At 38.5% G+C, this 144,179-nt stretch overlaps 1 protein-coding gene across 1 annotated transcript; it reads left to right on the forward strand.

Moving 5' to 3' along the window:
* Nucleotides 1–369: 369 nt before the first annotated feature.
* Nucleotides 370–121,629, forward strand: mamld1.S (mastermind like domain containing 1 S homeolog). Its single transcript, XM_018233018.2, has 5 exons — nt 370–678; nt 70,616–72,277; nt 115,857–116,018; nt 117,872–117,953; nt 119,180–121,629. The coding sequence occupies exons 1-5, from the start codon at nt 625–627 to the stop codon at nt 120,202–120,204; spliced, it is 2,985 nt and encodes a 994-aa protein (XP_018088507.1). The 5' UTR covers nt 370–624; the 3' UTR covers nt 120,205–121,629.
* The last annotated feature ends 22,550 nt before the right edge of the window (nt 121,630–144,179 follow it).

Consider the following 144,179-nt stretch of genomic DNA (forward strand, 5'->3'; position numbering starts at 1 on the left):
AGGCTTTTGATCATAGTTCCCTTTTCTCCGGGCAAACTGATTGAAAGCTCTGCTTGTGCGACTGCTCCGCTTCCTGTGACAAGGTGAGCGTGGGAATTATTCAGGCTGTAACCTGTGTAAATTCAGCGCAAGTGTCAGGGATGCCGCTAGCTGGAAATGCAGTCTATTAATATTAATTTGCCAGACTGAACACTCCCCGCGCTGCTTTCCCTCCTGAGACCGCGAGCCCCTAATTTCCGTGTGACTCGCTGCTTGTTTCCCCTTTAAGAGCAAGCGAGTGGCGGCCGTCTCCTCCTCCCCTGGTGACACAGCAGTTGTAAATGTCCTATCAGTAATTTAAACCGCACAGACTCCTCCTTGAAGTAAGGAACTGTGGGGCTGCTGCATCTGCTGCTAGAAATGTAGTGAGCAGTCTGAGACAAGCGCTGGGTGAATCATTAGCCAACTGCTTCCCTGGGATGATTTTGTCTGGAGTCTGAAAAGGAAAAATACATTCGCCACTTATTCGTATTACTCGCGTATTTTCCCCTTGACTTTAAATATTTTTTTTTCGACATTTTTTGGGGGGGTGTTTTACCAGTACACCAAAGTGGATGTAAATATCTGGTGGATCTCCAGTCCAAAATGCTGCTGGTTTCCCAGCGCATAGAAGCACCACGTATGGAGCCCTATTTACCAGTAAGTAAAAGGGGGGAACGTTGCGTTTTTACGCAGGGCTGGTGGGAAAGTGGCATCTTTGTACGACTGCAGTGTTCTGCGACTGCTACTGCTGCTGGACACGAGCAACGACTCCCCTTAGCTTAACCCAACCAGAAAATAATGAGAGGCTTGTGGGATTAGGTGACCCCCCCCAAATATAGACCATCTGCCTCCCAGCAATATACATTTAAAAGCTCCAGGAGAAAGAAGCATGGTTGTAGCCCCCAAACCAAAATACACCAGAGAAGTACTGTCATCATGCCATGTAATAAAGGGAGGCATCTCATTTGACAAAGTGATTGTTCTGAATATTCACAGTAGGCTTCTACTACTACTTGCTGTCTTAGTGCCACCTTATTATGAAGGCACTTTAGTAACTTTATAACATATGGATAGATATACACATAACGAGAGTTGTACATCACACTTGCTGCACAGCACTTGCATGAAATCACCCATGGTCAGTAGACTCTCACAAATTATTCCTACCTGCCCTGGGAAAGCCTACAAAGAACTGGCCTATTAACTGTAGCAACTCTAACAGCTACACAGCACCATCTGCTGGTTGACGATGTTATGAGTCCAAGGGTACTGTCATGATGGCAACAGACCTGTGTTGTTTATGGCTTTGGGAGGGTTAAAGGGGGTATAGCTATAATCCCACCCCCATAAAACCCGCTACTGTGTTAAGTGTATTTGTGAGCATGAAAAAAAAATATTGGGCTGCTGGGAACTGCATGTGTCTTACAATCAGAGGGTAGCCTTGAAGAACATAAAATATGGATGTTTTATTGAGCAAGGACAGAAGCTCCCAGTGTCAGCCAGTTGTGTGCGCTTTTAGTGAACAATGTGTCCTCTTTGCAGCCAGGTCCACTGGAAGTAGATGCTGTCTGATTTATCTTAGATTAATGCTGACTGCACAGGGACTAATAGGATTAAAACCTGCCAATAAACTCTGGGTTGAAAGCTGTAATATCCCTGTGTAAACAGAGGCGTTCAGAAAAAAGGTCTGCTGTATCCTAATGATTTGGGGCTTTTAACAGGAGTAGATTGTAGGCAGCCTTTAACCCCCTCTCTGGCAAAAAAAAAGCCTCCAGCATACATTGCTGAGCCTTCTGGCAGATTAGGGGTTAAGCGTGTATTCTAATAAAGCAGGCAGGTTTTTTTTTCTTTGTACTTGGATAATATGCTGCGCTCTCTAAGGATTCGCTTAGACACCCAATGATTCTTTCAACATCACTGAGCGATAATAACCTATTGGAGGAGGAATTCTGTAATTGCATTAACTGTAGCTGATTTGTGGAAGCCAGGGGTCATTAGAGAGTCAATATTTGCAGTGACTGATTGATGATTACAGTATGCTTTCTCATATAGTGTATTGTTGTGCGTGATAGTCATTACTGTCGCATCTATAGCAAATGTGAGATAATAGCTGGAATTCCAAACCCTCTAAGTGCTACAGAATAGCAAACAAATGGTGCTGGCACCAATCGTGCCATTCTCCTTTAACGGGCGATAATATGGGTGCATGTCTTTATATTTATATATATATCATTGATGGACATTTATCCATGTGAAGATGTGAAAATTTGATACACAACCCTCTTGTAAAATGACACCTGCCTGGCAGGTCCCCTGAGTGGCAAAGCTGAGAATGGGGTTTGGTTTGTGTTACCAGCTCTGCTCCCAAAAGCCCTGGCCAGCAGGGGGTGACTTTGTACTGAACTCTATGATTGCTCGATAACCAACTAGGTGACCTATCATTCAATTTTGCAAATCTGTTGATTTTTTTTTTCCCGACGTTTGCAGTTTTCGGCCCTAAATGTTCTTAGTTTTATTATCTTTTGCTACCTGCCATTCGAATGTTATGGTCATGAGACACCATTTCATTTCTGCAGCATATTGCAGAGCGAGATGATATAGATGTCAATGCTAGGAAAATACCCTCAAAGGCTCTCAGACATTGTGGCAGACTAACCCCTCTCCTCTTAACCCCATCCGGAAATTGCTGAATATTGTCTAGTTCTTTTAGGGTTGAATAAATGATCCCTTAAGGCTAAGTGGTGATTCTGTAGATGTCAGCACATGTGTGAATATATTAGGAACGTGTAGCAGTAGTGTATGGTATAGAACTGATTTTCTCTTTCTGTATAAAACACACACCTTCCTTACTGGGCAAAAGGTGTGTCGCTAGCAGGGAATGCTGCAGTGCCCATGAGCTAATATTATTTATGCATTTACTGTTCGTGCAACCTGTGGCCCTCCAAGTGCTGCTGAACTACAACTTTCACCATTATTTAAGCAGCTGTGTCTGTTGAAGCTGTAGTTTAGTAACAGCAGTTAGGGTGTCAGATCCACAATCCGAATGTTCAGCTGCTGTCAGTCAGTAAATAACTCCTTCAGTTAAAGAGGACAGTTTCTGTAGCTAGCGAGACTGTTTTATGTCCCCTTAAAGTTCCATGGTTTTGTTTTTTCTCATTTACTGTATATCGGGGAGGAAGAATTTTATTACCAACTAGTATCTGCATTGGTAATAATGTAATGGGATTGTCAGACATGTTTATCGTCTTGTCCCAAAACTCAAGTTTTCTTAGAACCCTGCAGGGCAACTGTGTATGTGACAAAGGCCTATAAATAGCCATTTGTTTTATATGCTTTATAGCTTAATCGTCTGATGAAACGTGATATTATTTTCAGTTATCCTTTCAAATCATGTGCTGCCAGTGAGCAAGCTGGATTTGCTCGGACAATAATCCCCTGAGTTTTGCCCTGAGGGGCCAAGTTTTATGGGTAAAAGAGAGAGAGAGATGGCTGGCCCCTCCCACTCTGCGTCCTAGCGGTGCCAGGCTCTTGGATCAGAGCCTTGGCTTTTGTCAGTGTGGCATCCTGCAGCTAATCCCTCTTGTCTGTATCTGGAAAGCAAAGTCAATGCTTATTTGCACTCCCATGAAAAATAGGCTGGCAGTCATGGAAAAAATAGATTGGGGATTTTTTTTGTCACCTCCTGACACCGTGTTACAGAGACCTTTTGTGTGTGTGCTTGTAACTAGCTTTTACTTGAAAATATTGGCCAACTTATTGCATGTGACCATAATGTAAGCTATTGCATCCGACCTTTGTATTATTGGTGGTTTGGCTGAGGTTTCAGTACCAGCGCACAGGCTTGGAAACGGCTCTGATTTTCTTCCATGACCATTTTATAATTGCATATATATATATATATATATATATATATATATATATATATATATATATAAACAAAAGGAGTCCGCACTCAAAGGTCTTGTGAAGAAAAAAAGTGAGTTTTAATCAACGTTTCGAGCCGAAACGTTGATTAAAACTCACTTTTTTTCTTCACAAGACCTTTGAGTGCGGACTCCTTTTGTTTATTTGTATGCATGACCCTGTTCCTGCACCAAGGCTTCAATCAGGTATTCTGAGTGCACCAATCCTTTCTGTTTTATATATATATATATATATATTCAACTATCATTGGCACTTAACAGTGTATGAGAGAGAACGCGTTGTTTATGTCAGGTTTGCCACTTATCTGTGTAAATTTTTGCTTCGCTGAATCACTCATACCAAGTGACAGATTCAAAGGGAATAAGTGGAAGGGGCCTTTTTTTGTTTTTAGAACATATGGACACATGATTGGAATGAATAGGAGAGGGCTACTAAGATTCTTAAAGGCCAACGCATGTGTGGATACCTAGGTTCTTATTGGTGTCAGTTTCAATACACAGAAGTGTATTTCTTCCATTGACTAACATCAGAAGTGCAGTCCAGAACCTGGTCAAAATAGCTTTGGCATGATTATTGGTAATGGGTCCTGTGGTTTTTGGATAAGAGGTTGTTTTGTAATATGAAGATCCATAGTAGTAGTATTGTTTTGTCACCAGCTTGGATTGATGCTAACTTAGTTAACATTATGTTGTACAGTACATGGTCCCAACATCCCAACATTTTCTTCTGAAAATCACACGAATCACGTGAAAAACATTGTTTATATCAGGCTAAAACTTTAAAAAAAAAGTCAAATCTCTGTGAGAACAAAGTATAGGAATGAACAACTTAAAGGAACAATGACAAACATTTAAAAATGAATGCAAAAAAAGCAATCTGTAGCACTCCAGAGGAAAATGTTAAGGCTGCCACACACAGGGACATCCACTCGTTTGGCAGATCTCTCCCTGATATGCCCACATTGAGGCGGGTGATATTGAGCTGATACGATAATGGGCCCTAGGGCCCAACGATCGGATCAGAATGGAGGCAATATGGATGCTTGGATCGCGGGACCATATCAATGAACAGACGCGGCCGCAATCCAACGAGATTGTTTACCCTGCCCGATCGACATTTGGCCAACTTTCGGCCAGATATCTATCGGTAAGCCCGTCGGATTGCCCCACACACAGGCCAAAGAGCTGCCGACTTGGTCTGTCAGCAGCTTTTATCGGCCCCCTGTATGGGGGCCTTTAGTTTGCACACCATATTTCCTGTTGGTGTGACCTTTATCCTAATTCTTATTAGATTCATTATGAATACTCATTTTTTCCGAAAGCCTCTGACCAACATGACTTTCAGTGACATTCCTTATTTTTGTATTCATTTTGAAGGAGCTTTCTTCTCTGTAATCGCCTATGGTGTCAACCCATCAATGAACCTGCAACATAGTTCAGCAACACCTGACAAGATACCCATTTGGACAACTTGTGTTTCAGGGAGTGTAATGGTTACTAAAGTACAGGCCATTGGGATACCTCTTGTTTAACTAGCTAACACATTGCTTTTAGAGCAAATTCAAATTATGTTGCCTAATATGGAAGAGAAGAGACAGAAACAGGTCTTCCCAAAAACATTGTGTCACGAGTGGGAGGAGATGTAGTAAGGCATGTCATCACATATAATACAAAGAATGAAAGCTATTTAAATGCTCAAGTTTTAGGTGCTTTGTAATAGTAAAATTAACATTTACATATGTGAAACAGTCCTCTTAGACTAGAAGCATCTCTTCTCCAGCTGAAGGACTACTTTTTGGGTACCCCTGTCCCAGACCCCTGACACTTTAAAAACTCTTCCGCCAGCTGGAGGCAATTTACCTTGACAGCGGATACCATATGTTTGGTGAGGTGTCTTCAGTTTGTGACTTAAATTAAAAGCTGCAAATTGAAAAAAACATTATAGTCAGTAAACCCAGAGCATCTGGGTTTTATTTTAAATAGCACAGATCTACTGTATGGGGGGAAGATGTATAAAATCTGCATGCATCTTGCTATTGATAAGCATTGCCTTTTTTCTCATATACAGTTATGTACAGTCCTTTAGTATATTGTTTGTATATATTTTGTAAGTGTCATCCAGTATATTACACATAGACATTGTCTCTGCTTGAATAGCCTGAGATAAAAATAAAAAGTATAGATTATAGTATATCATCTATTTTTCACCTTAGTTGGAGCATTTGGCTTTAGCTAGTTTTCTATGCTTGAAATCTGATTGGCTGCTATGAAATACTGTACTTATGCTGTACTTAGTCGTAACACTTTTTGAGTTTGTTTTGTAAATCCAAGAGTTTGTTAATTAAATGAAAACACTTTTTGTGTGGCCTTAAATGAACAGTAACACCACAAAATGAAAGTGTTTTAAAGGAATGACAATATAATGTAGTGTTGCCCTGCACTGGTAAAACTGGTGTGTTTGCTTCAAAAATATAGTTTATATAAACAAGCTGCTGTGTATCCATTGGGGCAGCCATTCAAGTAGATAACAGTTAAGTGCTGTAGAATCCCATTGTATACTACAGAGTGTATCTGTTATCTACTGTGCATCCTGTGCCTTTTCTCCTTTTCAGCTTTGAATTGCTGCCCCCATGGCTACACAGCAACTTGTTTATAAAAGCTATAGTAGAGTTTCTGAAGCAAACACACCAGTTTTACCAGTGCAGCATAACAGTGCATTATATTTTCATTATTTTAAAAGACATTTTTTTTTTGTCTTACTGTTCCTTTAAAGGTGAACCATAAATACATCTGCTTCATAACTGGGAACTCTTTCCCTAGAGAAACTGTGCTATAAAGCAAGGATATCAGTGGTATTTTACTGTGTTACAATTACAGGACATAAAGTAACACGTTTTTCTGCTTTCTCCTGAGTATAGTCACTCGGCAAACAGAAAAATGTGATTCTGCTTGTAAGAACCCAAAGCTAAGTTTTTAGGATAGCAACTTTTCTTGCTGTATTCATTATAGCCAGTGAATGCTACAAAAGGGTTAAGTGCTAGCCATAGAAGGTGTTACAGATGCCTGTTTTATTGCAATAAAAAGAGAAATAAAGGCAGATTATTGTCATCCGCCCCCTCCTGGATGATCTCTAATGTTTGTATATGTTCTGTTTTAAAATGTAAGCTGCGATCTCCTTTTGTTTCCATGACACTGGAGAAGTCTTTTGAGATTCCTTCCCATAATTCTGCCCTCCTCCCGTGTTTGCTTTAGTCAAGGCACCAGCTAAGAATCCGAATTTGCATGAGAAATTGGGCATTTACAGAGGAGGAGAGGGGGGCAGTTGTCCAGACTGACAGCCCATGTGTCCTTTCCCTCCCTATGAGCTTGTTCAGTGCAGTTGCCAGGAAGGGTTCCTGAAAGTATAAAACAGACGGGCATGCTTCAGTAACAAAAAGAGCTTGCACACACCTTTATCCTCTGAAGCTCAAAGATTTCATGGAAATGTGAAAGTACAAGTACACTGTGTGGGTATCTATGTATACACACAAACACACACATATCTATGTTTAATTAGTTTTCAGGGGTAGAGAGGTAAATGTGAATTTGAATTGTCTGTTTCTGACCTTTAGCAACAAGCAAGGAGAGTTCAGTGGAACATACTACCTTTAATACTGATTGCTTGATGTGAGTAACATTTTCTAATGTTTGTGTGTCATGCCAATGGCACATGTAGTGTTTTGTTCTGTATTTTTCCAAGGAAGCATACACGGTGAAACAAAACACCAGGCATTTTATCCTATGTCAGGGTCTCTTACCCCAGCAACCTCAGCCACATTAACCATGATGCTTCTGTTGTTTAACCTGTTGTTATTTTTATTGCCTTTTCCCCCAGCCCTCTTTTACTCATATATATTTCATTTTGACTTCCTTATGGCTGCCTAGTTGTTAGGGCAATTCAGCCAGATAGCTGACTAACCGAGGACTACCTCTGTCCTCATCTTACTAGAAGTTCATTTTAAGGTGACATAGCTCTTTATATATATATTTATATATTTTAGAATAGGAAAGGAAAGCCACAATCTCTGTATTCCAGGATACTGTCAAATGTATAAATACATTTACAGAGACAATAGCCTAAATAGCATGGCAAATATGTTTCATAACATTGCTATTCTGTAAGGGAGTTGCCGATACATTACGATGGTTCACTAACCCAAATAAATCACTTCTACTGATCTTCTCAGTACTGAACACGTGAACCTCTCATTTAAACCCATAGAACTTGTTAAACGTACATTGTTACTGGGAAATGACTGTGCTTTGTTAATTGCAAATGTTCCTGATATACTTTTTTTTTTAAGGCTGAGTGCAGATTCATCCATAGAACGATTTGAGCCATCCCTATGTGCTACTAGCAAAATCCACTTATGTTAATGAGTCATTTGCTGCCAGTCTCATTCCCGAGACTCAGCTATTGAATATGACATTATGTGCTAGTCATGCTGGTCTGGCCTTTTTTCCTGCTGCACAACAAACTAGTTTTATTTCTGTAACGGTGGAAGTGTGACCTTATTTTATAAGATTTGTTTCAGACATAATGCACCCTAGTGAGCTTTGTCTGACTTTGTAGGACAACCATACAATGCTTGATTTGTTCGGCTTAGTAAAACAAAGGTACTCACTAGAAATGGGCGAATTGACGCCTTTAGACTTGCATGGAGTTGTGCGTCAAAATAAAAAGACGCGCGTCAAAAAAATTTCGCTGTGCAACAAAAATTTTTTGACGCCCATAGACTTTAATGGGCGTCAGCGACATTTCGCCGGCGCCAAATTTTTGACGAAACGGGTGAAATTCGCCCATCCCTACTCACATGCCAAAGAAATTCCTCATCACTTTTAATATAATGGCCACTAGAGGCAGTGTTTCAGTGTGTAGTTGGGGTCATATCAATTAAAACTACTCCCACTAATGCGAAGGAACTCAGCTATTCAGAAGAATAAAGCTACAAAATGCAACAGAAACTCAATATTCTGCAAAAGACAAAAATTTGTGCCTTGTGTTCCACCTCTGGTTACTGTATGGAGAGCTGATGTAAATAAAGAGAAGAGCATCTGTGGTTAAAGGAGAAGGAAACCCCCTGGGCGCAAAAATCCCTCCCCTGTGTTGCTCCCTCCTCCCCCCTGGCCTACCTGTCCCCCCGGGCAAATGCCCCTAACTTGTTACTCACCTCTGTGCACAGGTCCTGTCCACGGAGCTCACAGGCGCCATCTTCTCCCAAGTGGTCTTCTTCCTGTTATGCGCAATAGGAGCATTTACCGGTACGGATCTACTGCGCATGCGCCGAATGTCACGAAATCGGAAAACTTTGTGACTTTTGGCGCATGCGCAGTAGATCCTTACCGGTAAATGCTCATACTGCGCATGCACCAAAAACGCAGATCAAAGCAGGAAGAAGACCGCTTTGGAGAAGATAGTGCCTGTGAGCTCCGTGGACAGGACCTGCTCAGAGGGGTGTGTAACAAGCGGGACAGGTAGGCCAGGGGGGAGGAGGGGGGGCAACACAGGGGAGGGTTTTTGCGCCCAGGGAATTTCCATCTCCTTTAAATGAACAGTAACACCAAAAAATGAAAGTATTTTAATGTAATAAGAATATCATGTACTGTTGCCATGCACTGGTAAAACTGGTGCTTTTGCTTCAGAAACACTACTATAGTTTATATAAACAATCTGCTGTGTAGCAATTGAAAAAACTATATGGCACTGGTTAAATAGTGGATAACAGATAACATCATTATGTTCTACAGAGCTTAGCTGCTATCTGCTGTGTAACCTGAACCTTTTCTCATTTCAATGGCTGCCCCCATTGCTACACAGCAGCTTATTTATATAAACAATAATAGCGTTTCTTAAGCAAGCACAGCAGTTTTACCAGTGCAGCTGCATTATAGTTTTTTTACTTCAAAACACTTTTATTTTTTGATGTTACTGTTCCTTTAAATGTAACTTTATGAGCTGAAGTTTTAATTTGATTCAAGGTGAAATATAGTGTACATTGTATCTATAAACAAAGTATTTTTCACTTTGAAGTGAGCCTAAGAGCTTTTCCCAGTAGCTATGATTTTTAATTCTATCTGGTAACTTTTATTTTTTTTATTAACTTTAAGGGACCCCAGCAGACTGTCAAATTCCTATTTATCTCTATGAATTGTGAAAGAAATCACATTAAGATAAAGAACATGCAGTTAATTTAATAGAATGAGTTTGTATTTTTTCTTGGACTGAGATTCAAATACACTCTACTAATTCACATACAGTAGGTCCCAAACAACTCCCAATAAGCACAATAAAAAGTAGGGTTGCACCAAATCCACTATTTCGGATTTGGCCGAACCCCCGAATCCTTTGTGAAAGATTCATCTGAATACCGAACCAAATCCAAATCATAATTTGCCTGTGCAAATTAGGGGGGGAGGAAAAAGTGTGAACATTTGTTTTCACTTTTTGTTTTGTGGTGAAAAGTCACATGATTTCCCTCCCTGCTCCTAATTTACATATGCAAATTAGGATTCTGGTCGACTAGACACAAGGATTCAGCTGAATCCAAATCCTGCTGAAAAAGCCACATCCTGAACCGAATCCAGGATTTGGTGCATCCCTAATAAAAGTGCCATTCCGCTGTGGCAGCAGTCCCTCTAACATTTGCCAGATCACCAGCCCATGCCCATTCCCATCTCAGTTGCATATAAAGATATAAACAGAAGCCACTAGTGGAAATAAGGCACAATAGAAATATGTCCAACCAACCTTGTGGAGCTCCCAGATCTGGAATTGTAGATGAATTCTGCGGGTTCTACACATGGGTGGATAAGTTGAGCTTACATGCTTAAGGAAAGCTTAGATGTGTTCAGAGACCCACAACTACCACAAACCACCCTGTGGAACACAGAAAACTTCAAAAAGCAGCCAGCTGGCAGTGTTACTTCTATTGCTTAGAAAACCTATTCTAGAGCTCAAATAGCTGTGTTTAAAAAAGATTTTGCCCTTCAATTTTCACCTGTATTTTCTATTTCTTTCGCATCACCTACCATTCTTTCTGTAGGAAGATTATTGAAACCCAAAGCTGCTGATATGAGAGATTTAACATATGGTACTTTCATAAGAGGGGAGTCGGAATGGCCTTGAACCTGCCGGACTGACCAGCTGGTTTCTGCCAGCAAGAACAGCTAATCAGCTTTTCGCTTGAGACATCTTCTCTTCAGATCCACTGATTTTCCATGCAGTATATAATTTGCTGTGTATTTCAGTGGGGGGGGGGAGGCATGGCCTTGTATTTCTCTGCTTATTTAACTTTTTCGGTGCTTGGCTGTAAATTGTGTGAACTGCCAAACTGGATCCGTAACCTCTGCCTTCTCTGTCTCTGCTTTATCTATTAGTAGGATTATTGCTTATGACATAATGTTCTTAAGAAAACTTGAAGCACAGCACCGGTTTGTGTTTAAAGTAAAAATATCTTTATTCAATACACATGGCAACGATCTGGATACAGCGACGTTTCAGGCCTTGTTTGGCCTTTTTTTCAAACAAGGCCTGAAACTTTGCTGTATCCAGGCCGTTGCCATGTGTATTGAATAAAGTTTTTTTTACTTTAAACACATACCGGTGCTGTGCTTCAAGTTTTCTACAGTACGCAAATGGATGGTGGCTTTTAATCGCACTTGCTCTGGGAAATTCTCTTTGAATACAGAGGTGAAAACGGAGCTGACCCAATCAAGTTCACATAATGTTCTTAAGAACAACTTTCTTAATCACTTAAATCACTTTAATCACTTAAATAACAATATTCCATGCAAATGACCATTGAGAATACGGTTTGCTTTCTGGGAATTCTTTTGGGTGTATTTATCAAAGAGCGAAGTTAGAGATCGCCACAGTCCTCTAGAGTGAAATTCCGCCACTCTCCATTCATTTCTATGGGATTTTTAAAAGATTAAAAGAAAGTGAAAGTTCATCCTTTGATAAATACGCCTTTCAAAATCCCATAGAAATGAATGACTAAGGAATAGCTTAACCCTCTTCATATTAAAGTGTTACTTTACTACTTGACGTGGTGACAAGTCAAGGTAGCAGGTGGGACACAGCTGATCTAAAAGAAATACTTTTAAAGTAGTTGCCCTTATACCGTGGCTGTTTTGTGCCCAGTCTCATAGCCAAGAACTGTCTGAAATTTAACCTTTCATTTTGAAGCATCAAAAACCCGGTAATCACCACTGAAGAATCTTTAAAGCACTCAAGTTACTCTGTGATCTTGTATCGTGTTAGATGCACTGGGAATATACTTTTTCGCAATACAATTTTTCAGTTTTTTTTTTTTGCATTATTCATATGTTATGTTGCAACCCAGCACCACCTGCTCATTAGCAGAGTTAACATGTGCATTCATACATTTATATAATATTGCAAATTATTAAAAAAAAAAAATTCAGCCACATAAGGTTCTTCTCTTATTCTGTGGCTTCTGGTGCCTGGGGCACAGGAATATTAAATGTCAGGGCCGAGGTCACAGCTGATGGTCAGATGCAGGCTTCCTGGCAGAAGGGGAAAGTCTTCAGAAAACACACAGTACAACGGTCCTTACTTGATAGGAGATTTGGCTTTTAATGCATTTATTTGCTATTTATTGAAGAAAAAAATTGTTACAAATGATTATGCACACAGAAATGCATTTATTCCTATTGTTTCTGTCATGCCCTGTTGTACATACAATCCCCTACTGTAGGGCCCCTCTACGTCTGGAGACCCTTACTTCAACCCCATAAAGATAGCTCTGATTTTTTTATTATTATTGAACATGAAAATCCATACAAGTTTTACTTTTTTCCCCTAAATCCAAAATTCTACAGTATAATGCCTTGTGACATAAATCTGTTCCTGGGATCGGCTTGCAGAGTCCTGTAAAACTTTTATTCTAAGTGGAGCCTGCACCCCACTGGGCACTGCTCAGACTGAGAATCAATTGGTTCATACAGAATAGGAGGCAGACAGACAGAGACAGGCTATGAAGGCTTTAGTAAACTTGAATGCTCATGTTTTCCTGCTGCTGACGTTCAGAGTGACAAAGATGTGTTGTGTGGGCTGAAACTGGGACGTCACTGAGTTTTAAGCTCAACCAGGAAACAGCCTGTTGCTGAGGGGGAAAACAAACACGGAATCATAAAATAAATGTCTAGTGGCTCAGAACTTTTTTCCCCAGCACATCAGTGTGGACAATAATGCTGCTATTTTTCTTAAGACTTTTTCACTCTGCCAGTGAACCTTACAGATCTACACAGTAGTCAGAATTATGTAGATATTGTCCTTAAACAAAGTACACATATAGAATATACTATATCAGACCTTCCCCTCCCCCATGATATATGTTTGCCAAGGTTGGATATCAGCCAGAGCAATATCCACTTATAGGCTTTAAAGCAGGGGTGCTTAACAGTAGACAACAATATCTTAAATGAGGTGCATAATTAAGTTTAAACCAGTTTTTCGGTCAAATAACTAATTCTCAAAATTATCAGATGGTGGTATCTGAAAAGGAATTTTATAAACCCTGCCTTCAGTGTTATTCCCCTTATGGTTCTACAAATGCCTTATTGAATGCATAAAATAAGTAAATATAAATAAATATATATATATATATATATATATATATATATATATATATATATATATATATATATATAAATGATGACAATGCATATGCTATTCTTATATGACCGGAAGAGCAATTTATTTTTTCATTCATGCTTAGACAATTGTAGGTTGAGTCACACGGCAACATTCCAAAATTTTTATTGCAAAGTGCATCATAAGGCGGATTTATATTGTAAAAGCTCAGCTGTAGGTGACTTTAAGCATTTGGCCAACAATTCCAAGCATCCCTACAAGAACTGGTTTTTCTGCAATGGGGCTATGATGTCAGAGGTTGACTGTTATGGGCCTATATATACAGTATAAATATATATATATATATGTATATATAAATATATACGTATACATTTCTTCTATTAAATGCGTTATATTACAATATATCATGTAATTTCTAGATTCGTGATCTTTGAAATATAAGTGCTAAGTAAAGTCAGTCTTCAGTCATATTAGAATTTACCAGTTGAGATTATTCTTGTCATTGTGAACAATAGCCAACATTAAAACAATAAGGTCAGAATACTACCTGTGCCAGCCAACCACCAACTACACGTCTACTGGCAAATGATGTGCATCTTATAGAAAACCCATAGCCCCTAGACTACACCTCTGACTGTCTTTTTTTCTCTGTCCCTTAAGCTTGTGCTTAATAAATAATACTTATAAGGAAATAGAGCAGGAATGGACAACCCAAAACATTGAGCTGTTGTTGTTGAACTACACCATTTGAGGGCCAATGGTTTCCAAGGCCTGCAGTGGAATATCTTTCCCTTTGTATGAGCATAAACACACCACCTCACCAGCATCCGGTGTGCTTATCACTTTCCTCCTTCCTGGTGACTTTATGTCTAATGAAACACCTCTTATACTGTTTCCTTCATGGGTGCCTAAGCAGAGAGACATGCTATAGTAGTTTACAGTAATAGGTAGTGGCGGATGGCAGAAAGAGCATGAGAATTTTATTGCCAATGACATTTGAATGTATAAGCCGTTGCAGCACTGATTTGGCACCAGTCGTTGTGGCCCATTGTTAGTGAATGCCTTAACTCTTCGTATTTGATAAATATATAGATTATATAGTGTGCCATAATAAGTTGTTAGGAGTAAACCAATGCCTGTACACTGGAATTCACACAGAAACCACATTAAACTAAATTGTCTTTCATCGTTTGCAAACAATATACCAGTATAACACTTTCAGATTCTAACTCCCTATGACATCTTTATTGTATTAAGATGTTCATACTCCAGACAGATAGCTAAACTAAAGCTAGATTTTGGAGTAATTCATATTAATATTGATTTTTTTTCAGAGGGCTTATGTTATAAAGAGGGAGCTTTTTTTCCCCAGAGCTCTTTGGCAATTATCTTGCTGCCATAAATGTTGATACACACATAATGGATGTAACTAAAAGATCTCCTTATCCAAGCAGAAAAGGCAGAGAGTGTTTGTTGGAGCAGACAAAATGCTGAGAGTGTGAATAGACAGGCCCATATGTCACTGGCTCAGGAGATAAATGATAGACGAACAGGAGTTGGTTACTATGGATCAGCACAATAAACCAATTCCCATCATACACCTCTCTTAATAATATAGCATTGAGGGGTATCCTAGGTAGCGCCAGTCAACTGTAAGTTGTTTTTTTTTCTTCTAAATTTCCTTTTATCTCTATCACAGAGCATTTTCAGCTGAAAAGGAGAGACTGAAATGTGTAGCAGGCAAGTAAAAGTTTCCAAAGCTTTCAGCCAGTGCTTTCCTATATCTATGGATTATGGCATTTATATGACATGCTTTTTTAATTGGATTCCAGATTAGAGCAGTTCTGTAGTTTCTCATTGGTGGAACAATTTATTTAATTAAACTTACAGAATTGTTAAGTTTTAATACTATATAAAGTATAGAGGCTGCGTGCTGCTTCCTCTCCCTATAATTATCCTAGCGGTGAATGCAGCAAAAGTTATAATGATACATCAGTTCCTTTGATAACACTGGCCAGTAAGGTATAGCAACTAGTCATTAATTAACTAAGTACAAATGTGATTGGTTGCCATGAGTTACTACAGAGGTGCAAATTTGCGCAGTGTTAGTAAATGAGTTTGTTTTGGCTGCACAGGAAAATAGCAAATAATGTGTGCACACATGCACCAAAAGCCTTAGGGGTAATCAAACAAGTTGTACCCTGTGTGGGCCTTGAGCAAGGGGTTGTATGCAGGAGGAAGATAAAGAAACATAGGTCCCTCAAACATTCCCCAGCCGTTCGATAGCATGCATAGTGATAGCATGCATAGTGAAGAAATATGTTGTCAGTAACAATTAATATAAGCCGTTAGCAGCCTTAACTTGTAGTTAAAAAAGAGAGAAAGACACACGGGCCTAATTTACAAACATGGGTGCTATATTGCACAGATGCAGTTGCCAATAGCAACCAATCAGCATTGTGTTTTGAAACAGATTTTTTTTCTGACGCGCCCAAAAAAACAATAAGCTTATCACATCATCCAAATCATGTAAATAATAACACCATACCAATAACAGTGATGATTTAAAGGGATGGGTCACCTTTGAGTTGACTTTTAGTATGTTATATAGAATGGCCAATTCTAAGCATCTTTTCCATTGGTCTTCATTATTTTTTTTTATAGCTTTTTAGTTATTTACCTTTTTGTTCTGACTCTATCCAGCTTTCAAATGGGGGGTCACTGACCCCATCTAAGAACAAATACTTTGTAAGGCTACAAATGTATTTCTATTGCTACTTTTTATTACTCGTCTTTCTATTCAGATCCTCTCCTATTCATATTCCAGTCTCTTATTCAAATCAATGCATGGTTACGAGCGTAACTTGGACCCTAGCAACCAGATTGCTGACATTGCAAACTGGAGAGCTGCTGAATAAAAAGCTAAATAACTCAAAAAGCACAAATAATTAAAAATGAAAAACAATTGCAAATTGTCTCAGAATATCACTCTTTACATACTAAAAGTTAACTCAAAGGTGAATAACCCCTTTAAGGAAATACGTGTACTTTCAAGGGAAGGTCTGCCTCCAAAGCCAAGGGACAAACGCGTAAAAGTATAAATTACACATGGCTGTGCCTGAATGTCTGAGTAGCTATTGCATTAGTACAAGTCCTTCTGTGCCAGAAACCCCTGCAGCACTGTCTGCCCACATTTTGGTCCAGTTGACTAGCATGTTTGGCAACACCACTGGTTGTTAGCAGCCACAGGATGACTGACTGCTACCAATCATCATTTCCTCTAGCATCTCTCTGTCTATGATTTCGAGATCTATGTTGTTAACTTCACTGCTCAGGTATATTACTTCAGCTTGCTGAATGGTCGTGTTAAAGGGACAGCATGAAATGAATGTGTTCTTACAGCATTTATCTATGATGATCTGCAATGTGCACTATCAATATAAACCCCCTTCAAAGTGACCATTTTGGTGATAGATCCACTTATTAGGCGACCTTGCCAAATGAGCAGATCTTTGCATGTATAGGCAGCTTTTTTTTCTATAGGAGCAACTTTTCCAAAACTTCATTGTCCCTTTAAAGTGAAAGACTAACTGTATGTTATTAGATCCGGCTAATCTTTTAGCAGTGCCTGTAAAGTGTTTGTTTTATTTTTAGCACCATACACTTTTTTCTTTTTTTTTTTTTTCATGAAACCTAACAGCATCTTTGCCAGAGGACAACTACGTCAGAATTTCGACAGTGGCAGACAGACTATGAGCCTTTTATTTGTTCCTTAGACCAGATATGGATTAAATTCAGCAGGGAGGCTGTAAACGCCATTATGTTTTTTTTCTTCTTCTTCCCACTCTGTGTCATTCTATTGAGCTCCTCCACAGTATCAACTGCAGCAGTTTGATGCATCTTCAGATTTCCTTCACCCAAAGGGACATCCTTACACAACAGATCTTATTCTATGAACTGTTACCGTTTATTTCATTGTTTTATTGTACATTAATTTGACCTTAGCATTGTATACTCAGTGGAACTTACTTCTGAAATTCCAGGGAGCTTGTAAGAAGGTAAACATGGTGTAATCGAATGTATCTATTAGAACTTACCCTTAACATGATTATAGCTGAATTAGTGCTCTGGGTCTGCATGGGAACTTGATGTCTCTTAACCCCTGGGCAGCAAAGAGGATGAGCTGGTGCCCAAGGGGCTCTGTGCTTTCAGCTGGGCTAGCAAATTGATTCATAACATTAAATATAATACAAATCAGGAAAATAATCACTGAGACGTGTATCTGTGTTCCAAAGCAATGCACTGGCAGATGTTTTATCAGTCGCTTATTCACAGCCATTACCTTTGTTCTTATTCGTTTATAGATAATGATCAGAGGAAACATTGTAATATAGTAACTTGGGGCTTTTATGTATCGGTGTATTTAAATTGTATCATAATGTTGCAGAATATCAATCATCCCAGATAGCTCAGTGACTTTATGGAAAGGCAAGTTTGAAACAAAATGTAATTTGGGTAATAGGTAGTACGTGTAAAACTGTAATTGTTAAGAATTTTTTTACAATGTCACAGTCGTATAAAATGTCTGAAACCTGACAGGTCAACTGATTTATTTAATGAATTCCTTTTCTGGCTGAGATGCAATGATCATCAGACGGTAGAAGTCATACATGAAATGATTTTAAAGGGGAAAGACTTCCGCCTGCTCAGAAGTGCAAGATGTGCAGAATTGCCCATCTTTTATTGATTTGTTTATCCTAAAGGTTAAGCCCTTATATACCATACACAAACATGCATTTTTGCTAGTGTCAGTTAGAGAGCCACGGGACCCAATGAAATTGGTCCTGAGTGGCACATGACTAAGAAAACATCTGCATTTGACTGGTCAGCCAATAAGGAGCTCTGGCAGGAAAATTGGAAAGCTGAGATACAGGGCAAGGAAGGGAGCAGGCATCTGAAGCTAATGAGTGGCGACAGGATAAACGTCCCTCCCACACGCCCTCAAGTTGGCAGTAAGGCATACAATTTGGAAAGATAATACAAGGGCATATTTAGGAGGTATAAAAAGGCCTTACAGGCAGTTGGAATTAAAATGGATAAAACATGATTATTACTTACCTGATCTTTCCTGATGGAATTATTGGTTTGGAGGTCTGTAGTCCCTATGGTTATTTTATGGTTACAGATTTTCTTTGAGTTGATGCGTGCCCACCAAGTTGGTTTGATTTGAGGCTGGTACAGGGTACTTATACTGTAAAAACAAGGATTTGAAATTGGATCAAAGTGTTATTTAAAAATGCAAGGAGATGTTACAAAATATATGTTGGGGAAAATTGAAAAAAATGCATATGAATAAATATGCTGTGGTCAGTTCAATCCCATGCCTTGTGTCTTGTGTCATTTATTCAAATAGCAATGAGTTAGGCATTTTTTAGTCAAGATCCATGCTGATAGCGATGACTTGCACGCTAGAATAGGACAGTAGGGAAGAGCTTGACATTGACAATCAGTTCTTTGTGGGAAGTTATTTTTTAACTGTAAAAGTTTAGGTATGTGCCTTGCCCCATCAGAAGCTTGTTTATGATATTTATTGGCATACAATAAAAGTCACCTGTGTAACACTAGCAATTCAGTTGCCATACACTGACTGATCTAGACCATGACCTTAATGACTGCACTTACTGTATCCTCACAAATTTGTCCTTTGTAGGTAGCAAATTGCACTGGTCTAGTCATGTTGGCCTTTAGCCTGAACACATTGCCAGATAAATGGAGATCAGGGCAGCCCTTTACACTTCCTAAATGGTCAATAATAGAGAATGACTGAAGTTGTATGGCATGGGGCTACATATGATCAGAAAAGGCAAAGGTCTTGGTTGTAGTATTTCACTGTGTCTTACTTTGTAAGCCTTTAGGTGGATTGTGGAATATGTATTTTCCTGGACTGCATATAGTAATTTCTAGTTCACTGGATAATGGTCAGTGTGTGAGTATTATTGTGACACACCAGTCTGGGTATAATGGAGTCCATATTGTAGAAATCCTGTTTCCAGTTATCCGGTTTGTAAGAACGATTTGGTAAACCTGTACTGTCTCAGCTGTTAGGAATCTGCTTTTGATGCCTGAAACTGTTGTTTTTCAATAACATTTGGAGAACCACCAGTGGGCTCTATGGAAAACTAAGGGGCAAATTTATATAAATATGATCAAGATTTTTTTTAAAAAACGCAGAAAACACCTTTGGTGTAATTTCATATTCAAAAGCTCCAGTCATCAGATTTTTAATATAACTTATGCTGGAACGAGACAGAAAACAATGCCAATATTGTACATTACTTAAGAATGAATATAGTTCATTGAAATCAGTTGGGCAGATGTGAGTGTAAAATGTGGTAAAATGATGCAGCTCCTTAATCTTATTTTCACACGTCTATGACAGTATCTGTTTTTTCTCAGTGTTCCTTTTTATATATATTGTGCCACAGTTGATGTAGTGCAGTATGTATACAACATAAATGTTGCAGAAGATATCATTACCAGTTTATTGTGATTCAACTTCTAGCATCCCATTATGCCAGGAAGAGGATGCTGGCACTTGTAGATCAACATCAGCAGGAGGACCTCAGGTTATAAATCCTTTTTATATGTAGCACCAGCAAGTTACAAAGAGATTCACAACAGAACGATTTGCAATAAACAAGCAGACAAGGGGGCAAAAGAAAAACTTTAGTATATGTTTGAGATTTAAATCGGTCAGCAACTTTAAACAGGCCATTATGGGCAACCTGATTGTATGGATATTACACACTTCGCCTAAAGATACTCTATGTACCAACAGATTGCTAAGGAAGCTGAAATGAGGTGCAGCACTGGCCAATGACCTCCTTCATGTTATGATTAGATGGGCAAATGGGCTGACTAAACCGCAGCCACATCTGTGTGTAAAGCTACTGCTAATTCCAGCAATATAGCCCCTGCGTAATGGTGCAAAACAGTGATTTACTCTTTAAATGATCATGCACTGTATCTGTATAATATAGTCTTCACTTGGGCAGTGTCTACACCAGAGAAGCATGAAAGTCAGAAAAAATCAAGTGTTCTCATATATGTTGGTGTTTAATCGCTTTAGGAAGAAATATTCTATTGTTTTTTTGGTACTGTTGTAGGAGAGTTTGAAATCAGATCTCTTATACATTTCGCAACTATTTAGAGACAGCTGTGCTTGTAGAACATTTTTTTAAAGCTGGCTCACTTATGCAGTTCCATAAAATATCCAAGCTACACCCCAACTATTGGCTGGCAGCCAATGTAAGCAAAGATGAACATTTCTAGGGCAATAAGTGAAACCATTTTGTGTCCTTTTCTCAATACAGTTTGGATATTTAAACATTCTCAATGGTTTGGTACCTTTCCCAGGAGAAATTTAAACTGAGTCAGTTTCGTTTTCCAGTAATCACTGTTCATGTATTGCTATGGATACTGTGTCGTATATTGCTGGGGCCACTGTGCTATAAAATACTGGGGCTACTGAGATATGAAATGATGCAAGTGACCAAAACTGTTCGGTATGGCTATGTTGACGTAGCATGCTTCATATTTTTAAAGCCATTCCAAAACGCACAGAGGTAACCCTGCGTGAAGCTCAATTATTGAAGAGGGTACTTCAGCCAAGGACATGGGAAAACCATTGGAAAACCACTGCTGTAATGAATCAAGTGATTCATTATTTACATTTCATTATACAGACCAATTCCTTTTCTGCTTCTATCCCAAATGATTAAAATATTGTTGGCTAAAGCCGCTACCTATTTTTATTTATTGCACATTTAGCAAGGCCTTATATTTAGTAAAAATAAGAGTAATGCTATTATAAACACATAAAACAAGACAAAACCACAATGCCTTGTGTAATTTTTTTTTAATTCAGGAAAGTTTATTAAAAGTTGTAACAAAATTGTCAGCACATATTCATAGCAACTATTATAAACAATAGTATACTACATTGGTAGGCTTCATACAGAAGAAATAATAGGCGCATGTAAATAAACTGTGGTATGCATGTAAAAAAACAGCTATAGCATAATGAACAAACATCAACATTGGGTTGTTCAGTCCCCAACTTAGAATGGACAGTCCCATGGAATGAAAATTACCATAGTTACAGTCTAAAGAGTAAATATACTGTAACATGACATAATTTTAGCCTACAGTTTTGCCTGAGTAACTTATGAACTTTTAAACCATAAAACTCCCAGATGTGCAAAACCTAGTATCCTGTGGTGTGCAATTAGCCAAAAAAGGTGATCTGCCCTTTTCCTTTACTCTCCTGCTCTGCTTTCTGGATAACTTGAAAGCAGATTGACCACAAACAATGTTAAAATAAACTGTAATGCAAAATAGTCAATAACTGTAAGTAAACCAAAAAAAAACAATAGACCAAAATGTGCTCTTGTAGGAGCACTGCAGGGTGTGGGTATGATGAATTCCAGCCCATTGGGCCTCAGTAGAGAGTAGGCCAGAAGCAGTAGCTGCTTTTGTAGTGGCTCCGCAGCTTAGGATCCCATGAGATCAGTAGTATGAACGCTATGCCATAGGTCTTGTTAGTATCTGCTTTTAACCCAACATATAACAGTAAACATCACTCCAAGATTTATATCCAGTACCTCCAATATAGTTCTCAGTCCTGTCCATGCTGGGGCTTGTTAGCTTGAAGCCAGGTTGCAGCCTCCTGAGGGGTAGTAAAAAATGTACTTTGCCATCCACTGTAATGTGTAGCTTGGCGGGTTATAGCATGGCATATGGAATCTTTGCCTCCCTTAGTGCCTTATTAATAACAATAAATTGAGTGCAGTGTTTTTGCACTTCCTAGGAGTAGTCTGGATAAATGGCTATACTCACATTTTCAAATGTGCCCTTTGTTTCGAGCCAGTAGTAGTATTTTATCCCTGTCTCTAGCAATAAGCGGGCGAGCAGGAGCACCTGGTGGTGGTGAATATATATGAACCTGGTGAGCTCATTCAACAGAAAAAGTAGCCCTAAGCTCATCTTTGCCAAACATAGTAAGGAGCCATTGCTCTATAATTGTTTCAGGAGACTCACCCTCCGCACACTCCAGGAAGCCTTAGGCAGTTTTCTAGATTGCCTTATTTTGCCAAATTTGTACCAGCACTTGAAGTTCACATATCTGTGCAGGGAACAGCCTGCTGGCATCTTCCATGTCGCTGACACGCTGCTCCACAGTCACGGCCAGTTCCTGTATCTTTTGCATGTCTTGTCTGATGATAGACAGCTCCACCTTCACTTTGGAAGCTATTAGCCCCGTGCACATGTCCCTTGATGACTTGATCTCTGACAGTAAATCGGCAAGTGTTGGTTCTGGTGGGGGATTGGTGCTGGTGGTAGCTTGCTGTGGGTTAGGGGAGTCGGCGGCATTTTGTGTCCCCTTGTAGGCATAATTTCAAGTCTTGCTGTGGCCTCTGCAGCCCACCGCCGTGCTTTATTTTGCGCTATGAGTGTTCTTTGGGGTAAAGAATGCCAGTCCTGAGATGTAGGATCTGTGGTAGTGTATTTTTAGGCTTTTAGGTCAGAAGCACGTCCTCTCGCATTAAGCTCATAGCCACCCCCTCATACCTTATGACATTAAAAACAAAACTGACTTGAAAATAACAGAAAACAGTCAAGCACCATTTCAACTTTTCTATGAAAAGATAGTGTTATAGTATTTCTTTATTTGTGTGACTTGTAGCATTGATTAAAATAGCAATAGAGCTTCCTCTTATAACATTTTTGTCCTCTTAGAGATAATCAGTGGGTATCTGCTTGTATTGTATTTTTCTACAATGGATGTAGCAACAGAGTGATCAATTGTTCAGAGCGGATGAGAGATGAATAGAAAACAAAAGGCAATCTGTGAAAATTGGAACAATTAAGAGAGATCTGCTACTTTATATAAGGGTAAACAAACTTGAAATGTTAACATAAATAATAATTGTTCCTTTCTAACATGTATAGATTTATGCTGGGAAATTCAGATACTTGAAATATGAAAATGCATCTGGTTCCATTTTGGTTTGTCTATTATTCCAAGGTCTGCATCTTATAAATTTATTAAGCTGTACTCAATAATGGCTGGAAAAAAAACAAACTGATGGCGTTTCTTTATTTAAAGTGACAGTTGTCGCTTAATATTGTTTTTGTTGCAATGCCCCATTTCAGTGAAATTTTCTATTTTTTTTGTAGATGATTTTTACTGCTCTTTACATCTTCTTAAAAAACTCTAATAAGCAGGGTTCTCATTTTTTATTGATCAGTATTTATTTATTTTTCTGAAATATATATATACCCTAATGTTGTACAGTGCTGCGGATCATGTTGGTGCTTTATACATAATATATCTTAGTAATATTTTGATTTCTCGCTTTCTGTGACACTGACAGTTATAAAAAATGTACAGTACAGGTATGGGACCTATTATGCAGAATCCTCAGGACCTGAGGCTTTCCGGATAAAGGGTCTTTCCGTGATTTGGATCTTCACAGTTTAAGACTACTAGAAAATAATGTTTACATTAAATAAACCCAATAGGCTGATTTTGCTTCCAATAAGGATTAATTAAATATTTGTTTGGATCATGTACATGGCACTGTTTTATTATTACAGAGAAAATATAAATCATTTTAAAAATTTGGATTATTTGATTATGGGGTCTATGGGAGGCGGCCTTTGCATTATTCGGAACTTTCTGGATAACGGGTTTCCAGATGACCGTTCCTATACCTGTATATGCAGTTTTGTTTTACTTATATCTATTGTGAGGCCATTACACCCTGTTGTTTATGACCTAAGTCAAACCATTTATCCTGCATAGGAAGTTGGTAAGCTAACTAAAGATCTGCGGGAAAAGTTATTGTAGACTGCAATTGGCAACTGTCTTGTAATAATATCTATTTCAGGAATACTAGTTCAGACATTAAAGGCTAGACATGACAATGGAACCAACTAAAACTGTAAACCCTTTGGTGCAGCAGAGAATAACGTCCTCCTTTTTATCTTAAATCTTGATGGCATTCATTGATTTTGTTGGCTAGGGCCAAAGCTTCGGCTTTAAGGGAAGCTGCCTTTTGATTATGTTGTGTGACAGACTGCCTTCGCATACAATAAAGATGCAGGTGCAGCCAAGCATTGCCAGATGTTGCCTGGAATCTCTCACCACTGCTGTCAAGCACAATTTATTGTTAGAAAGCTCACTGAAGTAGAAGTAGACCTCCACTGTGCTGCAAAATATATCCTATTTATATTCATAGGCAAATCTAGTCATTGTATTTTATTGATGACTGGTTTGTCCACAGCAAGAGTTATGTTGACCTGTGTGTACTCAAAGAACTAGTTGTGTGGCCTTTGCTATTACTCTAAGTGCTAGTGTGTCTTCTACCTCAACATTGCCTAATATTACTCATTCTAGAATTCTTCCCCCTTTCGACTATTCCAGGCAACCTTCTTTGACTATGACTTAAATATATAAGACAGTATGTCTTAATAATAAGTATTATCTCTGAACGTGGGGCTTTATCCATAAATTTGGACTCAATGAAGTTTGGATTTAATCTCTGCATCAGTTAATTATGGACTATGGCAAGACAGGCAAGGACTTCTTGTGTATCAGGTACCTGTGTGTAACACAGACTTGGACAAACTCTGTGTAGAGTGCTTGATACAATTAAAATAGTTAGATTATTTTCTGTCAGCTATGGATGCTTTTCATGCTTTCAATGTGTCTTTTTTTCTGTCCGTGAGAGTGGAAAAAACCTTTTAACGCTTTTCCAGGCCGGTTAGAGAAAAACCTAAATCTGAGGCCGCTAGTGAAGCAGCAGTGAACAAGCTGAGCTAGGCCTTCATGTGATGAGAGTCCTTTGCCCTCCAGTAATCTCTGATGATATTACAGAACAGGTACTTGATAGAGTCAGCATGGAGAGATGTGAGAAACACACTGATGCTGCTCACAAATGCTACACAAAGAGGAGAGAAGATGAAATGCCTTGTGATGGCCCCAGAGCTCTTCTTACAGACTGTCAGCTGTTATGGAGTGATTTGATTACTCTGTAGTGTTAAACTAAAAGGATAAATCTGAGTGCCTTGGGAATGGCGATCCAATCCAGCAGTCAGAAGACAAACAAGCTGATAGATGTGAAGTACTTCTGTCATTGCTGGAATGTTGAGATGGCGCTCTTTCCCCTAAACAATGGGACTTCTCCTTTCATCATTTGTTTTCCGCTGGGAATTGTTTGACCTCTTGCAATGTCAATGAATTGGCCTAGGAGCTCAAATATATTTTCAGTGTGTATTTGTAGATCTTGATTTTATACAGTGCCAAATCATTTAATGCAAGTATTTAACTGTATGTAAATTAGGGATGCACCGAATCCACTTTTTTGGATTCGGCCGAACCCCCGAATCCACTTTTTTGGATTCGGCCGAATACCGAACCGAATCCGAACCCTAATTTGCATATGAAAATTAGGGGTGGGAAGGGGAAAACATTTTTTACTTCCTTGTTTTCTGACAAAAAGTCACGCATTTTCCCTCCCTGCCCCTAATTTGCATATGCAAATTAGGATTCGGATTCGGTTCGGCCGGGCAGAAGGATTCGGCCGAATCCGAATCCTGCTGAAAAAGGCCGAATCCCGAACCGAATCCTGGATTCGGTGCATCCCTAATGTAAATGCAGGTTGGAGATGGCCTTCATAGCTCACTACTACTGTCTATTCTGAATATGCATTATAAAGGAGTACAGAATAATAACGGTACATAGATTATAGATAGCATATTGCCAGCTGATAGAGAAGTTAATAAAAAAGCTAGTTCTTTTGCCCATGAGAGGATGAGAGGGATCAGCTGTAAGTTATGCTTCTTTTGCTCGTTTATAGAAGCATGTGTTTGGCGTGTACCTTCAAAAGATGGAAATGATTCATGTGTGTTTTCTGTGCAGTGGTGCAGTTCAACGTGAATTCATTCATCTCAAAATGCTACAACAATCAAAATGGAACACCGTAGGGCTGAATTATGTCACATTGCAGTCACAATGCAATGTTATGTAACGGTTTCCAATTATTGTGCATTAACAGACAGAAAATGAGATAAAGTGCCAAAGCCATCTCAACAATTCAGAAGGGCGGAGCAGTAAATATAAATGTTCAAGATAGAAAAGAACTCTGGTATGCATTTCAGCTGGGAAATAAAGAGTGCTAGATATCTAAGGCAACAAAAAAGTAATTATTTCTGCCTAGACATTTTAATATTCTCAATAGTTGTATAATTTTGGGGAAAAGCATTTACTTTACATCTGTGAAAATGTTATTGGCATATTTTTGCAGGTACTCTTGACTAATATTCATACAGTATATTTTCTGGCAAACAGATGATCATTGACCGTACCAAAGCCAATAGAAGTTGCCCACTTGGTCCGCCCAGACAGCCTTCTTTTGTGTGGTGCTTTTAATTAATTTTTCTTTTACATTTCACCACTTTTTGTTGTGGATGGTCCAGTTATCGCCAGCCTATACAACTATGGATTAATAGTATTACTATTAATAATAGTGGATCATATCAGTCACACTGTAGGCCCCCATTTTCATCTCAACCTTGGGCCAGGGGACAATCGAGCAGATCCTACCATGTATGGGCAGCTTTAGGGTCAGGGCACACAGGCAGATTCGGGATGATTAGTCGCTTGTCGACAAATCTCCTCTTCTTCAGGTCAACTAATCTCCCCTCTCCTGCCTTCCTGCTGGCTAAAATGTAAATCGGCGGTGGGATGGCACTCGGATCGTTGCGTTTTCTGAAATCGCCCGAAGTTTCCTTGTCAGGCAACTTCGGACGACTTCGGAAAATGTAAATCGCTGGCAGGAAGGTAGTTTGGGGAGATTAGTCGCACCGAAGAAGAGGAGATTTGTCGCTGGGCCAGTACAGTGATCTCCCTGAATCTGCCTGTGACCCTTAGGGTTGGGGCACATTGGGTGATTTGGGGAGATTTAGTCTTACTGAACGCCTTGAAACTTTGGATGACTTCGGAAAACGAATCAATGCGTTTGCTTTAATGCATGCGATTTTTCATTTTAGCCAGTGCAAGAGAGAGGGAAGGCGTTTGGGGAGATTGGTCGCCGCAAAGACGAGGCGATTAGTCGCCAGGCGACTAAATCTCCCTGAATCGCCCGGTGTGCCCCTACCCTTAGGAGCAGTGTTTTGCTTTAAGAAAGAGAAAATCTGAATGGCTAATTGACATGAACTATACTACTACTTGAAATGCCTGTGGCTGATTTAAAATTGGGTGTGTGAGAGATAAGGAAGCTTAAGTGAGTCAAAGTAAAAGGTATTTATTTATTTATACACATATAAATTATGTGTGTGTTTTTACAATGCACAAGCCATAAATAACCTATCAAATATATAGGGAATAATGCATGCCTTATAAAAATATATGGATATTAGAGTTTTGAACTTGTATTAAAAATATATTATGCCTGATATTTTAATAAGAGAAAATCTGTAGTTGTGTTTGTATGTGTGTACGGCTCTTGTCCCTTCTCTGTACTATTAATGTAAATAAAAAAGTGTATAATAGATCCTTCTGATCCTCATTTTGGAGGTGGATAATTTACTGCATACATGCTGGGAAAAATGGTTCAACCATGTGTATAGGGATCTACTTAAATTGACTCTTACGCAACAAAATCAATACATGAATTTTTCAGGGTCTGGAAGCAAAATTCTTGCCCTAATTAGTTTAAGCTGCCATGGCTGTCAGTTTCACTACCCTTATTAATCCAAGGCATGCTGAGAATAATAGTTCATTAGCAGCAGATTAAGAGCTCCAGTCTGAAGTCACAATAAAGAGTTTGTTTTGTGCAAACACAGACAAACCTGTAGAAATATGAGCACAAATCATCTTGTATTCGTTTTTATGTAGTTTCATTGGGCTGTGCCATTAGTATGATTTCATGGGACAAGTATGTTGTTTTTTTTATATAATAGGTTACTATAAATCTGTACAGTGGAATTAACATCAGCCCTCATTTATTTTACCAACAGCGTTATACTGTATCCATATACACCACCACTGTGGCATGCAAATAATACAATTAACGTTGTGTAAGAGAGGAGACTTTTTTGCAATGACTGAATAGCTGAACACAGGTCAGCGGAGTTGTTTCTCAAAGGCAGTGGGCTGAGACTAGTGAATTCTGGACTAACCTAGAGATAGTTGGGGGACATTGCAGGCTATAGGCCCATAACTAATGTAGATAGACAAACCACATTGCTTGTGGAAAAAAACCCATTGAAATAGAATTGTAACAAATAAGAAAGTAAGTGATCGGGGTAATGAATGGAAAAACCTTATCATGGTTTGTAGATAATACAAATAATTGTTGTTGTACTGACTTAATTTACTAAACGCCTGCGTCCGTAGCAATGATAAATGTATTAAAATAAATGTATCATTGCTCTAACTGCACTAGACCATTGCAAACTAATGGTGGGTTGCAATGGGTACTGCACTGGAGCAAGGTTGCAGCTACTGAATGTTAGTAATTTCCCTTCTCTCTATGGGGCAAATTCACTAACCGGCGAAAATTCGCCAGCGATGGCTTTGTGCACATCGAAACACTTTGCCTGGACAACGCTAATTCACGAAGATCCAAAGTTGCGCACAGGGTTCCGAACGCTGGCGAAGTTGCGCTAGGGAAAATACGCTCAGCAGTTCGAAGTTACACTAGCGTTGGCTAATTTGTATACGGCGTGCAGTTAAAGTACAACGCCTGTATATGCTGCAGCAAATACTTTACATTACACTACACAAGGCCAGGGAACCTTAATAAAATTATATAGAGGTGTTATATTGCCCTACACATGTGCCCACAGTATAATTTAGGTGCCATATGTTATCAAATGTAGGGGGGAAGGAGGGTACCCCATAAAAAATTTGATCTTTTTCAACCTATCACCCTGTAAAAAGGAAAAGACACCAGCATTTTTTGGGACTTAGAAAAATGTTAAACTTTTTTTTGAGGAACTCCTATCTAATGTATTGCACTTCACCTGGTCTGAGGTGGCGAAGGCAAGTCTGGCGATAGAGGTAATGGTCAGTAAAATCAAACGTAGTGAATTTGTGTAGTAACGCTCTTTCGCCAGAGCAAAAATTTGCCTGGCATTAGAGTGCGAAGTTGCACCAGAGTCTATCTCCTTGGCGAAATGAGGCCAGTGACCATTAGAAAAACAGCGAAGTGGCAAAATAACGTCACGCTGGTGAATTTTCGCCAGCGTTAGCCACTTCGCCCTTTAGTAAATTTCACTTACTGTAAAAGAGCATTCATTCTTTTCAGTTGTTAAACTACTTTCAAACCTTAGGCATAAAGTATCTTACAGGGATAGTGTTTTATGTATCTGTTTATTTGGATTGTCAAGGGTTAGCTTTAATGTTTGCAGGCCCGGATTTGTGGATAGGGGGACGGCATGCTGCACAACCACACCCACATTGGTTCAAAAACACTGGGGATGCACTGGCTTTTTTTTAAATTTCCTGTGTGCCAATCCCCATTGCTTCTGTCCCCCTGGAGGGGCGACTTCAGAAAACTAATCGACGCGTGTGATTAGCGCCAGCGATTTTTCGCCAGGCGACTAAATCTCCCCTAAACGCCCAGTGTGACCTTACCCTTATAGGAAAACAGTAGCTTATACTTGATCCCAACTAAGCTATAATTAATCCTTACTGGAGGCAAAACAATTCTATTGGGTTTAAATAATGTTGAAGTTACTTAGACTTGAGATATGGAGATCAAATTACAGAAAGACCCCTTATCTGGAAAACCCCAGGTCCTGAGCATTCTGTATAACAGGTCCTAAACAGTACCTGTGTTTGCTTATGGTGGACTCTACGGGAAATGACCCTCCCGTAATACAGAGCTTTCTAAATAACTGATCCTATACCTGTACTAGGAAAAACCACAGTGGGTAAAGGCCCAGTATGATCCTGTGTGCCATTATGGTAAAGTTGTCTAATCTTCTAAATGTCAACTGCAGTCCCTATCACTTCTGTTGCATAATACTGAGAGCTACACATTAGAAATCCGCCACCTATGGGATCTAAGAAACAGGGCAAGGGCACCAACTGAAGTGACAAGGTCCTTGGGCTGCAGACTACATTGAGTAGGCTTATTCAGGTGACACGCGCCTGTCTTTGAGAAGATCTGGACAGCAAAGAGAGGTGAGGCCTTTGAGGTGGTTCTGTGCTATTGTATCCCGGGTATACTTGGCTTCCCTTTGAATGTATACAGTATACATGAGTATACATAACTGGTTGTAGTTGGTGATCACATCTTGCATTTGTTCTCTAAAGATGGTGCAGAGAACTTTGCTAAACCCCTAGGTTTCCTTTCCAAAGTCCTTGAGCAACAATGGCCTTTTTTTATTGCTGTGTATACTGCTTCACTGAAGGCCATTTTTCTTTGTGCAGAGACAGTGATTTTAGGGCATTGAAGGCAGCATTGCATTTTTTTTCACCTACCTATTACTATTCCAGAGCCTCAGGTCTGTAACTGAGTGGTGTTCAATTACAAGAAAGGACTGGGGAGGGGGAGGACCCTAGTTAATGGATAACAGAACTATGCACTTAGATTAATTTACAACAGTAGACAGGTATGCCTAGCACTGAATCCTTGAGTATAATTGTAAGTGTGAACACATCATTCTGACTTCATTCAGACATTGGGCGAATATAAAACAGGCCTTTATATTCCACTCACCACTTCTTTTTAACACCGTAGTATTCCTAATAGAATATCTTCAAAATTCATCAGATTTATGGCTTTAACATTTTTAAACAAGGCAAATTTCCTTTCTAAGGTTACATGCCATTTGTTTCAATCTTGTTAAACCAGCCTCATGCCATCCATTGCCTTTAGCACAAACTTAAATAAATATACACTGTCTATTTGATCTTGTTTGAATTCCAAGGACAATCGTGCATAATCATATATATGTTTTCCTGCAGAATATGCAGAACTGTGAGGCTGACATGCCTGGTTACAGGGGATAGAATGCAGAACTTTACAGCAGATGGCTTTGGGTGTTGTCCAGCAAGCTGCTGATCTGGATCCTGTTGAGTGGAAAGTTAAAGGGAGTTTTCCAGAAGCCGGTGCCCATTTGGCACTCTTTTATCTTAGCAAATCCCAATTTAAAGGGAGAATACTCCCAAAAACTATCATTCCTGATTTATTTTATAATGGTTAAACTGCTAAACACAGCACAACTTTTTTAGGCTTATAGTTTTGGCCAATAGCACCCAAGCATTTGGATTATCCCTACTCATTGAAAATGCTTTGGACGGTGCGGGTCACCTGAGGGCTGCAAGCAGCATTTCCTCATTGGTGTCAGTGGGAAATGACCTGCAACAATACTCTGTTTTTAGATTACAGTTTCTCAGTAGTGACGATTAAAATACCTTGTGTGCTTTTGTCCTTTGTCATCACCGTTTCGCTGCCCTAGAGCCAGTAACATAGACTTCTTAATGCCGAGAAACCAACCTCAATAATACACATGTTGCAGATGTAGGGTTCCACAAACCCACAGAATCCTGTATTTAGTAACCTAATTATTCTACAAAGAAAATTGGCATGAGTTATTATCCTAACACTCTAACAATTAATGATTTAATCTTACTGTGGTCCTTACAATGTCAAATACAGAATCATAAACCATAAATTTAGTCCGGTATAGTTATACCAAGCAATTTGACAGGAGCTGAGACCTAGAACTAAGCAAATAAATAGGTATTTTGGTCCCCAAACTATTTCCATCTCTTTGCAGTGATGTCACAACACAGTTGTGGTGCATGATGTTACAGTACAGTCAATGCAACATGATGACATCATGACACAATTCCCAAAATTTTCTAGCACAATGCATGCCAAATTGTAGGGAGATTAGGCAGCTTCACCTTGGTTAGCCCTCACGACACTGCAGGGATACCCCAAAATGACTGTCAGCAAGGGCAAAGCCCCAGTGGCTTTATTAACTTGATAAATGTAGTTAATTCTCATTCAGTCTTGTCAAATTCTTCATGTTTCTACCTTTGTACTTTGGCCGTAGGATAAGGCAAATTCAACTTTTTATCTTATAATTTTTTCTTTTTTAAAACCCCCAGTAGTAAAATTAAAGAAATAATCTTGGTCATAGGCCAGAAGGGGATTAGTTATAAAATAAATGGGAATTCACTTAAAATTGAAAGCTTGATGGAGCAGATCCAATCTTGTACAGTAAACATTTATTTAAACTGCTATACATAAAATATTAAGCAAACCAATTTCAATTCCATTAACCAATAAACACACAGAGAGATGCACAAATGTTCAGTTTTGCCAGCTCTCTTGGTTTGCTCAAGCATGATCACTGCAAATAAGATGGTGTCAGTTTAATTAATTACTGTAAAGCGGTGTAGAAGGGATTATTAAAAAGTCATATTTATACATTTTTGCACCAATCAGGACTGCCATAGCCTTCTGTCGTGTAAAGCCCTGTGGCAATCCATTTCCTCCGCTAGTGTCCAGCTTCTTGCTAATTGTATTGATTTTTATTAAATGCGTTCAAATCAATTTTATATATTAGCCCTCTAAAAGCTTTCTTACAAGTATTGAATCTTTTATTTTAATCATCTGTTCCATTGCACTTCAAATTTGCTAGCATTCAATTTCCATTTTCATGTCAGATTACACAAAGCTAATTCCTCTGCAAAAAGGAAGAATGTTCAGCGCCAGACACATTAATTCAAGTAATGGATTCCAGAAGCTCATTAAAAAGAGTTCACAGTTGTCTTTGCGACAGAATGATCTTTGCTTGGATTGTTCTTTCCAGCATTTCACATCTATCAGTCTTTTAGTGAACCTGTCTCATGGATCCTAGTAAACCAGGAAAATGTACAGGGAGTATCAAGTACCACCAAAGCAGCAAGTAATGCAGTGACTGGTTGTTGGTAAAACTGATGTGTGTGTTGGATAGGTGCCCAAAGGTTGAGAATAAAATCACAGGGCATTTCAAGTTGTAGGCTTTAGGCATAGTTGGAGTTATGCCTTCAGACATGGTGATAGTTTGTTGATGTTATTCCTGGAATTAGTACTTGGATACTATGGTATGTAATTTGTCTGTTAGGCCAGAATAATTCTAAGGCCAACCCATTGGTGGCCAGAAACTTTTCTACAGTCTCAGGCTAGTATCACGCCACACTCCCTGAGCAACAACTTTGTCTACTAACTTGTCACCAGGGGAGTGTCAATATGAGGACCATCAAGTTTAAACAAATGGTGCATAGTTTTGATAAAATAATTAGGGCATAAGCTCAGCATGCCATTAATTAGAAAGTATCACACCTCCTAATTGTCCCTTTATTGACTGTCCTGAAGCAGAGTCCTAAAACTTTGCAGAGGACAGGTTATGATGTTTGATTATACGGTGAAGGTAGTTATGAGGTATGGGTCCATTCAGGTCTGGCACTTCAGCAATAATGCACATGAACTCATATATTTAGAGGCACACCGGTCAAATTTCAAATTCATGTGAGTTTTTTTAAACTCCCATAAATTTAAAATTTGACTAGTGGAAATTTATTAATAAAATCTAATTTTTAAAAACTCAAACGAATTGAAACGACCTGGAAACTCAAATCGAATTTGATTAGAATTATAAAAACTCGATTCGAATTTTAAAAATTCTAGGGTACAAACATCACCAAATTGATCCCTGGACCTTTCCCATTGACTTATACAGTAACTTGACAGGTTTTAGGCGGCGAATAGTCGAATTCGAGTTCTTAAAGGGTCAGAGTATGATAAATCTTGAAATTCAAATCAAAACTTAAATCGAGTTTGGATAATTCACAATTCAAATTTGAGAATTTTGACCAAAAAAAATAAATTTTGAGAATTCCAAATTTCGACTTCGACTCTTTTTAAATCTTGCCCTTAATGTCAATTCTGTTACATTGCTCTAGTCTAGGCAGGCCAGCCCTGATAATGAATTTATCATTAAAATGAGCTATAAATGTTGATGTCAGCTGACTGGGATCTCTTTATCATTATCCAATATATTCCTTCTGCCCCGTACAGTTTGAGCTGATCTTCTGCCACCATAACATGGAGGTCGGCAACAATGCATTATATTTTTATTACTTTAAAGCAATTTAATTATTTTGATGTTACTGTTCCTTTAAAAGGAGAATTCAACCCTGTATTAAAAAAAACCCCACCCCAGGTAGACCCCCCCTCCCCCCAGGCTAACTGCCCCCCGGGAAATGGTCTGTACTTTTTTTTACAGGGTTAACTCTTTTGCCCTGGCTGCAATCACCAAACTCATGCTGCACACTACAGCTTATTAGACTTTTAAATACCATCATTATGGTCCAGCATGCAAGCAAGAATCCTTGTGGCAGCAGATGGAAATGTCAGTATAAAGAACTGCAGCGTGCAGCATTGTTCCGGAGCCATTGGATAGCCATAACAGTCTGGAAAGGATTAGGGAAATAGAAACATTAGGTGCTTGGATTTATTGAGTGTATGTGTGTGAGAAAACAATGTTTTGTTGAAGTAAGCAGAGATTATTGTCGCATTGAGACAAATGTATATATTAGACTGTATTTAGTATGTCACGTGGCTTTACAAAGATATGTTTTGTAAGTAGAGGACAATGTTGGAGAGGATGTCTTGTCTCGGAAGCTTTTGTAGCATGAACTACGGTCTGGCTAAACTATACACAGTATCATTATAACCCACAGAAGATAAATGTACTGGTTTTGCTGGCGGCTGTCCTCGGGCTGTTTGTTATGTGTATCTTATACTGTCACTACATCACAGACTCACTATTGCCCTACAAGCATGTCTAATGGCATCCTCCGATGCTGATTCCAGCTTACCCTGACCTACTTCTTTTCTTGTGTCCCAGCAAGCTGTCAGGAGCTATCAGAGCACTGGGAGCTGAAATAAACACTCGCACAGGAGAAAAGGCAAAGCGTGTCTGCTGAGCATAATTAGCTGTAACTAGCTTGTGTTTCTAGCTAAACAGGCAGCACTTTACTGCAGTATGTTTTTTTTTTCCTAAGGAATTTAAAGGTTGTTTAAGCTAGTCGCCGGATTTAAACATTATTTCTTGGAAATTTTGCAAACACAGTCGACAATTTTCTAAACTGGCTTCTCTCCATGGAATGAAGGCAGATAAATTCACACAGAAACATTAAACACAGTTTAATATGATTTTCCTCCTATTCTATTGGTGCTATATATCATAGAACCAACACAATATGCAATATTGTGCAAAATGTAAAACCATTAAGTAATCTCCTATTTAGAGCCTTTAAGTGCACTGGCAACTTGCCATTTTGTATCTAAACTATCTATCTAGCTCATTTATAAAAGGGAATTTATTTGGTTGTCAAATCCCAGATTTCACAAGCCATAATACCAGCTGAATGCCTGACTCTGAATGCTGGAAAGTGCTTCTTGTGCCCAACATGGAAGGGGCTGTGCATGAGTGCGGTGTGGAGCATCCCTTTACATGTCCCTTCCTAACATGTAATTTTAGGAACTGTAAGGAAGGAGTACCAGGGCACTCAAGAAGCTCTGGATAACTGATCTAAACTTCTGCTCAGGGCAGGTGTAAAGTACAATGCTTGCTTGCACCAATGCCATCAGAATATGGCACCTGAGTTTGAACCTAACACAGAGACAGAGCACAGTTTGCAGTGTGCACATGCAAATAATATCGTATGTATCTGTGAGATTAGCAACTGTCATTTTTAAACTAGATTAAAGGAGAAGGAAAGTCTGTTTGCACCCCCAAGTTATTGTATTGACTTACCTGAAACCCCGGACCGGTGCTCCTATCGGCCGAAAACTGCACAGGCCCAGGGTTATACCAATGAGCACCACAGAGAGACCTTTTTCCTGCTTCCTCTTTCGGGTGGTTGCGCATGGGCAGTAGAACGAACAGCCGACTTAACTAAAAAGTTGGCTATTTAGTTCTACTGCGCATGCGTTTGCCCTGGAAAATTTGAGGAAAGAAGAAGCCGAAAGAAGATCTCTCTGCGGTGCTTGCTGGAAAAAAAACCCCGTTTTCTGTCGATAGGAGCACCGGCCTGGGGTTTCAGGTAAGTCAATACAATCACTTGGGGTGCCTAACATTTGGTACCCCCAAGTACAAACAGACATTCCTTCTCCTTTAAGTATAGGCAAAAACTCCCCTCCCAGCATCCGAGAGGTTACCTACCACTGAACTAGACAAAGCCCATAAACACTGTCATATGCATAAATTAAACAAATCCTTCCATTATCACTTTAGAGCAATGTATTTTTTAAAGGGACAACCAAATAAATTCTATTTACTGATAACACCATTTTGTATTTTTCTCAAGCATAAGAGTGAGTCTAAGGTTCCACCAGTTAACCTGGCTCTAATACTTATGTCCTCGGATGTAATATGCTTTTCCTTTTGGTACTAGACTTGAAAAATACGTCTTAAAAGACATTTCAATGCATGCAAAAGATATAGATCAAGGTTGGAGAGTAAAGGGCAGCAGCATGGGAAATTTTTAACTTGAATAGTAGCCCCATTTAGATGTACAATATCACTATCTTTTTCTTCTGTGGGAACATTTAGAATTAAATGCCTTGATTCAGCATATATTGACAAGAATGCCCGGTGCTGGATCTCTGATAACTAAACAAGTATTTATAAATTACCGTAGTCATCTCTTTTTTTTAAATTTTTAATAGACTAGCTCAGTAAACCTCCCCGAGCCAGTTCCCACAGCTCACTTAATTAATTGTATAAATATAGACTCTAACAGACCGGAAGGTTTCTTAAGAATCCTACAGAAAAAAAATGCTCAGTGCAGCCATAATGGCAACAACCTTTCAGCTTTGTTTGGCTCTGAATAGAAAAAACAGATGTGAAAACTTATTGGTGGCTAGACTTTAACCAATGAGCAGTGGCATACCTTCCAACGTCAACAATTCACTAGGGAGCCTGATGAGAAATGGATTGAGGAGGACTGGGCTGCAATCTCTGAAGCGCCCCCATCAGGAAGTCCTTCAAAAGATGCTTCATTAGTTTCTCTCAATCAATGGATATGTTGGAAAGAGTAGACTGTGTTGGTCTGCAAAGATCTGTATCAGTGCATTTTTTTGTGACAAGACTGTTTAGTGGGAACGGAGGGAGATATAAAGGAAGCATTATCAGTATAGCATCATAATGTGGTCATAATGTGGGTAAAGTGGCATGCAAATTTAATTTTAAGGTGAACTGTTCAAATCAAAAATATTTTCATAAGATATTTTACCTTAAAGTTGATAGATTTACCATAACAGTATAAATAAAAGATAAATATTACCATGACCCGCACATTGACTTTGCTTATAGGAAATGACAGTTGCACTCATCAAAGAACTAGCACAGGAAACAGTATTTTTTAGTTAAAGGGACACTATCATTATATCATTTTTCTTCCACTTATTGTTTAAAAGGTCAACTGTAACCTTGATAGCATAAACCAGTAACCCAAAAGTATCAACCATATATATTTTTGTAGTTACCATTTCATACAATGATGGCCTATGCACCGTTCCCTTTTTTTTTTTTTTTTTTAAAGTTTTTATTTTTCCATTTTTACAACAAAAAAGTACAATGATAGAGAAGGGAAGAAAGAAAGAAAAAAAAAGAGAGAAAGAAAGAAAGAGAGAGAGAGTGGTCTCAAGGGCCAACCAGTACTTTACAGGACATATGCATCATACGTTTAACAACTGAAACATCCCACGGGGCTGATCACTGATCCTGGGCCATCACCCAGGTCCCCCATACCGCATCAAACTTTCGGGGACAACCTCTAGCAAGATAGGTAAGTTTTTGCTTAGGAAGAGAGTCGTTGACCAGTTGCTTCCAGAAGCCAAGAGTAGGAGCAGTCATCGACTTCCATTGCAGTAAAATCGCTTTCTTAGCATAGTACAGAAGCTGTAAGTAGCAAAGTTTCAAGTGGGAGCCTAATGTGTGATCTGTAACTATACCAAGGAGGCATGTAAGTGGAGAACGGATATTGGGCAGATCAAGTTCTGCAGCCATATATTGCAATACCTCTATCCAAAACCGTTGCACTTCAGCGCAGTCCCAAAATACATGCATATAAGTACCAACAGAGGTTCCTGCACCGTTCCCTTTAAAGATTGTTTTTTTATCCTGATGTTTTCGAAGTGACAAAACCATGTCTGAAATGAACAGCAAGTAACTGTCTCAAGACTTTGAGGTGGTCAGTGCCTGTGTAGCTGCCACCATGGGACTGCTGGAAGAGTTAAGCCCTGTGTCTGCTTCTGATCTGCTGAAATATTAAAGGCCCAATGAGTCATGGCTAATTACACAAGTAGCACATCTAGACTGATAACCGCCAATAGGAATCTTGCTCTGTAAAATTCACCAGGAGAACTGTTCAGCCTGCAAGGACATCTATTAGCAGTAATGTTTCTATTTGGGTTTTAATCAGATGAGGTTTGACTTTCAGATTTTTAGGTCAAGTAAGTTAATTTGATGTTGCTCTGTGGCTGGATTTATTAAGCAATATGTAATCTCAATTGGAAATAGCACACCCACATAGCAACTGCTGGTATCAGGCATGCTTAAAGTGACACAACAAGAAATCACTTATTTTCCATTGAAAACAGAAAGTGTAGATTCGGTTTTGCAGAAATGCATTCAAATGGTGTCTGATAGTCACAGATTAAGAAAGACAGAATGGCTCAAGTATGAAGTACAGGGCTGGGAGCTATGGATAGAATTTTACTTAAAGCTTTCATACTTGGAACTATAATTCCCAACATTCTTAGTGAATTACTGCTGCAGGAGTTTGCTTCAGTTATTATCTAGCTGTGGTAGCTTTAAAATAAAATGTTGTATCCAACCCCTGCAAAACTACACAGGCCAGTTTATCATGGCTATTATATATTTACCCTAATGATAACTATATCGCAGTCAAATGACTTTCAGGTTAATGCATGTTTGGATTGTTTATGCTACATGGCGCTAGCTGGAGAAGATAGTTCCTGGATTCATTTCAAATCTGTGAAGCAATTTTTCCCACACAGCTCTTCATTGCTAGCAACTGTCAAGCAGCACAAATCGCTTGTAAGTGGGGTTGTTTCCTGCAGTGATGCTAATAATGGATGGAGCTTTGCTTGTTTTATCTCCACTATTTGTGAATATTTCAGCTTGCTAGAAATCCTTCATTTGATCCTTGTAATGCCAACGAGTTCAATCTACAGCTAAGGCACAAAACAGAGTCACACTATAAAGCAAACCCAAAACATACTGTCACATTGGCATTTACTGGGGAATAGACCATAGGTGCTCATGCTGTTGGGAAACAGTATGTTTTAGAGATATTTTTTGGAATTGTAAAGGAGCGTCAATGACATTTTTCCAGCCCCTGGGTGATCCCTAACAGCCACTTTGAAGTAATATAGCTGATCCCTGAAGTTACCTCTGTAGGGTTCTGCCAGCTAGTGTTAGACATGTAATTTCAGGATTACCTTTAGGCCATGTACCACTGATTATGTGTGTAGCTTTAGCCTCCCTTTATGGGTGCATGGTCTGTAATTCTATATTCACATGAATACATATGGAGAGTGTAATAAATGTCATGAACAGAATAATAATGTAAACTCTCAAATTTCAGTATTATGCTGGTTGTGTAACTGTGGCACAAATATAATAACTTGGGATACATTTTTTGTATAAAAGTGCCACATTGTTTGCTCCACTGCCCAAGTATCCAAGTATCCCCTGCCCCATAGAGTAATGTTGTGGCGTTTGGTGTGCTCTGCATCCTCTATATCCCATGGTGTGACACTGGGATACTTGGGAAGAAAATCAAGATCATGTGGCAGAGCAATGCTCTAAATTTTCTAAGACAAAAGTACTCCAAGCTGCTGCAGAAGAAGCACATAGGTCCAGGCCAGAAGGTTAGTGATTTTCTTCACTGGGGGGGCACCCAATAAATTGGCATCACCCCCTGAGTGTTTTAACCATTTTCTTTTTAAACATACACTGATACAAACAAATGCCTTTTACTCACAAAATACTTTTGTGGGCTCACAAATCCTATAATAAAACTTATTCCTGGATCTTGTTACTTTTACCCAATATGTAAAAGCTTGCTAAAGATCTGCATTTTATATATGAGTTTAGTGAGAATGGCTGTCTGTAAGGACTACTTTAATTGACTTCTAAAGAAATGTGATTGGGCGCATTTCCACACTAGCACACCAAAGGATTGGGCCTAATTTGTATGCAAAGACTTGTTCCCAGTGAATCCACATACAAAACCAAAGCGTAGAAGGCCTGAGATAAAGCAAAGCAATGAGACTACTTCCTGGATCAATAACCTTGAATTCCCTATAACCCATCTGATAACTTCTTACATTTATTTGACATGTCAGCCATTACAATAACCAGTAACCAGGAAATCCAGAACTTTAAAAGCTTTATGTTAACAGCCCTATCCTATAAATGTCAACTTTATCCAACTCGTAGGCTTATAACCTACATCATTCCCTTAGCTTGACAATTTTTAAGGGAGAATGCATGGTAATACAAATATGGGACACAAAAGTGTTTATGGTAGACAAGGTGATTTTTGGGATCTTGTTGCCTGAGCATTTTTTTTAACAGGAGTGGACAAAACACTTAAAAATATCCTCAAGTCAATGGAAATCACAGCCAAGCACTGGGTCCTGGCTTTCAAGTGTTGAGTTCTTAGAAATAGGTACCCAAGGTCCCTCAGGTGCCTTATGGGAAGTGTTTGGATTTTTTTGTAAATAATACTGAAAAATGATCAATTGTATATTGCATAGTTGGTTAAATTTCTATAGTAACAAAACCTAAACACCATACAAAAAAATGACTTTTGAATTGTTTGGCACAGGTCACAGGACTCTATAGCTTTTATTTTACATTTTACATTTTATTGGTAGAATGTAAGGTTTTAAAATAATATGGCCTGCCTCATGAAAATTTCAGGCTCTAAAAGTAAAAGCAATCCATTTTCTAAACTGTAATTACATGTTATATCTCTGCTGCACATGACTTCCCCACTTCTCCTTACAGTAAGGGAATTGTACACTTTTCTAAAGCATGGTCAAGCTTCCTGCAGCTATATGTTTCCATAAATATTTGATTGTTAGAATGTAAAAATTGGCTGAGGATAAAAGGGCATTATGATTATCACCTCCAGTAGGCAATTAGTTCTGTAGAACCAAATAGCATTTTTACAATTTTGCATAATGCAAATATAAAGGAAAATATAAAGGTAATGATGTAGCAAGATTGAAACATGTTTTTGGCTCTGCTTGACAAAAAAATAACAAAAAAAGAATATATTTGCATTTCCATCCCCCTGAGACCTTTTTGTCATAATGATCAGACATAAGGTAAGAAATGGGGTTTCCCAATTCATTTATATGAATTTGAAGGCAAGATGGATTGAAGGTTATGTCTTATATCTATATATAAGTTGCATGCACTTCTTTATTGTGCAACATGATTACAGAAGAAAATACGTACTATGTGGCCAAAAGTATGTGGGCACCCTTTTTACATATTGGCAGCCACACCCATCATTGTCAACACAGGTACTAAATCATACAATGACATTCTTGACAACTCTTTGATTCCTTCTTTGTGAAGCCTTTCCAGAAGAGTAGAGGGTTTGGGAGAGGACCACATTTGTATTAATACTATTTGGTTTTGGAATGAAATGTCCACATACTTTTGGCCAAAGAGTGGTTGAGGTTTTGTTTTTTTTTGTTAGCTGTTTTTGATTTTTTTATCCAATAATACAGAGCAACTTTGACATTTGACTTTGTTAAATTGTCTACTCTATTAGACTGACAGCATGTGGTGTGAGGCTTTTTATTAATCATTCCTTCTTGATTATTAGCAATTCTACACATAAAATTCAATTTCAAGGCCCAGTCTAGGATTTCCAATTTCTCATTGCCCTTTGACCAGACAATGACAGTAGGGTACCAGGGTGACAATATCAGGTGATGTAACTGATGGTGTCTAGGGGCAGGGCTGATGACATAACAGACGGGGCAAGGCTTATACAGAGTAGAATTGGCATTCAGAGTTGTGTACATTTTCAGAACTCTGTTTCTTGGACAGGCAGTTTTGAACGAGACAGCCCATATAAACACCTAAAACTGGACAGGTGGCAAACCGACCCCAGTCCCTCTTGCCCACCTTATTTTGTTGGGCCTCTAAAAAGGCCACTTTTTTTTATTATGTATTTTACATCAGGTTTGAAAAACATAATTTTTCCTTACATATATTGCAGTTTTGAACTCTGAACCCAACATAAAACTAACTTACAAACTAACTTAGAAATACAAGTTCAGCCACTAAATACAGGTATGCCCAGACTGATTTAAACACTTAGCTTTATTGCTTTATTAGCTGAAGCGGTAAAAAAAAAAAACTGAAAGACCTGAGGCAGTTTTTATTATTTCTCTTGTTAACGTCTCTGGCTTCTGTGACAACAGTGGAAGTGCCTTTTGTTGAGCCTTTCCGTGTTTGTGTAATTTGGTAAAACACTGCCAAACGCTCTGCTTCACCCCATTAGTGTATTGCTTTATCCGTCCTGCTCCGATCAATGTTGATGTTTATTGCTCATGTCCTCTACTATGCAAGAGCCAACTTAACTTGTGTACAAAGCACTTGTAAAACGTAAACTCCCAAAAAGCAGATGCTATGGGCTTTACTGATGTCATTTTGCCTTTGCAGCTCAGTTTTGCTTGAAATCTGGCAATTTGGAATCAGGATACTGGGTTAGTTAACTTCTGATGCTGCTTCTAGAGACTCTTACCAGTTTGAGTCAATTCAGGATTTCAGCTCCGGGGGGGGGGCAATAGAAAATTTGCCATGCAGTGCTGGGGTTGATGCTGCCATAGGCACATTTGCACAGAATTTATATGTTGTCAATGTGCCAAATAAGGCACAAACAATCCAAAGACCTTAAAAGTACTTTATATTTAAACTGGATGTTTAACTCCATAGAGTATAGCAATGTATGGATATAATGCTAGAAAATTTAATTTTTCTACCTTGCTTTCTCTCTTTGGGCTCAGCAGTCAAGAAATCGGTGCTGCTTTGCAATTTGCTCTACAGGAGAGAGGAGGAAGGCAATCCCTCATAAAGGTTATTGGGTTTTTTGTGCAAGTAAATTATGTATTGTTCCTTGAGCCAAGTTATCATTAAATAATGATTTATTTTGCAAAACTGCGACTGAAGTAAAATCATATTTTAGTTTATAATCCATGATACAGTATGTCTTTGGTGTGTGAATTCTCTTTTAATTAGCTGGCCAGGTTGTGAAGGTTAGTGTAACATTAGCACATTCAATATAAGTGTGCTGTGATATCCAGCATGTAATGTAACTCTGTGGATCAATGTGTATTAATACAATCGTGGGTGGATAAAGCAATTTGAGAATTGTTTAATACAAGAAGTACATAAGAAGCTTTACTTACTACCTGTACTTCCACCACTGCTGCCTATTTCTAGTAGCTAGTCTCATTCTCTTGCAGGAAAGCAAAGCCAGGTCAGCTTTAGGGTGAAGAAAAAAAGGTATTTGCCTTGGACTCTAAACATTACAGGGGCTCCTTTGGTTGCTCACATATTATGGTAGATATTTCTAGTGTACACATCTAACCTGAATGCCTCCAGCTGTTGAGGGAATGACAGGAGTTTAAAAACAGTTGGCAGGTTGGTACAATGCTCTCTCATTCTTTCTGTCTTTCTCTCATATATAACGCAGACTTAACTCCTTTTAAGTGGACAGTAGACAATGCTGAAATGAGTAAGTCATCATATTTCATAGTTACAGAAGAAATCTAAGTGCATCTGTATATAAGTATTGGATAATCTGTTGGTTGTTCCAGTTGGTTTGTGATTAATCTGCCCAGCTGTGTCAGCATAGACATGGAGGAAAGGCATTTTGAGGTCACATAGGGAAGAACAGGTATGCTATAGCAAAATAGCTTATCTCATTTCATAGTGCAGCACTGCTTCTCACATATAGTTGCTTTGATTTATAATTATCCCTAAAGGCCCCCATACACGGGACGATAAAAGCTGCCAAAAGACCGAGTCGGCAGCTTATTGGCCCGTGTGTGGGGCCATCCGATGGGCTTTCCCGGAGGGGGTAGGTGATAGAACAGAACAGTCACTGTAACTGGGGTGTGGAAGAAGATTCAACATAGAGATACCTTTTCTAACTATAGTTTAACAGAGCAATATATATATATATATATATATATATATATATATATATATATATATATATATATATATATATATATATATATATAGAATTGTAGAAAGGACCAGCACTCCGTTTCTGAAGACAGGAGGCGGGCGCACACTAGCGCTGCTGACAGACGAATGCCATGCACCTAGTAGGGTTGACGGATAGGTGTGCGTACACCAATCGCACGCTCGGATCCTAGGAAGCCGCTATCAGCTCGGTCCGGTCACTGGCTTACGTTCGATGGACTCTGACTATATGTTGCACGATCAGGGGGCTTACTGTTGCGAAAATTTGAGGTATGTGCACTACTGACATGGCGATATGTTAGACTATAATGCTGTTAAGAAGGTCCAGGGGTTATGAGAATCGGAGCGCATTCGCTGTGCGCTTCATAATTGTTTTTATACACACAGTAGCACGGGTGTTATATGGAGCACGAAAGGGCTCACTGTCACTGTATATTTATATATATAAGTCTCTGATGGGACTTGAAATGACACTTTTATAACTCTCTTTTTTGAACCTAATAATTATGGGGCTACACACTCTGTAAATACGATCACCAATGGGTATACTGCATTTTGATGATGTCATGACTTGAATGTTGGCGCCATTTTAGCTTTTAAATATGTGTGTTTGGTGTGCTGTTTTCACTTCCTGAGGACGGCTTAAGTTAGGAGCCGAAACGTCGAAATAAAGACTTTTTTGTTTTTCCACATTTAAAAAGACCTGGTTGTGCGGTTCTTTTTTGCTACGTATATATATATATATATATATATATATATATATATACATGCATACATACATATATTGTTGCTTTTTACATAATTTTTTACACATAGTTCAAACCAGGGATCATCATATAATGGCCATGGCCAACATTTCCCTATCGCTCTTATTGTTAGTGTTTCAGAGATCAGAATAAGCTTCTTTGCCTTAGTGCTGTAATTTGAATTATGCAACAAGATTGGCAGAGTTTCATTAAGAGAAACCAATATGAAATTGTACTCACTTGGCTACTCATTGATTTGCCTCTGGAATGTGGTGTCTCTGAATTGGAGCGCTTTGTTCTTGTGAGAATCAGCCCTTTGTATAAAGAGAACAGTCATTTGGTCTGCATTCCACAAGCAGTTCAGAAGTCTTCTTGTTTGTGCATGTGCTGTGCATTGTACATAGTGGTAAGAATATCTATTAGTTATGACACTGCCATTAATAATTAGTTTAAGTTCTTTCCTGCTCATGGGCCCGGAATAAACCACGCTCTTGGAAATTGCAGTTCTAACCCTGTAAATACGCTATCTAACTTTTTGCCTCTGGGTCTAGCATATCTTCCCAGCCACAGACATGATGGCAAGTTCACAATAACACAGGATATGTCAGTAGATTTGATATACTGTGGAAAAGGCCACTACCTTATTAAAGGTCATTTTGTATTTTCACTACACTCTAGGGAATTTGTCCTGCAACAGAGGGAAAAGATAATAAATAAGGTAAAACAACATGCCTGAATCTGACAGCTCCATTGTGTTCTGCTGAAATCTTTGTAATAATGGTGGTGGAACCCACCTCATAAAACACAAGACCTACATGATTCCAGTTCCACCACCAAGGTAAATATATCAGCAACTAAAGAACATTTGCACTTTTTCTAGTCTATTAAGCTGGATATAGATATAATAATCAGTTTCAACAATGGCATTGCCTAATGTTCACTGAAAAGCCAAATTGTGAGTATCATTTTAGCATCATATCAGTACAGGTATGGGACCTGATATCCAGAATGGTCAGGACCTGGGGTTTTCTGAATAAGGGATCTCTCTCTGTAGTTTGGATTTTCATTCCTTTAGTGTACTAGAAAATCATTTAAACATTAAATAAACCCAATAGACTGGTTTTGTTTCCAATAAGGATTAATTATATCTCAGTTTGGACTAAGTACAAGGTACTGTTTTTGTATTACAGAGAAAAAGGAAATATTTTTTAAAAATTTGGATTATTTGGATAAGCCCTTCTGTAATTCTGAGCTCTCTGGATAATGGGTTTCCGGATAACTGATCCAATACCTGTACTTAACATGTACAGGTCAATAAATTGTAGCAACACTTTCAGGGTCAGGCCACATTGGGCGTTTTGGGGAGATTTGGTCGCCCGGCTAAAATGAAAAAACGCCAGCGCTAATCACACGTGGCGATTCGTTTTCCGAAGTCGCCCGAATCTACTATTTGAACTTATTCGATTTAATCGGATTGGGAACATACTCAATAAAATTGAGCAAATATTTGTTTTTTCCGATTTTTGCCCAAAAAGTCCAAAATAGTCAGATTTTTGGGCTAATTCTAGCACAGACCACAGGAACGTCAAAATAGGATAGGGACCTCTCCCATTGATTTATATACAAACTCGGTAGGTCTGAGATTCCGGATTTTCAGATTCTGACTTTTTGCAGCATCGGACCCAAAAAATTTGAGTTTTTTTTTTTTTGGATTTCATAGTAAAAATGTCAAATTTTTCAAGTTTTTAACATTCGGACTTTAATAAATAACCCACTTGGAGTGCGGACCACGTTCATTGTATATATTGTATATATATATATATATATATATATATATATATATAATACTTTTAGAACCTGATATGATATAAATAAGTTAAGTTTTAGCTTATTATGTCATCATAAGGGAAATAAATTTTGGTGTATGTGATTAAACTAACTGGATGCCTAGCTGACTAACTTTTCATGGCATTGCCTAATCCTAAAATCACGTTTGGTATTTTATTCTGCGGGCAGTTGATATGGCAAATCTGTACCTTCTATACTATATGGCAAATCTGTACACTGGAGGAATGTCCTATGCTGTCTGTTTAAAGAGAAAATAAACATATGATACAGGCAAATGTGTGTGTAAACATGAGATAGTTACTCTCAGCAAGATGGTAAAATTCCCATTGACAAACATAATAAAGGTTTCCCTTAACGGTTACTGTGAAGCTCTGTGCTGATAAGTTCTTTACAGGAAAAGGCTGTCACAATGTGGATTTTTTTATTCTTCCTACAAAAGCTAACAGCTAGTGACTAATGACAACAGAAGAGGAAAACTTACTTCAACATCAAACAGTTCCTCAAAGTGCATCTTTTTATCTGCTTCTTTCCATTTCATAGAAATGCCGACCTCGCTACAATCTCATTCTGATTTTTATTGTAATTTACCCAGTAGTGAACGCACTGCTCATTACAGGAATGCACTTGATTTCTTTAACATGTTGGAGGCCAAATGAAATCGACTTGATTGTTGTGTTAGCTAATTGTATTCATTCAGTCTGCCATTCAAATAAATCAAAAGGGTGTTTGCCTTACAGTATATACTGTATATACTGTTTTTCTGTAGTGGAAATGGGGATACTGGCAAATGACCCAGACTGGCAATCTGTAGAGGGGCTGCTGAAAATGCCATAGGCAATCACTATTTATTGGGCTGGTGGTGGTCTGTTTGTATAATTGAAATGCCAGGGCCTATTCTGAACCCCACTCCGGACCTTGCTGCATCCATGACAGTACAAATTGTCAGGCACATGGTAGCGTGCTTAGAGTTTTTCTTCTTTAATGCCAGCATGATATAAGCAGGAAGGTTTACTATGAACGTTGTGCTGAGACAGCCACTTTTCTGTTATTTGTTCTTTCCACTATGCTGTTTTGCAACAGTGCCATCATTTGTTTTATAATCTGCTTCCCAGATCACTGGGCTGCTGTTCTGTCTTTGAACAGTGTCTATAAATGTAGCAAGCAATATGGCAGCTCACATTCCTTTGAAAAAACTGAAATATGCAGAGAAGGAATATTCATATAATACTCGTTTCCCTTCTGTCGTGCATGAAAATTCACGGGTATTAATCACAGACTCCGAATATACCAAAAACATGGGAGTTTCAAGGTTTGTGGCTGATGTAACCGGACACACAGTTCAGTAGAAATTGCAGAAGATGTTTCAATGAATATGCAATTCATATACCCATGGTATACATACCCATGGTGATTATAGATGTGCACGATGAGGTATATTTAGGCATTAAGGTTCCTATCACATAAAACTAGCAGAAACGTCTATTTTTTAATAAGATTATAGGAGAATACACCCTACAGTGTAAGATCAACACCGTTCTGTCTTTCCCTTCTCACTTCCCTCTTCTTTCCCCTCGGTCTCATCTTTTGCTTTATCATTTCCTCCCTGTTTCCCTCCCAGCAGTAGTGCCGCAGATGGGGAGCCTTTATTCATCAGGGAATACCCAATGCATGGAAAATTATTATCTGGAAACCTAGCAATTTGTCTGAGCAAGGTCTCATGTTGTATGTTATTAGCCATCTCTTTGACTAAGGAGTCCTTTCCTTTACTGCTTGCTTTTGACAGCTGCTGCCCAGTTCTAGAACGTTTGTCTGGGTTTTCAAACGTTTGCAAACAGGACAGAAACAAATATAGTCAATAGACCCAGAAATGTGTGATTGATGAACACTGCCTTTTTGATTTGTGATTAAACACTTTGGGGCGAGAGTGTGGGTTCTGCAGGTTTGGTGACACAATAGTTTGTATTTTGATATTATGAGGCAAAAAAAGCAATTTGTGTTTCATAGATCTTGTATTCTACAGTGTTTCTACAGTGTTTTTTTGTCACAGCATATCCAAAAGATATATTGGTTTTGCTCTTATGTCTTTGCAGTCACAGTGCATATTATAGCTTTGTATAGGCTGAAAGAAGGGAATGCAAGAATTGCATTTTTCAAAGTGTATTGGGATGGAATACAGTGCATATAATAACTAATTATTGTGCATATATATACAGTGCATATAATAACTAATTATTGAACAGGCATAAAGCAGGGAATACAGGCATCGGATGTGCAAGGTCATTTGTTGTATACCTGCATTCGCCGCACTAGAAAAAGTGGCCACCCCAGTTAGTACAGATTGAGAAGTATATAAGGTGTGGTCTGAGGGCTGTGGCCAAAAAGTATTGACATTTTAAATGCCCTTGCTGGCTGATAATAGAGCCTCATTACATTTTAGCCTGGTATGTTAGATAGGTAAATTAAGCCAAACATACTTGTTTAAAAGGAGGTTCTGATATCAAGTACATTGAGGACCTTAAAATCAGCCTGCAAAAATCCAAGAGATGGTAAAATCTAGCTAAAAAAAGTGATTGAAAATTGTTGCATGTGTTAAATAAGACTGAATGTAACGATAATCATAACATTTAAATCAATGAAAGATTCGACCGAATACCGAACCGAATCCTAATTTTCATATGCAAATTAGGGGTTGGAAGGGGAAAACATTTTTTACTTCCTTGTTTTGTGACAAAAAGTCATGCGATTTCCCTCCCCGCCCCTAATTTGCATATGCAAATTAGAATTCGGATTCGGTTCGGCCGGGCAGAAGGATTCAGCCGAATCCGAATCCTGCTGAAAAAGGGCGAATCCTGGCCGAATCCCGAACCTAATCCTGGATTCGGTGCATCCCTAGTTTATTATCATTATATTAAGCGTGCCACTGCCTTTATTCTCTACTTAAAACACATCACAGTCAAAAGCAACCCATTCCTAAAAGCCTACAGGTTTTCCAATGAAGTTTGACCTAAATTCTAAATTTAGCTCTTTGCCTTTCCAGTTGGTGGTGTTGCTGTTCTGGTGCCCATTTTCATTACCAAAGTACGAGGGCAGAAAAGCCCCTTGGGCGGCCAAGGTAATCTAGAACATCATCAGCTGTTTCCACTGTCCATCAGCTCTGCTTGAGGGCGCTTCACAAGGAGAGAAACACATTTATTCTCTTCAGAATACACATAAACATATGTGGGAATTGCAAAACTACTCAGGGCTGCCACAGTGAGTTAATCTGCTATAGATCTGATGACTTCACTTTCAGGAAAAGCTGAAAGAGAACTTCACACTACACGGCTTTGTGGTTGAGAACATGTAAGCGTCCTGTTCCTTTCACTTTTTTTCTGAGTCGGCATTTTGTACACATTGTAAGTGTAAGGAATTTGCCTTGTAAGCTTCTATTGCACAGTGTTTTGCCACAGTCATGGTAATAGTCTAAATCCTTGTTTACACTTACCCAAAAAATCAACAGTATTTGCCTATCCTAGACGTTCTGATAATGTCTCAATTTGTTTAAATAATGGATTAACACCTTTATATTTTTGGAATGAAAAAAAAAACAGCTATATGGCACAGGTTAACTAATCGATTACAGACAACACCATTAGACAGACAGAGCATATTTGCTATCTGCTGTGTAACCTGAGCCTTTTCTCCTTTGAATGGCTGCCCCATTGCTACACAGCAGCTGATTATATAAACAATAGTAGTGTTTCTAAAGCAAACACAGCAGTTTTACCAGTGCAAGGCAACAGTGTATTATATTTTCATTGCTTTAAACACTTTTATTTTTTGACGTTACTGTTCCTTTATTAACTGTGGACAACTATTTCAAGAGACTCCCTGACAACAGCACCTTTAGCAGGAAAGCAGCAGGGGTCATCTTTGACCCAACTGTCAATTGCTGCCTCTCTGTCAGCATTTGAGTTGCATAACATGCATTGTTGCGACTGCATAATGCAGCTGGTTAAGCAGGAGCTTTCACACCTAAGAAGATACAAATTATATTATACTTAAAGCTATCACCAGAAGGAGCTTGTCATAATGTACAATCAGCTAATGTTTTTCTAATTTTACAATATGCCCAGGGATGTTTTTTATCTTTATTATTGAATTAAAAAAAGATAATGCAGTCATTAGGCCAAATGCAGTACGTTGTTATTATCTACTTGTAGAGTGATGCCATCTAGAGCTGTTCATAGGGCAAGAGCTACTGTATATTTTATAGATATTACCAATAAACCACACCAGCTAATAGGGGGACAGAGGGTGATTATATACATTTTAAATATAATGAGATATCAGAATCTACATTGTGATGTAATAAAGCATATTAGTGTATTGGAGAACCTTAATTACATTAAATATTACAGCAACTGCCTGTAAATTTGCAGAATTTCATCTAGCACACACAAGGTTATTTTGGTTTGCCATTAACAGGTCAATAAAATGTAATACTTTATAGCAGTTCCTTCCTGTACCTGTCCTGATCTCCTTGAACCTCAACTGATGAATTATGTGAGAATGAGCCTACAAAAATACAGTTGAGTATGTGTGGAAGGGGTAGGTCCAGGGAATTGAATAATCTAGCATTTAAAAAGTGCAATAAAAAAAATGCCAAGGCCACCTACAATAAAAAGTGACATTTTAGTTCTTTAATGAAACAAAAATACATGGAAAAATCAAACTCTATTGTACTCCCATTGTATACTACAACGTGTATCATTTATCAGCTCTGTATACTGTGCCTTTTCTCCTTTTTTAGCTTTGGATGGCTGCCCCCATGAATACACAGCAGCTAGTTTATATAACTATTGTAGTGTTTCTGAAGCAAACACACAAACTGTCCCATGCAGCACAACAGTATATGATATTTGCATTACTTTAGAACATTTTAATTTTTTGGTGTTACTGTTCCTTTAAACTCTATCACGAAAGTTAATAAATGACTGCTTGTTGGGCAAAATATTCTTGTGGTTTCCCAACTGTGCTCCTTGTATCATGTGATACAAGTAAAAAGTCAAATCTGGATCAGGCCAGATGCTAAAAAGTTGTCATTATTTAAGAGAGTTAAAGAGAGAAAAACCAGATTTGTCTTGGCATGCAAAGGTTGGAGCTGCCACGCTCTGGAGCCAAGTAGAGACAGCTATACTGCAATCTGGAATGCGGCAGGAAATCTGCATAACAATAGCTTACATCCTGTGGGGCAGGACTTGTTCTAACACAAGGAGATACAGGTGAATGCCAAAACGTTGTCATCCTAATGTATGGAAACCTTTGCCTGATACTGTAACATTGTGCAGCTGTATAATAACTACTGTTTTTCTTTTGAAGATGGCTAAATAGCCTTATTTATCATATACAATTATATAGCAGATATGTGCAGACCCTGCGCCCCATAATCCTCTGTTCCTTAATACCCCCAAATGTGTAATGGTGCTAATTTTAAAGGGCAATTTAGCATTTTGGTCTCATACATGGAGATAGCACAATCCCATTGGATTTTTGTAACCCCAACCCATATGAGAGTTAATGGCCAACTAACTTTTTGGGTTCTATGCAATCAGCGCTGAATAATATCATGTTATCCATAAAGAGACAAGACATATGGTAAGATTTGTACTGTAGAGTTACCCCTTGCTGTTTATTCATGCAAGTGCAACGTTTTGGGGCTCGCCCAAGAACATTGCATGCACGAATAAACAGTAAGGGTTAACCCTGCATTTCATTGCTTTGAGAGCCAGTGTTTCCTCTTTCGTTGATCTCCCGGAGGTTGCTGTATCCTCCTACACTGAGCACCAGGCTATCCAGCAAGGGTGGGTTAAGCAAATGCGCTGCTTCAACTGTTCTAGTATAAGATTTGTTCTGTGCGTTTGGACATATTTAAAAACTATAGTGGCAGAGCTGGGACATCCATACTCATTGTTTTCCCATAGGATATTTTTGGAAGTGTGTGTATGTGAGGGATGGTGTGCTCTGAAAAAACAACCCTAAGGAAAAACATAAAAATCCAATGATATCTTTAGTACATTTTCATATACTTTTACACAGCCTCGATAGGCCTGAGCCTTTTTCTACTAGGCATCGTCTCTGTAATGAGTTGTACAGGTACATTGGGGAATCCCTGAGGAACCCCACTGCTGAGAATGTTTCATTATATTTGAGAGCAGATAGGGCATGTCCAAAGGCTTTGCAATTGCAGATACTCTAAGAATAGTACTCTAGGGGTTAATAAACTAGATATTATAACTATCAGTCAAGGACTTACAAGCCGGCCTGGTAATTGCACCCTGGTGGTTTATACAGTAGATCTAAGCAGATCATAGATGCTTGACCTTTACAATTATGGTCACAGACTGGCAGTCACAGACTACAGGCACATTCTGGAAGATTTGGGGCACACTGACAGGGTATGTCTTACTAAAAATGTTTGTAGCACCTGCAGTCTGAACCTGGACCTGTGGCCTTTACGTGTCAGAACTGACTATAGTTTGTTAGTGAAGCAGTTTGTCTTGTCAGTTTGTGCATATAATTCTTCCCTATTAGGCTTGTAATACAGTTTAAAACATGACCAATACACTGATTGAATAAGTACAGGGGACATTGTTTCACAAGATGCAGTTCCTCCTGGTTAGGATCATAATGTTACTGGTTTATCATCCAGTTTTTATTAATGGCTGATTGTTAAAGGGATGGGGCCATGGGCTGAATGTAAAAACCCAAGACCTGTGGCATGGTCCAATATTCTAGTTCTTCTCAGATCCATGGGATGGATGTAAAAACCCAAGACCTGTGGCATGGACCAATATTCTAGTTCTTCTCAGATCCATGGGCTCGATGTATAAACCCCAAGAACAGTGGCCATGAGGCAATATTCCAGTTCTTCTTAGATTCATTGGTTGGAAGTAAAAAACCCAAAAGCAGTGCCATGGGCCAATATTCCAGTTCTTCTCAGATCCATTAGTTGGAAGTAAAAACCTCAAAAGCAGTGCCATGGGCCAATATTCCAGTTCTTCTCAGATCCATGGGTTGGAAGTAAAAACCCCCAAAACCAGTGCAATGGGCCAATATTCAAGTACTTCTCAGATCCATGGGTTGGAAGTAAAAACCCCAAAACCAGTACCATGGGCCAATATTCCAGTTCTTCTCAGATCCATCGATTGGAACATTATAAAATTATGTCACAAAATTACATTTGTGCAGCCTGGAACAGCTACTGTATATTCTGGATGTGGACCTCTAGTTGGATAGCACAGCCCTTCTTGCCACCATCAGAAACTGAATTTTTCCACAACATTTAGATACTTTGATATGGATAATCATATCAAATTTAAATCTACAGGGCTGAATAAATGCTTGGCACTCTACTGTTTCACCCAGATGGCTGCCTTAGACTAATGCCTTGTTGTGTATCAACATACATGCACTTCTGTATATGTAGTGGTCTTTGGCTGTCTTGTTCTTATGTGTTTAAAATAACATTTGTAATAAGCTCCTGTCTTTGGACATTTAGTGTATTTTCCTTCCCTCCCTCGTGTCATACAGTGTGCTGCTGGTTCAGTACAAATGCCTATAGCATCTGTACAGCAAGGAGATTCTTTACAGAAGAAGTGCTCAGTGTAAGTGTCAAGTTGGGAAATACAAGTGCAAAACATAAATGCCATCTCTTTCAGTTCTGCCAAAAGGGATGACAACAGCGCAAATCAAACACCTCATTAAAGCAAATCCCAGTTCCATTAACCTACTGTGCTGTGACATCCAGACCAAAGAGATGATGGGGCATTTTGTGACTTTTTGGCTTTAGTAAAAAGATCCGTTCTTATATAACAAATGGCATTTCTCAGTAAGGTAGAAATCTTGCCAAGGAATGAACTTTGGGAATGCTGGCAAGCATAACACTGCTGTGCCATCTTGTTAGAGAGCCCTGACCCAGCGGAGAGATGAGATACATTAGCTCTTTTCATCTCCACACATAATTTTTCAGCCATTGAAAAAAAGAAAAAGCAAAGCTTACGCCGTAGAATGCAATGCCTGAAAGCACAGCTCTCTAGATCAGAAAATTCATCTCCAGTTCATATCATGGAGGATGTTGGGAAGTGTGTGTATAAAAAGTCAAGATAGTATAGTAACAGTTTATATCAATGTGTTTGTGAATACAGTCTGAAAAAAGCTGCAAGTTGAATTTTAATTTATAATAATACAAACAATGTTTCCTTATACCTTTAACTGACATCAGGGAGTTTTTGTGGAATAACCCCCCCCCCCCCCCAGCTTTCTTATGCTATTAATGAATAACGTTCTGTTTCTTTTTGGGGGGTTTTACTTATTTTAGGAAGTTTAAGAATGATTTGTGTAAGGGAACTTGCAGAATGTATTTCTGTTCATGTGAATGAATAACAATGTATCACTTTTTTCATATGCAGCCGTGGTAAAAAAAAAAATTCTAAATGGGAAAAGATTATATTTAAAGGGATACCACCATATCAAAGAGAACCATGCAGTCACATCAGCCTTGATTGTTACAGGTGGGCGCCATTTGGGAATGCCAAAGCCAATATTGTGAAAAAATGTGGAAGATCGTATTTGTAAAAGTTAACATTGTATATTGTTTCTGACATATCCATTCACATATCAGCAGGAAAATATTGTTCTTTAAGGAAGTTGCAAATCATTGCAGCTCTCACCATACCAATCACATCTTTAAATTCAGATTACCTGATTTTGGAACTTGTAATTAATGTCTCTAGGAATTTCTTACTGTTCTGCAATGTTAAACAAGGATATGAAGTGGCATGAAACTAAATGACCTATGCAAGATGGTGCTCCAAAAGGGGTCCAGGTCACATGCAGTAGAGGGCTGTGTGTGTGTGTGTTTTTAGCTGAGTATAACTAGGGCCTATACATACTTGGGAGATATCTCATTCAATTATGAATGCTTGGCAAAGTCAAACAGACAAAATCTGTCACAGCAATTTATTTACTAGAGGACATGTTTTCACTCTTTCCCATTATTGTTTTTCCATTTTATTAGACTCCCACTTTATTGGTATACTCCACTGGGGTGGCCACTGAACAATGAAAACATCTGTAGAGTGCTATGCTACATAAATTAAAAATTAAACCACACAGACACAAGCACAATATACAGACTCCAGGCAGATGATCCCTGGTATGTACCCAGTTCTGCAAGGCAGCAATTAATACTCTAACTACTGAAGTGTTATGCAGTGACTTTTAGTGAGCTGGCTGAATTTGGACTATTGTTCTGCTGCAATTATTTCGGATCAAGTTGATTGGTTGGTACTGGTTAATTCACTGTGCAATTGTCATAATTTAGATTGGGACTGGCTGTACCCTGAAAGTGGACCTGTCACCTACTCATAAAAAGCTGCATAATGAAAGTCCTTTGCAAACTAAACATGAGACACAAATTATTTGTATCATTTAAACATCCATATCTGTTATAAAGGTGTTTAAATATCTGAGCTGCCAATTGAATATTATCTGCCCCGATTCGTCCTGCGGGCCAATTGCAGCCCAGTTTAAAATTTACACCGGCCCGCAGCCTCCGTCATGAAATTCCTTGTTTAAATGAGGCAGGGAGAATAAGTCCAAACAGACTCCACTTCTCCACTTCCTAAATGGCGTGTACACTTCCATCTCCAGGAGTGAATGATCCTGATCACAAGCTAGCTACCTCGGAAGGGAAAGTAGTGTCAGGCTGAATGGTCGCCCCCACACATTTTCACCTCACCAAATCTGGCCCTCGATGCCTGGGAGGCATAGAGGTGGGGCAGTCAATTACTTTCACTTTCCATTCAGCACTTCCTACATGTCACTGCTCTCCTCACATTCCCTCTCCCTCCTCAGGCTCTATAATTATGCAGTGCACTATGCATGGTCATTAGGTTCCCCATTTTTGTGCATACACAAGATCTTGATCTTAATAACAGTGTCCACAAAATGGCTCCTGCCTGCTTGCTGTGATTGTGTAATTTCAAGACTGAAGGAGATAAAATTTAAATAATAAATATAGTGTAAATAAAGTTTAATTTGCTCAACTAACATGATAGAAACTAAATTAGTATTATTTCTTAGGGTGACAGGTCCCCTTAAATCATATGGCTTACAGCATTTCTAGACACAAGGAGGGCTAATACATTGTAGCCGGTTAGGCTACAATGCTTTCTAGATTAAAGTAACGGAGAACAGCTTTTAGGGTAAGGCCACACGAGGAGATTCGGGGAGATTTTGTCGCCTGGCGACTAATCGCCTCGTCTTTTGAACGACTATCTCCCCGAACTGCCTCAGCGTTTTTCCCCATAGGCTAGAATGAAAAGTCACCTGCGCTAATGCACACACGGCGATGAGTTTTCTATAGTCGCCCAAAGTTGGCTCACTGAGTCAACTTTGGGCGACTATTGAAAACGCATCGCCGCGTGTGCATTAGCACAGGCAACTTTTCTTTGTAGCCTATGGGGAAAACCGCTGAGGCAGTTCGGGGAGATAGTCGCTCAAAAGACAAGGCGATTAGTCGCCAGGCGACAAAATCTCCCCGAATCTCCTCGTGTAGACTAGCCCTTAGTGTGAAGCTGAACAACTAACTGTGAAATAGTGAGTGTTGGGTGCGCCTGAACTGTCACCCACTCCTCTGATAATTTAGAGCAACCAAGAGGGAGGGGGTAATAATAAAAATAGACCCATGATTGAACTTCACTGCCATTTCAAACGAAATTTGTCATAGTGAAATTATAGTACATATTAATATATTACAAATTGAATATGCCTGTGCTGTGAGGCACTCTCCATAAACCTTCAAGTAGGGGCAACTGGTTCTAGAAGCTGAAATGGTAAACTGCTGACTTTTTCATTTGCCTCTAACGATATAGAGAAAATAACTGAATTATTAATTACATTGAGAAATAAATACTAAAGTAGTAGATGGAAGGAAGGAGCAGTAACTAGCTATTCATCTTATTCCTCAACTGGAAATTCCATTACAGGTTGGAGTGTACCCATACCCTGAAATAAGATTAAAAATAGTACAGAGTTAGCCAACAATTGGTTTTAGTTCAACAGTACTGGTAAAGCCACAGGTCGGACAGTAATTAACGACTGCTGCTGCTGTTCTCTATCTTTCCATCATATTTTATAATCTCATATGTGGGCGGAATGACAATTTCTAGAAACAGGAAGATTGGTTTGTAAAGGATATTGTAATTACAGGTTCAAATTAGTTTCAAGTGTTTATAGCAAGCAATCAGATAATTTATCTTAAATAGCAGACTAGTATCTGCTGATTGGTCCTATGTGGATGCTGAGAACAGATGCAAGTTTCTCCAAACTGAATAATATAGGACTATAGAGACTCAAGCTTCAGTGGGATTTGTAGGATCTGAACCAATAAATTCATGCTTATGGGAAATTAATTATTTTGCAGCAGGAAGCTTCTACTTAAATCTGTAAAGCTGTCTAAGCTGACCCAAAAACAAGAGTTCATTCAAACCCAAGCAACATTTTGTACGGATATAGAAACCTTTTTAATGTAATATGGAGATATGAATTTATTTACAACAGCTGCACATCTTGTATTCCCTTATGAGCTCAAGTAGCAGTAAGGATATAAATCTTTGATTGGCTGTTGCTTCTACGGTTAAAGTATCTCAAGATCACCCTTGAGTGTCTAGGACAAGAATCTTGCCAGTAAAAGAGTCACTGCATATTTAATATGTGTAACTAACTGTTTTAGTAAAAGGCAATTTTAGATTCTCCTGGGGCACTGTATTCAGCTAGAGTCATATGTAGTGCAAGAGCCATGATATTTATAAAAGGTAAACATAGCAATGGGTAGGAAATATGTAGAGTGTTAAACAATTGGGGGCTGACATGAGTCCTGGATGACAGATGCATACCTCTCAATGGTTTTGATAATTAAGAAAATAATTTGTCTAATGATTAACATAACTTTACGATAAAGAAAAAGTACTCTGTTGCTTAAAGTTGTACAGGTATGTTAACCAGAACTCTTGGAACTTGTTGTTAAGAGACCTTTGTCAAAGGACTCTGTGACCTTCCTGGAATTGAAGTCCATTTTTTGTTTAATACCAGCATAAGGTTCTAGAGAAATCAGTTCCTCTTAACATTCATCCTGGAGACTGTGTTCCTCTCTCTTAGCAAATGATTTTAACAAAGACAAGATCAAAAATTATTGATATTAGTTATAACATCTATAACTTTGTGATGTTTTCCGTAAAAAAGTTCTGTCAACATTATTTGTAAAATAAAGATTGTCTTTGTTGTTTAGTGCATTGTTTATGTATTATTCATCAGTGTGTTTAAAGGATGCTAGCACAAAGGGGGTTCGGTTATGTTCTTTTCAGGGAAAACCATGTCAATCAAAACAGCCCTGAAGCTGATGGCAGTTTCCAGTTCATCCAGAGAATGCATTGGCTGTGGCAGACACTTCTGCCCGTAGACCAGGATTGCTGGAGAACACTCAATGTCAATGTGAAGATGTAAGATACCTTCAACCACTGGTGATTTGACTGCCTTGGTTCTCCCTGAGACTGTGGGAAGAACTATACCCTAAAATTAATGCGGCTAAAAATGCCATATTTTATATACTGAACTTATTGCATCAGCCTAAAGTTACAGCTTCTCAGTAGCAGCAATGATCCAGGACTTCAAAATTGTCACAGGGAGTCACCATCTTGGAAAGTGTCTGTGATACTCACATGCACAGTAGGTTCTGAGCATTGAGAAGCTAAGCTTAGGGGTCTCTGCAAATTATTATTATAAGAGGATTCTTTCATCTTCAACATATGATATGGTAACTGACCAGCAATTTCTAGTAAGCATTTGGATGATAAGAGAAATGATTGAGAAATGTTATAACAGCATCCAGGCAGGACAAACAAAACCATGTTTTTGTAGTTTTGTTTATTGGGGCATAAACGGCACAGCTTGCGTGTTATTATTCCGTTACCATCCCTCGTAAAATAAAAACATTGATTTTTAAGTGCCAAAATCTCTTTAACAACCCCTTTTTTTCATACCGTACGCTAGATTTTGATTGATTTAAAGCAAAAACTTCTAGAATAAAACATTACTATTGATTTTAAAGAGGTTTTTTCCCACACCACTCCTGCTCCTTCATTAGCGCCATACCAACTGCAAGCTCCTCTGTTTATTCTGGCTGACAGCAATGAGTGGGTCGTGCGATTGTGCTGAGTTTTTGCTCTCAGGGAGAAAGCCTATGCCATGGAAAGCAATCTTGTTTTGCTCAAGCCGTTAAAAATATAATTTCTTATAGTGGAGGCTGCCAATATGGACATAGAATGCAAGAGAAACATTGCGGAGGAGGACTCTAGGGGGAAGAGGATCCTCTGTTCTAGTATTTTATTGAACCCCTTAATAATGGTCGGCTGTTCGACTGCAAATTCCGCTGTCCCCCCACCCAAGTCAGAGAAGTACATGTATTCATCCATTACTTGTCATTATACAGAAAGAAACCAAACACAAGTTATTTCATCACGGCTGTTAAACACAGGACTGAAATGTGATTGTACAGAATGGTTATCACAACACCTTGTTTATTAGATTTGCTTAAGAATGAACACCGGGAAATTGTCCTCTTCTAAATCCCTTTCTGAGAGAGCGTAACAAATACCATATTATTTGAACACGGTAATCCAGCTTTCAGTGAAATCACATTACTCTCTGTTTACGTACATTAAGTTTTAGCCAGTATTGCATATATTAAGTCTTATAAACATAGCATGCTGTTTAAGCTGCCCGTGTCTGGACAGCTTCCTTGATATGCAACCTGATTGGCCCAGGGGCCAGTCACTCGTGTACTTTTCCATTATTAGCATGTCAACATTACACTGGTTCAGTTGATTATTCCTATGGCTATGGGAAAGTGTTGGTCTTTTATGTTTTGGTGCTGGATAATGTCCAACATACTGTATATAACCAACGATATTGGCCCTGATTCAAATAACCCTTCTAAAAGTGGTCATACACAGGCTAACTGTCAGATCAGCTTTATGTTTCTCATTCTATTTAGTTCTGTTAAGACTTCTTCCTACTCAATAAGTTACTGATGTAAAAGAAGCAATGACAGCTCGGATGGGCAGGGCTGTATTCTGGTATGGTGCTGCCCTAGGCACCGGGCCACTTTGCGCCAATCGGCACATGCGCAATGACGTAGCTGGAAGTGGCATCACAACATAACACATCATTCTCATGACGTCACTTCCACCGTGCCTGTATTCACCATAAAGTCATCCAAGGGTCACCCCCTTAAAGCTGCCACCCTAAGCACAGGCCTTTTAGTAAGGTAGTATAATACAGGTCATTAAGTACTCAGTTAACTGATCAGTTATTTGATCTTAAACAAGCAACCCAAAAACTCTAGCTGCTGATTGGTCGCTATCAGTTACTATATAATCAAAGTCCCAAAGGTGCACACCATTTACTGGGTGCCCCCCAAAATTAGGGTAAACATATATGCAAAAAACAGCGGCACTATTCTTTACGCATATACAAATTAGGATGCGGATTTGGTTCGGCATTCTGCCGAATCTTGACATTGAAAATCTTCATCCATAAACTAAAGTCTCTCGTGTGCTCTTTATTTCTTACACTCACTATTGAATGTCTTACAAACCACAAGCCTGTTGATCTTTGTACTTTTAAGACTACTTTGAATGTCAGCAAACAGCCTGTTTCAACTTCTATTTCTGTTGTGGTTTCCTTTGTCATATGAGGAATATGGAAGTGTTTGGAACATATAAATTTTATTCAAGCTCTTTCTATTCATTCACTATTCATGGATTTCATAAACGACTATTTCAGTATTTAATATATATTTAACTATGGAGTTAATTTGGAATTCTTTCATAAATGTAGTAATGGTGCGAAGTGACATGTTGTTGTTTATTCCAAGCTTGATAAGGTCTAATATTTATTTTGCCATTTCCCTTTAACATAATTATAGCTAAACCAAAACTGCCTCTATATTTCTTCACATTCTCAAACATTGTTGTCATACATTTAAAAAAATGAAGGATGTATTACAGCAAAACCTCAATTTTACATTCCCTGATTTAGCGTTTTCCCTAATTTTTCGCCATTTGTTGTGCCCCCATCAATATATAATGCATAATATGTTTTCCTGATTTTACATTTTCTCAGATTTCACATAATTTTTTCTGGTCCCCTGAAAAATGTGTTTTGTAAGGTCTGTTCAGTTCAGACCCTTAAAGGAACATAATAATCTCTTTCTCTACACTTGTCCTAATGGCACTGGAAATATGGGGAAGAAAGCTACATTGTGTGTTAAAAATGGCTTTAGCATATGAAATTGTACGTTGCACACTGCACAGTGTAAATGACATAGGGCAGAGTCCCCATCAAACTAAACACCCTATTTGAAAACAGTATATATATATATATATATATATATATATATATAGTGAATAAAGTACCCCCTCTTGTAAAATATAAGGATATTATAAGTTACCGAGGAGTTTCATGACCATATAAAAACAGGAGGCCGAAGGCCGAGTGTTTTTATACAGGTCATGGAACTCCGAGGTAACTTCTAATATCCTCATATTTTGCAACTGGGGGTACTTTATTTATTATAATACACAAGTTTCAGTGAGTCATGTGACAGAAATGACATCAGAACTCACCGTTTATAACTGATGACATCAGAACTCACCGTTTATAAGGATATAATTTACAAGATATTCATGGCTTTTGTGTATTATATATATATATATATATATATATATATATATATATATATATATATATATATATATATATATATATATATATACAGTATATTTCTCTGTGCACCTTTTTAATGGTATTTTTCTACCATTTTTCTCCTTCACTCACCTCACACGTTGAAGCGATTTGGGTCAGTCTCTTTAAGCAGACTAATATGATTAACACTCCATCTTTCGGTGTCATAAATACAATCAACACAAATGTTAAATGCAAAGGAAGCAGAACAAGGGCGACTTACTCCCTACTGATCTGACTACCGAAATTTTTAGAAAGAAATCAAGACTGCAGACATGAGAGTAAATGAGGAATTAACAGACGCTTCCTTTTTCTCCTTAGCATTCATAGCACATTGGTTATTGTGCGCAGCTAGAACAGGCTGCCCTCTAAAATGTAAATAAGCATCTGAAATAGAAGCAATATTAATTAGTCAGGTTTTATATTACAAATTCTTGTGCACAATGGTTTCTGGCAAGGGACATGTGAATGTTCTTGTAGCCACATGTGTCCCTGTATCTTTTAAGGGTAAGGCCAGACGAGTGAGGCAACTTTGGGCGACTATTGAAAACGCATCGCCGCGTGTGCATTAGCGCAGGCGATTTTGCGCTGTAGCCTATGGGGAAAAGACGCTGAGGCAGTTCAGGGAGATAGTCGCGCAAAAGACGTGGCGATAAGTCGCCAGGCGACAAAATCTCCTCGAATCTCCTCGTCTGGCCTTACCCTAAGACAAAGTCCCATTCAAATTCAAAGGTGTTCTTTTTTTGTAAACAAAGCGCCACACCGATTCACACGTACTAAATGCTCACATAGACCCTAAAGGTTAAAAGTTAAACATAGTTTGGCATTGCAGATACAGTTCAAAATTGGTGGACTTTAGCAGTCACAGTCATTTTGCATAACCAACAGCTGGATTAGTTTACAAAGGTAGTATTGATGGTTTATGAATCTTATATAAATTCTGCACATTCTGCAGCCTCCAGCTATATTTGAATAATCCCCTTTTGCATCCAGTGACAGACAAAGGTAGCATTATTCTACATTTCAGCTGCAACCATAGGTCATCCCTTGGACATAATGAATGGATCAAAACAGATGCAAGAGGGGGTTCAGCTCTAAGCACTTTTTGGTTGACTGATGACTTTCCATGTTCAGCAGTGGAAAACATTTGCAGACAAAAGCTAATATAATCCTGAAGACGGGAAGGTCTATAAATGATAATAAATGTCTATAAATAATGATCCACTAATAAGTTCTTATTGATGTCCAGGAAATTCTGTTATTCAACCATATTTAGTGATGTATTGTTCTTATTCTCCAAAACATGCTCCGAAATCTGCTCCTTGTGGCTGCACACAAGCCGACACAGTGGCTTTGGGAGCAGTCTCAGAAGGGGGCTGATTCTTGACCTGCATTTATCAAGCCCTTGTGGGGGTAGCCTTAGAGTGTTAGGGTAGCCTGTTGGTTAGCCAGAGGCTAAATATTGTTGCCTTAATTGTAAAAATGTTTGCATTTTATTTTAAATAATCCTCCATAAATTCTTTAGCATCATTTAAAATCAAAATTTGCATAGTAAAATGTTAGTGCACTTACCCTGAGACGGCAACTTACTTATATGATACACAGGTGCTTTAGTAACATTCTATAATACAGAATATTCCACTGTTTCAACCTTGAAATAACCTTGAGGATCTTCGAGAGTGGTAGTATGAGTATTGAGCCTATTTTATGCAAAGCTGTTAGGTTTCAATTTCCTGCTGTTAGAAATTAGAGCTTTCTCTCTGAGATTAGTGCTCTCTGGTGATAATTGTCACAAACAAAGGTCAGAAACCCGGCAGGTTTCTGGAATAAATAAATCAGTGGAAAAATGTCCCCTTTTTTTTCAGTTGAGAAATGTTGGTTTTATGGAGAACACATTAAATCTTCACTTTCTGATTTTCTACAATCAATGCATTACTAAATGTACACAGTGCTCTCGAAATTGACATGCAAAAGAAATGCGACCGCAGATGAGTACCTTTTGTTCCAGCCAAACAGCCTTTTCATTGCTTCTTTAATACCCACTTTACGTATAGCCCTTCTTTCAAATTGACTTATCCCTGTCAGATGTAATTTAAATTTCATGCATCTGGTCTAGCTAAATGGTTGCTCTGATCATGGAGAGGCCTTATCGATATGGTCCAGGTGCTTTTGGATAAAATCGGAAAGGGCTGAATGTACTGAATTAATTTGCTCAATTTGCCTGGGAACGACAGTTGGAATATCTAGTCATGGAATGTCAGATTGCCATCCTTACAGCTGAGATCTGGAGCTTGCAGAATCTATAGAACCAGTGGCGTAACTGGATATTACTGGGCCCCACGGCAGATTATTTTTCAGGCCCCCAGGTTGACCAATTTAACCAATACTTAATTGGTAATTAATTTTAAATTGTATATTAATTATGACCTTATAGGGCCCCTATAGCTTTGGGCCCCCTGCAGCTGCTTCCTCTATAGTTACGCCCCTATATAGAACCATGAGTCTAACACTTTAGTGTAGTAGTGTGATACATACAGGATGCCAGTTTATTTAACTTGGTTTTATTTGTTTATTATTCTAATATAAGGCCATTTAAGAAGTGTGTTTTTTAAAGATCTGATCCACCATAGAACTATATATTAGGGATGCACAGAATGTGAATGTGCCACAAAAGATTAGTTTGAATGCTGAACAAAAGCAGAAAACTAATTTGCAAAAGAGCATTTGTGAAAATTACTGGTGGCAAACCATACTTACAAATCAAAACGGTCTGTGTTGTGTAAACACTGTAAATTTATCTTAGCCAGTGTGTGGTTTTCATCACAACACAAAGAAAACAAAAGTATTTCTCAGAAGTATTTCTCCGCTGTAGCTGCTGGTGTTGTTAGCCTTGAGTGAGTCATATTGTTGAATTTGATTAAAAGTCACTTTACTGTTGAAAGGGAAAACACGACTGAATGTTTCAGCAGTGGAACTGGCCCTGATCTGGTTCACATTAGAATAACTATAGAGTAACTGTTTAATATATCATTATTTGTCCCTGAATATATCATTTATATAAAGTATATCTGCTACAAGCAGCTGACGTGGGACTGGTCATATAGGGTATGGATTATAAAATATACTGTCAGTATTACAGCAATAAAGATGAGGGCTGGCTGTCTTGAAATCACACTTTTATATGAAACTTTCCCCCACCCCAGTAATTTGCTTTTCATTGGTTCAGCAAGACCCACTATCAGTAGAAATGAAACTCTGATACATAAATTTGTCCCAGACCCCACATTTATTTGTTTCTTTATAATAAAAAAAGGCATTGACTGGGCATTTGTACAAGAGTTGCCTTATCTAGAAATAGATTCACTTCTCTGATGAATTTATTCAAATGTAATGGCATGCAAAGGAGGTGATAAGCCATATAACAGTGGAAGTTGCCTATAAATAGACATAAGCGCATACCTGCTGGGAGGCTATTAAAATGTATGAGCATCACATCATTGTTCAGGAGAACCTAACCGAGACAAGGCTATAGGTATCGTTCTTTGGAAAGAAATTGTGCTTATCCTTTCCTACCATGTCTTCTTTCAGTGGCGCACACATGTTTCTGTTGATAAACGCATGAATGCAGGACCCTCCACATTCCTCTACTGTATTACAATTTCTCCCAGAAAAAAAATCTCTCCTGCTGCACTACCACATAGACATCAGATTTTTCAAGTTCAAGTTTTCACATTCATCACCATCTCTAAAATATTACATTTTTGGGTGTCACAATAAAATCTCTCTAGGTATGAAATCTTAATAAATTGTACATGTATCTGATCGTTTCCTTTCCATTGAACAAATACAACATAATTATCTGTTTCACATTAGGGAAGTGCATAGGGAAGCCCTATGTTAGACTCCAGTGGAAATAAGTGGAGCAAGAATGATGTATTTATTGGCTAAGTAAGGTGCAAGCTATCAAGGTGGCTTGTTCTGCCTGGTGTTGCCTTGTTTGTGTCTTGTTCACTTCTCACTGATTCAGTTTCTGTGTTTGTTGCTCTTGTGGGCTATAAAGATTTTTCCTCATTATGTGAAGCAGTGGTGCTAATGACCGATTAATCAAGCTGACACCTAGGTCATAGTCATTACTGCAGCCGCTGCACATAATGGCACTCACAGCAGATTGGAATTTTGGGCTCTGCTCAGTTATGTTTCTGCTTTGTGTAAACAAGTATCTTTTATATATGGTAATGATTTAACTAGAAAGAGTTTTATCAAAAATGGAAGTTATATATGAAGACCTAAGCTTTTATTGATTTGACATACTGTGTTCTGGTGTCTGTATTATGACAAAATCTTTTCTCAAAAGGAGGAATTTACATTAGTGTTAAATTACCAAATTATCCAGTATCTCTCCATTTGGCTCATGGGTATGTCAGTGGGATGCTTTTCAAGTTGGGAAGCTACCTCTAGGCTCATAATATTTGCACCCAGCATCCAGGAAACTCAAAATCTCTTCCCAAACTTCCCAGATTAATTTCAGGAATATTTAGTCCCTGACCGCTAGCAGAATCCTCTTCTGTGTTCCTAAGCATTAAAACCAACCCCATACCAGATGAGATATAGTGTCACTCCTTTGATTAGAGAACACGGGTACTGTATGTTTTGCTCCATGAACTCTAGCAATTTATTAATAAAGTGTAAAGTATCCAAAAACATTGTAGCTTCTTCAGACTGTGTACATGTAAGTTCCCAGGACCTTGCTTAGAGTTGTTTAACAATGCATGCAGTCATGGTATCTACTTTCATTCAAGCTATTGCCATGTGTTATCAGTCATTTTAGGTTCAGAGAGGCTCAGTGCAGTGTGCTCCATTAGGCTTAGAGATGGAAAATCTGATGTCAACAGGTACAAAAAGAGCACTTACATATATTCCTGACCTTCTTTAGTTCTCCTGAAACTTTCACTCATTTGCTTTAAGTCGCATGTAAGGCAGAAACACGTGGGCTTTTTTGATTCTTATTACCACAGTAGTCGAATGAAAAAGCAAAGATATGTTAAACACCCTGCTTGTATAGTATAGTCTACAATCAATAGGTCCATGTTCCATTGTTAATAGGTTTAGTGTTTCAGCACTTCTCAGCCAGTGTTGATCTTTGTCCATTTCAGTGAAATAGGATTTAGTCTTTGGCACCAATAGATATTGCTGCGTCACTTCCAGCCTCAGAGTCAATGGTAATGATTGCCAAGCAGGAGCATATTTATTGGGACAGTAAAACTAGCTGGATTTGCCAGTAATATATTTACCAATAATATATTTGCTAACCCACTCTTATTTCCAGAAGCAGGGCACATGGTTAGATGCAGTAGGGGCATAGGAACTTGCAAGTAAAAAAATAAAAAGGCCGGAGTTAGTTCCCCTTTAAACTCATCTATTTCATTTACATGTTCTCTTACATCTTTTCACCTGTTTTGTGGGAACTTCTTACATGTAAATGTTAGCAACATCCATCATGATTCTCTTTTCAAACACCTTTACGCCTTTCTACTTGATGTGATTTTGTAAACAGTTGCAGAGTACTTAAATCATAACAAGCTTTCCCTTACCAGCTATTGGACTATAAAAACGTAATGTACACCAATAAGGCTTTTAATTGATGTTTCAGTATTTATGGTCATTAGACGTATAATATAGTAGGCTGTTAGTAATGTGATAAGAGCTGCTTCGCTTGAAATATGATAATATGAAAGGTAATTATATTTTTTCAGAATCTCACTGTCTAGGATTTAAGTTATAATATACAGAAACCAGTAGAATTGCATGGTGGCACATTACCTACAGAAATCACTTTGGGGAAGGCAACTGGTAATCTTGATTGTCACAGATTGCCAATTCTATGATAATATTTCTTTAAAGGAGAGAGAAAACTACCAAGGCAGTTTATTGGCAATAGATTAGCCACAACAGTGCAAGCTATATTTATTCTGCAGAATGCTTTACCATACCTAGAAGCTCTCTCTGTTTGTTTAGGATAGCAGCTGCCATATTAGCTTGGTGTGACATCACTTCCTGCCTGAGTCTCTCCCTGCTCACTCATAGCTCTGAGCTCAGATTACAGCAGGGAGGGGAGGAGGGAGAGGAGCAAACTGAGCATGCTTAAATCCAAGCCCTGGAGGTTTAAGCTGAAAACAGGAAGTCTGATAAAAAAAGCCCATGTGTACACAATTGTCAGGTTTACCAGTATAATCCAGTCGTAGAAGGAGCTGGAGCTGTAGATATTGAACCCACAAGCGCCTCACACAACCGCTACCCACCTGGAGTGGAACAGGGAGCAGGGTTGTGGAGAGTAGCCAATGAGACGATCAAGCGAATTACAAAAGGATTAGGCAAAGTCGTGGTCAGGAGGTCCGAGGTCAGAAGGCAGGCAGCGAGATTCGTAAACGATGAGACAGGCCAAAGAGTCGAGACAGGCAGCAGAAATCGTAGTCCAGGTACAGGCAAGGGTCGACAACAAGAATTCACAGCGTATAAGACGCTAGGGTTTCAGTTAAACAACCTAATAACCAGGCAATGCATCTCAGTCTGGATCTGGTTTAAGTATTGTTACTTTGGCGCCAAACTGGCGTCTTTGCGCTGGCGTTGCGGAACTGACGCCAGCACGTCCGTCTTAGGCGTTTTCGCCTGCGTCCTTGCGCCAGCGGCCGGCGCCTTCGCGCCCGGCGTCGCGCCTGCGCCGGACAGGACGCATGCGTAATTTCTCACACACAATAGCAGCATTATTTTGAGGGTTTACCTGTGTATTTATATAGACCTTTCTGATAAAGCTTACTTGATTTTAGCCTTTCCTTCTCCTTCTTCTGTATGCATTTCTCTACATACAGTTCGTAAAAAATTGTGTTGGTCTCAATAGTTTTATTCAAATGAAATGAACTTATATTAAATACAGCTTTATCTAGTTTCTTCTATACATAGTTATTAGTAAAACTGAGTTAAAATTGTGTCTAATTCTACTTAACATCAAATTGTATTCACTGAATGGCAGTAGAACTACAGCTGTGAATTACAGTATCCCTAAACAACAAATACATGCTTTCATTTTGCTTGCTATTACATTTCTAAAAATATGCAGTATTCCTTAAAAATGTGCAAATTACAATAATCTGCATATTTTCTTTCAGCTGCAAGGATCCATAAAGAGAAAGCTGGAAGATGACAGTTCCCCAGGGTCATCTAGCATGAATGATATTATTTTCTCAAATGACAACAAGAGACTCTGCCTTGATGATGTGACACTTTCTATGGGCCAAACTCAAAACACCAGCTCCGGCATAACTTGCTCTGCATTACAGCACTCTCCTTTCACAACCAATCACAATTCTGCTACTATGGGGGTGAGTGGTCATTCGGTAGTTATGGAAAGTAACCATATGAATGGTAGAAATATGGCATCCCCATACTCTGTGCCACAGAGTAATGAACTAAGCCAGAAAGCAGCTTTTGAAGAAAAGACCAGCAATTTACAATCTGTGGACCAAGAACTGCAAGATCTTCTTGAAGAACTGACTAAAATGCCTGATACATCTCCAAATGATTTGGATCTTGAGAAGATATTGGGAGGTAAGGCTGAGGAACCCATTGTTATAAGCCATTCTCAGCCTAGTTTGAGTACAACACCTAAACTTTCTCCCCAAACAACAACTCACTTGGACAACCCTGTCTCTAATAAGGATTTCTCAGCAGGATGCAATCCTGTTAGTGCTGGTTCTCCCCAAATAAGACCTTCATCGGCTGGAACAAATTATCCTGTTCCTTCTGCAAACAAGCAAGTACATTCACCCATACCATCTGCTCAGAATAAGCCTCAGGCACAGCCTGTGTTACCTGTGGCAATGTCTAATATGCCTGGAACCAACTGGCATGCACAGCAGCTGAAACAACTGGCTGCAAATAAGCAAGGTACTTCTGGCAAACAGCAAGTGCAGACATCAAGCTGGCCAACAATTTCACCTACAGGACTTTCCCCAACTTACAGGCCTGGGTCTTCCCCACAGCAGCCTTTCAGCCCACAAAATGTTATGGTATCTAGTATGACCACCAGTGGTTTACAAGGAAATAATATGCAAGGTTCACAGAGCTCACTCTTGTCAAGCATGACTTCCACCAGCAATGCAACCAGCAGACCTTCACCTCCCTATGTATCAGAAAAGATATCAAGTCCAGCTCTTAACCAGCAACCCTTTAGTCCACAGGCCCCTTTGTTGACTAACAGGAATTCAAGTAATATTCCAGCAAATGCCATCAAAAGCCCTCAGAACAACATTGTTGGAAATATGACGCCTTCCAATGCAGGACCATCTCCACCATATCAGTCTGAAAAACTTTCAAGCCCAGCACTGCACCAACAGCCATTTAGCCCCCAGAATGCACTGATGTCTAATATTCCTCCTTCCAGCAGCCAACCAAGTATGCAGAGTTCACTTTATAAGTCAATGTCCACAAATCAGTCAAAAAACCTTAGCATGATCATGCAGCAGTCTTCTAATGGCCTGCAACCTGGCATAGTCAATGAAACACCAGTTGCACATGATCAGTTTTCTTTCAATAACACCAAACCCCTGTCTCATTTTGCACCTGATTCTACTGGGCAGAAAATAAATGTGTCTCCTGGTCCTGGATCTCTAATTCATTATCTCCAGCACCATCAAAATCCATCTGTGCAGCAGCCACAGCAGCAGGTCAGCAACAGCCAGTTTCTCCAGCAGCAGATACGACAGCTAATGCAGCCAACGCGCATGCAGAGGCAAATGCAGCCAAGCAATTTACCTCCACAAGCCAGACAGGTGAGTGATCTGTTTTTCCAGTTGTGATATTAAGGTTAAAAGTCTAGCACCTTTCCTGTGACTGTACATTCATCACATCTTTTATGCGGTTATCTGTGTCCTCTGTGTTTTGAGTCACATCTGTTATAGATATAGGCCATAATTCTAAAGAAACATTTCTGGTGGGAGGGGGGTGGCAATATAAAAGAAGTTTGTTCAGAATAGAAAGATGACAAAAAAAGAAAAATATATATTAAACTGATATATTAATGATAATTAGAACCTACTAATTTTAGTGTCTCTAGACTGTGACATATGGAAATACTGAAAACTGTTTGCATGGAACATCATTTCTCTGTTTTCTGTATATTGCTTCATCTAGAACAGTGACCTCCAACCTTTTCCATGAAATGTGCAACCACATTCTACTAAAATGATGACAAGGAGGTCAACAATGCTTTTAGGCAGAGTGGGGGCATAGGAATATCTTTGGGGCCTTCACCAGGCCTGTGGTTCTGCGCTTGGTCAGCCTTGCTGAATTGATATTAAAATTCTTTTTTAAGATTGATGAGGTGGGAACATGTTACCAATGTATGATCTACTAGTTTTGTTACAGCGCCAGGGTCTACAACATCAAGTGCTACACTGCCATGTAGCTTCACTGTGTTCCAATAAAGAACAAATATTGTTGTATCTATATTAAAATTATTTTTCATAGCAAAGAAATTTAAATTGTAGTGGGTAGGGTGATCTTAGAGGTCACAGATGTGCACAGTGCTTCACGTGCTCAAGAGCATTTTCTCCATTTTGGCCACTCCTGATTTAAATATTTATATAACAAAATCCCCTCTGTGTCTTGTTTTACCATAACCAGAGCGTTTCAACTTAAATATTGGATGTACTGCATATTTAAGGGCAGGATTATGTCAAAATGATAATGCAATACAAAGAAGTCTGTGGATACATTGAACACATGACTGAGAATGTTGATTATTTTATTCTTAAAACCATGTATCAATGTTTTAATAGTCTTTAGCTTACCGATTCTGTTTCTTTGACCAAATATCTACTTGGTCTCAGTTTGTGCTGTCCTCATTAAAAATGTGTAGCATATATGTTTGTGTATCTCCAAGTGGAATAAAAGGAGGTGCACCTTTTGTACTGAAAAGGAATGTGGACTGCTGCCAATTGGAATAGGAACACAAAGACATGAAATTTGATCCTCCAACCAAACTCAAAGCAGGGGAATGGCACAGCTGTTGCGACATAAACCCATAAGCACAGGCTTTTAGGTGTTCTATCATAATGCAAGAAATAGCTCAAAGAGACATTTACCCATCAGTGCCCCTGAAAAGTCAGTTGTTTTAAAAGAGCGCTGATTATGTATTATTTATGCAGAATAACACTGTTTTATAGAAAAGAAAAACATTGTCATGTGTTAGGGGCACACAGGTTATTGTCTCTGCAGGCAAGGCATTTGCCTATTATTGAACACATTTGATTCAGTGCATAAATGCAAAAGTGTGCATTTTACTCGGAAATCTGCCTGGATGTGCACTGACGGAGCAGTAGAGAGCAGATCACGTTTTCTTCATCAGTAGAGAAAATACAATGTGTGCCCACGGTCGTAGTGTTAGCAGTTTATCTCTATGGGAAACTGCAGGGAGGCTATTGCAGATGTTTCTACACTTGACAAGAATTGTGTGCCTAAACATACTAAATCAGGAGATTTTACATCATGCTTCTGATCCAGCTTAATCATGCTCAGATATATAAACGTGACACTGAATTGCTCAATAACTTGCCCACCCTTGGAGTGTGGGATTATGACCATCAGAGGGAAGTATGTGGTCTGCTAAATATTTTTGTGAAGATTCTCATCCATCCAGGTCATGGTATATGTATTTGTAGAAATAAGTCAAATCAACTGGACTTGCTCTGTTTTTTTCCTTGAAGATGTTTCACCAGTTATCCAACCGGCTTTCTCTATTCAGAATAACTGAGTTTTTCTGAATTGATAACTGAATTATTCTGATTTGAGAAAGCCAGTTAGATGACTGGTGAAATGTCTTGGAAAAAAATACAAGTCCAGTTGATTTGACTTATTTCTACAGATCTGATAAATATTGTATGCATTTACATTTCTAAATATTTTTCTTATCAATGCCATTAAACAATGTGCAGTTTCTCTATCTAGGGAGGCAGAAAATAATTTTTTCTCACTGAAACACTGAAGAAATGTGTAGACATTCCTTACAAGACAAGTTTAGGGTTGCTTTGTGTTTGGAGTACCAAACAATCTATATACACACGCAAAGACCGAGACCTAGGGCAATGCTTTTTAAATGTTTTATAGGCAATAAATTTTACAACAATGTCCAGTACTAGTGAACTTTTTCTGCATCCCACAATATAAGTGGCCAGAACAAGAATTAAGTGTAACTTCTACTCTATAAATCCTTGTATAATGAGTACAGCTTTTGCCATAGGCTCCTATGAAAAAACATGAGACTTTGTACACAGGTGGCCAACAAGTTAACAAAGAAAAGTAAGCTTTGGACATCTGCCACGTAGGTGTGTTTAAAGGAAACCAATATTTCAAAAGATACCTTATTGCTTAAACTTTCAGCATAGAACTCCCAGCACTCATCTTTTGCTATGATGAGTTTTTAGTTTGATAACAGACTAGCAAGTTACCTGTTCTTTAACGGGGGATGATAGGACAACAGCAAGGGGATCAGGGAGCCAACAATTAGATAGCATGGCAGTGCAAGGATGTGAGGGAAAGTCATTTCACTATTCATATCTACAGTATATTGCCCCATTATTTTAACTACTTACCTATTCAACAAAGTATGTTGGTATTTTAAAAAGAATCGCAGTTTAAAAAAAAAAAAAGAACCCTCCTCCCACTTGAGCAAAGACATGTAAGAACAGCTTTCGCCACACTCAGTAAGCTTATTGTTCTAGGTGTGCTGCCTCTGCAAGATGTGAAACAGGATCTCATTTACCATTATGTAATATACACCTACCAAGCAGACACTCTACTTGCCAATGTGCTCAACCTGTGAAACCTAATAATGTGAACTATAAAAATCCAAATAGCGCAGTATGGCAAATGAGCTACCGTTGGCTGTATATTTTATTACCCCTTTCAAAATGTTTTTAATCAAACTCGCAAAATGATTTAATTTTAGGCAGATATAAAAAGCAGCTGTTAGGGGCTGAGCGTGACTGGAATGATGATAATTAGTCTCCCGCGCCGGGTGTAGGAGAAGCGTCTCGTGTCAGCCTACAACAACACAAGGAGAAACAGGAACTGTGCAGCTAAACAGATTACAAATGTAGTTTTTTTTTGTGTTCTCTGCACATGGGAGATTTAAAGGGATAGTGTAGGCAATCTTTAGCATAATGATCATTTATCGTGATGTTAAAAGCTTTGCAGTATTATAGACCACATCCTACAGCCAGCAGCCCTTTACCCTTATGGGTAATAGCACATATACCATTTTCTGCCAGTGTATTTCAACCAATGGAGAAACGCTCCCTCTGTGTCATCTGACATTCAGGTAATTGGAAAATGCCTGCAAAAGTGCATTCAGGTAAATTACAAAGTGGTATCAGGCATTATGAAGCTCAGCTCAGGGGCAGTGCCAAATTATCCATTCCCATTGTCTGACATAGCATATGGCAAACTGTATCTCCTACGGTTGTTTGTGCAAGAACTTGTAAGACAAACTACTAGGTACTTGGAAATGTGGAGTGCAGACATGTCAACTAACCCCATGTCATTAGGGAGATAATGACCTAGTGCAGGCATTTCGGAGACCTTATTTCATGCTGCCACTTAGACTGAAAAGGAGTTTGGTTTTGAAAAATTCAGGACCGGATCATTATCATCCTAATGACATGGTGTTAGTTGACGATAATAGGTGTGCCATATTTCCAAGTGCCAATCACCTGAAAAGCATCTGCACAAGCACTTTCAAGCCATTGACTTAGGGGCATTTTTGGCAACTTGGCACCATCTTTATACGAATAAAAGACTGTAGATTCCATGCATTGCCCTGGTGCCTTTATTGTGTTTATTTGTTAAACAGCTGTCATTATAATTCTCATTTTTTAACCCACAATCAATTGTATTAATTTTAAAGGAAAAATATAAACATTGTTTAATTGAGCTGTTACCATACAAGGCAATTTTAGAAAAAAAGACTTCACTTTTTTAATACTTATTTAGAAAGATGTGCTTCTTTTTTTCTTCTGCGATATGGCTTTATTATCCATTTAGAGCTTTTGGATGCAAGAGAAATTGTTTTGTATTACCTATCGCTGTGAAGAAGGTGCGACTCCCAGATGATTACTGAGCAGTTTATTAGTGTCAACAGCTAAATTTATTTAGTATTAAATTATAGAGTTATTTGCTATTAATAACTCTATAACTTAATACTAAATAAATACAGAGCATCTCTGTCTCTGTTCCCCTCCCACTGCCTTATGGGCATTAGGGACTGCAGCTCCCAACATTCCATGTCGTAGCTGCTGTGGAATGCTGGGAGTTGCTATCAGCCGCTAAAAAGAAAAAGATGGCAAGAAAGATAGAGTAAATGGAATATTTTGCTATTTTTTCCTGTAATATGCATGTTTCCTACTTTCCAGTCACTATTCAGCTGGCTTTTATAGTGCAGCTGTTTTATGCAATTCTAATTATGTGCTTTCTTCATAATATACTTTGAATTCTTATTAAAGCCAAGTAAGTTCCCTTCCTCTAAGACACAGTCGATCTCTGTACTTACCGAAGGTGAAAGCCTTTCCCACATTTCCTTGGTTATGTCTGTGAGAGTTCCTCAGTGAGTGTGGTCCCAAGATGGGCTAGCGAGTGGGATGTATGCCAATCTTCCCTTTATTTCCTGGCCAGTCATTTTAAACATATTCTGTGTCCTCCTGGAAGCTATTAACCGTCACCTCTTGCCACACACCAGTAATCTGAACATGGCAACCCTCAAGTGCAAGTCAATGAAATACCAATCTCTTGATGTCATCTACACTAGACTTGTGTTATTTGTGGCTCCTGACTCCGCTTAAAGTCACAAATGTTTTATATTTATTTATTCTTTAACCCAGTGATCCCCAACCAGTAGCTCGTGAGCAACATGTTGCTCTCTAACCCCTTGGATGTTGCTCCCAGTGGCCTCAAAGCAGGAGCTTATTTTTGAATTCCAGGCTTGGAGACAAGTTTTGGTTGTATAAAAACCAGGTGCACTGCTAAAAAGAGCCTCAATGTAGGTTGACAATCCACATAGTGGCTACCAAATGGCCAATCACAGCACTTATTTGGCACCCCAAGAACATTTTTCATGCTAGTGTTGCTCCCCAACTCTTTTTATTTCTGAATGTTGCTCATGGGTTCAAAAGGTTGGGGATCTCAAAGTTTAACCTGTTCAGTAATTATTGATTTAATCTCTGCTAGATTATTGTTTACATCCTGGCATTCCTTATCCCCCTCTTTCAAAATTGCATCTCGGTTTCGCAACAGTTTGCTGCAACTGCCCCATTTTCTTTTAATTAACTTGTCAATTCCCTAAATTCAAAACCTCTTTTTTCACTTTTGGTATTAGTGCTGTAAAATGTGGCCAACAGTGCCAATCTTTTAAATGCAACAAAATCAGGCAGTCCTGTGTATATTCAGGCTGTTGCTTTGTTTTTCATATTAGACTAAATTAAATGGTTTCTGTTTATAAATTGGTAAATAAACAATTACACTTTGTATAGATAAATGCTATTGTTTTATTAATGCCAAGTTATAATGCGGCCACCTGAATAATTTCGCCACAAGTATTCTGTGTATTTGCAGTGTATGGGGGGAACGTAGTATAGGTATAGGATCCCTTATCCGGAAACCCGATATCCAGAAAGCTCCGAATTATGGAATGGCTGTCTCCCATAGTCTCCATTTTATCCAAATAATCCACATAATAATTTAAAAATGATAAATTTTTCTCTGTAATAATAAAACAGTAGCTTGTACTTGATCCCAACTAAGATATAATTAATCCTTATTGGAAGCAAAACCAGCCTATTGGGTTTATTTAATGTTTAAATTAATTTCTAGTAGACTTAAGGCATGAAGACCTAAATTACGGAAAGATCCGTTACCTGGAAAACCCCAGGTCCCAAGCATTCTGGATAACAGGTCCCATACCTGTAATAGCATAATAAAGGAAATTGGGGCAGCACAAACAAAAACAGAGCAGTAGTTTGTGAATGTTTTTGCCTATGTTTACTGATTTTTAACTTCATAAAATAAATTTCAATTGGTCGAATTTCGAGTTCATGGGAGTTTATGGGAATTTTTTGAAAAACTCCCATGAATTCAAAATACGACCCTTGATAAATCTGCCCCCAAAAGAGTAAAAAAAAGCAGGAGAAATTCAGGTTAAAGCACTGCACTTTGCTCACCACAAAACAAGTTAGTGCCAGTTGAAAGCAGAATGTTTCTTATAGGGGAAGGGTCCTGTGTTGTTCAACTAGTGCCAGTAATTCTCATTCTACGATTCGCTACTCTTCAAAATATCAGAATATATCAGCTATTGATTTTAACCCAGCATTGGGCAAAGCTGGCAGCACAATGGGAACATGGTCAGGGCCTAACAGGGGTCTTTTGGGTTGCTGTCCCTGTGGAGACAGACTCAAAATATTTTGAAATTGCTTTTCTGATAACGGGAGCTGCTTGAGTTAAATTGTAGTTAAAATCTCATCTACTTAAAGGACATGTCAACCCAAAAAAACATAATTTTTTTGCCTAATAGAAAACATAGTCCTAAGCAACTTTGCAATATACATTCATTATATATTTTCTTTGGTTTTTTATGTTATTTGTATTTGTATTGCTATTGAAAGCAGTGTTTATCCCTTTCTACTCTATGCCCTGGTGGCTCTGGCTTTTGAAACAATATATCATAAACCAATGGATTAACACACCTGATTTGCTGTAGGAGACTGGATTTTGCAACACTGTTTAAAGAGGAACTAATCCCCCCAACCAAAATCCCCCTTACTTGCATTGCCCACCCCCCCTTCTCCCTCCCCACAATGTGCATTAGTCAAAGTGGAGCAGAGCTCCCGGTCACTATCTTCCTTTCGCTTCATATTGTCCTCACTGACACAAAGCCTGTGGGACCATGCGAAGTTGGGCCAAGAACCAGCTTCAACTGTGAATGTGAAAGTCGCCGTTGAGACCTGAAGACAATACGAAGAGATGGAACAACATTTAGGCCATTGAGCATGTAACAGACACTTTCCAAGATGGTGACCCCATGCCCCAGGTTAGAAGATCATTGCTGCAATTGAGAAGCTGAAACTGTAGGCTGGTGCAATAATTTCAGTATATAAAATATGGTATTTTTAGCCACGTTAATTTTTAGGGTTTAATTCTTCCTTAAAGCACTAACAGTTTTTAATAAATTCCTAATAGAGAGTTGCTTATACTTGTGTTTTCTTTTATTAGGCAAAAAATTTTTTTTGGGATTGACGTCCTTTAACGTATTATTATTATTATTATTATTATTATTAACATATTTATAAAGCACCAACATACTCCACCGTGCTGTCCTTCCTATACCACATCCTTTTCTCTATCTTATTCCTTGTGTTTGTGAGATCATTACATTTCTTTCATACCTCCTTTATATATGAGCCTTCTAGCTATTTAACGAACTACAGAAAATCTATTTTACAATCCCAATAAAAAGTAAGTGCATTTCTAATCATGCTCAGTTATACTGAATGTTATTCGGTTAGAAATAGTGCCGGATCATATTGATTGCCTTCTCTATGTAATCAGACCATTTAGGTGACATGTTCTTGTTATAGCACAAAGATCGGGAGAAGGCCCCCATTCTCAAAATCCTTATTCAAAATCCAAAACCCTTAGTGGCAAATAATTACAGTAACTGCAAGCAAGTAAGCAGCGTTACAAGATGAGAATATATACATGTATATACACATCCCAACCACAAGCTATACTGCAGTAAAATGAAAAATAGACCAAAAGCTTTTGCCTATCAACTAAAATTGTCATGGAGAAATCCCTACTCCTCTAGCTCCTCTAAGGGCTGCTTTTTAAGTTTGGAAATATATAGGCAGATATGTGTAGCAGCAGTTAGAGCCACAGGGGAATCCACAGGAAAACTTTTTGCTATACGGAGATGCCTAGAGAATTAGATGAGTGAGCTGAGGGGCATATTTGCGCATATTTTGTATCTGTACTTACTAGTGAAATATGTCATTTTTGATTGCAGTGTCAAAGGTATAGCAGAACACTACATGGCTAAAGTTTGCTACTTTGGATGTAGTTATCCATAGCAACCACTCAGCAGGGAGCATTTTATTTTTCCCTTCTTCCCTAGCCCCTGCCAGCCTTGGTTGGTGAGTCGGTCCATGGCTCCACCACTCCTTCTTAGCTCAGCACAGCAGTGGATACAGACTAAGATGAGTAAACCATCAATGTCAGAAGGCCTCTGTACTTTGAATTTCAATTTCCATGAAAAAGCAGTCTTATTATAAGTGGAAGGATGATTGGGTGCTGGTTATTTCTGGGCTGTTTGGCAGAAATTTTGTGTGTGGGTGGGGGAAAAGGCACAGCTGTAAACAGGAACCAATATTGTCCGTGCTGCACTGAAACACAGAGTGCTTCTTATATTTGCTGCCCTGCATATATTAGACTGCGGAAAATCTGAAATGATTCATAGTTTGACTTATAGTGAAAGACACACAGTTGCACGCTTGTAATAGAAAAAGTCATTTGAAAAGAGCTTTCCTGGAAAGCTATCTTTGCTCTTCCAAATGTCTCCTTCGGTAATGGTTACATATGTCAGAACATTGTAAATCTCTTCTAGGGTGTGAAGGCAGATCTACTCTTCACAGACCATCTCTGGGATTGTGCTAACAGCCTACTGACCAAAAACTTGCTGGCAATCCATGCTCTTGGCAGCCTCTCAGTATATGGGGCAGATAAAGTTGCCATCATCTAGGGCAGGAGAGCCCATACTTTACTAATGCAAGGTCTACTTTTAGGGGATTATTTATTAAAACTCAAATTTATCTCATATTTTTATTAAACCAAGCTCGGCCAAATTCCTATCCACGATTTTATCTTAATAAAATCTCATGTCCCTTTTACAATTTGAAGATATCGTGATCTGTGCTGGGTTCTGTCTTTTCCCGACCCAACTTTTTCAAGTTATTGTATTGAGATTGGCAAAATATATTATTCCCAACTAAAGGTGTGGGTTAACAGAGCCTACACCTTTGGTTGGGGATAATATATTTTGCCAACAGGTGCCCTTTAAAGAGAGAAAAGGCGCTTGTCCATTTGATATAGTGTAAGCTCTGGGAATATGATGGCAGTGGACTTTGGTCATTTAGCATCCCTCTCGTAATTGACTACTGCTTATACATTTAAAAGCTGTGAAAATGTTCTTGTAGCCCAGACTTGTTGTTAAAAATTAGCAGGATAATTATACAATTATAATTAAATATCTGATATAATATGGGACAGTGTTTCATAGTGCATCTGTTTTGTATTATCAAGCAACTCATTTGCAAAAGATTATTACAGGTGTGAAACCTGTTGGTCGGGACTCCGGGTTTTCCAGATTTTTCCATTATTTGGATCACCATACTTAAATCTACTCTATTGAGAAAAAAAAAAAAATTTAAACATTAAATAAACCCAATGGGATTGTTTTGACTCCATTAAGGTTAATCATACTTTAGTTAGAATCAACTACAAGTACCTATTTTGCTATTACAGAGAAAATCAGAGGAAATCATTTTTCAAAATGCAAATTATTTGATTAAAATGGAGTCTATGGCCTTCACGTAAATAGGAGCTTTCTGGAGAACAGGTTTTCTGGATAACTGATCCCATACCAGTATTATTATAGATTTATATATAGCACTGAAATACTACATAGCTTTTATAGAGGAAATGTACTAATTAGTAGGTAATTATCTAACTGTTATGTTGTAGAGATTAAAGCCCATTATAGGCCAGTGGATAGTGCCTTAGGGACTCATGAATCCAGGGCTGCAAGGTCACCATTGCCCTGGCCTGGAGTATTGCACTAGTAAGAAAGTAATGTAGCGGCACAGGGTGATTTAGTGTTGTTAGTGCTACAGAGCAGGGGAATATTGTATTATGGTAAAATAGTACATAATGTTTTATAGAAAATTGCCCAAGCTCCTAAGGGCTGCCTTGTGCTGCCTTTATTAATTTACATTGTGTCCACTGTGCAACCAGGAACCATGAGGGAGCTATACTGTCTTTAAGACACAAAGACCGGATAAACAAGCGTGTAAGTGTTTTTAGTGATCCAGTAAGTAACTTTCCGTGACTGGCAGAAAGCTTTGCACAACAGGGCGATGATCCATCTCTTTACCAACTGGCTGTAAACAGTTACTCATTTCTCCCATGCCAGCTACATCTGTTCAGAATTTACAGCCCCAGCTGAATCCATAATTTACTGTAATGCTGTTCAAAGATCTTTGATCCAAGAATTGTTTTCCAATAGCCAAGCAAGTAACAACTACACTTTTTTTTGTTCTCTTCTCTATTTATAGTCTGCCATATGTCAATGAAGCCACGTGATTCCATAGATTAGTGAGTCTTTTTTTCATGCTGACGCTGACACTGAGGCTAAATATGGCAACTCTGATCTAATTCTGGTGTCATCTCTTTAACCTTAGGCACTTTATTTCCAAGTGCCCACATTAATAGTTTGTTATAGAGCAGCAAGCTCAGAACCCAATGAATGAAGCACAGTTTTGTTGACTGATGAATTAGCAAAATAGCACAATAATCTCTTTGTTGCTTACATATACAATTATATTCAATGATATACAAAATCACTAAATAATCAGTTGTGCCCATGTTTGAGAAAATATCCTTAACTGACTATGCATATGACTGACTGACTATTTATTGGCCCGTGTATGGCCAGCTTTACAGTACGTTGAATTCAGTTATATGGAAAGTTTTTTTTTGCCATGGACTTTTCTACCTTGAAGGTAGCACTTCGAGTGCCCATGGGGACATCGGTAACTGTATACGTTCTGTAAAATTCTTATGCTTATGTCCACTGCTATTTGAAAGCTGGCCCCACTCATTCTGTTAAAAATCAAACAATATTTTTTTACCAAACCATAGGAAACTGGGTGGAATGCATTCTGCATGTATTCTCAATATGTCCATTAGATTTTGTTTTCCTTGAAGATAGCATAGAGGCACAGAAGCAATCCACTCCTCTCACCCAACACATTTAACTCCTAAAGAATATCATGTTCTCAAGGCATAACAATGCAGAGAAATCACTTCTGGTGAGTACTTTTTGTTAAATAATTATCATGATTAAATCTGCTAGTTGGTCTCATTTCCCTTGTGCACATTCCTTTCCATTCCTTTTTCCTATAAGAATAAGCTGTGTGTAACTTTAAATGTGGAGGGTGTGAGCATGGGAAAAGGATTTGGCAGCTGGAGAGTTTTCTCTAACTCGTCTTTTTTTTTTTTTTTATTTCGCAACCCACCACCCCCTAACTTCTACTCCACATGTCTGTTCCATGGGAGTGGTGCAACTGATATCCTGCTGGCATTGGGAGATCTTCTAAAGGAAAACTTGACTTTGTAAAAATAAAACATTTAAGATCAGTTCCCCTCTTTTAAAACCATGTTACAGACGTTACTGTTTCTAGACATTGTAGGTTCTGAAACAATTCTCAAAAACCTAATAAAGTTAAATGTCATACCTAAGGAGGTAATAGGACAATTAATATAAAAGGGAATATTAATCCCTGCCACAGTGACAAAGTAATTTCCCACTGTCCAAATTATTTTAATCATATTTTGAATGAGGCTTTTACCTTTTCCGTATTCTGATTGGTGCATCACATCTCCCCAAGGATCCAGTCAATAAAACATGGTCTTTAAGTATAAAGTGTTTAGCAGCCAACCAACATCTAGAGAACTATAACTATGTGCATCCAACATAATTGTTATGTACATATGCCAATACTATATACAAATAATAATTATAGCTAAAGTCACGTGAAACATATGTCAAGTTATATATCAAGAAATGCTACAATATTATTTGCTACCTGTACTCAATGTCATACCGAGTATCTACCTGGCCCTGTTTCCTGGCTGACTGTCATTCTGTAACATACTAAAAGTTAACGTAAAAGTGAACCATAAATTTAAGGTATTAAGTAATATAATATATTTGGTTGATGAAGAAGCATGGCATTTGGAAATGCAACAAAAACAGGGTTGAACTGTGAAGTGGGACACTTGGAAAAAACCCACTCCTAGCTGCACCTCTGGGTACTCCCCCCCCCAACCTGGACCCCAAACCCCCCCCCATTGCAGTGAAAATGGAAGGAAGTAAAAGGTGCAGGGGGTGGCAGCCCCGGACACCCCAGTCTGACCCTGAACAAAAGAATACTAAATGCAGCACAAGGTATAATTGTAAATGTTTGTCTTGATTTAACAGTAAGTCCATGAAATAATGAAAGCATGACACAATTAGGCCGATTTAGTAACAAAGGTGCTAATTTGCACTAGATTCAGATTAATAAGGTGACTTTAAGAGTTTTCTCTCCCAAAAGACCAATTCTTGTACGATCTGACAAATCTGTAAAATGATCGTGAGGTTAGTGGGCACCAAGAAATCATGTATCTAACAATTCTTCGTTTGACATTGGTCAGAAAACGTTCGAAAATGTTATCGTTCACAGGGAAATTCATTGTCCAATTGTCTGCCAAGCAGGCAGCTAACCACAGTTTTCCTGGCTTCAACTAGACAAAATCACTTGAAATGGTCCATTTCGTTTATGGACAAATCGTACAATTAAATGATTATTTCAAGATAAGCTTGGTTCTATGATAACAAAAAGATCTTTTAAAAATCTTAACGTCTATGGCCACTTAGAGTTAGAAAATGAAAGGTCTGGTTGGTTACTATAAGGGCAACTGCACTTGTAGAACTTAGCGCCTATGTTAGTAAATCAGCTCCAGTATTTTTTAGCTATGACTGTTAGAGCAAAGGTAGGTGCAGCAATCTCTCACCCCTGAGAAATTCCCAATTCCTTCACTTTGCAGGTATGGGGATCACCACATGTAAAAACTTTGCTTGCACCAATCCAGCATGATCATGAGAAAAGGGATTCTTTCACATTTCTTGAAAATTAAACAGGATCGCCAAGTGTGCCATTGCCTGTGAGGGGGGAAAGTAACATCTTTTTGAGGCTTAGGGCCTACATATGTATTGGCAGCAATACCAAATGCGATGGAAGGAAGGGTTCGTGTAATGTATTGGAGAAACAGACACTAATGTTGTTTATGGTTTATATCCACACTTAAAGGAGCAGATTTAACAAGGGTCGAATTTAAGTTAAAAATACTTCGAAATTCGACCATCGAATATCGAAGTCGAAGTTTTTTTCATCGGATTTGGGTATCCTGCGGTCGAAGTAAAATCGCTTGATCGAACAATTAAATCCTTCGAATCGAACGATTCGCAGGATTTCAGCTATCGATCGAACGATTTTACTTTGACTTCCAAAAACTTCTAAAAATACTCTAGAAGGTCCCCATAGGCTAACATAGCACTTTGGCAGGTTTAATTTGGCGAAGTATTGAAGTCAAAGTTTTTTTTAAAGAGACAGTACTTCGATTATCAAATGGTCGAATATTTGAACGATTTTACTTCAAATCGAATTCGAAATCAAAGTTGTAATATCCTATTCGATGGTCGAAGTATCCAAAAAAATTACTTTGAATTTCAAATTTTTTTACTTCGAAAATTCCCTCTAATTAAATTCGACTCTTGATAAATCTGCCCCTTAGTTGTGGAAAACAGAGGAATCTGTGGCATAGACTGTAAGGTGTGTTTGGCAGTCTTTTACTGTTACACAGTATGGCAGCCAAGCCCGGACTGGCAATCTGAGGGTTCTGGCAAATGCCAGAGGGGCTGCTGTATTGTTCCATAGAAAGTTACCATATAGTGGCAGCCACCTGCTATTCTTAAGCAAGACTGAGAGAGTGGTATGTACTGTATATGGTTAGAAGGCTGTATTAATACACATTTAATAGCTACTTGTTTATATATTATAATACTACACTTCATGGTTGGAACTAGGCATGTAACTAGGCATTTATTGGATCCTGCTAAAATTGGTTGTTTAACACAACAAATTCTTCCCCTGTATAGCCACCTTAAGTTGGAAGATGTTGAGTATTATATATATAATCTATATATATAAAATGCAAAAAGGAAAAGGTTGTGGGAGCACTACATGGCTATACTGTATATATATTTATTTTTTTATACCGTTCATAGCTAGTCTGCAGCTAATCGCATGAAGCAATAAAAAAACAACAGAAAATAATTCCGTGCACATTTCCAAAATTATTATCATGTCATTTCCATGTTTGGTAGAGAAGTATGTTTCTAATAAACGGTCTGCTATTCTGCATTCCTGATAACGTGATTCATTCCTTTTATTTGTATAAGATCAGTTTGCTCTGTTTGTCTTTAAGCGTTAATTACTTACTAGTAATGCACCACTTCGATGGATACTATAAACCGCAGAAAACCTCACTTGCTGACCATTTAGAAGGTCATTTTAATAAATCACTGGAAATCTCATTGCCATCTTATTCAAGGTCTGTTTTAAGCTACAGAACCACCAGGCCTGTTGCTTCTAGGAGACAAATCCCACTGTGAAGGCTTTTCCATTTTATAAAATGTTTGCATCGAATATCTGATCGTGGCCACATTATTTGCACTGTGCATTTTTCGCCTTTACATGGCTGGCTCAGGTCGGCTTATTTGTGTATAATTACTGACACATGCCAGATGCTATGGCGCCTTGGGACATGTCATGTAGTGGGTAGATCCCATTAGATGGTGAATATTTATTTAGCCAGACTAGTATTGCATTCAGAGAATCAAAAGGACAACAGGGGTAGAATTATACAGCATTTACATTTAATCCTTCTGTCCTTACCAGCCTCTTTAGCTTCCAGGATACTAATGCTCCATTTGCAGAAAAGAAACGTAGCTAAATAGCACATAATGCTAGTATTTTAGAAGAAGCTTTATGCCAGTAGATGATCATAGCTGATACACTGTAAAATCTTATATACTGAATGTTTTCCCATCTGAACATACTTTATCAAACTATGATAAATACATTCATTACATTGTGCCGCTTGTTTTCAGAAGTAATAAAGCCGTATTTATATAGTCTGTTAGGAATCAGGCTAGAGCTACAGTGGTATGGTAAAACACATATTATTCTTGTGTATTTACAGTCCAGTAAATATTTACAGTAGTACAGAACAAATTGGAAAATAGAAATAAATGTAAATATGATTCCCACAAGCTATGAATAACCAGTATGCGTGTACAGTAAATCAGGTATTATTTGTGCTTAACCATGTCACTGATACGGAAGTATGATAAGGAATGCTTTAACAAGTATTTATAATAAAATAATAATAATAAAAAAAAGGCTAGTAAAAGTCGCTTCTATAACCTGTTTATAAACACCTTTTGGATATATTCATTAAATGCGTTAAGTTAAGTAGACTAATATTTAATAGTAGAGATAGTGTTGACCAGCCTTCTTGTATTCTTATTCTTCCCTAATAATACCAGAGGCATTAAGCCACATTTTTACCACCAGGCTGTTAATATATATGGGTCTCAAAAAATAAAAATCCAGAGCATTTCCTAACTATTACCTTCCTTGGATTTTATAGGGGGATACTTCTGGATAAGGATGGTGTGATAGAAGGTACCTTAGGGTCTCATCAGAAACGTGCCTTCTTATGTAGCAAGGCAAAGCTGTAAAAGTTAGGCTTTGTGAGTCGTGTGAGGCTCATGATAGAGTCAGCCATATTCTGTATTATTGGGTTTACACTTGAGTGTCATGTTAGTAGGACTGGTAGAATGGAAGATTTATTTTTGCCAGGCTAACCATCCAGTTCAAAGTGAAAACTCTGCATTCCCAGAGACAAAATATTTTCTTATCAAATCCAGAGTTACATGGACCAGTCTGAGGATCTGTATGTAACCTTGGTGAGGAACGGAGTTGTTGTGGGAAACTGGCTGGCATGCCATGGGACAAAGACATAACCTCAATTCACTTTCCCATCAGGCTGATTGTTAGCTGAAAAAAAGATGGAAGGGGCACCTATGGTTCATACTGTATGCACTGCCTTCCCAAAATAGATATAGTCCTATTTCCTCTTTGGTTAGTATTTCTTTTGGAAATTAAGTATTAAAAAATCTGATCCAGACTGCATGCAGCTTGTAAAATGTATATTCAAGTAGTTATTGCATCCACAGTATAAGCAATTATCTGTGCAGTATAAAGATGGCAGAGCACCTTTATCCCCCACCCTTTCGGAAACAGCCTTTCAAGAAAAGTTACAAAACTCAGAAATGTATCCAGTGACAACAGGGTAGTGCTTGGTAGTTTTGCTTGTCTTTCACAAGAATGGATAAACAGAGACAATTAAAAATATCACAAGCTGAAGTTGTATTTTTCCTCTCTTGCTTTGTTTTCTGTAGTTTCAATGAACATGGTGCTGACTCTCTTTTCAGTTTCAGTCTTGCACTAAGGCTTCATTGAATCAGTTTTTTTTTTTGGTCACAACCTTCATATATACTTATCTCCTCCAAGAGCAGGTGGAACCAAAGCAATCAGAAATGATAGGGTTAAGATTGATCGAGGGAATGGGTTTGACCTTGATTTCCATTGTGTCTTGGTGCTTTTACATGTAATGTCAGCCAAATCCTCTTTCCCTTGGAAACTGAAGGCTGGGAAGGGTTTTTGGCTGAGAAGCCAAAGTGGGCAGACAGCTCCTTTCCTGAGTTCAATGCAGGCACCAGACGGCTGAAGGAAGAGCGGCACCAAGCTGAATTAAACTGCTCTGGACAGTGAGAGGGAGTCACACTAACTGAATTGCAGCTGTTATTATTTCTCAGGCCTTTCCATCCACTGCCCAATAAACCATGAAAACTGCTTGTTCTTTGTGTAGTAATTCTGATATTCCATTTATTTTTATTGCCTGTTTTGTAACAGGATTAACCTATAGTGTTGCCACCTGGCCCTCCTGCTTTGACTTATCCACATATTGTAGTTGACAGTGGCCTTGGTCACCAACAGCTGGAGAACCACTACTTGTTGGGCACAGAATTTTCAAAAACGTGAACCTCAGTAGAAAGAATGGGTCTTGTGTTGTTTGACTCAGTGCTGTTTGACTGTTATATATTTTACTTTACCTCGTAGTTTAATTATAATAAAATGATGAGCATAGGGAGCATAAAATATCTTTGAAGGCTACACCTGGACAGTTGGACCACAATGGCATTGGCTGTGAGGGTCTAAAACAGTACAAAAAAGCCCAGGTGCTGCCGCAAAAAAGAATGTCAGCATGAAGAACACGGAGCACTCATGGGACTTCATTTATGTGCAAAACTGTAATGGTCGACGTTTTGGTCCTACACAGAGGACCTTTATCAAAATAACACAATATATATATATATACACTACACCATGGGTTACCCAGAAGACTTGCATACTTGGTGAGACATGAGGACATTTCTGACAGTTTTTGATGTAGTATTTCCGGCATCTAGTGGTAATAAGTGTATAGACTGAAACTGTACATGTTCCTGAACTACAAAACCCCACCAAAATGAAACAAATTATCAATTGTCAAATTATCAAATTTAGGGTTGTTTTATTAAAGCAATAAGAATCCCAAATTATCTATGTATATGTGGCTCCATGATCTTTATTCCTGCTAAAATTTTCAAACAAAGTTTATTTATAACAAGACAACTAAACAGCAGTATGCCCGCCCTTTGATGTTGGATTTCAGTGTGATATCATGAAGGCAAACAAACACAATAGTCTCTCTATATATATAACAGCAATTGTAATTACATTTTTCGGTCACCGGGGAGAACTAGGGATTTATATAGTGAATAAAGTACCCCCTCTTGTAAAATATAAGGATTTTATAAGTTACCAAGGAGTTTCATGACCATATAAAAACACGAGGCCGAAGGCCGAATGTTTTTATACAGGTCATGGAACTCCGAGGTAACTTCTAATATCCTCATATTTTGCAACTGGGGTACTTTATTTATTATAATACACAAGTTTCAGTGAGTCATGTGACAGAAATGGCATCAGAACTCAACGTTTATAACTGATGACATCAGAACTCACCGTTTATAAGGATATAATTTACAAGATATTCATGGCTTTTGTGTATTATAGAGGGTTTAGAGTCCCCTGTATTAAGGTATGACCACTTTGATGTATGTTTAGTGGCAGAGAACCATTGTTGTGGGTGTCAGAGGCTGTTATTACTACTCTAGAACACATTTTCCTGAACCCTGTGTTATGTTGCTAATAAACATGTCTGACTGTTACAGCTGTTACACAGTAGACATTAGTGTCCATGGGACTATGGGGCACATCTTCTTTGGTCTGTGGGAAAACTATCATTTGCTCACATTTCCCATAACTGCTGCAGTAGTGTAGTTTATGTCTTTGCCCCAAAGTGGCAGAATTTACCCAAGCTTCACTGCTGCCATTAACTTCACTCTTCTTACCAATAATGTAGCCACTTACAAAATTGACAAAGCTGTACTTTGCGCAGTAAATGTGTCCCTTTCCAGGGATTTACATTTCATGGTTCAGGTGGCACATTAATAGCCATTAGGGGCAGCAGTGCATATCTCCTCTGAAACTTAACCCTACAGGCAACAGAGGGATGTATTTTAAAGTTGCCTCGGTCTGACTCATGTTTTCATATAAATGAAAGATACATATGTGTTAAGGCACTAGCACACTAACTGTTAAGGAATACTGTCATTTACTCGTTTCTGCAAAAAAAAAACACAAAATGAAAACAAATGCAGGTTTATAAAGACATTTTGTACTTATAGTGCATCTCACTACATATATGTACACCTGCCTATATGTATAAATACAGATGTACGATAAGAACCTGTGCCATAAATATTTGCTGGTTATTTAATGTGAAATAAAAACGTGAATTACTGCTTATTAATAGGGCACATATTTTATTGAAAGGGATGTAAAGTTACTGGAGAGCAAAATACAGCACTTTGCAATATAATTTAAATAATTTCCATCAATTATATAATTGAATGGCTTGTTTTCTCCCGCAGGTTAAAACCAGAGAAGTCTGGCAGCGAAATAGCAAAATGAGAGTGGCTCAGAATCAGATTCTTTTAAATGTATATAAATATTAGGATAAATATTGTCTTAATTTTGTCCAGTACAGTGAGAAACTGTATAGGCTATACAAGTCTTTTGCCATACCTGCTGTTACCATTTCTTTTGTATATTGGCCACAGCTCCAGTAACTAGAGAGCAGCATAACATTTTCCATAACCAAAGCCATTCCATTATTCCAGGGAAATGACACTATACCCATGCCCAAACATCTTCACTGATTTCAGCCATATAACACAAAATGATATTCATTTGCACTACAGTGCTGTGTACAGGCAGGATATATGATCGATTTTAAAGAACAGGGACCCCTGGTAATGCAGGAAGGATTGTTCAGTCTGAAACTACAATCCTCAAAAAAACCTTCTTTTGACCATGAGTGAGATTCTGGAACTTCTGCTGGTTGGATATCCCTAATACAAATACCAGACACCCCTATGTGGGTATCCATCTGTGGTGGGACAATGTCTTGTGCTATAATTTCTGGGAAGCAAACTTGGCTTAAAGGCAGCTAAATACGAAGAATGTGGTTCCCTTAGTAAAGTACAGGTCCTGTACATGCAGTGATTTTGTGAAACCCCAGGCAGACCAAACAGAACAGGTACAGTGTGTACAAGTCATGCCTTTACTTGGGGAACCACAAACCCTGTTTTTGTTGTTTCAGACCTATGTTGAACTCCTGGTAAATGTTGATCTGGGCAGTGCAACCCCAGGCCCATATCCAAACATATTATATTAGAAGTCTAACCCGAAACTAAGCATCTCCAGTAAATCAGTTATCATAGTTGTAGTATTAATCCATTGCAGGGCTTACCTGTTGGTCATTTCTCCACACTGTGCTATGCTACCACGAGTTAATTCTCCCTTTCCCGGATTCCCAATACTGAAGCAGCTGTTTACAGGCAGAGCAATCCCTTTCCAAGGTTCCCAGACACAAGCATGTTTAGATTCCACACATATTTTCCAAGTGCACCCTGTGGAAGGGATTCTTTTTGCACATTCTCTCACATCTTTAAGCCATGGACACATTGTGAGGCTATGTCTCTCCAAAGAGAGTGCGCCATTATTTAAGTATCTTCATAAAGACTCCCTGCAGGCTTAGATGTCTGGAAAACAAAGTACTTCAGAATTTTCAGGGTGAGGTCTTGGTTTACAATAAAATACTTAGTTTATAGGCAATAAGGGACAAGCCGGGGAAAGTACACTCCTGCAAAGAACGAGAGGAATCAGCTCTGAATGAGGCCTGAACATGATGAGATAAAAGCTCTGCGTGCAGCAAGACTCAATTATTCTCTTTCACAAAATCAGCCAGGGGGCAATTATAATCCACCGGTGGCTCCAAGTGCATTACTAGGGTCCCAGTTCGTTGTTTGACTAACACATACACGGAGTATTAAAAGGTATATACATAGTATAATATTCATTTTTTCCATGTAAGAACATAGCATAATATTCATTTTTTTCCATGTAAGAACTTCTTAATTCAAAGTATATCTGCTCGAAAACACAAATACTATGGCTGATTATTACTAGAAATGGTAAATAAGGTTCAGTTATAATATATTTAAGGCTCCTGGGTCACACTACTTAAGAAACATTAAATTGAGCAATTTTAGGCAATTGAGAGGTTATGGCTGGAATTTAGGAAGGGACATGAATACAATTCTGCCTGTATGTAAATGGTTTCTTAGACAATCCTTTAAGTAAAGGATCAGTTTTGCTTTCTTCTCTAGGACAACTGCTAAAATGAAAGGTAACCAAATTAATGGAGTTAATAGTCAGGAAATGTTGAATTTTTTATATAAAATACCTATGAAGCATGGTGGCGATGATTAATGAATTGGTTCATTTGAGAAATATGTATGATGCCTTTCGAACAGGAAAAACGCTTGGTCCATAAAACAATATATTTGCCCTTCTAGGGGTCAAGAAGAGATTTGGCAAACGTTTCAGCCGTACTGGCAGGAAAAAATCCTGACGTCATTACTCTACAATATATATCATGCCTGTCTCATAGCCGGCCATTGCAAGAGCCCTATTATTATATGTCTATGTGACTTCAGTTGTTTTGTTTGCCTCTTCTATTGTTTATTAAGATGTTTGGTATGCACAAACCAGCTGCCATAAACCAGAGAGACACTGCTGGCTGGAAACTTCACTGTTGTAAAAGTATTTTTTTTTAAAGATATTACAGATGCAGGGTGTGTATCATATAGACTACACAATTGGCATCATTTCAGGTGTAGATATTGCTGAACTCCACCAGCTGAATTGTTGGCAGGATTCTTGAAACTGTCTTTGCTGGATCTGGATTGTCGAAGGGCTGCCTATTGATCGTAGAGGCGAACAAAAATAATGATCAGTCCTCTAATTCTAGCAGTGAAGTGGCTGCTCTCTCTGTCAAAGCACTGGAAAAAATATTGACAACAGCTTTGCTTGTATTAAAATGCATCAACAATGCAAGAAAATAATTTAGAATCCCCAAGCTTCCCCATTATTAGGTTCCTAGCCCAAACCAATTTCTACATACTACACAGCCAGCTTTATGATGTCTTTTTTCCAGTCCAACCAGTCAGATACCTTGAAGGGTTAGAAAAATACAATTAAGCCAGCACTCACCAGGAACTCCAATCTCCCATTTAGTAATCAGGTGCACGTCATTCGGTGTCCACTCCAACCGACTTTGAATATCAACACACACTGTAGCAGACAGCACAAACAGGAATATTTGTTTAAAAAGCCTTTATTGTGCTTTTCTTAAGCTGGCCATAGACGCAACGATCCAATCGTACGAATCGTGGATTCGTACCATTTTCGGACCGTGTGTGGAGAGTCCCGATATTTTTTGTCCAGCGGAGATCGGCCACTTGGTCGATCGGGCAGGTTATTGATAATATCTCTGCATGTATTGCCGATTGGACGATTTTCAGAGGGAGACTGTCACTAGCTTTGTCAGACATAACTATTGTACGATTACTGTCAGAGGTAGAACATCGGCTGATCTGTTCTTTTACTACGGAATGATCGGAATGGTAAGACTTTGATCTGAATGGTTAGTGGAGGGTCGGGAGATGGGAAAGTCCATCGTACGTTGATTGGTACGATCGGATCTTTGCGTCTATGGCCAGTTTTAGGCTTTGCGATCAGGACAGTTACAACGTTTCAAGCCAAACAATGGCCCTTTATCAAGTTTAAAGAACCAGGGTATGACTTGGCTAAAGCAAATACTATGGTTGCTCCCACTCATGGAGAAATACAAATATATATAAAAATAATATGCTGTGGACATAGGTGTAAAAAAAAAAACAAAGGCTCCTAGAGAACTCTGAGAACTTTCTGGGTTTATCTTAATTGCACCACTGTATGTGTTTAACTCTTTCTATAAAATCGATGCACACATTTCCTTTTTAGTTCGGGTAGGCTTTAACAATGACTTATGATGTATGTTATGTTGACATATGTGACATTTAAACAAAAGGGAGAGGTAAAACATTTAATCCAGTAAAGTAAACTAGTAACACATGTGCTTTCAGATTACCAGTCTACAGCCTTTCACTGAATAAAAAAAAAATGGTATAGTTTAACTTCTGGCAAATCCTTAGCATTCCATGACACACACTCATGCCAAGTGGATCAGAGCTCGCAGTCAAACCAGCGGTTACCTAATCATCTGAGCACTTGGGAAAAGCTACATGTTGCTCCATTACAGGATTTTATAAGCATATTACATTTTGCATGGTTCAGATAATAGCTGCTGATGCTTTTATGGCTCTCAGTGTTGTTCTGTGCATTTGCAGTACAGGCTGGTGCTTTATAAATTGAGTGGTACTTCAGGATGAATAGATGCAAAGTCAAACTAAAGCTTTAAGGGGTAGTTTACCCTTATAAATTGCTTTTTATCATGTATTTTTTTCTAAATGTAAGTTTTAAAAATGAATTTGTTTTATGTTCTTGCCACTAAAACGAGGTTGCCAACCTTCTAAACTGAAGAACCGAAGCTTGTGCTGCTGAGCAATGAATCAGCTCATGTATTACACTGTAACAGTTAAAGGAGAACTAACCCCTAAAAATGAATATGGTAAATGCCATATTTTACATACAGAACCTATTGTACCAGCCTAAAGTGTCAGCATCTCAATAGCAGCAATGATCCAGGACTTTGAAATTGTCACAGGGGGTCATCATCTTGGAAAGTGTCTGCAACACTCTCAGTGGGCTCTGATCAGCTGTTAAGAAGCTAAGCTTAGGGGTCATTGCAAATTTACAAGCAGAAAATGAGGTTGGTCTGAAATTTAAGCTGATGCTACAGGGCAGATATTAACTTCTGGTGTTAATTGTTTATGTGCTGCCATGCAGTAATTATCTGTATTAACTACTAATCAGCCTTATATTGTGACATTTCTATCCTTTATATACAGTATATTGTGTGCCGGCCCCTAAGTTCAGTAAGTGACAACAGCACAGAGCATGTGCAGTGAATCAGCAGAAAAGACGATGGGAAGCTACTGCAGCATCTTCAGAGGCACAGAACTTCTCTGTTCAAGGGCTGTGGTTCCCTTAGGCTGGCACAGAAGCCCAACACATAGGGGCACATTTACTAAGCTCGAGTGAAGGATTAGAATGACAAAAAATTCAAATTTCAACGTTTTTTTTTGGGTATTTCGACCTTCGAATAGGTTACTTCGACCTTCGACTACAACTTTGTTTCGAACGATTCGAACTAAAAATCGTGCGACCATTCGATAGTCGAAGTACTGTCTTTTTTAAAAAAAACTTTGACTACATACTTCGCCACTTTAAACCTACCGAGCATCAATGTTAGCCTATGGGGACCTTCCCCATAAGCTTTCTAAGGTTTTTTTGATCGAAGGAAAATCCTTCGATCGATGGATTAAAATCCTTCAAACCGTTTGCGGTAAATCCTTCGACTTCGATATTCGATGTCGAAGGATTTTACTTAGAGGGTCGAATATCGAGGGTTAATTTACCCTCGATATTCGACCCATAGTAAATGTGCCCCATAGTGTACAATATTTCTAGCCTACTTCTTTAGTTGAGCTTTAGTTCTCCTTTAAGAAAACCAGCAATCTAACTCTTTAAACTTCTCCTGGAACAACATTGGTAACATTTGTTAACATGCAAATAAAATATTCCATTATGTAAAAAATGCAGTTGTCCCTACCTAGGCCAAAGAGCCCTATTTGTGAATTGTGCCCAAAAGTGGGTGTAATTTATGAAAAAAAAACCTAAATTTCCATTTGGGTAGTGTTTACAGCACCAGCTTTTATTTATTAGTATATGTATACGGTATATATATATGACACTGGCCGGGTGCTGACCAAATAATATGTAGTCCAATAGTATAAAGCACTCACGGCACTAAGGTTTTCATAAAAAAGTAAAAAACGTTTATTCAGAATCCATATCGTCGCGTTTCGGTCCACATCCTGTTGACGGTCCCATGTGTCGATATGGAGACTGAATAAAAGTTCACTTTTTTTATGAAAACCTTAGTGCCGTGAGTGCTTTCTACTATTGGACTATATATATATATATATATATATATATATATATATATATATATATATATATATATATATATATATATATATATAAATATAAATATATATATATATATATATATATATATATATATATACACACATATAAGTATGGGACCTGTTATCCAAAATGCTCAGGCTCAGGCCTAGGGTTTTCCGGATAAGGAATCCGGATCCGTAATTTGAATCTCTATACCTTAAATCTGCTTAAAATAGTTTAAACATTAAATAAACCCAATAGGCTGGTTTTGCCTCAAATACAGATTAATTATATCTTAGTTAGGACCAAGAACAAAGTACTGTTTTACAAAAAAAAATATAAAAATGTTAAATTTGATTGATTTCAATGGAATTTATGGGAGACGGCCACCCCGTAATTCGGAACTTTCTAGATAATGGGTTTCCGGTTAACAGATCCCAATACCTATATTACAAATGCTGCCCTTCAGGGGACTTATGTGAAAAATGTGATTTGATATGGGAAGACATTTAGCCTACTAAAGGGCCCCATAGAATTTGTTATGTGGTTTTATAATATTAAAATGACTTCTTTAGGCTTTACTATCCTATTGCAAAGTCCATGTTATTTAGCAGTTATACATTCAGCATCTTATGACGGTATAATTGAATCCATTCCGCAATTGGAAATACACTGTTAGCTACCATTTAAATGATGAACGATAAGCCTGTTAAATGCAGAAATATGATCACTTAAAAAGATTTGCGTGTTGACCTAATTTTTTCCCCATCCTGCTATCATCCTTACTCATGCTCCGTTCCCTTGAGAAATTCTAATCTAAATGCACAGTTCTGCTACCTTTTATATGGAAAGATTAATTGGATTTTTGTGTTCCACAGGAAACAGTAAGGGGAAGACAAAAGGGCAGGTTTAAAGACTGTGTGTGACATATTTCAAGCCCTTATCATTTTCATGAATGCAAAGTAATCATTGTATTCATACCATTGGCACAAACATAACAATGCACAAAACAATGCTAGGTTATAAAGCATTACAGTGGTTTAAGGTTCACCAGAGACTTTATAGCATTCTGTAAATGTAGATGAATAGGGCTGCTTCTCTGTTACTTAATATGTGGAGCAGCAACTATTGTTCCAACCATTGTTCCCTACTTGATTTCTTATGTTTCCCTCGCTGTCCAATATCTTCTTTTTCCATCAATGTAATGCATGCAACTATTATGACATTCATACAAATGCACGGGATTACCCAAGTGCTCTCAGAGGTCCAGAATGTAGCTTTATTGGATTGCTGTGCGATTATAATGGGTTAATCTTAACTACAATAACAAACAATATGTAGAAAAATGTTTCCACTTTGCTTACTTTGGATTGGAACTTATGTATATTTCCTGTTATGTTAATGACACAGTGTACAAAATGTTGGCTATGTTCCATAGAACTTTGTTCTGAACTATTCATTCTTCTTACAGGCCTAATAATCAAGCATGTAATGCCTTAGGTCCAATATATGTGTGATTATATAACAGGATCCTTTATTTATATAATGCCATCATGATACATGGTGCTTTACATAGAGATTATTTATCACTCACGTCTGTCCCTATCATACAAAACGTACTTACCGCAAAGGACAAGTTTGGCTCAGCTATGAATAAAATAATTCCCTTTAAAAGAAAAGTTTGAGTTCAAATTAATTTTAATGGGGTTGTTCACCTTTTAGTATGTTATAGAATGGCTAATTCTAAGCAACTTTTCAATTGGTCTTCAAAATTTATTTTTTTACAGCTTTTTAATTATTTATTTATTTCTAATCATTCTTTCCAGCTTTTAAATGGGGATCACTGGCGCCATCTAAATATAAAAATTCTGTAAGGCTACACATTTATTGTTATTGCTACTCGTCTTTCTATTCACTCACTCTCCTATTAATATTCCAGTCTCTTATTCAAATCGATGTAAGGTTGCTATAGTAATTTGTAGTAAATTACAGTAGATTGCTGAAATTGCATGCTGGAGAGCTGCTGAATAAAGAGCGAAAAACGCAAAAAACACAAATAATAAAAAATAATACCCAATTGTCTTAGAATATCACTCTCTACATTATACTTAAAGCTGATTTAAAGGTGACAAAAACCCTACACGATAGAAGTATTTAAGCAACATTGGAGTATTTTTGTAGTTTATACCTACAGTATGTCACAAAAACAGAATGATTTTTGTAAAGGCAGAATGTTATTGCAAAGGTTATTCAAATCCCCAGCAAAAGAAGAGGCCAGAAATTCCATTGGTTAATAGTGCAAAAAACATATATAACAGAAGTATACCTTCCCATCATTATCCCTATTAAGGGAAAGTGAGAGGGACTAACTCATAAGAGGGAGATATTTATATAAATGTGGAATATTACAGCCTAAGGCTGTTTGCTGCCCAGTGCCTAGTTAATTATTCCTTTTTTATTTATTGGCTTTTATCCATATAAACACATATACTATTTATTAAATTCTTTGTCCATCTGGAAGCCTAGTGTTTATTTAATATGTTATTATGTTTCTGACCATTCTGCCAGTCTCCTGCTCATCTTCTGTTCTGTCATTCAAACCATTGCCTGGTTGGTAAGATCTTCAGAACTATAACAACCACATTATTAAGAAACTGTGAGCGGTGGGAAAAAAACGTGTATTTAAAAAACAGAGAACAATTATGACTAAATGCAATGTTTTGTTTGTCTGTATTATTGTAAAAAAAAATGATTTTTCAGCAAACCACCCATTTAAATTGTTTCTATCACAGTGTTCAGCATCATTCTTTGTACAAACCACATCCCACAAACAGATGCAGCCTGCGTTTGCTCCATGTCCTCCCATGTTACTCTGTATCTTTCTCTCTCTACAAAAGTGTTTGCAGACATGACTGATCAGCAGATAATAAACAGAAGGGAAGCTTGGCTTTAATGATTTGCTGCCTGCCATCAGCCAAGGAATGAAGTCAATAACAGCCATTGTATTTATAGAATGATAGAGTTAACCTTGTTAATACATATCCAGTTTCTCCTTCTATGAGATCACATGAAACTGTGCATCTTAGCACATCTGTTACCAGGGTAAATAATAATTCAGTAAACCAACGGGTGTGCTGTTATTGTCACATAATACTTTTCTATTATAATAGTCATTCTTATTTTTTCCCAACTCTTCTTCTTAAATCTGTTAAGGATTCTCTGGGAGGCTAGGCAATCTCACTATAGCTTTGATAAAGGATTCTGTTATCCTTCCATGAGTCTTCTGTAATTATTGTTCCTATCCTGATCCTATAACTAAAATTCCAGCAAGCTCCGCATTTTAATGCTAGGAAGGAAATGAAGGCACATTAGAACCAGGAAATACACTCCTACACCCATTTACAGAAAGCGACCATAACCTTTCTAAAGCTAAATTAAGAATTTTTACTTTAAGCTGCACTAACGGAAGGAAGGAAAATCACATCGGCAATTGGGCAAGTCCCTCTCTGTAAGCCACTCTATGCATAATTTCAACTACATAGGGGCGTATATATATATATATATATATATATATATATATTATAACTAATGTAAAGATGGCATGAAAATAATAATTTTTTTATACACCAATTTCGGCACTGTTTTTTTTATTTACAAAAAATTAACAACTCATGTTGTTAATATGCCCTATAGTTTTGTACCCATCACTGGTTCTCACTTTTTGTCTTTATATAAAGGTAATCCTGCTATTGAACGTACAGCGAATAGGGACACCTAGTGGTAAATCTGTGTATTACAAAAAGTACCCAACATTTTTTGTCCTTAGTTTCTTCAATAATGTAGTTATATTGAATGGCACATTGAAACATAAACATGTGACCATATAATATGTGGGAAACTAGTAGCTCATCCACTCATTTATACCATCAAAAATAAACATGTATAGTGGTCCTACAGTCTAAAGGCTGCGAAGCCCATACAGTAACCAATCAAGATTGTCTTCATCAGACATGCCACAAAACATTACATCACTTGCACCAATAAACATGCAGGGCATATCCCGCTTGTAACAGCCTCGTTGTGCCTGTTTCCAATTGACTTGCTCTCTGCCAAAAGTCAATTAAGTCAGAAACGTATCTTTTTCTGGCTGTTCAGTGCAGGAGATCAAAGAGAAAGTAGGGACATTTCAGTAACAAACCTGTGACTGCGGTTTGAGCTGTCAAAAATGTGACTATCCCACGTAAAATGGGATAGTTGGGAGGTATGTCTACTATGCACTTGACTAGAGACAGTCAGAGAAAGGTAGAAGGCAAATGGAAACCTTTGTGGTATTTAATTATATGCTACAGCGTTGGTACTAATTTATCATGGAGCTGAGCACAGAAATGCTAAGATAAGCAAGATAAATGGCATTTTTGTTTGCTATATGCTATGGTATGCTGACCCACACAGTGTCACGTCGGTTTTATTCTGAGTGCCCTTCAGTGTCAGAAGGGTCCTCATAGAGTCCTCTAGATAACCTGACACCAAGGGCCCACTCTTGCAACAGCTAGGTGTAGAATATAGTGCTACATTTAGTGTATAAGAGCCATATCTAGGCTGGGGCCCACCAGCGCCTGGCCCACAAAGACATTCTCTGGTATTATGATATTATGATCATATCATAATGGTTTATCATGGCCCATTGAGGCACAGGGGACCAGTCAGTCTTAGCCATTTGATCAGCAGGTTCATTCAGTCTTCAAATGCACCAAGATGTCACAGTTTCCCCAATAATAATGCTGCTATAGAACTTCTGGCTTGTGACTTCCTGTTTACTTCCTTACATGATGCCACAATGGGACCTGTAATATAACTCTACCTCTCCAGCTACAAGTCCCCATCTTACTCTTCAAGTGTGTGTGTAAATTTGTCAAAATCTGGATTCCCAGCAGTTTTCATATAAAGGTTTCCTGGAGGGGGAACTGACTGGAATTTGACTGGAATTAATGGTGGAATACAAAGAAAGCTTAATAATATTGCAGGTTTTATGGTTCTTTTTGGAACATGATATAGCACATGGAGAGAGTGTGTGTGTAAATAGAGCTCTGTGTAGCTTGTCATGAGATCACAGATGCTTTATGTACCGTTCAGTGATCAGCTCTTCTGCTACTGTTTAACACTCACTATTGAGGAACAGCTTTAATAACAAAGTGCACCTGCTGTTTCATAGTGAAAAATGGGAAGACTCAGAATTCTGGTTGTTGTGAACTACATCTTTCAGTGTAGGTAACGCTGTATCTCTAACGCTGTATCTCATATTTAGCCACGAACTGTATCTCACAGCTAGCCACGCTGCTTTTGTGCAGTGGCTAAAAGTGAATATTTTTATACACATAAAAGATTTTCTGTGATGCAGTGTATTCGTTTAGGTGTCAATAAAGGTTACATAGACACTGTTTCCTTTGATTTCCTTTATCTGAATCTGCTCAAGGCTTTGCTTTCTGCGCACTCAAAACATTCTTTTAGAAACAGCAATTTTTTTTATCGGCAGATGCCCGTATACAATCTGTGACTCTAACAAGGTGTGGAGACATTATTTCTGCCAGTCGGTACTGGCATCACTTCCTGTGCAAGATCTTTTCCAGCCAAGACTTTGCCATATACTCACCATCCCCTTGATACAAACCAGCACCATCTGTTGCCTCCTCTTCACAAGAAGTTAGTGTATTTCCAAACTTGCTGCACGTAGGCTAATATTGAATTGCCACTCGCTGAATCCCACAGGCTGTTGAGTAGTGGTACAATGACAACTGTCGTTAGTGCTGTGTTTGTGTGTAACTTGTGTGTAAGGATGCATAAATCATTCACCATCTTGACTGGATTTTAGAGTATTTAATGCAGTAGCGATTGTAACCAGAGGCCCTATTTTAACAGTTCAATATTTTTTTAGTCTATACTAGAGAATACAAGAATTATTTATTTTTGTGCTCATGAATGGGAAACAGCTGAATAGCTGCACTTTAATTTTCCTACACCTAAAGTGCCATCTGGGCCTAAATGATTAAGGCTACATTGAATCTTCTTTTTTTTCACTTTAAATCAGCCTGTAAGCTATTAGGACTTGTCTTTGCCTCGTGCGGGAGCTTCTGATGCCTTTATCAATTTGCTCTGTAGCCTAAATACTGCCAGACGGCATTTGCTAGCAAACAGATAAATGCAAATTCACATCAGCAGCCCTAGACACAAGAATGTCTGTTCGGTGCTAACACCCATTGGTTGCACTACAGAATAGTGTCACACAGCCAGAGAGTGCCTCTAATCAGACCACCCACCTATTTGTATTGTTACATATGTGCACGCATATTTTCCGAGATCTGGGTGTAGCATGGGGGCTGAATTTGCTGCTGCTTTTTATTTTTTTGCTCTGACTGCAGTTTTTGTTTAGCTTGATGGAATACAGAAAAGGCCCCCAGCATATGTTTAATGTGGACGGGGGGTCCAGTCCTGTGACCCGTAGCTAATAGCGACCAATCATGTGAAGCTTCCAAAGATTCCGCAGCTCACATTTGAAATGCTTGGGATATCCATAAATAAACAGGATTAATTGCTCCGTTAGGTGTTTTGCCCTGTTGGTTAATACATTTTTTTTCAGAGGGAATCCCTGAATAAGGGTGAAATTGTTAGAAATGAGCAAGAGGATTTATAGGAAGGCATAAAGAACTCTCAGATGTGAAAAAAGCTTCATTTTCTCCGCTTGTCCCAAATGACCTTGCTGCAAGGATAAGAAAAAAGAAGCTGATGAAATGAGTCCGCAGATGGCAAGTCATCTCAACTCAGCAATAATGAAATGACACACGGAAAATAAATTGGAGCGATACAGTTTGTAAATACAATAAGGAACAAGGGGATGGCAGAGTCCCTCATGTTTTACTGTACAACGAGTTTTACAACTACAACCACAGAGACATTATATTGCTACATAGCCAGTAGATTATTCTTATAGCATTAATCCGGGGGCACTGCATCCTGTATTCTGCAGTGTTCCCCACAACACAGAACAAGATGTATGTATTAAATAAAAGCAGTGTATTCAGGTTTTGTATCACTGTTGAGTGAAAAGAGGAGAAAAAGAGGGGAGGGAGGACAGCAGATAGGAAAAGAGTGGAGCAAATAGGATAGGAAGGGTGGGTGGGAAAAGTAGTTCAAGCACAACGATAGGCAATTGGGTGGGACGTGTAGCATTACATAGAAGTATAGAGTATTTTGTAACATTGATGTATACAGCGACCCCTGGGAAAACCTGCCTATTTTTAGCAAGCAGTTGCTTTATTAAAGCCTATTGATGGTATGGCGGTAGTATAGAGAAGGAAATGTTCCCTAATCATTTTCTTTAAGATTTACACATTACAGTCTTGTGTATGTCCTAGAGCAACTACACAATTTAAGCATGGAAATGGAATGTTTCTCTGGTTGGCTGCTGGTGTTGTAAAGTTTGTACAAATTTGTTAAGTCCGCTGCACTCAATTGGGAGATGCCATAATAAATTTACTTCTGGTGTAAAACAAAATATAGCTATGAAACATCACATATTTTTTCATTTTAATTAATTACACAGAGGGCCCGTTCTAGAGGGAGAAGTAATAAGCACATAGGAGAGGAAAAGAATAGATAGTAAGCAGGGATGGATCCATCTTATTGTCATTGAAATGGGTTCCTTTCACAATAGAAAACTATACTAGGCCAGTAAAAGTTAGCTGCTGATTGTTTACTTTGAATACAGGACTTGGGCAGACATTGTTCATGTTATTAACACAGCATCTTTGACTCCTTCTTTTATTCTGTAAAAAGCATAATTGTTTTCTGCATCCTAAACTCTCCAGATGTTGGTGATAGCCTATAAATAGACAATAAATGTATATGAAAAAGGCCACAGGTATGGGCACTAATCTTGAGATGGGGGGGTTGTAGTAGCAGAGGCAGCTAAGGAAGCTCTGGATGGAAGTTCCATCTCAGGTCACTCTTGGTTCCACTCTTCAGAGAATATCTGCTTTAGTCAAAGGCTTGCCATGGTCTCTGCCTGCTTCTCTTTACAGGTGTGAGAATCGTCTCAGGGTTGCTATCAAAGGGCTTTTTTTTTTTTTTTTTTTTGCTTTGTTTGGCTGGATGTGCCAGAACCACAAGGACAGATTAAAGACAAACTTAAAAGAAAGTTCCTTACAATTGCAGCTAGTCATGGATCACTTACAGGCTTCAAACAAAGCCTCAGGTAACTGACAGCCTCTGAGATAAGCCTACAGACCTGAGCTTGATACTGTTCTCACGTAGCTGAATATCAAGGGAAAGTCTAAGGCCTCTTTATACTTTATAACATATCAATCAGTGCATCAAGGCTAGACGAAAATAAAATAAAAAAGTGTAGGGTGAATCCACATCTGCTGAAATTAAAGTTTTGAGTAGCAGAATAACTGTTTAATTAATAGTTCAAAAGTGATGCTTATTCTGGCATAGTACATATTCTCTCTATGGTATGCCCTATGTTCTATAAACTATAGCAACATTGATTTTCTATACTTTCTAGAACAAATTTACAGAGAAGTTTAAGGGTATAGTGCCCCTTTAATACTATATTTTATATTCTCCTACAAGGCATAGTACGTAGGAAGCAAATGGCCCTTTACCATGTCCCACACCAGTAAATTATACTAATAAACACATCTTTATGTTATACTAGTGTAGGGGTCTGGTAAATTAGCCACCCCTAATAATATTGGCAGGCAAATCCCCAGTGTTATAGACGCCTAAATGGGTCCTAACAGTGGACCTATTTCATTATTCTGCCTTATGCTGTGCCCCTGCTGTTCTCAATAGTGACCAGTAGATGTGACCAGTAGATGGCACTGTGCTAAAATATAAAGTCCTTTGTAGCCATGCTCTCAGGGTCCATCTTGTGCTTGCTCTACCCTGAGCAGGCAGGAAGAGCTCGAGTGGAACCTAGACAGGTCAGGTCTAGTAAGGATTAGGCTACTCACCTTAAGAGGTCACTCTAGGAGTGACAGATAGACAGGCTATTTAGCTGAGCAGCTCAAGGCTCCGACGAGGAGAGCCAGAGGGATTAAGATGACGGGTACTAATTGCCCAGAACTAGGGACTAAGTGCATTGACTTTATGTAGTGATTCCCCTGGGTTCCACTTAGGGAAAAAGCTGAAAGCTGAGTGTACCTCCATTGCTGCTGTGTATGTTCTCTTCCCTGTGGGGACTAATACTGAACAAAGGTGCTGTGAGTATATGCGAATCCACTGTTGATGTATGATCCTGTTTGCTCTATTGTACACTCCATGGAGCATTGTATTGTTTTTATAAATATGTTCATGATTAAGTTATAAGAACCACTGGCACTCAATTATTGCACCCTGCATCAAGTTACAGTTGCACTACACCCTGCCTCCACACTGTTTGCGAGGGCTTACTCCCTAAGATTTAAGGTCTCATCCGGAGCACAATATTGGGAGTGGAGCTCATAGAAAAATAACGGTGCACTCAATTTACTATAGCGCTACACTAGGTTATGGATTTCTATTTCTCTTACAAATCAATGAAAACTGAGTATTGACATAACAGGGGATTCTTTTAATTCTCACTTTGTATATTTTGTAATTGTATATGAAATGGGGCCCCTATACCTCCTGGTGCTTCCTCTATAGTTACGCCCTTGGGCTTCACATTCACCTTCATTAAATCTAATCCATTCTAGCAACAATTATACTTCATTTAGTTTGCTATGTAACATGTGCTGACCTGCACCCCACAGAAACAACAGAGGCACAATTAACCTGGTCCCAGCAGATATTACAGCATTGCTTATTCCATATTACTGCTTAATCACAAGGATACCCTTCACTGCATTTAGATGCATTCTATTACAGTAATGCGAGGCCTGGCTGGGAGGTTAATCGACGCTATTCCATTGTGTTGTCTCCCTTGCTTGCTAGTGCAGGTTTAATTACATAATTCTAGCTGTTTTGCATTACATCTAAAGCTGGTTTCCTACTCATTTTTTAATTACATTTTAAGGTCCTGTCTACATTACTGTTATAAGATGTTGATGTTTATGTGCCATTGCAACAGAGCCTCCTAGTATCATAGAAACTGATAAACATAACATGGCTTGTATATGTTGATTAAACATACAATTTATATAATATTTTATACTTTTAAATATGAGGATATCAGAATTCACCTATAAAAAGGACCTTAATATTACTTGGACACCAAGGTGATGTCCAATATCCTGATATACTGTAGGTAAGTGATCAATTATATGGGAATCAGTTATCCATAACGTTCCAGATTACAGAAAGGCTCCCATAGACTCTATTTTATCCAAATAATTCAAACTTTTAAATTAAATTCAAATTATTTTCTTTTTCTCTGTAATAATAAAGCAGTAGCCTGTATTTGATCCAAACTTAAATATAGTTCATCCTTATTAGATGCCACAGCAGCCTATTGGGTTTATTTAATGTTTACATATTGTAATATTCTAGTAGACTAGAATCTACTAGTTATCCAGAAAACTCCAGGTCTTCAAGTATGGGGTGCTCATGGTGCTCCAGTCATTCACTGCGTTCCATAAAGGTGTTACAAAATAAGGTGGCACTGCAGATGGCTTTTCACCTCTCATAGTTTAGCTGTAGATCTGTGACACCTGCACAATATGAAAGAAAATAGTGAATATTGTAAGGATATTATAATTCACGAGTTCCATGACCATATAAAAGCACAAGTCTGAATACTACATGGCTCTTGCGCACTATTCGTTTATTAACCCAGTCTGGGCAAATTGCTGAAAAACTGAATATTCTCATCAAAGAAGTAGATATTGTCGCTAAATAAATAATAAATTCTTTCTATTGAGCCCATATTTAAAATCAAGGACAAAATGCGTTCTTCCCTGCAGTCGTGAGAGAAGAGGCAAGGAGTTAATGGTTTCCTTGTAAGAAAATAACAAAGACAGTGTTTTGACTATGCAGCCTTGCATTGCTTATAAGAACTGTAAAGGTGTACTGCACTTCCGACTAGTGGCGAAAAAACCTCTTTACACAAACCCACTATCTTTTGTTTTGGAATTTAAAAATGTATCATGGACTTCTTTCTTTTTACATATCCAAATGTTTTTGGGCTCTGTCATTTTGCATCTGTTTCTCCCCAAAAAATAAGTTCTTCTGATCAATAATGGTCAGGAAAAAAGGACATCAAGATTAAAATACACAGATTTCAAAGGGCAGAGCCCTGGGGCTTTCTCTGGTTCAATAGATGACCAGCTAAGTGTTGCTGTAACAGAAGAGACCAATTCTCAGCTGCTTGTGTTTAGAATATATTAATATGTAGTGGACATGGTCACCAGAATAGAACCCATTGTTATGATTTGTTAATGGAATGGCCACGAGCAAGACATCAGACTGATTTCCATGGAATTAAATTCATTTGCTTTAGACTGTCCGCACGCAACCTAGGGAAGTTTGGGAGGAACTTAAAGAGCCAGGAAGGATTCTGGTAGGAACCGTGTAACCTCTTTCATGTGTAGTATATACAAACTACTGTACATCCATCCTCTTTAAAATATTCCCCCAGAGGCGATTGGTATTATTCGAAGCTTAACTGTGACTGCGGAATAATAAATTCTATCTGACACAGAGGCAGGGAGCAAGCCAGATGAGAGCTTTAAAAGCACTGTGTGCAATAAGACACTGGTATTTACAGGAATCATATTGAGCAGTAAAAGGAAAATGGCTAAAGATCACCTACTGACATACTTGCACAGATCGATAAACCTCATGCACGTTCATCACGCTCAATGTCAACTCTTAACAAATTCATCTTTTTGATTATTTTAGTGGCAGGAATGTACAGTGTTATTACTAAAGAAAATATTTATCTAACCAAGATCTTCAGGTTTCAATAAACTGGCTACGATTGATTCAAGTTCTCATTGATTTCAAATAGCATGTGGGAAGAATCTGTTTCCCAGTATCTCTATGACTTTTTTCCTGACAGACAGTGGGAGTTTAGTGTGATGAATCATATTCTATAGGTACCAGTATATGAAAATTGTCACTTTATGCTATTTTGACTGATTGGACAGAGATACAGTATGTGGGACAAGAGAGTTTTAAAAATATGTACAAGGAACAGATGTTCTCCCATCCACAATTGCAGTGCCAGGCCCACCTTTAGTGATGGCAGAGGTAAGAGGTTGGGGTTAGGTGTTCTGTTTCCAAAATGACTGAAGGGCTTTAGGTTGGGTTTTTTCTTATAATACACAAAAGCCATGAATATCCTGTAAATTACATCCTTATAAACGGTGTTTAATGATGTCATTAATTATAATTGGTCTTCTGTCACGACTCACTGAAACTTGTGTATTATAAATAATGTACCCCCTGTTCAAAAATATGAGGATACCCGAGAGTGACATGTATAAAATATATGCTCATGGTGACTTATAATATCCCTATACATTATTTACTTTATAATGTTTTGTTATCACATTCTTGCCCTACTGTTGCCATTATGCTTTGCGATCACAATGTAAACTTACAATAGCTGTAGTCACACAGTAAAGGGTTTTCTGGATATGGGGGGTTTCCATAATTTGGATCACCATGCCTTAAGTCTACAAACAAAAACATTTAAATAGTCAATAAACCCATATGGTTGATTGACCATCAAAATGTATATGGGGGGTTTTCTGGATATGGGGGTTTCCATAATTTGGATCACCATGCCTTAGGTCTACAAACAAAAACATTTAAATAGTAAATAAACCCATATGGTTGATTGACCATCAATATGGAATATCGGGGGTTTTCTGGATATGGGGGGTTTCCATAATTTCGATCACCATGCCTTAAGTCTACAAACAAAAACATTTAAATAGTAAATAAACCCATATGGTTGATTGACCATCAATATGGATGTATGCAGCTTAGTTACCATCAGGTGCAAGCTACTGTTTTGATATTACCAAGAAAATTTAAATCATTTTAAAAATAATCATTTGCCTTCCTGTAATTCTGTACATTGGGTTTGTGGATAAGGGATTCCATCTCTGTACAGTTCCTAGTGGGCTAATTTGCTTGAATAACAGACTTGTAGAAATGGCCCCTAACAGTTCCAAACCTTTAAGTTTTTTCTTCCAATAACTGAAGCAGGATGTATTGTCAGTGGAAGTGAAATGGTTAAACAAAGAGTAAAAATAATGCAATTCTTCACTTAAAAGACCTTTTTCAATAGTTATCTTGGTTCAAATGTCCTACTTCCTTCCGCAGAATAAAATCATATGCAGCTTCCTGTATTCTGCCTTACAGCCAGCAATGTGTGTGTGTTTGAACAGGGATTCTATCTTTATCAGTGCTGGAATCATATTTACTCATTTACTGTACTTACTCCTTTATTTACAATTTATTTACCAAAATTTGATAAAGAGCCCACATAATACAGAAACCTCTAATATATCCATCACAGTTACCTGTTTCTTTAAAAAGTATGACTAAATGTAAATTTCTATGCTGAAATCCAGCTGTTTAACAGTTATTCTCTTTCTGCATCATTTGAAATCCTGGCAGGGTAGGAGGGACTAAACAATGATTTTACAAATTGTAACAATTTCTCCACAGCTCATTATTTCTGTTTTTTTTAGTTATTTAGATTTTTATTCAAAACAGAAAGATGAGTAATAAAAAGTAGCAATAACAATAAATTTGTAGCTTTACAGAACATTTGTTTTTAGAAGGGGGTCCGTGACCCCCTTTTGAAAGCTAGAAAGAGTCAGCAGAAAAGGGCAAATAATTCATAAACTATAACAAATAAATAATGAAGACCAATTGAAAGGTTGCTTATAATTGACCATTCTATAACATACTAAAAGTTAACATGAAGGTGAAGCACCCCTTTTAGGTTGGTTCACAAGATGTTGCAGAATTATAACTTCCAGCATTCTTTGTACCTTGATTTCACATGAGTGGCCATATTGTTCAATTTGGATCTGAAGGAGATTAGGCCAGCTGCTTTGGGAATGGCCACCCTTAGAAACCTTTAAAGGAGAAGGAAAGGTGCTCTTTACTTGGGGGTGCCAAAAGTTAGGCACCCCCAAGTGATGGTATTTACTTACCCTACACCCTAGGCCTGTGCTCCTATGAGCAGAAAACTGCGCAGGCTAAGGGTTCTCCTAGCGAGCACCACAGATCGATCGGCTTCCTGCTTTTTCTTTGTGATTGCTCCGTGGTGCTCGCTGGAAGAACCCCCGGATAGGGGCAGTTTTCTGCTGATAGGAGCACTGGCCCGGGATGTGAGGTAAGTATATATAATACACAAAAGCCATGAATATCTTGTAAATTATATCCTTATAAACGGTGAGTTCTGATGTCATCAGTTATAAACGGAGAGTTCTGAAATGTGTGTATTATGAATAATAAAGTACCCCCAGTAGTAAAATATGAGGATATCAGAAGGTACCTCGGCGTTCCATGACCTCGTGTTTTTATATGGTCATGAAACTCCTTGGTAACTTATAATATCCTTATATTTTAAAGAGGGGGTATTTTATTCACTATATAATCACTTGGGGTGCCTAACTTTTGGCAATCCCACTTGCCTTTCCTTCTACTTTAAGAATAGGTAAAATAAGTTAGCTAGGGGAACAAACAAACTTTTAAATATATCATTTGATGAACATATTGTGTAACAGTAAATTGTACAAAGTTGTTCAAGCCTTTATCTTATAAATAAAAGTAGGAATATTTGATAGGTTTATAGTAAATACCTAGCTGGAAAAAAAGACCTATGCTGGTAGAACTATTAATTAAAGCCTAAAACTTAGTGACTTAGCCATTTAGTGCTGTGAAAATTTATATATCTTTTTCATCTTTCAGAAATCCCCTTACACCTTAGTCATTTTCAGTCAGGATGCCCCCTGTAGAGATTGGCATTGTTTCTGGCAGCTGGAGTGGGGAACAGCTGTTCCATCAGTTGTGGCACTGGTAATGAGTTTCACATAAGTGCTAAGATCTAATCTGGATAATTGATTAGAGATCTCTTATCCCTTATCTGACACATGGACATCATAGCACACAAAAAGCAGTTCCTGAAAAAAATAAGAAAGAGAATAGTGTCCCAGAGACATGATTAAGGTTGGCACCTTTTTTTTTTTTTTTTGCATAAACGGGCAGGGAGGCTGGTGATGTCGGGGGTTGGGGAAATTGATGTGGAGAAGCAGGGCAGGTGATGTCAGGGGCTGGACTGATAACGTGGTGATCAGCGATTGGCTGGTCGCCATATGATTCACTTTCATGTCCTGTCCTGATTTCCTAATTTGAAAAAACCAGGCTGTCCGGGTGAAATCCGGACAGGTGGCAACCCTAGACATGATGCTGTGGCACGCAGGTCTTATCCCAAGAGCCCAACTGTGTTATCTTTTCTATCTTATCTCATATTCTTATCATATGAAAGATTGGTCTCAGAGGTCACTGTTTCATTGGGGTCACTGGGGTCTAGGACAAAGAGACAGCAACAGATATGTGAAATCTTCTAAGCTCCCCATAGACACAACGATTTCTTTTGCCGAACGACAGATTTTAGATCAGTCCGACCAATCCTTCGAAATTATCGTGTGGTTAGTGGGATTCGAACAATCGAACATCTTACGATTTTTCAGCCGACATCTGTCAGCAAATCGGCCTGGTTAAAAAAATGTCATCCCCAGTGCAATCTATCTATGTTTGCAGGGCCAAGCAGGCAGCTACCCTTTGTTTTCCTGCCAAATTGGTCTTTTTAGTTGATGGACAATTCGTACGATCGTACGATCGTTCCGAGATAATCGTGGTCTCACAATAACGATTGGATCTTTTAAAAATCAGCTTAATTCTAGTTTTTACTTCTGCTGTCATTTCTGGATTTCAGTTACATACCTCCCAACATTTTGGAAGTAAAAAGAGGGATACATTTTTTTTCGCACTTAGCGCATCAAATTCTTTTGACCACGCCCCTTTCTGTGGCCACATCCCCTAATTACCATGTCCATTTTACTAACCATCGCCTCTCTGGTTTAGGAAGAATCACCAAAAAGTAGACTAATGGTGGCCATGCACAGGCTGATAAAAGTTGCCAACAACTGAGTATATGGAATCCTCCAACAGACCTGACTAGAAATCAGCCAGATGTCGATTTTCCAGGTTTGAAAATTCCCTTGGGGCAAGGACGCATCTTCTCGTTGATGTGGTCCTCATCTGTCATACTTCACCTCCTACTTCTTCTTCTAGAACAGAACTTACACTGTTAGGGTTAGTCCACACGAGGAGATTCGGGGAGACTTTTCATTGTAGCCTATGGGGAAAAATGCTGAGGCAGTTCGGGGAGATAGTCACTCAAAAGACGAGGCAATTAGTCACCAGGCGACAAAATCTCCCTGAATCTCCTCGTGTGGCCTTACCCTTAATGGGCAGGTGCTTGGATTTGACTTACTCTATCGTGCTAATACAAGATATGTATGCCTCTAATACAATATATTTCAGGCATGTGATCCAAAATGTGAGCTGCCTTCTATATATTGCAAGCTCTTGTATTGCTCTTGTATTGCTTATATTGGTTTTTTTTTTTTTATGTAATCTGTATGTTTGTTGGTGATTTAAAAATACATGTTAATAATAAGGAGCTAGGCACATGTCATGTGCAAGTGTCAGTTACAACAATACCAGCTGCCTGGATTGTTTCCTTGCTCCTCAGGAACTGCTGTTAGGTCACTCCATTCGGCATTACCTTCAGAATAGGTCTGCCCTCCACACAAAACAACAAGATATTGTTAAACTAGGGCAAAGATTTGTTCAGACCGCAAAGAAGAAGATTCTGCCAACTTCTTAGGCTTCTGCGTATGTACTGGGTAAACAGGATTGTCACAATATTATATGAGACATTTCGGTTCACTCATCTGGAAAAGTGAAACATTTTTGGGAGTTTTTCTCTTGTGGTTTTTGGAAACTCATCTTCTGTTACAAGCTGGTTCTCATTTCCATTACATTTCCATTGCATAGCATCGTGGTTTGAACGCAGCCTTGCAATGGGAAAGGATTAGGGAGATTTAAAAGTGATTTCAAGTGAACAACACAAGTATCGAGGCTGGAAATAGGCAGCAGATCACGGATGGAAATCAGTGAATGGGAAGTTGGTTCTTCGCTTGTGTGAAAGCTTAAAGCTGTGACCAGTCAAACCATTAAAGGGAAACGATATTCCTGAACATGGCAAGTCTCAACAAATAAAAATATATAATGCAAGACAGCTCATATTTAACACACTGTTTTATATAATGAAACTAAAAATATGATTCTAGTAGTATGTGCCATTGGATATCTTATTTTGTATTGAGGCAAGTTATCTTTTTGCCACATATGAAGCACTGTGCTCACACACAAACTAAGGGCATGCATACATACATGCTATGTAATGTCAGCCAATGAAAGGAAAGAGATGGGTCACACTTGAGATTGTTGGTTTCCCATAACCCCGGTTTACTCTTTACTCTACCATATTGATAAGATTCTTTAATAGGTCACTTAGTAGGATATAAATTATCTGGTAGTTAAGTTTTGACATAGGATTATGTCGGTCCTTTAATTGTCACCATGGAACTACCAACATTTCTATAGGGACTTTTTTTTACAATATAATAATTACTTATATTAAGTAATAGGCAGTTATAAACAGCACATTTATGGCGTAGGAGTGCGCTGAATATATAGTGGATAATGTACCGCCTACTGTAATTTATAAAGATATTATTAGTCACAGAGGAGTTATGTGACCACATAAAAGCATGAGGTTGCAGGCCACCGGGCGAGTGCTTTTATACAGGTGAGATAACTCCAAGGAGTCTACTAATATCTTTATAGCAGTGGACCGATTCCTCTATGACTGTAGAGATTCCCCCCTTCCCTATTCCTAGGGAGGAGTGAGGATTGCTAGCAGGCTGGAAGGGTGGAGCTTGGCAGGGAGTGAGGATTACTAGCAGGCTGGAAGTGTGGAGCTGGGCAGGGAGTGAGGATTACTAGCAGGCTGAAAGGGTGGAGCTGGGCAGGGAGGAAGGATTGCTAGCAGGCAGGAAGGGAGGAGCTGGAGGGAATTGTTACGCCACTGCAACTTACCTACACAAGTGCTCCATAACCAAACACCGAGAGTCACTAGCTTGATTCCAGAGTTTTAATATATGAGCCCTCTCATGTTAATTTGCTGTTCTGCAGCTTTCTAGTTTGGAATTTAAACCATTAAGTGGTTGCAAGGGCCACACCGATCTAAGCAGTTAGGCACTGTTGGGAATGAAAGGCTGGAAAATGAATAACATAAAGATAATCAATGAACCATAATAATAATAACAAGAACTATCCTCACAATCTGTCTCCCTAATGGTTGAAAAACAGGACAGAAGAAAGCAATTCAGGCAGGAATTACCATGAAAAGCACAGTTCTGGTGTTGGTTAATCATAATGTTGTTTGTCAGACATGAGATATGTGTGTCTTCACATTGAGCGAGCCGTATTATTTTCTGTTTAGCAGCTCAACATTATTCAACTGAAGAGTAGATTTAACTGGAAAGAACATTTAAGACTTGTGAATTCTGCAAAAGATTAGTAATTGTCATGATCAGATTGTTTTATATTTTTTTTTCTGTTTTTCCCTTGGCAGGATCTGAGAACTGGAATGATTCCCAGAATGCAAGAACCAGGCTCCATACCAAGTGCCGGCCCCGGGCCTACTCCTCCCACTGCTAATGGGTACATACGCAATGCAATCCTGAAGGAGCAAATCATGAGGAGGCAGCAGCAGCAGCAGCAACAGCAGTTGCAGGTTTGATAGAACTAGATTTTACTCTCCTCAATATAGACACCAATAGATTCTTATGCCAGTGTATAACAGTGTCTAAACGATAAAGTAAACAGTATCTGACGGGAAACACATTACAATTCATTCAGATATTCCCAGCTAACATGTAGAAAAATATTTATATCACAGCTGCTGTGAATTCCATCCTGTTTCTTTTCAGCTGTCAGTATGGGATCCATTATCTGGAAACCTATTATCCAGAAAGCTACAGTGGATTGGGAAGGTTTCATCCCATAGACCTCATTTCAATCAATAAATTAAACATTTTGCAACATTTTTCTCAGTAATAATAGTAAAACAGTTCCTTGCACGTGACCTTAACTGCAAAATGATTAATCCTTGTTGGAGGTGAAACAATCCTAATGGGCTTACTTAACAGTTTAAATGATTTTAATGTATAGAGATCCAAATTATAGAAAGACCCCTCATCCAGAAAACCCCAGGTCCCTTGCATTCTGGATAACTGGTCATGTGTCTGTATACACAACAGCCTTTGATTACAAGAGAGGGGGCTTGTAGTTTTCCTCTAAACAAAGCAGGTTGGATATCTCACAATAACATATAAAAAATCATTCCCCTGAGACCCTAATGACAGAGTACGGATGAAAATAAAAGAAATGGGTGAGACCTGTCGCCTAATGTTCTAGCACCGTAGATCAGTGGGGCTGACCGCACAAGGCTGCGCTGACCTTCTGTGGATAAGCTATCAAACACGTACGAGATGTTTCTGGAGCAATCTCGTATATGTCACATATCCTCAGTGTCAAATGGAAAGTTACTAAAGTACAAGAAACTGTGATTGATGCAGGGAAAACACAGTTCTGCCTGTAGACTGCTGCTTCTTACATAGTACTGAAGGATGAACCATTTTGTAAACAAACTGTGGCAGTTAATACATGTAAGGAACAGCAATGCTTAAAACAATTTGTAAATGATTTGGTGTTGGTATTTCTCAGACCATTCAAGGCCTCATTAGCCAACACATTGACAAAACCCAAAATGCAGCCTTTCCACTACACACAGATTTCCATTGTAATATTGGGCCTTGTAAAATAGTGTGTGCCAAACCCTGTACATGGCTTTCCAATGCAGGGCATTGGGAAATTGGTCAATCAAATGTATTTTTCTTAGTCTGTATGGGGTAATTTCTAGCAAGCTCAGGTGCATGCATGTTGAAATAGCATACAACTCATTAAATCAGTTGCTTGTGTAAGCACAATAAGCAAAGGGAACCCTTGAGGTAATGCTTTAGTGTGCCTTTAACTTTGCCCTTTGGGTGCAATTTTATGCAGTTCACCAACATTTTCCTCCTTTTGAGTTTGTATGACTTGTGGTTGGTGGATGTAGGTTGCGGATCCTGTATCTGTAGTTTGCGATGGTTTGAATGAAGGTCGCACAAACGCAAGAGTAGGAAGAACTAAGTATCACTGTAAAGTGTATACCTTTTTTCTTTTCAATTCCTAAAGATCTAGTTTGAATCCAATATCAAGATTACAGTCTGATGAACATTTTAAACCTTCCTTATTGCAAGAAAATGATCTGTCAAGTAAAGAATGTTTCAATACATGCTGCAAGATCACATATATAGAATATAAGATTATTGCCATTACTAGCATTTGCTATCCACCTATATCAATCAGCATCTCTTGACAGCCACAATTCTTGTTCTATCAAGCCACTGGATACATGTAGATTAGGTCAGGCAAGAAAACAAAAAGAGTATTGCACAGGAAAACCATTTTCTGCCTTATGCTTGTAAATGTTTATTTTATTAATTAACCCAATATTATTTTCATTTTAATTATATTTTATTTTAGGTTAAACACCGGCCAAATATGATGAGTGTGACCAATGAACAGCGCAGCACTTTTGTTACCCAGCAGATGAATCAGTTCCAAAGTAAGTCTTGGACAAGCAGTCCAGAAAATTAACTCTGTAGCATATCATGCTGTGGAAAATTTTTACTTTTGTTAATTACATCCCATAGTCTTATGACTATCTTGTGTAAACTTGTACTGTTTCACTCTGGAGTTAGACTCCTTCATTATATATAACACAGCATGGTGGAGTGGCTTTATTAGACCAGAATATTCCTCTGTTGTTCAGACTAATTATTGTACACTAAGCTGTGGGGCAAAATACTGATAGATTTAAATTGCCAACAGTGTTTAATGGTCTTAAGGTGGCCATACACTATTAGATCTGCTCGTTTGGCGATATCTTAACCCGATATGCACACTAATGGCAGGGCGAGATGGGTTTAATCCAAACGTTTGGCACTGGGGCCGAACGATTGGAATACAATGACGTGAATGGGTGCCGACTGGTAGCAGGACTGCTAATGTGGTCCTGGATCGAAGAAAAAATCAAACTTGCCCGATCTATATCTGCCCGATTTTTGGCCTGATATAAATCGTGGGCACCCGTCGGAAGCCCCACACACGGGCAGATAAGCTGCAGAATCTGCCGTGCATGGCCAATTTAAGTCCTTTGGTGAAATCAATGTTTCCTATCTACAACTTTACATTTTTAATACAATTATTTACTTAAAATATCCATTTATTTCTTTATGTATAGAGGGAATAAATGCACTAAAGTCAACAAGTACATGTATTCCACTTCATTAAATTGACTGAAACAGTAATTACCAGTTATGTACCAGCTAAATTATAAATGAAAATGATTTTAAAAATCATCAGGAATTTCGATGATTTTATAACGCAATAGGCTGAAAGATTTTAGAACTCCAGCATGACCTCAAATACAGAACCTTATTTTATGTTTTTTAGGGGACCAAAAAAAATGGTGTCAAATCTGGGAAATGTAATATGCAAGCTATATAGGTGGGACCACAAAAGGAAACAGTGTAAAATGAGGGAAAACTTAAAATCAGGGGATGTAAAACTGAGGTTTCACTGTGTACGTATAAAGTATAGGTATAACATTATTTGTTATAATATATGCATTTCAATTTCAATGCAGTTTTACTAAGTTTCATTCCTCAGAGAATATTTTATGGGTTTTTGTGTGTGTTATACACAAGGCAAACTATACACTGTATAAATAGTAATGGATTAGCTGTTCTGCAACAGTCTAGTTTTTTATTTTTACTTTATCTTCTACAGATATTCCACAAGCTCTTCGCACTGACTGTGTTCAGCCAATGCCAACACCTGCCCAAAACCACCGCATGATCGCATCACCACAAGGGCTCATTCAAACCAGTATGGGCTCTGGGATCACCCAAACAGCAATTAACCAGAACAGTGGACCTATGGTTATGATGCCTCACAACACTGGGAAACAACAAGGAATGTTCCCGGGATCATCAGAGTTCAACATTCTTCTTAGGCAGAATCAGAACACCATGAACATAAATTCTGGGTGCCAGACAGTCCATAGCCAATCCACAGTACGACCAGGTATGACCTTGTCTGGATATACAACCAGCTCTTTAACAAACCATGCTGCGGCACAGCAACACTTACAGCAGTCCAGCATATCCAGAATTCCTAATGTGTATGCTAGCTCCACTTCTCAACTGTGGACGCAAGCTGGAGTTTCAAGACTATCAGGCCAAAATCAGATGGACCCCAGTGTGCAACAATTCCCTAACAACCCACTCTTTTCCAAACAAAATATCAGACCAAACATGGTAAGCCAGCAATTTCCTCACCAAGCTGTGGTCCCTCCAAACCAAATAGCTCCCGGGGTCCAGATACGTCAAATGCAAAAGCTTGGCCTAGCCCACTCAAATCAAGGAGTAGGGTCCATTAACAATCCTAACCTAGGGAACAGTTTATCAAGGGGACCAATAGCAGCTATCAATGCCATGAAAGCAATGCCCCAAGGAGTACCTACGTTTAACCAAATAAATCCTGGTCAACTTGGCCCACCTTCCTACGGACCTTCATCAGTCCAGGCACCAGAATCCTTTGATCGAGTGAGTTCTGGTCCAGATATGCACCAGTATGACTTTGTTCAGACACACAATAACTCTATGATGTCTGCTAACTGTAATGAAGCTGACTTTATTGATTGCCTAATGAAAGGCGGAAGTAGCAGCAATGTAGATGAAGACTGGCTCCACAACCTAACAATACTGGATGATATTTTGGGGCAACACAATCAAAATCCTGGACCTGTCTAGTGCACATCAAAACAAACTTATCAGAAGAACAGCCACCCCACCTGAAATCAACAAATCTTTCAATACAACGATTAACCAAGAGGCTGATATTGGCTGTACTTTTTTTCTGAAACATGTAAATATTTAAATATTTTATAAATTATGTTTTCCAACAGTATATAGAAGTATTGATACTTCTGTGAGTGGCTGTATATAAACTTATTGCAGAATGTTTTGTTACATTATAGGATTTTCATTGATAATACCTTGTTTTAATATGCAAATATTATTGTTAGTTTTGGTAATACTGTGTATTACAGCCTGAAATAATCGTTATGTTTTTTGACATAACACGTGTAAAGTAAGAGGTGTTGAGCAAACTAATGGAAGCGATGTATCCCAACCCACACTGGAACTTTTACTTTTAGGGGCAGATTTATCAAAGGTCGAAGTGAATTTTCGAATTAAAAAAGTAAAAGTAATTTTTGGGGACTTCTTCCATCGAATAGGCCAAATTCGACCGTTTTGCTGGAAAATATACTTCCCACTATCGAAGTACTCAAACTTGATGGTCGAATTTCGAAGTTTTTTTACTTCGAAATTTGATTCTTGATAAATATTCCCCTTAATGTGGAGTCAAGTAAGCAACCATTTTGGCATTGTAACATATTAAATCCCTATATTATTGGAATACTTCACCCTAAAGGCACATTAACTTTAAAAAATGTTCTTTGTTAACTGTGCCTAATACATAGGAATTCATATTTTACACACATAGATTAATGTTAAATCTTTATATCTACAGAGGCTGTGCAAACAAAAGGGCTTGTCCTCTTTGCCTGCCTTCTGCTATAATTGTTGGTCTGTAGAACTGATCATGTCATTATTTAGGTTATGGTATGAGATCCATTATCTGGAAACCTGTTATCCAGAAAACTTTGAATTACAGGAAGTCCATAGCCTCCATTTTAATTAAATAATTCCCCTTTTCTCTGTAATAATAAAATCGTACCTTATAATTGATCCAAACCGAGATATAATTAATCCTTACTAGAGGCAAAACAAATCTACTAAATGATTGTCTCGTAGATTAAAGCATTGAAATCCATATTAGCGAAACATCCCTTACCAAAAAACCCCAGGTCCCGAGTATTCTGGATAACAAGTCCCATACCTGCCATATAATAAAAAGTACAAAGTCTGCTACTGGCCTAGTTATCCCTATTAACCAATCAAGCACTTTGATCAACACTATTCTATAAGCTGTGGAAGGAATGTCTTCAATGGGAATGCTATGCATGCATTCCTCTCTTGATATTTCCTTTTAACAAATATAATGGGAAAATAAAAATGAGGTTTAGTGTGCCTTTAGTGTTTAGAGCCAATTCAGCTCTGCTACCAGTGTCTGTATGTTTGTTTGCATTAACCAATGAAAGACATTAAGGGGCAGATTCACTAAGGGTCGAATTTCGAAGTAAAAAATACTTCGAAATTCGACCCTCGAATTGAAATCCTTCGACTTCGAATATCGAAGTCGAAGGATTTAGCGCTAATCCTTCGATCGAACGATCGAAGGATTTTTCGTTCGGTCGAACGATTAAATCCTTCGAATCGAACGATTCGAAGGATTTTAATCCAACGATCGAACGAAAATCCTTCGATCAAAAAAAGGTTAGCAAGCCTATGGGGACCTTCCCCATAGGCTAACATTGACTTCGGTAGCTTTTAGCTGCCGAAGTAGGGGGTCGAAGTTTTTTTTAAAGGGCAAGTACTTCGACTATCGAATGGTCGAATAGTCGACCGATTTTTACTTCGAATCGTTCGATTTCGATCGAATTCGAACGAATTTAACCAATTCGATGGTCGAAGTACCCAAAAAATACTTCGAAATTCAAAGTATTTTTCATTCGAATCCTTCACTCGAGCTTAGTGAATTTGCCCCCATGAGAAGCAATTGGGAGTCTTGTATGCAGTAGAAGAACAGACCTTGATGCATGGCTTGTGAGGCAGCTTGTTGGATGTCCAGTCTCAGTAACAATGCTGATACATCTCTTGATCAGATGCAACCAATACATTCAAATGATAGGCTAAGTAAAGTTTCTAACAGTAACTATACAACACCATTGGCCATACTCCTGTCAGCCAGTACGTGTCTTTGCTAAAATGTGTCCAAAATAAACTTCAAAAAACAAGGCAAAACAACCAATTAGTGCCCATGGAAAATTGAATGACAAAACTATTGTTGGTTTGCGCACCTTTGTATATATTTGTAGCATACAGGTGACTTGTTCCTGATTTTTAGGCTTTTTCACAAATTACATTTTACTGCTGGGGGTGGGGGTTGGGGTGCAATTTGTTGGGAGAAAAAAGCCTAGGCAAAGATTTTGTCAATTTTCTGTCAGCTAATATTGTCCAATGTATATTTAAGAGTCTGTTTATTAAAAAAGCAAATTCCATTGTACTGTAAACTTCAAATGTTCATATTTTGTGTAATCATATTTTAATAGTTGCACCATATTTCTGTAATACATTTGTAATATAATGTCAGCATCAAGCACAGAATCAATGATGTTTTCCTCATACCATAATAAAGAGCCAGGGAAAAATGAAGGCGTCTGTTAATGGAGTTCATGGTGTTTTGCCTCCTTTAAATTCATCTGTGTCTTGCCATATTGCCTGAAAATGAAAGTATAATTACGCAAAATAAAAATATAGAGAGTTTCCATTTGATAAAATACACCTTAGAATATTTGATACATTCATTGTATATATTAGTTTAGTTTATCTTCAAGTGAGTATTGGAAAATGACTGGAGGCTAACACACTGAATAAAGGTTTACGCACCTGACAGTACTTTTGGTTTATGTATATATATATATATATATATATATACATTAAATATTATATATACTGTTTATATGCTTCCTAGAGAAAGCTTATTGTCTCTTTTAAAAAAAATACAACTGATTTCTTAAAATAGGCACAGTGCCACCCAGCACCGGGGCTGTTAATCTGCTCTTCTTAATAACGAAACAATTAATATAGCGTATCAGTTACCCCACTTCTACTACTACTACATTTGCACCTGCATAGCACTTCTACCTTCTAACCTATTCATTTGGCAAAGGTATAAAAGTAGCATTTCAACAAAATGTTCCATTGTTGGGGAAATTTGGTAACATGCTATTCACCCATTACAAAGGTTATTTGCTTATATCCAAGTTGAGAGATTAAGGTCATGGATATTTTAGTTTGTCATGGATACTTTTTTTTCTGAAGTTCAGTGGGAATCCAAGCCTGGTTATATTTATCATTTTAATAAGTGTGGCACAAACTTCAAATGAACAGTAGGAATACCACCACTTGTTCTCTAACCTCAACATGCACCCTCTCATTCTTTCCCATCATCCCTCTCATTAATCATTGGGTTTTTCTCTGTCTGCCACAACCACTGTTTATTCACACCCATTCTCTCTCTCTTTCTGTACCACACCCTCCAAAACCTATTTCCCATCTCTTTTTAATTTTCCCACAAGCTTCTTGTGTTGGTTTATTTCCATCCTGCAGTTCCTTCACCTTCCTTAGACATAATCAAATCTCCTTTGTGTTACTCCATACCTTTGTCATCCTCTTCCCTCCATTGGGATTTTGCCACCCCATTATCCCTCTGTAAATATATGCCCTGGCTTTTTTACTCCTCCTATGATTTTTTTGAAACCCTCCTTTTAACCTCCCACCCCACCTTACTCCTTCCTATTTACAAAATTCCAAATGATTATGTAGGAGCATTATGCACTATGCTGGAAGTATTCTTTTGGAGGAAAATATGTTATTCAAAGATCAACACAGTATGCCAGTATACCTGCCCCCTTTGTAAGTGAGAACACTACATTAATATGTCCCATAGATTTAAAACCATTGCCTTTGTTTTTGCCTCTCACACAGCTTTCCCTGTACCTACTGACAAAATTGCCAAATATTATATTATTATTTATAGGCAGACATAGAGAAACAATATCAATAAAATATTACTCAAGAATTTTAATCATCCAATCAACCCACAGATTATCTGTTTACAAATCTGGCAACCCACTGTGTACTTTGGAAAGTATGGTTCCTGGCTCTGTACTAAACACAACCTCAGAAACAACGATGACATTGTTATATGGTGAATAGTGAATTTTACAAGCTAATATGTAAAATAAGTATACCCTGCTTTTTTATTATCATTGTTATTGTTTCTTTATGAAGCACCAACCATTTTCTATGCTGTTGTACACCAGAGGGAAAATATATTTGGCATAAACACCTGTGAAAACGGAACAGGGTGTCTGCCTCACAAGAGCTTACATTTTAGCCTTTATTTAAATGCACATAATTTGATTCTCCAGGCTCCTCAGATTTTCAGAGTTTTATTATGATCCTCTATTAATAATTTATTGTGTAGTTTAATCTGATACTGTGCAGCTCTGCAGAATATGTTGGTGCCATAGAAAAGAAGGATAATAATAAAACAGCCTCTCTACCAAATAAATCCTATAAAAGGAGAATTCAGTCTGTCTCTGTCCTAAATGCTTTGCCATCCTTGTCACACAGCAGCCCTGTTCTGCACTCCAAACATTTATCACTTGTATAAAAATAGAACCCCTCACTGCTTTTCCTCTCTCATTTGCATTGAAAAGCTGATTTGGAATTTCTAATAGGAACATTTGCATTTGTACTTGCTTCTTAGACCAGACTGTTTTGGGACATTCGGCTGAGAGATCTTCAAGGCAGGTCATTTCTGTAATATAGATGGCAAAGCAGCCTCCTGCTTGTGATTGACTCCAAGGCTTAAGTATTTCTAGATTTGCTTGAAATAGTCTGATTCAAATGACAGCTCACACAGTAGGTATTTAAATTGTTTAAAGTAAAGTAATGCAGAAAAACGGTGGGTATATTGTTTAAAGGAAGAATTATTACATTCAACCTTGCCCCATATTTGTAAAATAACCTTAAAAATGTTATAATTTTTCACTTTATATATTTAAACACCCACCCACACATTATAATATTTGATTAATAGCCCAAGCATTGTGCCACAAGGTGGTTGAAAGCTTTGTAAATTGGCTTTACTGCAAGACATTGTTGAATGAAGCCCTTTCTCTGACACCAGTCATTTTGCCCATCATGTTTTTCACTCTCTATAAATATGGAATTAAAATATCCAGAAGAAATAGACTGTCAGTGTCAGTTGCAACCATGTAAAAATGCCATTAAACTGCATTTAAAAATCACCAGTGCAAATGTTTAAACATAATTCCCACTGACAATATTGGGGGTGGTAGAGAGTGAATTCAGGAATTGTAATGGTGCATTTTTAGGCTTAAACATATGGTGGCTAAAATGCCCCAGAATCGACATGTGTGCCATTGGCCTTGGATTTATTACAATATGGTTGTGCCATGAAGTGATCAATATACAGAGATTGAGATAAGCAGAAAGGAGTCCTTGAAAAAGGAACTTTGGGGCCAGAATTTGCTTTTGGATCTTTCCTGTCTGCTTGTATATCTACAATATAATCCAGCATATTGCCTTCATAGATTTATATTTATATAGAAATGCTATACATTGACTTATTTCTCAGTGTAACCTAATATATTCGGTGGCAGGAACATTTCACCAAATCACTATAAATAGTCTTCTGAACACTATTTGACACCCTAAAAATGCTCCTTTATTATGGATCAGTAGTATATCTAGAACCCCAGCAATAAAGCATCACAATATACTGTGGGTGCTTTTATGCAAGAAAGGTATTGGGAAAAAAATGATATAACAAACACAGCACACTTCAGTTTGGGACATTCAACTACATTCAAGGCCATGTTCTCTGATTTTACTTAGAACGTTTTTTAATGATGTCTTATATTCCCCTTTAAGGGCAATGGCACATTTTGGCATCCAAATTTCTAACTCATGATGAGCATGCGAAAAATAAATCGATAGTGTTTGTTTTCGTTTCATTTCCAAGAAAATTGTGAGAAAACACATACTTGGATTTTTTTTTGCCAACGAAAACCTGGTGAGCTTTTACAGAAGTCAAATGTTATTTATTCTTTCTCGTATATTCAGGTTTTGCGATGTGGCTAAAGGGGACCTGTAACCCAGACATATAAAGCTGTAAAATAAAAATCCTTTGCAAATTAAACATGAAATCAAAATTCTTTTGTTAACTAAAATATCCCCACCTGTTACAAAGGTATTTAAAAATCAAAGCTGTAAATCATATATTGTCTGCCCCACCTCTTTGCCTTAGGCATAGAAGCGGACAATAATTACTTTTGCTTTCCATTTAGCACACTTCACATTCCCCCTCCCTCTTCACCATCTATAATTGTGTATCCTGTGATTGGCTTGGGTATTTAGTTCCCCATTCTGGCACATACACAAGATTTTGGAATGATGCAAAGCTTTCCTTAGTAACAGTGTCCACAAAAGGAAGTTGTGTGCAATGCTCAGTAGTGCAAAGATGTTCTCAGGTTAGGGGCTTTACGAAAATACAAGCACTTATCCAATCAGAGGGTGATGTGGAATTAGGGTTGCCACCTGTCCGGAATTCACCCGGATAGCATGTTTTTGGAAGGGATGAAAAGTTCCTGTACGGATATCTGAATTTTTGGGAACACTGAAGTGAATAAATCATCAGTCCTGCCCCTGACGTCACCTGCCTCGCCCCCACATCACCCGCTACGCCCCCTGCCCGTTTTCCCAAAAAAAAAAGTGGCAACCCTATGTGGGATGATAGTCTAACCTCCTTACTTTTTTGTTTTGTATGCACAGCTCTATGAAAAATGTTGGCACTTTATAAATACATATAATTGTAATAACCAACAGCCAGTGAATGTCTATGGAAAATGTTGGCACTTTATAAATTAAATATGAAAATGGTATTTATAGTAGAGTGATCTGTGGCTCCGAGTGCCAGGAATTAAGTGGAAAAGTGACATATTTATGCAGCTGTTTTGAATTCTTTATATTACTCACATATCATTGCTCACGTTGTAATGGAGGGAAGCAGAAATTGTGTGACGGATCAAATCTAGATTGTGAGAGCAAACTCCTAATTATTTATTAGTACTATTAAAAGGGAGACATCAGCCTGCAGCAATGAGCATGATTTGCTGTTCTTCTTGTAGAAGACGTACATCAGATGCAATTCAGAGGGAGGCAGAAAGCCTTAGCTTTATTAGCCTTTTCCTGCACAAAGGATCCTTGGGAAAGAAAAGCATGAGCATGTAACAAAATATTTTTTTAAATTTTAATTCATGTCAAAAAATTCCATTCTTTCCTTATTTATTTTAAGCCCCAAATTTATAAAAATTGTATTTTCAGCTGTAATGCACTGAATGTGGTAATTTGACTATTTAACAGTCTGCTGAGGCTTTTCAGTAGCAGCGTTGTGGCCCAATTGGAAGTTCCAAAGAGTTGGAAATTCTTTAGTGTAAAGATGGCCATACATGCAGTGGCGGAACTACCGGGGGAGCAGGGGGTGCAATTGGGCCAGGGTCCGCACCCCCTCAGGGCCCCCTGGCAGCTCACGCACTGCCGATTTCCAGCCTTATCGGCCGATTTCGGGCACGTCCCGCACCAGGGCCCGCCCTCCTCCAGTTACGTTACTGCATACATGTAAAGATCCACTCGTTTGCCAAGGTTACAAAACGAGATCTTTTACCGGTATGCTCAATTTGAGGTAGATGATATGGTTTTACATTTTGGAGAGGACCACATCAATAAACCAATCCCAGATGTGTTATGTTTATGGCCAGAGTTAAGGGTAGGCAGAAGACTGGTGCAGCCTCGATTATTTCACATGATACTACGGGTTAAGGAACTATTATCTTGAATGCTTGGGAGCTGGGTTTTTCCAAACAAGGGACCGTTCTGTAATATAGATAACCAAACCTTATTCCATAAGCCTGCTAAAAATCCTTTAAACGTTAAATAAACTCAGTAGGACTGTTTTGCCACCAATATGTATTTATGCAGAGTTTTCATGATTATAGGTTTCTTTATCCTATCCCTAGAGTACAGCGCCGGATTTCATTTCTGGGCGCCCCTAGGCCGCGCGGTCTGACCAGGCGGTCCTAGCGCCCGCCTTCCCAGCGCGACAGCGAAAAAACGCCGGCGCAGCTGGTATAGTTGAACGGGGATGCAAACGTCCCCATAATGCGGCTGGGCGGCATGCCGCCCCTATTTTTTTGCTGCCCTAGGCCCGGGCCTATGAGGCCTTGCCGCAAATCCAGGCCTGCTAGAGTAACAGATATTTACTGATAACAACAATGGCTTCCATTTAAATTTTTCTAGGGTTAGCTGCTTCAGTAAAGCATGGGTTCCACTCTAACTCTTCTTTGCCAAATATACACCAGCAAAACTTACCCTTGACTCTTAGGGGCAGATTCAGTAAAGGGCGAATTGATGCCAGTGACCGCTTCGCACACATCGCACTACTTTGCCGGGCAAAAATTTGCTACCACTACACTAGTTCGCTAATATGTGAAGTTTCACTTTGAGCGCTGAACACTGGCAACTTTTCATAGCATTGCTTTGGCAGTTCGAGCATTTCATAGCAAAGATGCGCCAGCGTTCGTTTGTGCTTAGTGAAAATTCGCTAGTGATCTTGCGCTTAGGTCAATTTGCATAGGGCAGGTAATTTAGAGTTGTATGGAGGTCTTTATTATAAATGTTTCTGCAAGTGCTTGAAGTTACTACTTTTTAATTACAAATGTCCAGGGAACCTTAATAAATTTATATAATTTATATAATGCCCTACACATGAGCCCACTGTAAAATGTTCCATGTTCTTAAATGTTATGAAATGTGTGGAGAAAACCGGTTCCCCAAAAAAAGTTAGGAATTTTGCATGCAATCCCGCTTCAAAAAAGCATTTTTCTAACTTTAATGCATTTTCGGCACACAGTATATGATGTAAGTGACAGAAGACTGAGGAAGATCTAGCACCTTTTTAGAACTTCGCCTGGTCTGAGCTGGTGAAGGCAAGTCTGGCGAAAGAGGTAACGTTCAGTAAAATCCGCATTTTAGTGAATTTGCAGAGTAATGTCCATTCGCCAGAGCAAAAATTTGCCTGGTGATAGAGTGCGAATGAACGCTAGCGTCTGTCTCTTTCACTAGTGAAGTTACGCTTGTGCCCATTAGTAAATCAGCAAAGTGCCGCCAGTGTTAGTCAGACACATCAGATTTTATTTAGGCCAATAAAGATGCAGCATGAAGAGTTCTCTTCTGACAGGCATGTCATGTTGGATGGCAAAGCATCTATGTAGTTAGGTTATTCTCACATTTTTTAACCCATGCAACTACATTGGAATTGTAAGATGTTATGTGTTGATCCAACCCTATCCTACAAAATCTCCCATCTAACTCTAACCCTTTGGGCAGTTACTCCTATAAACTTCTTGGGATTATGATTGAAGCACTAGTAGTCTATTGGTTCTAACAATTCTTCAGTTAAGTACTTCAGTAAAGCATGAGATACATTCTAAACCTCTACTGGTGAAATATTGAAGAAGCTCGTTTGGTATAATTTACGACAGGGGCCCCCAACCGCCAGGCCGCGGGCCAGAACCGCTCGCACACCAAATTGAACACTGACCCCCATACCCAACTCCCCAACCCCGGCCCCTCCCAGGCGGAATAAAAGTAATTTTGGTTCTTCCTGAACAAAACACAGACAGCACAAAAACAGCACAGATAAATAGGTAGTTGTGTAGAATCATTAAATAATTCAAGAACGGAACATATTGAACAATAAAACAACCATTTGTTTGCACCATTAAAATGAAATATATCATGGTAAAGATTTGGCTGCGATAGTCCACATTTCCAATCCAATGTTTAACAGAATTTTTGATGCTTTTCTCCTTATGCAAATGCCAATCCCATTTATACTGCTGAGTTTCTGCTTTACAGTTCGCATGCAGATTAACTAGTCATGTGATAATTTGGCTCTTCAGAAAAATATCATTTCAAATTACAAAGTGCTGTCAGCATTTAATTCTCATTGCAGATGCATGAAAAGCCATTTTCGATACTGAGGTGTCTGCTTAATTTGTATTCAGCAGTAATTCTGTCTGCCGCAGGCACTAAGTGAAGTTGGTATAGGTACTAATAAGAGCCTAGTGTTAATGAAATTGTCAAGAATTATCCACAGCAGTTTAAAGGAAATCTTGACTTAATTGGAGCATTTATTGGCTATGCAGTACCCTTATATAAACGTGGAAATGTCATAACCACATTTATTTTTACTCTATTTGGAAGAGATTTTAGGTTTGGACTAAAAATATGTTAATTATTTTACTACTGCAGTGATTTCCGATCATAGCAGCTGAAGCTGTATTTCATGCACTATTTTCCCCATGCCACTTAAATAATTCTAGCATAGTAAAATACATTTGAATGCTGCTGCTAAATAACTTTAGCTAATTTGCTTATTTTGTAGATGGAACAGACTGTTGTTACAACAAGAGGCATAAATGATACTGTAAGAATGGCATACTACCCATGGCAGACTTATGTAAATATCTCAGTAGCATCGTTGGTTTTTGAATGTCTTTTGTAGTGAAACAGTTAACATGATTCATGAACGTAACAAACCTTATAAAAATGCCCATTCAAAGGGGATGTAAAGGCAAAAAACTAAAATCCCATTTTTAGTTTATTTAATGAAAAATAAATCTATATCCAATATACTTTAATCAAAAAATATCTACCATTTTATATGTATTTCGACACACCACGTGGTACGATACGGAATTACTACTAAATAATACTATGGTTCAAGAAGCAGAACAATACATTCACAATTTACAGCAAGGTTCAGACTTGGGTCCCCACTCACCCCCCAGGAGTCATCACATAAATCAAAGGCTGAGTTCAAGATGCTATTAATGATTGACCATTAATCTGACATATGGAAACAGGAATATATAGACTATGATCTGATAATTGACATAAATGATGCCGAGATGTTCTCTATTATCGTTGTGTATTTAAACTATGCCGATACTGTATTTCAAGTCCTTTTTGTCAGACTTTCCAAATTCCTTTATTTGTTGATTTTGTATTTTATTTTATTTGTTATGAAAACTAAATAAAAACTTATTTTAAAAAAAAAATATCTACCATTTTTATATGAAACCTGACTGTATGAAGTGAAATTCCCCCTTCGTTTTACTTGCTCTGACTGCTGAGGATAGAAAACTTCAGACGGTCCCAAACTGCTATGCAGGAAAACAATCATACTTTCAAACGGCAGGGGGGAGCCCCCCCCCCACCTTTCTTTTCTCACCTTGTTTCCCTGTAGAGCAGCCGGCGACTGTGTAGAGATTCGTATCCACAGACCCAGTGCAGTCTGAATATTCTGATTATAAATCAGTCTTGCTGTATTGGATTATATGGCAGATAGTATTTGACTTGTGCTGTTTTGATAATTTAGGACAATCCCTAAGCTTAACCTCTCAACTGAAGCCCAGACCACACTGAGCATGTGCATAGTCTTGGTCTTGTAAAGATGTTTAATTAGGCTTCTGATGCAGTAAGTACATGTTTATATTAAGTATAGGGATGCACCGAATCCAGGATTCGGTTCGGGATTCAGCCAGGATTTGGCCTTTTTCAGCAGGATTCGGATTCGGCTGAATCCTTCTGCTCAGCCGAACCGAATCCTACTTTGCATATGCAAATTAGGGTTGGGGAGGGAAAGCGCGTGACTTTTTTGTCAGAAAACAAGGAAGTAAAAAATGTTTTCCCCTTCCCAGCCCTAATTTGCATATGCAAATTAGGATTCAGATTCAGTTTGGTATTCGGCCGAACCTTTAGCAAAGGATTCGGGGGTTTGGCTGAATCCAAAATAGTGGATTCATTCCATCCCTAATTTAGTATTCAAAATACATGCATTTCTAGCATTATTTTATTTTAGACTTTAGTTCTCCTTTAAAATAACATTAATTTGAAAAAAAAGTGCACTTCAGACTTATTAGGTAGCAGATGAATTCCATTGACCACTGTTAAGCTGGTCATACATCATAAGATCTGCTCACGTGGCAAGGTCACCAAACAAGCAGATCATTCACTGATATTCCCATCTTGAGGTGTGCAACACTGGGCTGATCCTATTGTTTGATCGAGGGATGCACCGAATCCAGGATTCGGCCAGGATTCGGCCTTTTTCAGCAGGATTCGGATTCGGCCGAATCCTTCTGCCCAGCCGAACCGAATCCGAATCCTAATTTGCATATGCAAATTAGGGGTGGGGATGGAAATCGCGTGACTTTTTGTCAGAAAACAAGGAAGTAAAAAATGTTTTCCTCTTCCCAGTCCTAATTTGCATATGCAAATTAGGATTCGGGTTCGGTATTCCGCCGAATCTTTCGGAAAGGATTTGGGGGTTCTGCCGAATTCAAAATAGTGTATTTGGTGCATCCCTAGTTTGATCAGATTATAATTGCCACTATGCAGGCCATCAGGTTGAGGACAACATCAACAAGCAGGAGTGGACCGCGATTTGACAGGACGATCAAACCTGCCAGATGTCGTTCAGGTAGACCAATCAGGGACCTCATACATGGGCATACAAGTTGCCAAATTCGTTTGAAGGGGCCATCTCTAAACTTATATAAGCAGAACAAAGCAGACAGGTACATACCTGCCATCTTTATCAATTTGAGAAGGGTCAAACTAGCCTACCAGATTATTAGAGGATCTCCCAATCCATCAAATATTTACAAGATATGGTATATTTTCCTAGACCCATGCTGCATATAAAAAAAGATTTTAAGGGGGGGGGGAAGTAGTGCGGCTGAGAGGAGTAGTACAGTGTAGGGTCCTTGACTTGGGTCTTCTGGTAGGCCTCAGGTACACCGGTCTGACACTCATGTGCAGCATCCATCCAACAATACAAGAGCTGTTTTGTTGTTCCATATACTGTATATAGGAATGGTGTTCTGTCTGCACCAGGTATTCCAAAAAGAAAAGACCAGGTCCATTTCAATGTTCCCTCTTAATTCTATTTAGGGAAATCAATTAAAAAAAAAGTAAACTAGATGCCTTGCATCCAGAGGGCCTGATAGCAAGTTAATGCATATTGCAAGCAGCTTAAATAAAATGTAGACATCACAGCCTCAAACCCCTGTGGTGGCAGCAGTTGTATAGCAGGCGGCCAGCAAATGAATTGAGGGACGAACTTGCCCAAAATACAGCATATTTTAATTAAGATGATTACTGTGAGAACTAATCGCCTTAGATTAAATATTGCCTTTGTACAGTTTAAGGGTACGATTAACAGATGGCTTCTGATCATTAAGGAGAGCCTCGTTATAATGCCCTATTTTGAACACATTGCATTAGGAGGCTGGTAATTATATTTGATTAAGAAAAAAAATAATATCTTTAAATCTTATAATTCAGAAGAACAATAAGGAAAAGTCTTATTCTATGGGTAAATTAGGCATGCACAGAGTTTAGAAATTTGTAAAATGGTTGGTCATAATTACTTGTTTAATTTATTGTCTGAGAACAAGGGTTGTTAAACAGTTGTAATTACAGGGTCATGAGAGCAACTCTCACAATTACTGTAATATCCTTCTAAAAAAATTGTCTTGTCTGGTCTCTAAAGCTTAGTTTGGTAACATACTCTCATACACAGGAATGCCCACAGCAGATTAGACTTTCAGTAATGTTTCAGTAACAGGGCCCCCCTAGGCCTACTGGTGTTCGTTGCCCCGTCCCCTCCCCTTTATTTGTGCATATTTTCATCAACTGTACCGGAGCAATGGGGATTGGCGCATGGGAAATTTAAAAAATGATTGTATCTCCAGTGCATCACCTGTGTTTTTGAACCAATGTGGGTGTGGTGGGGCAGCATGTCGCCCCCCTAAAATCCTGCAGTCCCAGGCCCGGGCCTAGATGGCCTTTCCACAAATCTGGGCCTGTTCAGTAATGCAGGCACAAAGTGACAGGTTCAAGGAATGGCTATTTCACTGCCATTACACAGGACTGTGTAATTATGATACTATGTTAAATAAACACTTTTTTGAGCAGTTATGGGGTTATGTAATTAAAGGCACTATTTTTGCCCAGGGGCAGTAACCTATAGCAGCCAATCAGCAGGTAGAATTTCCTGGCCACATGTTTAAAAGCAAACATCTTATTGGTTGCTACTGGTTACTGCTCCTGGGCAAACTTAGTGCCTTTTATTACATGTGGGGGTTAATCTCTTCTTTCAATGCCTTAATCTTGCATACTCTACTTTTGGATTATATATGCACTCTTAGTCGGAGGTGCAATACAAGAATATTGGCAAAAGAATCAACAATTTGCAAAGATATTGAGGATTTCCAGCTACTCCCTTTTTTTAATTATGATACTGTTAATTAGTCAACTGAGGGAGGGAACAATTATATCCCACTCTTTCCCCCAGTACAAACAGAAATAAGCTCTGCATAACAATCTTCACCCTTACTTTCTGCGCTATTCTGTTTGACGTAATATATATGCAAAACTATCAACCCCTCCCATGTTTCCTAGGATTCAGCCAGTTTAAGGCCCCTTCCCCTGGCCTCCTGACACTGAATGCAATTCCCCCAGGTTTTTCGTATATAGAAAAAAACACACTTCAGCATTTTAGCACTAGAACGGGCCTGTGCACATGCACAGTGATTGTCTGTGCAATGATGTCACATTCTATGATGTCACTGTGTGATGATCATTATACAGAATTCATTGGGGGGAATAGTAACATTTTGTAATGTTCTCCCACGGTGTCTTGTATGAGCCCAAGTATCATATAAACATGGACCTTTGACAAAATAAGCACAAATATGTTTTTGAAAAGCTGGAAATACATGTTAATAATAATAAAATTGTTGGCATAAATTATGCATAGATATGATTGTATCATCGACAGAAGAATACCAAAAAAAAAAACCTCTGTACAGAGACATGGTAATACATGTATGGGATCTGTTATCCAGAATGCTGGCTTTCCAAATAACATATTTTTCTGTAGTATGGATCTTCATGCATTAAGTTTACTAAAAAATCATCTAAAGATTAAATAAACCCAATAGGCTGATTCTGCTTCAAATAAGGATTAATTATATCTTAGTTTGGAACATGTACAAAGTACTGTTTTATTATTACAGAGAAAAAATAAATAATTTTTAATCATTTATGTGAGATGGCCTTTCTGTAATTCAGAGCTTTCCAGATAATAAGTTTCCTGTATACAAATCCCTACCACATCTGTGTCCTACATACAAATACCCTGCTTAGAGAGACAAGGTTAAGTGAACCTACCTAACAATATAAGGTTGCCATGTGAAAGAAGATAACGGCATAGACTAGTGTAGTTTCTTTACAGAGATGCAGGATCCTGATAGGAATGAGCTGATAATTCCATTAGACAGACAGGCTAGTTTATAAAGAAAAGTTGATATACATTAAGGTTAACAGGGACATGGCTAGAAAATCCAGCTAGAAGGGGCGTACTTACTGCAATTTAATCTCAATGAAATCAAATCTAGTGGTGAGGTACCAGGAAAGTACAGGAAAGTACAGGAATTAGTCCAGTCTATAATGACAAAGCTAAATGCCATCCAGTACAAGGACCTTCAAAGTCCCAAATAAGGATAGACTCTAGTCTGTTCTAATAGAGCTAGCTATTTCTCATCCTTATAAATGCCCCCACAATATATTAACCTTATGGTATGTTAAATAGATAGAAGACTATTTGCAACTCAATAATGGACATATTTCTGCCATTTTTAGAGATAGTACTTAGTTATTCATATATAAGATGTGTGAAATCCATCATCTGTGTTAGACTGTTTTACTGCTATTTCATATGAGGTCCAGTAAAGGGATAGAAACTAGTCAGTTCATACAAGGTAATTCCCATCCTGTCTAAGGACCTTCTCTAACAGTACAGGGACCATCTATATTAGGCAAATATCTGACAGGTCCAGTAAAGGGATAGAAACTAGTCAGTTCATATAGGAACAAGCTAATTCCCATCCTGTCTAAGGACCTTCTCTAACATTACAGGGACCATCTGTATTATGCAAAAACCTGACATGTCCAGTTAAGGGATAGAAACTAGCAGTAACGTAACTAGCGCAGGATGTGCACCCATGGCCTTTCCCACCTCTCGAGATGCGCGGATTACTTACCACCATGATTTTTGGCGGGACCACCGCACTGCAGCTCGATCTCCGGCGGGCCCTGAGGAGGAGTAGTCCCTGGTGCAATTGCACCCCTGCTCCCCCGGTAGTTATGCCACTGGAAACTAGACAGTTCATATAAGAACAAGCTAGGGCGGGTGGTCCTGGTGCTTGGCCGTGCAGTCCTAGCGCCCACATACCCCCCTCCAGTGCGAGCGCACATGCGAGCCCCCAGGAGCACTGGGGATATGTGCTCCCTGGTAAACGGCTGGGCGCCATGCCACCCCTAATATTCTGCTGCCCTAGGCCCGGGCCTTTGTGTCCTAGCCACTCACACAGGGCCCCAAACCTGCCCTCACACAGGACGCCAAACCTGCCCTCACACAGGGCCCCAAACTCGCCCTCACACAGGACGCCAAACCTGCCCTCACACAGTGCCCTAAAACCGCCCTCACACAGGACGCCAAACCTGCCTTCACACAGGGCCCCAAACCCACCCTCACTCTCTAGTACCGCCCTCACACAGGGCCCTCACTCTCTAATACCTGCCCTCATACAGGGCCCCAAACTCGCCCTCACACAGGGCCCTCACTCTCTAGTACCCACCACCAGCCTCCCCATAGGTCCCTTTACTGGTAACCATGAGCCCCGGTTGTGACCGGAGTATGATTCATTAGCCCTTCATTATAGAGGGAGGCTGTGCTAGGTAACATGTAGGGGCTCATGGGAAAGAAATAGGTCCGTAGGGGAATGGGACAAATCCCTAGATCTGCCCCCTGTCATGAGACTGACTGATGCCAGGCCCTGGCTGTCATATTGTATTGACAAATCTCACAGGATCATTTGTAAGGAGCAAGCAACTGCACAGTGGTGTCTTGCAAGGGGTGGTTCACCTTTAAATTAACTTTTAGTATATCATAGAATGGCTAATTCTAAGCAACTTTTCATTTGGCTTTCATTTATTCTATTATATAGTTTTTGATTTATTTGCCTCTATCTTTTTTTTTCAATCAAAATAACTAAAAAAAAAACCCATAAATTATAAAAAATGAAAACCAAATGCAAATTGTCTCAGAATATCTCTCTTCATCATACTAATAATTAATTTAAAGGTGAACAACACCTTTAAATGCTGTTGCCAGAAATGGGCTGCTAGATCAATTCTGTGCACCGTTTATAACCACGGAAAGGCATACTGGGTGCTAGTAAGGCCTGCTTGTAATTGATCTAGCAACCTCTTATTCTGTTGTTGCTGTCCTCATGCTCTGCAGAGACTCAAAGTTGGGGCCTGTCAGCCTTGCTGCAAGCCTCTTCAGTTTTGAGTTGTAGTTCCGCAAGAGTTGATTGGGGAAGGGTTAATCTGAGTGCCAATAATAATTTTTTTTATTTATTTAACCTCTTAGTGATCAATCTGCACTTGGCATTGTTATGTATGTGCTGTTGCCCTTGGCTTGTGTAGCGGATGTATTTGCTAACACTTATTTTTTCAATAAGCCCCCAAATGAAATGAAATGTGCTCTGCTCCACATATTTCATATTATATTTTATTCCCCCTTTATTCATTTCATAATCACTGCTGAGTGCTTTATCTAACCAGGCCAGCACCCTGCAGCTCGACTTATCCTACATGGGTCATATAAAAAAGTATTAGGGGCAAATTTATCAAGGGTCGAAGTAAATTAGAGGGAATTTTCGAAGAAAAAAAATTTGAAATTCAACTTTGTTTCAAAGTAAAAATCGTTTGAATATTCGATAATCGAAGTACTGTCTCTTTAAAAAAACTTAAACTTCAATACTTCGCCAAATTAAACCTGCCGAAGTGCTATGTTAGCCTATGGCGACCCTCTACAACATTTTTAGAGGTCGGAGTAAAATCCTTCAATCGATCGCTGAAATATGATGGTCGAATATCAAAGTATTTTACACTTCGAAATTCGACCCATAATAAATCTGCCCCTTAAAGCACATTATTGTGACAAGCTTATAGATTTAGGCAATAATACATGTTTTATGGGCCAGTTTCATGCCTGAGAGACGACCACAAATCCCACACCTGAGTGCTGCTTTGTGCTAAAGGTAAAACATAGATATTCGGGTTCTGAGTCTGAGTTCCCAGGCTCACTTTATAGCTGCACTAATGGCTCAGCTCAATCTAGTCAGTGGCTGACTCAGGATATGATTCATAAAGCTTTAATAAAAATGAATGTAAACAAGGCTCCAGGGCCTGATGGCATACACCCCCGGGTTCTAAGAGAGCTTAGTTCAGTTTTAGACCAGCCCCTATTTCTGATTTTCTCAGATTCACTTTCATCTGGTATGGTGCCTATGGATTGGAGAAAAGATGATGGTATTACAATATTTAAAAAGGGATTACGATATCTGCCTGGCAATTATAGACCAGTAAGCTTGAGATTTGTGGTGGGCAAATTATATGAAGGCTTGTTAAGGGATCACATTCAAAATTTTGTCCTAATGAATGGCATTATGAGCAGCAATCAGCATGGCTTTATGAAGGATAGATAATGTCACTAAATTTGATTGCTTTTTATGATGAGGTAAGTAAGATGCTGGACAGGGGGGGCAGTAGATGTGATCTATTTGGATTTTGCCATAGCGTTTGATACTGTGCCCCACAAACGACTGCTTTCTAAACTAAGGTCTGTTGGGTTAATGAAGTCGTTTGCACGTGGATAGGAAACTGGCTATAGGATCGGGTACAGAGGGTGGTTGTTAATGGTACAGTCTCTACTTGGAGTAAGGTTCTTAATGGGGTCCCCCAGGGCTCGGTATTAGGTCCAATTTTATTTAACTTGTTCATTAATGACTTAGGGGAGGGTGTTGTAAGTAATGAGTAATCAGTGTTTGCAAATGACACAAAATTATCCAGCCCAATTAATTCCATCCAGGATGTGGCATCCTTGCAACACGATCTTGACAAACTGGCAATCTGGGCAGCTAAGTGGCAAATGAGATTCAATGTTGATAAATGTAAAGTCATGCACCTGGGATGTAAAAATATCCAAGCCACTTATACCCTTAATGGGACTGCACTAGGCAAATCCATTATGGAAAATGAACTTTGAGTCCTTGTAGATGATAAACTTGGCTGTAGCAAGCAATGCCAGTCGGCAGCATCAAGGGCAAATAAGGTCTTGAGCTGTATTAAAAGGGGCATAGAGTCACTGGAGGAGGGGGGTTATTCTTCCACTGTATAGAGCACTGGTAAGGCCCCATTTAGAATATGCCGTTCAGTTTTGGTCTCCATCACTCAAACAGGTCATTATTGTATTAGAGAGGGTACAGAGAAGGGCAACTAAGCTGGTGAAAGGTATGGAAAATCTTAGCTATGAGGAAAGACTGGCTAAGCTGGGGATGCTCACGCTGGAGAAGAGGCGTTTAAGGGGTGATATGATAACTATGTATAAATATATAAGGGGATCATATAATAATCTCTCTAATGCTTTATTTACCAGTAGTTCTTTCCAGCTGACACAAGGTCATCCATTCCTATTAGAAGAAAAGAGGTTCCGCCTAAATATTTGGAAGGGGTTTTTTACAGTGAGAGCTGTGAAGATGTGGAATTCTCTCCCTGATTCAGTTGTACAGGCTGATACATTAGATAGCTTTAAGAAGGGATTGGATAGCTTTTTAGCAAGTGAGGGAATACAGGGTTATGGGAGATAGCTCATAGTACAAGTTGATCCAGGAACTAGTCCGATTGCCATTTTGGAGTCAGGAAGGAATTTTTTCCCCCTCTGAGGCAAATTGGAGAGGCTTCAGATGGGTTTTTTTGCCTTCCTCTGGATCAACTGGCAGTTAGGCAGATATTAAAAAAAAAAAAAAAAAAAAAAAAGTTGAACTTGATGGATGTGTGTCTTTTTTCAACCTTACTTACTATGTAACTATGTAACTATCAAGTGCAAGGTACAGGTATGGGACCTGTTATCCAGAATGGTCGGGACCTGGGGTATTCCGGATAAGGGATCTTTCCCTAATTTGGGTCTTTGTACCTTAAGTCTGTCAGAAAATCACGTAAACATTAAATAAACCAAGTAGGCTGGTTTTGCTTTCAATAAAGATTAATTATATCTTAGTTTGGATCAAGTGCAAGGTACAGGTATGGGACCTGTTATACAGAATGGTTGGGACCTGGGGTATTCCGGATAAGGGATCTTTCCCTAATTTGGGTCTTTGTACCTTAAGTCTACTAGAAAATCACGTAAACATTAAATAAACCCAGTAGGCTGGTGTTGCTTCCAATAAGGATTAATTGTATCTTAGTTTTGATCGAGTGCAAGGTACAGGTATGGGACCTGTTATCCAGAATGGTCGGGACCTGATGTTTTCCGGATAACGTAACTTTTCTTATTTTGGATCTTCATACCTTAGGTCTAGAAGAAAATCATGTAAACATTTAATAAACTCAATAGACTGGCTTTGCTTCCAATAAGGATTGATTGTATCTTAGTTGAGATCAACTACAAGCTACTGTTTTATTATTACAGAAAAAAAGGAACTTTTTAAAATGTGGATTATTTGGATAAAATGAAGCCTATGGTAGATGGCCTCTCTGTTATTCAGAGCTTTCTGGATAATGGATCCCATACCTGTACTGTTTTATTATTACAGAGAAAAAGGAAATAGTTTTTGGGTGATTTGGATAAAATGGAGTCTGTGGGAGACGGCCTTTCTGTAATTCATAGCTTTCTGGATAATGGGTTTCTGCATAACGGATCCCATACCTGTACATCCTGATTTAAAGTGGCTATAATTTGCTGTTGCACAAGGTGACCTGGAACACCATTAAAACTGCAGTAGAAATGTCTGATGTTCCCATAAGCTTATGCTTTAATACGAATGAAGCAAAGACATCCCCGTACAGTGAAACGGAATGTATTTGCTACATATGCTTGGTGTTGTACAGTAACTTGGTCTCTAGTTTGTGTAGGTTTAAGCCTGGTCTTTTGGGTTATACCTGGGTATTCGTGAGTTTTCAAATTGCATTGGGGGGGCTTCTGCAGATATAATATCAAGTTACAGATAATAGTAAGATGTTCGTGCTCCATTGAATTGTAAGTTACTATAATTATGTTACAGTTATGGGATCTGTTATCCGGAAACCCATTCTCCAGAAAGATTCGAATTACGGAAAAGCCGTTTCCCATAGACTCCATTTTATACAAATAATCAGATTTTTTTAATGGATTCCCTTTTCTCTGTAATAATAAAACAGTAGCTTGTACTTGATCCAAACTAAGATATAATTAATCCTTATTGGAAGCAATACCAGCCTATTGGATTTGTTTAATATTTACATGGTTTTCTAGTAGGTATTAAGATCCAAATGATCCAGTACAGGTATGGGAACTGTTATACACCTGTGATTCAGTATGGGTATGGGACCTGTTATCCAGAATGATTGGGACCTATTAACTAGAACAGGTATGGGAACTGTTATGCAAAATGCTCAGGACCTGGGGTTTTCTGGATAATACATCTTTCCGTAATTTGGATCTGCATATCTTAAGCCTACTAGAAAATCATGTAAACATTAAATAAAGCCAATAGGCTGGTTTTGCTTCCAATAAGGATTAATTATATCTTAGTTTGTATCAAGTATATGGTACTGTTTTATTACTACAGAGGAAAAGCAAATTATTTTTTAAAATTTGCATTATTTAAATAAAATGGAGTCTATGGGAGATGCCCATGCCGTAATTCAGAGCTTTCTGGATAACGGGTTTCCCGATAAAGGATCCCACACCTGAATACATTTACACTTACATTACAAGTACTCAAGTGCAATATAGACAGATACTGGGGGATCAGCAGCTGGGCTGACCTGGTAGGGAACTACGGCCAGTCTTTGCTTGTGTGACTGCAGGGCTGTGATTTGCTAAGTACTAATTGGATGTAAATATACTGGGTGATGGGAAACAACCTATAGCATAAACTTGTACAGGTATTGGATCCGTTATCCAGGGAACCCATTATTCTGAAAGTTCCAAATCTCGGAATGACTTTCTCCCATAGGCTCCATTTTATCCAAATAATCCACATTTTTAAGAGAGAATAGACTGGAATTTGCATAGGAGAGAGCTGAATAGAAAAATGAGTAATAAAAAGTGGCAATAACTATAAATGTGTAGTATTGCAGATCATTTGTTTTTACATGGGGTCAGTAAACCCATTTGAAAGCTGTAAAGGGTCAGAAGAAGAAGGCAAATAATTCAAAAACTATAAAAAATAAAGGCCAGTTGAAAAGTTACTTGGAATGAGCCATTCTATAATATACTATAAGTTAACTTAAAGGTGAATAACCCCTTTAAGGCAAACAAGCCCAAGTGGGATTCACAATCACTAGACTTACAAGAGTTTGAAATACAAGGGCATACTTTGTTGCACAAAACATTTCTCCAGTTGTAGTTGCTCCGACATGCATAGGGCAGGCAGAGTGTGGCACACACAGGAGGCATAGAGCAGGCAGAGTATGGCACACACAGGGAGCATACGGAAGGCAGAGTATGGCACACACAAGGAGCATAGGTCAGGCAGAGTATGGCACATACAGGGAGCATAGGGCAGGCAGTATATGGCACACACAGGGAGCATAGGGAAAGCAGAAAATTGCACACACAGGAGGCATAGAGCAGGCAGAGTATGGCACATACAGGGTGCATAGGGAAAGCAGACTACAGCTGGAGACAGGGAAACCTATCAGGATGACTCTAATATGAGCAGTTCACAGGCCCGTATTTGTGGAAAGGCCAGAAAGGCCTGGGCCTAGGGCAGCAGAATTTTACAGGGGCGGCATGCCGCCCAACCACGCCGGCATTGGTTTCGGAAGCACTGGGAATTTGCAGGAGATACAATAGTTTTTAAAATGCCATGTGCACCAATCACCAGTACTCCAGACCCGATGCTGAAAATTTCCGCATGTACACAAAGGAAGGGGAGGGGATGAGCGGCAGTAGGCCCAGGGGCCTGCATTATAAATCCAGCCCTGGCAGTTCATACTGTGCTACATACAGTGACACATTGCTGGTGCCCCTCCAGCAGTTTGCATTAGGTGTGAACAGTGTGGGCACTTTCAGTCTGAGATGTGTACAGTAAAGGACTTTAGGGGTGTGAACAAGAGGGGTTACAGGTGTGAACAGTGCAGGGTTGATTAGAGGTGTGAACTATGCAGGATTTTACAATCTGAATTTGAAGTATAATCTGTGCAGTGGCCAGTTAATCTCAGTACTGATACATTTTAAGCAGGTTTTATATGATGTATTACGGATAAAAAAGTGTTGGAATAGAAATAATGTTTCTCGTGCTAGGGTTGATGTTACCAGTTCAGATTCCTGATGCAATAAAGGCCCATGTTTCCTTGTGAAGCTCCATATGTCTTATCTTGACCAGCCTTTTTCTTGGTTCCTTGGTGCCACCCGAGCTCCACATTCTCCACTTGTACAGGGCCGCTGGTGCTTTCTGGGAAACGTGTCAATCATGTGCATGAAGGCTTATGTCTTGAGAGGGTCAGAGACTACTTTCTAGTTTTAAAATATAATAACATGTATTGAATATGTTTATTGAAACTCCGTTTCTGCATTTCAGGTATTTCAGAGCTTGGAGGACCATCACCTGGAGGTAGTATCCTTCTTTCATGAGAATAGTTTTCATGGACTAATTTCTCATGACTCTGAGTAAACCCTCTGTAACATCCCTTCATACTACAGCTCCCATGCCCTCAAACTCAGTTGGAATGGGAAGAATTTGACCACCAATCAGTTTCTA

This window comes from Xenopus laevis, chromosome 8S (genome assembly GCF_017654675.1).
Source record: "Xenopus laevis strain J_2021 chromosome 8S, Xenopus_laevis_v10.1, whole genome shotgun sequence".
Taxonomy (NCBI): domain Eukaryota; kingdom Metazoa; phylum Chordata; class Amphibia; order Anura; family Pipidae; genus Xenopus; species Xenopus laevis.

Bases quoted from the DNA above. Each gene is read 5' to 3' on its own strand.
- mamld1.S (XM_018233018.2), top strand. From the start codon at position 625: ATGCTGCTGGTTTCCCAGCGCATAGAAGCACCACGTATGGAGCCCTAT. The intron at 679-70,615 runs GTAAGTAAAAGG...ATTTTCTTTCAG, and splicing joins GTATGGAGCCCTATTTACCA to CTGCAAGGATCCATAAAGAG. The intron at 72,278-115,856 runs GTGAGTGATCTG...TTCCCTTGGCAG, and splicing joins TACCTCCACAAGCCAGACAG to GATCTGAGAACTGGAATGAT.